The sequence below is a fragment of the Hetaerina americana genome, unplaced genomic scaffold (assembly GCF_022747635.1).
Source record: "Hetaerina americana unplaced genomic scaffold, ioHetAmer1.1.p SCAF_10, whole genome shotgun sequence".
Lineage (NCBI taxonomy): Eukaryota > Metazoa > Arthropoda > Insecta > Odonata > Calopterygidae > Hetaerina > Hetaerina americana.
This window is the reverse complement of record NW_027286070.1, coordinates 21,926,366-22,070,544: the sequence shown is the minus strand read 5'-3', so window position 1 is coordinate 22,070,544 and position 144,179 is coordinate 21,926,366. Positions and strand designations below refer to the sequence as shown.

General features: G+C 41.5%; 2 protein-coding genes across 2 annotated transcripts; both read left to right on the top strand.

The window, feature by feature from the left end:
- The first annotated feature begins 28,393 nt into the window (after positions 1-28,393).
- LOC139700013 (zinc finger protein squeeze-like) lies at positions 28,394-122,709 on the top strand. Its single transcript, XM_071598443.1, has 6 exons — positions 28,394-28,612; positions 70,806-70,895; positions 72,920-72,968; positions 73,506-73,846; positions 119,136-119,228; positions 119,932-122,709. The coding sequence occupies exons 1-6, from the start codon at positions 28,541-28,543 to the stop codon at positions 121,231-121,233; spliced, it is 1,947 nt and encodes a 648-aa protein (XP_071454544.1). The 5' UTR covers positions 28,394-28,540; the 3' UTR covers positions 121,234-122,709.
- Positions 122,710-126,945: 4,236 nt separating this feature from the next.
- On the top strand, positions 126,946-140,028 carry LOC139698385 (mitochondrial inner membrane protease ATP23 homolog). The gene is made up of 7 exons (XM_071597283.1): positions 126,946-127,450; positions 127,528-127,573; positions 127,655-127,736; positions 127,939-128,163; positions 128,260-128,417; positions 135,157-135,258; positions 139,752-140,028. The coding sequence occupies exons 1-6, from the start codon at positions 127,165-127,167 to the stop codon at positions 135,200-135,202; spliced, it is 843 nt and encodes a 280-aa protein (XP_071453384.1). The 5' UTR covers positions 126,946-127,164; the 3' UTR covers positions 135,203-135,258; positions 139,752-140,028.
- Positions 140,029-144,179: the final 4,151 nt, after the last annotated feature.

Genomic DNA, 144,179 nt, shown 5'->3' with positions numbered 1-144,179 from the left:
ATCTATCGGGAAAAGGGAGGGAGGTCTCTTTCCCTAAGCGGAACGTGATTTTCTAGGAAGAGATGGTTCCCCAAAAATCACACCGCTTGGCTGAAGAAGAGGATGTCCAAAGTCACCCGGATTTGAATCCGGGTCCGGTCAGTAACACACGCGCCAACCCTAGCCTGCCACAGGAAATAATTCAAAAAACGTCTTCTTCGATCCGACACACATACCGGGATAACCAAAGTCGGCGAGGCTCCTGGCGATATGATGTAATGATATGACCGTTATTCCATCTACATCTACATAGTACCCCGCATACTGCCGCAAGAGCGTGTGGCGGGTGGTGTTAAGTCACCACTCGTATTTACGAGCAAAACCGCTTTCAAAAACCACAAATGCATGCCAATCGCACACACAGAATCATATACATATTCATGCATATACAATATCGACTAACACTCATGCACCTACGAGTATAACTTGTCCTGACTTGTAAATAATATGTTTTTAATATTTCTAAAGTGACTTTGGCTTCTTACTATCATGATTCCTGATTATCCGGGGAAAGAATGAGTATTTGCATCTATCTGTACTGGAATCAGTCTCCCATATCTTATCTTTGGGGTCTGATCTACCTAAATGGCGTGTGGCCATAATAATTCTTTTAGTGTTAAACTCGTTTGTTTCGAACGTTTCTTAAAGTCTAAGTCATGCTTGTCCTCTTCGTATCTCAAGTGGCTCCCAGCATAATTCCCCTTAAAGGCTTGCCACTCTCTTCTCCTTGCTATTACAATATTTCACTAACCTGGCGAATTTTCTCTGGACTTAACCAATCACTTTTTGCCATATTTTCCCCAAGGTTCCCAAACCTTGCGGCATGAATTTTATCTTAATAAAAATTGCCCTTTAATCGGAACCTAATTTCTTTTTTCAAAGGACCGTATGGAAATATGTATTTTCCTCTTCTACTGCTCTATGATTTCAATGTTTCCACTTTTTTAGCCTTGGTTGTACAGAATAAATCGTATGACTGCACAACAATCTCACCATTGGTGTTTGTTTCGTATTCCGTCATGTCGACAGAGCTAGTTGTTGATGGTTGTGGTGATTTCTGTTAGCCCAGCGCCCAATGATGGCAGTCCACGTGCTATGCGAGTCCTCCGCCGACTAGAGATGAACATGGGGGCAGTTGGTGGGCGGCAAGAGGGTCGACGGGAGCGAGCGGAGATGACCAGTCACGCCACTCATGTACAGGGCGAAGCGGAAGGGAATGAGGGCGGAAGGGGCGTCAACGTCTTCATCGCGGCAATTAAACATCGCTTTTCTTCTCCGGTGCACCTCCTGTCATCTTCCTTATCATCGTATTTCCACTGTCCGTCCAGTACTTAAATGGGATGGGCTCCAGACCTTCGTCCTGTGCAGAGAAATACATATCCTCTGATACGGGCGCATGCCCCTTGAAAGATGAAATTAAGTAATTATATGTGGAGCGTCGGATAATGGGCCGACGGTACAAGTCCCTAGCAAGAGAGGATAGCGAGATGAGGGTCTGAATTTTCCGCAGCAATTTTTAAAGCATACGTGAAATGAAGATTCGTCCTTATACCGTTAGAGTAGTTAAAAATTTAACTTTATTTCCTTTTGGCTATAAAAGGATAATAATTTAAAGGGCCGGAATACCTACTTCGTAATTGCTTGGCCATGTTACGCTATAAGGTTTAGGAGGTGATGACAGCTGATTTATGCAATTAAAATGAAAATCGTACAACGCTCACGGATCGCAGGGAAACTATTCCGAAGATTTTCAATGAAGATAAATTGGTACATTCTCATAATGGTTTACAAGATTTCCACCGGGAGCCTCATCGATAAGAAATTCGGTGTTCCCAATTCTCCATATGCAGCTTTGGCAGTCATTTCTTTGACCCTGGCTAATGGAGAGCGATCTCAGGAAGGTTCCCCAGCTTGCAGAATCGAACTAAGATAAATAAATTTGAGGATGTCGTTGATAATATATTTTCACTTCCCCCGTTCTTTTCGATTCTGGGATTTCCTTGATGCGAGGGTTTGTCACACACACGTTTAAGCCGTTCAAGGGAAATCCCATCGTAGCCTACGAGTATTTATAATCCTGAAGAGAAAAATAAAACCTAGATCTTCAAGCGTCTTTTCAAGGACAGGCAGACATGTTTTGAACCTTGTGCGTAGTCTGGAGTACTCTTAGTTTCTTCGCTGATGATATGGAGAGAAGGTCGTAATCGACAGTGTAACCGTAAGTTCTTCAAGGACCATCTAATGTCATCACTCCCCGAATATTATTCTCCTGTCTGGAACGGCATTCATTAGTTTAGTGAGTTAATCGTGTAATTATGATAATAACAACGTGTACTATGCGTAAATAAAACGGATGTTTGAGCAATGATACATTTTTCAAATAGAGCGCTAATTATTGTTTCAAAAGGATAATTACTGAAATTTAATTTATATTAACATTTTATACTCTGACAATTTGCCTAACACGTTCCAGCTATGCTTTCCCTAAGAAGCATGATGTTCATATATATAATAAATTTTTTATCTTGATCGTGCTATTAAATTGCGAAACTGTAACTCGTCTAATTTTTTCTTTGCATGACAAATAAAATGTTACGTCATCAGCGTTATATTTACATGCCCATTGACCGGTTTCTTTCATTTTTATTGATATAAAATACCAGCTTCTACGTATTATTACTGCGTATTTGAACGGAAAAATTTTTATTACTGTTATTACTCAAAGTTGTACCAAATGGATTGGGACATATTGAAGTAAACTATTTATAATGATATAAATTAATAAATAGTAAATAATAATATAGTTTATAAAATTTTATCCCTTTTATAGTAAAGAATTTGTATAAAAATGATATTTTCGTTAGAAGATATTTGATGTCAGGAACTAGCTAATCCCTTCCTCAAATAACGATGGACATAAATTCATTGTTTGGGACGCAGGCATTTACCATTCACAAACGATCTTATTAGTTTCTAAGCTACATTATTGGGTCTAGCAAAGCAGAAAGAAACCTTTACGCTTTCTCTTACTCCTTTGATATCAGCATCTCTCCCGTATGTCCGCATTGTCGTAATATTTGCAAAAGGAACCATAATAAAAAATGTTTGTTGCCGTTAAAGGCACCCAGTGACGCTTATTTGTGAATATTCCCGAGGGCGAGCCTTGGGAGTTTTAGGCGACTGTTTGTCTTCGCTCTGCCTTCAGCACGAGCGGAAGAGAGTCCCTTTGTAGTGGGAAAGGTGCGATGTCAAGGGGGAAGAGAATGGACGAGAGGGAAGGGGGAGGTTAGTTAATTGTTGGTAGCGCGGTCATAAAATCTTTGGCGTCAATTCTCGGGAGATAGCATTTGCGGAGTTAAGTTACACGAGAGGAGTGCTCGATGGGGGTCATGAGAGTCAATCCTTTCTTTCCTTTCCTCATCTCCTCGAAAGGGTGCGTGTCGCTACGTCTCACCGAAAAGGAGTATTAAAGTCTCGGCAAACAGTGATGTCTGTAATAAATCAGTACAAATTAGAAGGGGATCGTTAGTTCTCGAATGCGGGATCGACAACCGATAGTTGTTGAGGAGTGGGTTCAATCCTTAGAGCAGTCTTCTGCATCGTACGAACGAGTCTTGCAAAAATGGTCGTAAGCATCTCGTGATGAGAAATGGCAAAATGGAGATGTAAGCGCTTACGCAAAAATTTGAAGGAGAGGACATTCTTTAAGATCGTTTGTTTGAAAATATCTGTCAAGAAAAATTTCCTATGTTATTTTAATTGAAAACCGTTGACCAGCTGGAACTTTGAAAAGTATTCTTGGTGCATAATATCCGAAATGTACGTGTAGATATGCTTAATTAAAGTATACATTAGGAAAGCACTATCAATGGAAAAATATGGTGTCAATTTGAATTTAAACATTGTAATCAAGTGTTATATCTAGCTTGACGTGCACTTTCCGTGTTAGCCTAAAGTATTCTTCAGAAAAATTCCTTCCTTAGTGTTTACCAGAATATTATTGCTGACATTTCTTCGCTTGCTTAAGTTCAAAAATACAATCGAACAATCTCCCAGTTTAGTGCTCTGCTTTATCCGAATTTTCTCCCGAGTCCAAATGCTTATCTGAGAATATATTTACATTAAAAAAAATTACCGAGTGATCCCTTACTTTCTTAGGCTCCTTGAGTAAACATTCTTGCTCGATTTTTACCTTTATTTCTCAGTGGTTCCTAATTATATGATGTGCTACTTTGATTCTTAGGTCACAAAATACACTGCAAACTTAGCGTATTAAGTTCAATCTGAGGCCACATCTCCAAATGATGAGCAATCAAAAGTAAACTAAATGATGCTCACTCTTGCATCGGAAATTTATCGCCCCAGTCCCGAGATCCTGTAGGCATTATTTCAAGCAGCATCCGGACCGCGACGATGTCCACCCATCCGTTAATGAACTTCCGAACGGTACCCGATTCGCTATCGTTTTTTTTTACGCGCTCCAGACTTAACATTCACCTTCAAAGACGCAGCGGCGCTTTACGCAACTCGAGAGATCGCAGAATCCGGCATTGAGCCATCTCCGTCCTCACTCCTTCGCCCTAACTCCTTCTATAGGAATACAGGAAAGCTGCGAAGGAATGCGATGTGCTGTGTTTGCGCTCATTTATCACCTGAGGCCGTAAATGGTTTCACTTGGCACCGCAGCATTCAAAGGCGTGCTGTTGGAATATGCATACACTCACAGACACACACACTCGCGCGACAGAACGTAGTTCAGCTGTGCACCTTAAGGAAAAACCTGACTCGGGGAGAGGAAGGAGGAAGGAACGTAGGGAGGGGCATATTTTCCCTTCCCCATTTTATCCACGCGGTTAATTTCGCGTTAATGGTGTGAATTACTTCAAGGTCGACCCTGTGCTCTGAGGACGGCTCTAGCCACCGTAATGGTACTTTATTTTGTCCGCGAACAATAAACATTCGCAGGCGGAACGTTTCTTCAAAATTGATTCATGTAAGGATTTAATTATGCACAGCTAGCGGGAATGGCGTTATTGCTTAGTGGTTAATAGCCTGTGGTTTTCTCATGGTGCTAGATATGCGCGGTTTTCGAGTCCTTAACCGGTTTATAAAAATGTCTTGGACAAATGTGGCAGTAACTTAGCAAAACTCTGTTGCAAAAACCTTGTTGAGGTTGTCTCATTACTCTTACATTTTAGATTACTCTTTGTATAATAGATTTGCAACGAAAAGGCTGCCAGTAGATATTACTCGGGGCGATAAGAAGTGAGACAGGAAACCAAGAGAGTGAGCAATTACACTCTGAGAAATATAAATTTGTAATGTCATTGATTGAGCCGTATAGAATATGTAACATTTCGTGTATCACACTACGGCATCTTGTGTTTCCTTAACTTGACACGTATAATAGCCAACCTTCATGTCATAAATTTTTGTCCACAAGAGTTTACCTTATGATCGGAATCTTTTATAATTAAGTAACTCTTTATTTTTTCTGCCATGTACATCTGACCTTATATTGGATTCGATTTGAACACGGTTATTTGAGTTTATTCTTTAGTATAAAATGGCACACGAATTAGAATTGTCCATGGTGCTTTCATGCGATTATTGTCGATTGAAAGTAAGCCAGGTTTTAAGGATTTTAATACCTTTCTTCTTGCTGTACAGTCATTTAATATGTCATTTAAAGAAAATATTCGTGACGTAGATTTTGAAAGGGATGTGATATTTTTAACAAGTTATTCATCAACAAATGTTTCATCAACACTAGAACTAAAATAAAATGTGTTAAATTTGGGAGATTAGAATAACAGTTCTTTAAAATTTCGAAGCCAACTCCCACGCTCTAGGTAAGCGAATAACACGGCGAAAGACCACGATGACTAAACGCGGTCATGTTTTTCTGCTCCTCGAGCAAATTTGGCTCCTTTATAAAAAAAGATGAGGAAAAAACCTCCCTCCGATGCCGCTTAAATTTTTTTTCTTCTTTTCGGGAGGCGCTTCCACGCCAGTGGATTCACCGTAAGAAGGACTCGCACCATTTTTGGTCGAGGTCGACGAACCCCATTCTCTTTCTTTCTTTCTGGAAATTCTCTTGAGGCGTGGAGGGCAGGTCTTCTCGGGATGCTGCTGCCGCGGCGGTCCACGGCCGGCCATTCCCTACCTCCCTTCTTCCCCCCCCCGCCCCCCTGCGCTTCGCCCCACACCCCACGTGGAATCCCCTCTCACTCCCCACCCACTTAAGTCCCCCCCCTCACTCTCCCCTCCCCATGCCCATTCTGTTTCCCGTTCCCTCTCATCCCCCCAATCCCTTCATTCTCGCTCGTATACTTCTTCCTGTCGTATCTCATCCCATCTCAATCTGCCCCTCACTGCTTTCTGCGGCTGCGTGCTCCTCTTACTCCATTTAAGATGTTGGCCTGCGGTCACTCCCGGTCGAAAACGGAAACAAGTCCACTCCTAGCAGACTACCCAAAATAACAAAGCCATGAAATTGAAAATTCACGAGAAGATTTGTAATGAATGCTTTTCTGCTTTTCGCCTACCTCTAAGGCCACTTAAAGGGCCCGGGGTTGAAGTTGGAATTTGGTCTGATAACGCCTTCTCTTGAATGATAGTTACACTAGTTCCAGTAAAAACGTTGTAAATGTGAAAAGGGAAAATTAAAAAAAAATCAGTTGTGGAAACCTTTGGTGCAATTTTAACATTAATAGGTATTGGAATTTAAATAACATTGCTGTTTTCTGAAGATGACGACGGTAAAATTCTTAAGTGCGGGTCATTTCGTGTATTTATCATTTTTTTAAAAAGTCATGTATTCTTCACGTACCTTTACTGACCATTTGTTTCGATTTTCCTTATTTTAAAATATTTACCCTAATTTGATCTTTCGATATTATTCGGCAAGGTAATTTCAGAGCTCCTTAAAGTCCTCCCAATATGCCTTTCTAAAATCGCCGTTTTGATTCTAAGTTATTAATTTCGATCACGCAAGTATTATTTAATATTTACTTACTTCTCAGCCCACATCCCAGCTTCGCTCTCATAATTTTTCGTTTCGAGAAGTAGAAATACATGGAAATACAAGCAGTTAACACGATGCCCAACAACAAACATGGCATGCAGGTGAGGTCAGCTCATGATGTTTTGTTTTTGTTAAAGTGATTTATTAACTTATATGTAGAATTTTACTAGCTATCGTGTTAATTTTACGTAATGTATTTCTTATATCGTGAGCCGAGAATTAATTTTCAAAATTCGGCTCATATTGTCTTGCTAATCCTGCTCCTATCCTGAAATCTTGCAACCTTCCCTCCATCCGGCTCTGTAGCCCTTCTATTTGTGCTTTGATATACTCTCTCATCTTAAGTCATCTGAGAGGAAGTCTTACATTCTCTGCAGTGTGGTCTTCAACAAGATGTTTCTTTCTCCTTCTCTATCCGAAGCCATTTTCTCTTTATTCCCACGACTCTGTTCTGTCCTCCATCGTCTCATTTATTTTGAACACACTCGTCACAGCCGAACTTTTCCAATGGTTACGGACACGCAAGGCACGCACGTCGTTTCTGTCCTTACGTAGCGTTGCTCATTTCCTTCCCCCGTTCACCGATCCCTTCTCCTTCCGCGAGACCTTCTTCCCTTCACCCATGGCGTCGATAACTTTATGAGAACTAATGACAGGATTTGAAATTCTGGTTGCCGCCCGCCGTTTACATGCGTTCCACAATTGATTTTTGTGGGCGTAAATTTCGTTTTGAGTCGTTATCCTCTGCACCTGCAAGGCATTGGCCCTGGGGCGAAGTTAATTTATAATTCACTTCATTCACACTTTCCACAACTTGGCCTGTCATCCCGCTGGCCTTTTATTCTCTCCCTTCCCATCATCCTCTAGTATCCCGCGCCCTTCTCATCCTAGTATGTATTCCAAACCCCTTCATGCTCCTCAGCGTGAGAATTCCTTGTCCTGATTCGCAAAAGTAACCTTTGAATAAGTTTTTCAAAATATTTGATGTCTTATGCCAAAATTCTTTGTGTGATTTTTTTGAGTCACTGGGGAAGTGTGTGTATTTGTAAAATTATAATTTTCATAATATGACCAATTAAAAAAACGATAAACGAATGAGATATCAGAATGTTAAAACGAGTTGTTTTTCTGACTCAGCGTATCTAATCCTTTCCGTTCACCGCTTCCTCATATTTTGGCCTTAAACTATAGGAAAATGTTATATATTCGAACCTTATGGCAATTGAGCATGCGCTAATAACGAACGCATCATTGTAATTTTTTTCGACTGCATTGATTGCCCAAACTGCGTAAGTATTGCCACCATAAAAATGTTAACCTCTTAGCACTAGTCCTTATCAAAATATTTCTATCGTGTGTTATTGGAAGTTGCCAATGACTCACTGATTATCGCACGACGAAATAATTATTGAGGAAGAAATTTTTATTAATTATTGAGGCATCGCAATATTTTTTTATATGCACGGTCACTCTTATTAAATTAGTTTACCCTAATGTTTATTTTAAGTATTCGCTGGGCGTATCCACCATCCTCGGAATAAATTTCTCTCCGCCCTCCCTCCTCTGATATCCGTCCTCTGCCAACTCCTCGACCCCCCACCCGTATCACTCTCGTCTGACCTTGCCCCGGGGGAAGGGGGAGAGCTCCGTCAGAAGGGAAGCTGAGACTCCTCTCCACTCTCATCTCCTCCACCACCACAGCCCACCTCCCTATCTCTACCCCCCTCTAACGCCGCCGCCCTCCGCATCCCCCGAGGGAAGGGCCAGTGGTTGGTGGCCGGAGGCGGAGGCGGGGATGGAGCATGGAATGGAGAGGGGTGTGCGTCTCCGAAGGGGTACCGTGGGAGCCGGCGGAGCTTTGGTGCCGCCACTGGCGCGCTCTAGCCAGCCAACTCCCCTTCCAACCCCCTCCCTCCAGAAGCCCGCCTCCCCCTCGCGTTCGGGAAGTTGAGTAGGGGAGGTAACGATTCAAAGGGGTACGCGAGATGGTGAGAGGGTTGGGTGTGTTGTGGTGGTGGTGGGGGGAGGAAAAGGATGATGAGAGAAGAAGGTGTACACCCACCCCTTCCTCCCCACTATCATCTTGACCTTGGCTTCCGTCTCAAGGACGGAGTGACGCAAAGAAGTGTGGGAAGGATGTGGGGTGGGACGAGGGGTGTGTGATGAGGGTTGGGTTTGGGTGGTTGGCATGGTGGTGTTGGTGTAGGTGATGTGTGTTTGTGGCGTGCTGTTTGGTGGTTGGGAGGGATGATGTGTGGGGGTGGCGCAAGTGCTTTGGGGGGGAGGGGAGAGTAGGTATTGATGGGTGTGACTGGTCGAGAGTTGCGGTCCCGAAAGGGAATTGAGGAAGAATTGTTTGAGAAATTGGATAATGGAATGGGAGAGAACGGAGGGGCATGGAAGGAAGCGGAAGGAACGGAGGGGAGGTAAATATGTTTGACAAAACAAAGTGCTTTTGAGTGTCCATGTCGAACACGGAACGCAGTCTTAGCATAGGGGTCGGGGAGGGGAGAGAGGAGGTTGGCGGGTGGTGGACTGCAGCTCGAGGATGAGAAGATTGGAAGGCTGGCAACCAGTATAGGAAGTGGAACTGGTTTATTTGGTTTTCTTAGTGGCATCGGCAGTTGAGTCAATTTTTCACCTTAATATGTATTACAACAAAACGCCCAATCAAGTTTTGGGATGCGAATCTCTTTGCTACTCTTCAAATTCGCCCTGTTGTTCAAAATCACCCTGCGGCGATATATGCAAAACCTGACCGGGAGACTCGTAAAATCATTCACAAAAATAATTCCACCCTTCAATTATTTACCATGTATTAGCTTAAATATAAATGATCTTTTAAAACATGCACCTTTGGCGTAAAATAAAAGAACGCCCAATATCCATTAATGAATATATTAACACGATTTTTTAAATGATGCGAATAACGACAAACTGGAGGTACCACTAGGAAACTCAAGCCAGTCCGTCCTCCGAGAAAAGTGATTGAGCAAGATTTTTCCTCTAATAGGCAGTTTATTATATTTCATATTTTCGGGAGCTGTTGTAGCATTTAGAAACTGAGAATGAAAATATCTTGACATAGCCTCAATATCCTAGACTCTCAGTCGATTATTTGGCGAGGGAAATGTGGCAACTTTTGAAGTCATACCCATTCCATAAATACGAATTAAAACTAGAATCACGAGGAATTTATACAGTGGATGAAAAAAATTCAATCGTAGTGATGGTTTATTTTCAGTTTTGGGAATCCAAAACTGCCAGTGTATCATAGATTTTATCCTAAGTTCAAGCACGACTGGAGGACTGCCAGCGAAATCATTACTCCTGGCAGATATCACTTCCCTAGTTACGTTATTACGTTAGATAGCCATCTGTACGAATATCGTCACTCATAATGATTAGAATGGCAACCGGCCGTCTTGGTTTACTTCCATTGGATTATTCATTTTTTCCGAAATTTGATTTGCTTATCTTACCTATTGCAAAATATTTAATCAAAAATTTAGTGAATGGCATTATTGTCACATTAATAATATAGATCACTTAAGTGCTTCTCCAAATAGCCTATTGACTGATCAATTTACAATGAATGAGTTCACTTAATCAAATTAATATCTTTTCCAGGGAGATAATTCCATGCAACATTTCTTATACTTACCAAATTATATGTACTAAATTGTAAACAAGAGCAACAGGTAATGAAAATGTTGGTATGTTATGGATCTGTGAACCTCTTACATTAGCAATGATTGACACGAACGAAACCAATCAGAATGTTGTTGCTTCACCTTGACAGTGTAATATTCTCCTACGGGTACTGTATGATGGCGTATCTTTTCGCGATAATATTTTTCGTGTAAAATAAGAAATCAAGTATGAATGAGTGATCATTCATCTTTCGTATCGGAAACAAGTGTCAATCAGAAAGTGTACTCTCTGAGATATAAGTACAATTTTTCTCATATATAGAGGAATTCCCTTATCATATTTCAGTCTACGAGTTATCTCGTGTCTTTTTACATCCAAGCTGCTAGGCGATAGTGGCCTAGAACTCGCTATCCATTCAGAGTCACCTCCAATCTTAGATGAATTAACGATATGAAAGACTCGAGTGTAGCCGTAGGGTGTCGATTGAATATTATGTCATTCCAGTTAAATTATACTCCAACTTTCACGCAATCAAATCTAAATCTCAGGCAAGGTTGCCTCATGTCTTGTGGTTTTCTTCCGGGAAACGGAGAGAGAGTTGACCTTTAAACGGGTACACAAATAAAAAAAATTGAGTAAAATGGATGCTGATATATACCTGGAGTGCAACTTACCACAAATACCTCAGTTCTAGAGCGCTTTTTCGGTGTCAGAATTTCAATGTGACGTACTCATTTACGTTTTTTCCGGAAGACTTCCCTGTCGACCTATCGCACCCAGGTGTTATTCAAGGAAAAGATGACAGGTAGATACATATCCGAAAACCTATACAGGCACGTCGGTCCTGGCTCATTTTCTAATTGGTCAATTAATTCCGATACCTTAGTAATAGGCTGAGTCATAAACTCATTATTTCCGCAATTTATCGCTGGCATATTTTAGCCCAAATTTTAGTTATTCTCTTTAAATTTAATAAGCTTTCACCCCGTATTTGGGATGCGTGAAGAGAAAAGCGACTCCAAATTGCAACTCTTCCTTTCAACAAAATGTGCACACAGGGTCGTAAGCGTCGATGTCTCCCGCGCCAAATTGCTTCCTGATCGTTGAGGCCGAGGAGCTGTTGATGGGAGGTCCAGTTTCTGGTGTTCCACCATCACCCTGTATGCTTCCACTAAGTTTTACAACTCTTACCAAGCGTAGTAAGTTTGTAGTATAGACCTGTATTTCATTTTCAGAATGGGCTGAGTTTCCATATTTCTGTTTTATAGCACTAAAATAAAACTCACTCAATTGCTATGATAATTCTTGGATTACGATCTATAATTATCGCCATAATCTTCATTTAACTTTAATTTGAATAGGTTAACTCATTAACCACCGTGAAAACTGACTCCTAATGGAAGAAAGGTCAATGTACAAAAATGCTGAGTAGGTTTTTCATGAAATTTTTTTTGGTGTCTAAATCGAATGGGGCAATTGAAAATTACCAATTTATTTAAAATACACAGTGCACTTTAATGCCTCTTGTATATTCCCCATCAATAAAATAGCACGTGTGAAGTTCAAAACAATAAGTCTTAATGGAGCGTGCCAATTAAATGTAACTGTCCATTTTGCTACGCCGACCATATGGTCAATTTGATTTGAACGAATGGTGATATAAGCACAAAGCTATTTAGTGGGCAGATGCCGGTTCCGGCTGACATTAACCGTTTAGGCACGTATAACAAAATAACATGGACAGTAATGTGGTATGTTGCCGATTCATGGGGTTAGAAATTGAAAAATGAAGCAATCGTAACATGCATGAAATGCCTTGATTTTCAACAGTAGAGCACAATGCTACCCCTGAAGTCCATATCCATCCCCCTTGTGGTAATTTAATCGAGTCCGATAACATCATGGATAGGCTTTCTTGCATGATAACATTCGGTGCGACGGCTGGAGCGCAAGTGATAGGATAATATATCTGGAAATGTTTAAATGGCTAAGTTTCATTTGGATTAATAGATCCCTCAGACGTTGACATCCCTAATCATGGTAGGTGAAACCACAATACTCTGTCCACCGGCGGAGTTAGTGGATTCGAAACCTTTCTTCGTGGTCGATGGGTGCGCAACTGGCTGAGACGCAGTTTGGACTGCGAATAATTCCTACGGTGCAAGTGACAAGTCACTAGTGGCGGCGGTAAAGGTGCGAGGGAAGAGGAGATCAATAATAAGCGTGCGTAGTCTGTGGTCGAGAGCGGGGAGCAATTTTTTTTAAATGGAGGAAGTCGTTAAGGGGAAGCGGGGGTTGAGTGACGAGAGGGGGTGAAGGAACGATGGGTGGGGAAAGGAAAAAACGAGGAAGTGTTCTTTTTCTCCTCTCCACACCGCCACGTCCCCTTTGATAGGAAACGCGGAGGCGGTGTCGGTGGAAGGGTCGGGGAGGACGAAAATGGAGGGGGAGGTATGGGGCCGCTGGACGGGAGGGTGATCGGCCCGGTCACGTGACTCGGAAATGGGTGAAGGCCGTTCCCGAATAAGGGACGCGAAGGAATCGGAGGGGGAAGACTCGAGAGCGGACTGGGGAGGTGATCGGCGGCAGGGGAGGGATAGTAGTCGTAGGGGAGTCAGTGGGGGGAGAGCTGAGGGAAGGGAAGAGAGGTCTGCTGTCTCATGGAAGGCATTGAAGAGGAGGAGGAGGAAGGCTGGGGAGCTTTCGAGTCTCCTCTCCGTCTCTTTCTTATTCAACGCCCTTTTGTTCGGCAACCTTCTATTCTTCCTCCCCAATCCGCTCCTCCTCCGCCCGCCTTGTAAGAAGGGAATCGAAGTGCACCTGCTGCCGGCCGTTCCCTCCGCCCCTCCCGCCGCCGCACCCCTTCTCAAACCCCCCCCCCCGCCATCAACCGTGCCACCCCCTCTTGAGCCTCCCATCCCTCTCCGCCCCTCCTTCCCAATCCGGCCGAAGACAGGATCCACCTCTTCTCCTTTCCCCACTCTCAGAATAAGGTGTGCGTGAAAGCATGCAGAACCCTCCAATTACGCTACCCGCTTCTCTCTCTCTCTGGCTTTTTTTTGTCCATCCCTCCCGTTTCTCGTTTGTTGGGACGTTTATAAAAATCTTCTCTCCCGACTCATTCTCCTCCCCGCACTGTTTCCCTCATCTCCCCTCTCCACTCATCCGTCAATTTCTGCTGCTCCCGGTCCCGTGTGCGTGAGAGTTGACGAGGCTGACTTCTTTCTAAAAAGATCATCGCCGTGCTATTACTTTTTTCGACGGATATGGACGATTCTTTCGAATTGTGTGCGTGAGCGTCCAGGTTGACATTTGTGAAAATGAAAGTCGCTGCCCTTGTGACGGGTGCTTCGGGAAAATGAAAATAAGAAAAGAAGTAAACTGTGTCCGTTTGCTTCATTTATTATTTTTATTCTAGAATGGTGCAACTCCATATTACTCGGCAAAGATTTAAATTTTTTTATGATTTCTTTTTTTTTAATGCCTTGGGAATCATTTTGTGGCTGGGACATCTTTATTGTAATAGTACCACGGAATCGTCTAATCACTTTTTCGAGAAGGTAAATTAATTTATATCTCGTTGAACGAGTGTTTTTATACATGGGTGATGCCTCATAACACACCTAGTTTCACCCTAGTGTGATCTTCTCGTTACCAGATCTTCATTGGAAACACTAGGAGCCTATTTGGAGACCCCATCCCCTTTGTGTCGATTTGAGACTCATTTGGTTTTAGTGCGATGAGCGCTACCCCAAACAACTATGTTGACGAAGGGAGTATTTATATGCATTGCTTGATGGCGTTACATTATGTGGTCTTCTTCTCTCTGAGTAGGAAAGAAAATACTTTGCTATTCCACACAGTATACATTTATTTTCGACCGGTTTTGATAGACTATCATCTCCTGGCTGGTGGAGATGATGATACACTGTATAGAAACCGGTCGCAACTAAATTTATACTGTGTGGAATAGCAAAGTATTTTCTTTCCTATACATCGAGTTACAGAAAATTGAAAATCCCATCCGAGAAAAAAACCGAAGCGGTGTTGAAAGCACTCTTCTGATTCAGAACTGCTCATGAATGGACATGTATACTAATAGTTTCAAAACCCATGGCCTAATGTACTGTTGCTAAAATCTTTCCTAATCATTCAGGTTTTATGAATTGGGATTTGGTGTCGAATTATTCATCTTTTCTTATAGTTTCTACCGTCAGATGTATAAATATTTAGTCATCAAGTATCTAATTTTTTTAACACGTAAATAATCACTAGTGGTATTTCAAACATCCTATTGGACAACATCCATGCAAATAATGTTGATTATTATAAGACTTTCGTATATTTTGTGTTTTTAGACCCTATGATTGAATTTTCCTTTATCTCTTGAACAACTATATTCCTTGGCACATGCGTAAAACGGATGTAAATCTACCAATTCTAATCGCCACGGCGCCTACGCTATGAAGCATGCCGTATAATTGAAGGTTCTAAGGCCAACGGTATTTTTCAGGTCATATTTGCCATTAGATTATCCCGCAGAGCAAAGTATCCGAGTAAATCGACATAAGATTTTAAGTTTCGACGCCAATGAGAAGAGTTAAATTTCCCTTTGTGGTGTAAGTGGTCGTTATGTCTGTTTTAGATTTCCGTGTTTAACCGCAAGTGCGATCGTGGGTTTTCGTAATTTCCCGCTACCGTTTGGAATCGATAATAATTTGAAGGCAAAATCATACCTTGTCGGGATAATTCTCCGGCCTTGCAGGTACCATTTGCTGGACAACTTTTCAGCGCTAGGCAGTTACAAACCGATGAGATTTAGTTACGAATTCCAAATAATAATTTCCGTTTCGCAGTTAAAGTGACTACGCTTTCTTTGCTATCCAATGTCCGCCGTAAGTTAGAATCATATCGTTTGAAGCAGTAATCATCAGAGAGATAAACACATTCTCAATGATGTTTGATACTAAATGATTAGAGCTTTAAGTTAGAAATCCATGAGTGGACTGGCCGACAAGATATTTCCTGACTGTGATCACGATGAATATTTATTAAGTAGAGTTTTCGAGTAGAATTTTTCAAATGTTTCTGCCATGTGCCTATTCATTCATCTCATTGTTCAATTTACTGGATTTCGGAGAAGCATTAATATTAATCTGTGATAGAAAAATCAATGGTATCCGAATATAATGGGGAGATGATTATTTTCCTAAAAGCCAAGAGGAGAGTAGTGATTTTTCTGATGGAGGCAATGACTTGCTACTTCTACAACCGTTCTCATCCTATTTTCACATCTTCCGCGTTTCACTTTCTCGTAATTACATTCCATATCGAAGGACACCAAATGGAGGAGGTTAAAGAATCGAAAAGCGAAGACTTGGTTCAGAAAATTGTCCTCGTTCCACCAATCTATAATTATTAAGCGTGTGTGCGTGAGCAGACCACTTAGGGGCTAGACACAAGGACACACGCCGTGTGCTTATGTTGCCCACTAAGCTCGCACATGCTTTTTAATTCAAAGGTCACTACGTAATCTAGCTTCACATTGAGTTACCGAACTTGAATGATCATAGTCTTCTTTTCGTCTTGAACGTTGGATTTCGAGTCGAGAAGTTAAAAACCTCTGATAAGCTACATTTTGACGGTGGCTTTCACTTGTCATTCAGTGCTTGTCGGAAATATTTTTTTTTCGTTCTATCTTTCATGCTATCGTCAGACTGAAGTGAATGACCGACCTAATTGGTTCAAAAATTTAAGTAATCGATGCAACCGATCAATTATGGTGTGCGATTCATTGATGCCATAATTTATAAACGTTACATTCTGATGACTAAAATAGATTCGAGTTGCTTTGAACTTGAGACCAATAAGGGCAACTTGTCGCAAATAGCTATCCTAAAAAACGAACTCTCCTTTTTTTGATGCATATTTTAGTTCAATTGTATTTTGGGGGCTGTTCACGTACCGCGAAAGTTAGTCCTCTTTGCACAGGGCTTGTATCAGTGGAAAGCGGTGATATTTTTCCCAAGATTTTGACATTTTGAACAACCACCAACTTATTCAAAGAATATATTTGTTAGTTAATGTCTCACATCATGCGACAAAATGTCATCCATGTTTATTTGATTAGCATGATTTGGAGAAAGCCGTATAAGCCTACTTGACCGGCCTAATCCAAATGGGGGAGGGGGGAGTGTACCATATTACCTGCTTAGGGTGTTAACCGGGGAAATCTAACATGGAATTTTTTCACGTGTTTTTTCACAGTGCGAGATGATCTGATCCATCGAAGATCTTGGAAACACAATGGTTTGGTATTACCTACAAAGAGGTAATTTAATTATTTCGTCGTCAATCGTTCATCAAGAGGAATTTTGCTGTCTCAATTTTCCCTTTACTTCTACCTATATTTTTAACCAATTTTTATTTTTCGTGAGACTTCTAATGTTCAAACTTTTAATAGTAAACTTCCTCCTGTTGAAAAACATTTTTGTTCTATGATATCTCAAGAATTATTCACGTATCCATCGCATCTTAATATAAACTTCAAAAGCATACCTCTGAGAGAAGAGACGGAATCGTTTCTTTTGTGGCTAAAGTGCATAGTATACAAGGGCATAATAAGTAGTTCGGGGTACTTAAGTGGCGTCTTTAAAAACTTAATGGGACAAAGATAATTTACTCCCCAAACCTTTTAGATATATCAAATATGAACCCAAGGCAAATCCAGAACGCGCCGCGTGCAAATGGTCCGTCCCTTCGTTTTGTCAGTGACTTCACTCACTCACCTCCAACTCTCCGCTCAACTCATTTACCTTACGTGATTAGACGAATCAATATTGACTCTACCCCCATTGCTTTATAGGCCACACGTGACGGGCCAATCCTATATACCATTTCGAAAGCGTTTTTCCCTACCTGCGGGGAGGAGCTCATCTACTCTCCATCGTAAATCACATTTCGCCTTCATCGCACCAGGTAGTAGTAGCAGCAGAAGCATCGTCAGACCGAAGCCGGTTGGCGGACGAGATGATTGCTTTTAGATGACCGTTGTGGGTTTTTGCGCGACCGAAGCGTCATCTCGCGGGCGTTCCTCAAGGCGCGTGGAGCAAGACTTTCAGTGGCGAATGGAGCATTCGCGGGCGGGGAAGCGACGCAGCAGTTCCGAGGGCCGCCGTGCAGGGGTCCCGATGGTCGCGATTTTTGGCGCGCTCCGAGACCCTAATCTGTCTGCTGTACCCATTGCTAGCTTTCCTTGCCAAAGGCTCTATAGTTACCCAACACGTATGATGTTGTCGATGCGTCAGAATGGGGGCCGTAGCCAAAAGGCTGTTTATTTATTGCGACTCTCGATTGCGCAAGCTTGGAATCTGTATACGGGCAACTGTGAGCTCCTTTCGTGTACTCTTTTTTGGTAAATGGTTAAAACTTAAAATTAATATTTAAATATCCTTGTATAACCATTTTACATAACTACTCGCCAGGATAGGTTTTTTAAACTTTTCGGTTTTTCGATCGAGTCTAGAAATTTCTTGACACTAAATTGGTTTTCCCTTTTGGATTCATTATATTATTAAGTACATTTTTTAACATAACGTATTTCATTTGAATTGAATCATCGATTGCTCGTATAACTCCACAGTTGATTTTTAAATGCCTAATTTTTAAGGAAGCTCGCGTTTTGTCAGTTTTTCATTTTTGGTCATAGCGGCATTTATTCTTACATTAATCTGAGTCTTTTCTGAAATGTGGTGGCTGAATTTTTATATTAATATGAGTTTATCAAGCCTTTTAATTAATAAAAAAATATCTTTAAGGTGATGTCGAAATTTTATTCGAAGCCATGTGAAAGTCAATATATAAATAGATAACTGAAAAGTCGTAAGTATTAATGACCTCATAATTCATACAATTACTACGAAAGCGAGAAAGCGCATTAGGGCGGGACAGTGAACAAAATTCAATGTCCAGGAGAATATTCAGATGTACCCGAAAGGAAAATCCGATATAAATAAGGAGGATATTATTATTATTGAGAGCATTTCATATAGTTGTCACAAGACTTAGCTATTCTGTTCGACACTCTTGATACAAATTTTTCATGCTGCCATCATTATCGTAAATCTCAGCATATAATTGCGGCGTTCATACTTTAACCGGTGACCATTTAACTGAAATTCCTGACGTTCAACTTGTTTTCTGAGAATTTAGTTTTTTCTCATTAAAATTCATCCATATTACGCTTTCATGTTCTACTGCTTCAACTTGTTTTTCACTCGGTGAATAGTAATCTTGTTGATGGTATCATTATTATGTGTGCTTACTCGGTGGTCACCAACCTCAGCCTTCAACCTTAAGGCCAGTTTGAAAGAGGGTGCACCTCACCTCGCTTAAGGCCAAACGCGTGTGAAATTCCCTCATTCGTGATGAAGGCGGAAGTTCCGTTCCCTGTCCAGGCTACGGTACTCCTGGAAATCCTAATACCATGACTGCTATGGAGTGATGGTGTAGCTCTTGCTTAGTAGAGTCTACAACCAGATTTGTGACAGAAAAACTGTGGCCATTGCCCGAATTGTTCCACTAATTAGACTCACGAGCTGTAACCAGTAGTAATAAATACAGTTTTAATCTCGGAGCAGAGTTAGTTGAAAACCTTGGATTAGTTCCGTTAAAATCGTAAAACTTTTGTCCTCTTGTGTTTAGAAAAAACCGGTGGAATTATCAACTTTCAGTCCAATATGCTACATCAATATTTTTCAAAATTAATTTAATTTATTGCTCATATTACTCGTGCTAGAACTAAGCGTCTTAGTCTTTTCATCAATTTAGGCCATCATGCATAGATCATGAGAATTCAGTCTCGTGAACACCATTAGATGACATCCTCCAAGGAGGAGGATAAGTGATTAAGAGTTTAGGGTTCATATCATAGCCATTTTCATGGTTTTTATCTATATTTTAATTTTAACATCCGATTCTTAGGGATATCAAGGCTTATTAAATGCTACTAAACCGTATTCAAAGCTAAGCCGAAGGTCGAATGTATTTTTACGACTGTAAAAAGGCCATAATTATTATGTGCTGTATTATTAGTTACTGTATGAATACTCGCACGTTTTAATAAATGAAACTAGGAAAATTACCAGTAATGGCCAGTGCTGACGTCTCTATCCCGTGAGATTTCCGTTTCAAAGACTTGTACGGTATTGATGGACGGCATGGCATCCAACCAGATGTACTATGCTTGCATTGAAATATGACGCTCAACATGTATGCTTCGCCGAAGGCTACACCCCATGGGAGAAATGCACAAAGGTTTAGATAGATGTTTTGCAATCCATTCACATCGCAAGACGTGCACTAGCTATTAAAGTGTAATTTCATGACCACATCCAAGAGAAGAATTTATTGGAATACATAAAATTCACGATGACCACTCTCACTGACTCTCAAGTGGAGTAACTCAAAAATTGAATCGCTGCTGTCATTTTCGCCCTTTCAAAAATGTATCGCTGCATATATTTAACATGCACATGGGAGCTTCAGGTATGTAAATCATCATGCCCACCCAATGGTTTGGTACTTTCGATATGAGTTGGCATTTGTAGTGGAAAATGCTGTATTTGAGGAGTCGGTTCATATGATGTCTTAAACTCACTTTGACTCTCAATGTATAATTTTAAAAACACTGACGACGAGTTGACTGTGTGAATTGAAAGGGCGTTGTATTCCAGTTGGTAGAACTCGGACCACTGGCCAGAGGGCCCAGAATCGATTCCGGATGGTACTACTGCCCATACTCAGCTTCACCAAAGCTGTGTTATTTTTCAGGTACCGCACCCTCTTGGAAAACCATAGTTGGCACAGCGAAAGAAACTTCCCTCCAGTTTGATGGGTGTATTTCACACTTCGCTAGGCTTAAAAAGTCAACTCTAACCTAGCCAACACTCGGTTTTATTGCCTTGTTTTCTTTACATTTGGTTGTCAATCGGTAGAACAGGATTCAAATAAAGTTTTTTTATATTTTGTGATATTTTATATTTTTTCCATTCACCAAATTCGAATAACTAAATGAAAATATGGTGGAAGTTAACTCTTTGATATGGTTTTTATCGAGGTATATCTCATCATCATTAGTTATATACAGGAACTGTAAGGTAAACCGTTTTTAAAATTGGCCCATTTAGTTCAGAATTTAAACGTATTGTATTATTCAATCACTGGCGATTCAATCACCGGGAATTATTCTTCATTTCTAAGATAATGTACTATTTTAAAAATCACTTTCTAGCGTCCAATTTTTCTTCCTTTATTAACGTCTAGAGATTTAACTTGATGTAATGATTAGCTATTCTTTCGGTATAGAGTCAAGCATTGCTTATAATCTTCTTTGTATCTTCCCAACTTTTGTCATTGAGGTGCATTTGATGGTTGTGTATCAGTTGAGCACATATGGATATGATTTTTCAATCTCGACCATTTTTCAGTGTAATTCACCTTCTGGTGAAGTTGCATATATCGGTAATCGATGGCGCGTTTTTACCTTTGAGTGTGAGGGAGTTTCACAACCAAAGGGACGACTTGAATAATGGGCGCATATCTCCTAACTAAATACGCGCCCATGGAATAACGCCCATTCTGTGCGGGGAGACAGGGAATTATATCTTCCCCTCGTCCTCCGGAAGGATTAAGTCCAGACGCGAACCACCCTTGACCCTTAGCGCCAATCGATGAGCCCGCCGTCCTAGTTTATTTCCCTCCCACCCATCGAACGGGGCTTCAAACCAACCCTCACTCCTCTCCCGCCCTCTCTCTTTCAGCCCCTCCCTCCTCACACACATACACGTACCCCCCCCCCCCAAGCCGTCCACTACCTTCCCTCCTCCCTCCCATTAGATGCACCTCCCCTCCACATCCAGCTCAGGAAGCACCCCCTCCCACCGCCCTCTGCTCCCACCCACCTGTTGCAGCCGTTTTCACCCCATCCCCTTTCTCATCTTCTCCTTCCACCTCCCCTCTGATCTCTCTTTCCCTTGTCTCCTAAGAATCTGTCTGCGTCGTCCCCTGCTGAGATTCTCCGGGCTCGTTCGCTGATTCATTCTTATTTGATACACGGCAGATGCTCCTTCAGTTTTCAAAAAAAGGCATCCGATGCACCCACGTCGGCGTGAGAGGAAATTGCGCGTTGACATCCCAAATCTTGGACGCCATGCATCCACAGAGAGCACTGTTAGAAACATTCACATATATAGCTCGTACGCAGATATTGACGAGATCTTAGTCGAAGTTCATCTTCAGTAGCGAACTTAAAAAGTGTTACTTTTAATGTTTATTTCCTGCTGTCTTCCTCGATGGAGAATGTTACATCTTCTTCCTCCATTTCTGTTGACCTCAATTCAACTCTTTTGCAAACTTCTATTTTTCTCCTTCTAAAATAAATTAACGAAGTAACTACTAGACGCTCGCGTCTTTTATAGTGTTGGTTCTTATTTTCGAAATCGTTTTCATTTCAAACGAACTCCAGCCAGTATTTTTCCAAGAGCTGTGTTTAAATAATTTTTATGCTTTCAGATTGTCAATAACGACTGAAAAGAGATGTTTGTATGGTAAATGTATTTAGCGACTTCCCAGTTAAATAAGTTAATGTAATCCTGTGCAGGTTTTTCCAGCTACAGTTACAGTTTTACAGTTCTTTCATGAATAAATAATCAATTTTGGTGAGGCAAACCAGCAATAATGATGTCCATGCATACCTATGAATTTCATCGATGGATTGCATGAGTTTACATTATCAATTCTTATGTGTGTGTGTTATTATGAGATAAATTTAATTTAAATTTTTATTATCAGATTTTAATCAAATAAATATTACCAAAACTCTTAAAATATTTTCCCTTTGTGAGTCACTCAATTTATTGAAATGAATATTACGAATTGGGGTGACTGAGTTCTCAGAATCTAACACGGACACTGGGTTGTTTGAAAGTGACGTTCTTCCAATCGCAAGCTCTCACTGTAAATATTTCATAGTGCCCTTTAAAAATGAATAATAAAATAATTCCAAAACTCCGTTAATAATACTAAAATACATTTAATTCATTAGAAAGAAGAAACATTTGAAATATATAGCTGTCATTTATGTTTTCACGCTCATATTAATTTCTTTCATCATGAAATAATTCTCGTGTGCTTAGCCAATGAACTAACTCACACTCACAAGGACAACGTGGTTATTTTATTAACGGTTTCATTCTTCGTCTACTGAAGCGAGAAGGAATGCTAGCGAGAATCAGCCACACATATGCATGAAAGTTTCAAAAAAACAGGAAATAATAAATCTTCCATTGGGGAAATTAATTCATAGTCATTGTTCCACACTGAGTCGAACGTCGTATTGTGCATATGTCTACTTAATTGAGTAGTTGTATATTCTTAATCATCCTCAGCATTTTTTGTGCATTCCTTAAAAGGGAAAATAGTATATGTTTGTGACCGCAATGGATAACTTCATCATCTCCATTCACTTTTTTGACTGCTTTCCGTGCTATTTTTAGTTTTACAGCGACAGTATAAGTTAAGTGAGTAAGGCAATAAAATAGATTCAGAGTAGTTGTCGGGCATTCTTGAGTCTTATCCTTTCACCGGCTAGATTGAACTTGCCCATGCGATGATGTGGCTTTTTTCTACCATATTTGCGTCATGTCTTGCAATTGCTTTTGCATTCCACAATTCTAACATTAATTTTCGAAATATTTACTCTGTCATTTAATTAAAGATGAGCTCTCTCTTAAATGCTTAAAAGTGCATTTAAGAGATAGCTCATCTTTCATTGTATGAATTCTACTTGTTTGTATTTCAAAATGATTGTGAGTTGAATGATTTTGACCATTGCTAGTTTACTTAAATTGTCCATGTAAATTATATTTTATCTCTAATTTAAAGTTTCCTTCGTAATCTGAATCCATAAATCATATCCCATTCTATTCACCTTAGTATAAATGGTTTCAACCAGAGTAATTAAGTTTTTCCGAGTCAGAGTGTAGATTTAAATGTTGATCATGTGATCCTGTATCAATGTGGCTTGCATTTTCCTTTCTCTTAGCGCAAATTATACTCATAATAGGTCCTAAATTTAGTTACAGGCACATTCTTAAAATCAATACCACTGTTAATTGTTTAATATTTCTATTATGGTATTAAAATTCAGGCTTTCTTTTTTACACTAATTAATCCCACTGGCTACTAAAAAGTTTAATTAAGAGTTGTCTCCCCAGTTATTTAATTTTAGAGATTATTTCTTAAAAATCAGTGCTGCCCTACGCCAAATATGTATAAATCGTAAACGGAAGTGTCTCCAAATAGCATACATATTCTATTTATCCTACTGATTGCTCTTGAAGTAGAATTAGAGAATCGAGAAAATAGAAAATTAGAGAATAAGATTTTGTTATGTATTGAGAATCTACGTCGTAAATAATGCTAAGTTGAAAGCGTGAGCATATTTGCTCGAATAGCACAATCATCATTTTGTTAGACCTCACTGATGATTTCTGTTGTAAAAATATCGAAATCTCAGCAATAAAAGCAGTAAATTACTTTATATGGAGTAACTGTGGGGATTAGAAGCTAATTACACATTAATCAGTCAAGGCAATTTAATTTTAGCCTTCGGAAAGCGATAGCGTCCAGTAGATAGCATAATATCTCATGTAAAACATAATTCTGAGAGTTAACGTGCTCAAAGCGTAATGGATTATTGGTTATTCTTGGCTGCGATTGAATTTAGATAATGTAGTCGGTAGAAATTTACAGGGAAAGGCAAGTTATTTGTGCGGGTTTTCCTGGAGTTGTAGTAGTTAATGGTGGAGGCTGTCGACAACTAAGGTAATTTGGACCAGTAGGAATAGGAAGTTGATATTGGTTGAGGTAGTGTATTCAGGGATTTATGGAAGGCTGAAGAGAAACACGGCGAAGGCTTTGGCATAATCTTATAATAAAGGCATCAAGGCATTCAAGGCTTAACATCCCATCCGACGGGCGGGTATACTCCCTTCAAGTGCGCTCGATAAAGTACCTCATTTAAGGATCGGGATACCACGGAAAAGTGCCGCCTCCAGGATTCGAACCTAAACCCTCTAGGTTGGAAGCCAGTGACGAAATATATCCCCATTTTTTTCCTTAGATTAAAGCTGTCAAGTCATTCTGATCGTGAAGGAGATTTATAATCTATTGTATTTTCCTCATATCCACAATTTCGTAACCAATTGCTCAATAATTTCATCGCCCGGAGACGACAGATTTCGTCCCAATGCTGTTTGTTCAAGATTGTTAATCAAAGGAACGATTTCTCCACGTGCTTATAGACATCTCCGGTCCAAGCCACGTCCTGATAAGTTCTGGGGAGTCTGTCTTGTGGAGAGTTTTCCAGACATCTCTAAATACAAATTAAGAAACGTTTACTTCGATATTATGATTAATTAGTTCTTTTCTCCCTCATCCACGGACGTGTGTGGAATGGCGGGCACGAATGGAGAAAACCGAGCCGTCATCAGTGCGCGGCGGCATATTTCCAAAAGACCCGGGGCTGAGGGTGGAAGATCGGGGTGGGGACATGGAGGGGAGTGGGTTAAAGGAAGTGGACGGGGCACCGGGGAGTGAAGCGAGTGGTTCAGTGAGTTGGGGGGGGGGGGGAGAGAGCGCAAGACACAGGCAGCGATTGTTGCTGCTTTAGTTCCTTCCTCGGCCGGACGCAACAGGTGGCGCGGAGGAGGAGGAGGCGGTCGTTGGTGGGCTGGCCCGACCCACCTTCTCCCTCCTCTCCCGTCTCTCTCTCTCACCCCACATCCTTCCCACCCCCGCACCCTCGGCTCTCCTCCTCTGACACGCAAACCCCCTACTTCTCCCCGCATCCCCCCCCGAAGTTTGTCATTTCGGATTCCTTCAGTTGTCTCGTCTTAAGTTCCGCTCACATCTCCCGCGGAAGAGGGCGAAAATGATCCTGCAACTTCCTTCCCAAATGTCCTCTACAGAAGGTTTATCGCCTGTTAGGGGTACTCATGAAAAACCAAGCCTCCATGGAATGTATCCTATTCGTTCTTCTCAAAGATTGTATAGCTTCTCAGTGTTTCAAATAAATTCTGTAGATACGCACGTCATCGGAATACCCTTAAGTAATATTTTATTTTCTTTTATTCTAACAATTGGACATGACCGATTGCTCAGTCTTGGGATAACTATCATTCCTAAATATTTACTTTATTAAAATGCCGTTTTTGTTAGAGGTATTTGTATATCTTATTAGTTTGTAAAAAGTGAAGGAAGTAAGAATTCATTCCTGCATTCATATTAGTAGTGTTCATTCCTAATCCCGCGCCAGTAGAAGCACCATTATACAATTACGGTCCTTATTGTATTTTGAAATTGCTAAATCTTCGTGAAGAATATTGTATCTTTGTTGAATACAAATCACAAAATATTTTTCAAAGACATCAGTTTTCAAGTTGAAACCGTTCTTGAATAATGTTCTGTGATTAACCTATTAAATGTAAGTACGTCGGCGAATGATGGCGCTGTAAAATTACCACTCATGCATGTAATTAGCCTTAAAGTACTCTTCACTTGAACGTGGGGTCGGTACGGGCGAGAGCATTCTTCACAGTATACAAGGATATTTCTTCCAGTAGTTTTGATATATTTTAAGTGGAACGCGATCGAAGAAATTGTTATTTGAATCGGGTATGAGCTATGGCTTCATGTTAAATTTTTTCTTGAAATGGGATTATTTATATTTCGGTTATTCTCGGGCGTTTTTTTTAAGTCTTTCTTGCTTGAATTTCGATATGGGAGTAGAAACGACGGTTAACTTCCGGTCGCACACGACGGCACTGTATAACCGACGGGACGGAATCTTAAAACAGGTACACTCCTGGGCGTATATTCTGAAGGGTAACACAAAGAAGTGTGTGTTTCCAATCTTTTATGCGTGAGATATTTCCCTGAGAATTCGATGGACCTCCATACTAGCTCCCTTCCCCGTTCTCACCCTTCCTGCTAATCTGTCGCCAAGCAATGTGTCACATACATTCTCGCATCTCCGCGGAATACAAATACGGTTTGCGCTCAAGTTCCTCCGTTTGCCTTTTATAAGTACCCACCGGTCGGTGGGTCGGGTGTTTTGCATCTTCAGGGATGTACTCGGGAATTCTTTTGCCGAACCAAAAGGTATGCGAAACTACCTGAGAAGGTGTATAATTTATTAACTTATGCGGACGTCAAACAAAACCTAGACGCGATGGACGTATTCGACTGCAACAACAACATAAATAACAAGACAAGGGGAAGAGGACACCCGTCGCTATTCTCTCCCATCACAATGCACGCCCCCATCCCGGATCCGAGCATGGAGTTGGCTCATTGAATTGGGGCCCTCCCGATAGACTCGCTGCGGTCGTGTCGTCGCCCGCCTGTCTCGGGAACGCAAATGGGAGGGAGCCCAGGTAGACGCGGATGGTGTGACGTGAAGTTATATGAGGCTATCCTCTCGCATCTTCCATTTTCCATCGCGAATTCAACAGTCTGAGGTCAGGTACGAGATGCGAAAATTATCTAACTGCGGCATAATTTTGCATAATGTACCCGACGAGTCTTGGTAATTAAAACTTGTACGCGTTTGAAGCAAGAATTAGACTTCCGTTTTTTCCCACGTTCTAATATTAAAAAATGTTTTATGCACATCGACGCTGCACTCAACAGAAATAATTAGCTTCCCTTTGAAAGTTTCATAAATTATAGAAACAACCTTTCCTATGACCTAACCGTCTTAATACCAAGACAACTAGCCGTTAACTGATGGCCAATCGGTTACGTGGGCTCACCTGGGATTCACCTGCACGTCCTCAGTTTCGTGGGAAATTTACATGTTCAGGGTTGGGTCCAGGTGCTATCTCGGTACCCAATGCGGGTCCTCGGTTTTCGTCCCCAGAAAATCAAACGGTTTGTGAAGTGCTGGTGGTGTCCGTGTCCAGAAACATAGTGCAGATTGGAACTTGGAATGTTAGGAATAATTAGTCATTCTCTATTCAAAATTGGCTACCATGCTATCAAATTCTATTTTTACTTAAGGAAGAGAATTTATGTTCCAATAGTATGCAAATATTCGTCACTTGCGGCTACCATGTTGTGAGGTCGACGAACCAAATCATTTTTGGTAATTTAATGTCGAGTAGCAAGAAGTATTTTTCATCATTCTGTTTTGGTCGTAACCATTTATAGCACATTTTGCATAAGCTCAAACAACTCGATATGTTCAGGATGATTTTCGCTAAGAATTTTGTTCTCGAGTTCCGCAATTGAACTCCTGTAATGGCAGTGTCCCAATCTTAACCATTCCACGGATTCCCATACAGATTAGTTCTCGATCAAAAGACCGGTTTTTTGAAATAGCTTTGTTTTTCCCCGTCCACTTTACGGCAAATTTTGTTTTCATTCATTCGATTAACCACTTGCCCTACCCTTTTCTTCCAGAAGGCGGCGTTGGTGTGGCCCTCGCAGCAGGACCCATCGGCACCGAAATCCGCGCCCGGGGGCAGTCCATTGGGGGGCGGCGTGGTCGGGGGCGGCGGAGGCGTCCCTCTGGTCGGGGTCGGGGGCGTGGGGGGCCTGTCCCACCACCATCATCACCACCACCAGCAGCATCAGCACCAGCAGCAGCTCCTGCACCACGGGGGCGGCCAGCAGGGACAGCAGGGGGCGCCTCCCCACCACGGCCTCTCCGCATCCGCGCCCCCTCCCCCGCCGGCCGCTCAGGGCCTCGCTCACTGGATGTCGGTGATGGCGGAACAGATCAACCCTCACCACGAGGTCCATTATATGGCCACATGGAACGGCGTCGAGGTGAGCTCGCTGATCTTCCCGGGGCCGCGCGAATGTTACTGTGAAAAACCTCACGCTGTTTCGGCACGAACAGGGACCGATGAATAGGCTACCTGTATATGCAACCCACGCGCAAATTTTCAACTTATCTCATTAGTAGCACGAATGGATTGTTTCCTTCGAAACGTGACTTTTAACGTTTGGGAAAAATGCTAGGGAATGATTAGGTACCCTTATAAAACAATCCTCATGTAGACAATGCGGTTGGCTCACTTTTTGGGTATGTACGCATGTGGTTCAATTAAATTTAATCTTTTTCCGTCAATGCTCATTTGCCACCGAAATATCTTAGAATCTACATAATTAGCGTCATTTTATGCAATTATAATTGAATGCATATAAAAATATATTATTAAAATTTAATTTAATCTATTTTTAACGAAAATCGACAATATAAAAATGTTTGTTAAACGGAAAGTGATATTTTAAATGCACCGGGCATGAAATACTTTAATCCGTAGGGTGCTTTTTTTCAATTTAGAATCTTACATGCTTGGGTTTTTCGCAACTTTATTCATTTTCTCTGACTCATAGTTAAATAGACCGCGTCTGAATAGTAAATAACTCTCGACTCCGATAATGTGCGGTTGGAAAAATTCATTAAATTAATAGCATGGTGGTCTCAAGTGTCAAGAATGGCAGTGCATGTAAGCAATGAGACTCGAGGCGAGAATATGTTTTCTACTTTCATGCTTCCATGGCCCTCAACGAAGTTTAGCCTTATATCCTTTGTGTTAATTTATATATCTGATATGAATTGACCACATCAATAGGCGATATAAATGAATTCACCCTTAGTCACTCTCGGAGAGTGAACCTCAATTTAAAGTTAAGATTCTCAGCCATACCAAAGTTAATGTTTACCTGAAGGTTTTTGCGAGTTCAAAAGCACGGGATGTAAAACAAAAGTCTAATCTGTGGAAATTGGAATGAGTTCTTAATTTCACTAGAAGCAGTATTATAAAAGTACGGATTAAATTGGTATACACATTTTTATTTAAAGAAAAATTCAGTTTTGAAAGGCGTTCATCGTGATAAAATTCGTTATTTTCATTTGGAAATAACTTATATTATTTTCAATACGTTGCCATGCAAGATATGTTGGATTAAGACACGGCTTGACGTAAAATGTGTACTAACTCAATCAAAACTCTAGTATCTGTGTTCGTGCCTGCAAAATGAATGTTTACTCAATGACAAATTAGAATTATGAATTTATGCATAATTTAAGGTGCGTAAGAATTAATTGTGGCTCCAAGGGAAAATTTTCTGGCAGTCATGAAATAAGTATCTTCTTGAGGTTAGAAAACAGTCGGTGGAAGTAAGAAATAGTTAAACTCCTAAATTCTTCAGGCTACACTTCATATATGTTTATAATAGTCGATGGAAAGTAACTAATGTTACTATTCCACGTAAAATACTTTTCAATGTTACTGCGCGTTTCAACATTTTACGACATGAGCATGCTGCATCAGATCCCTAACATTACCGTCGAATGCTTGAAACGCTTCCAGCAACTAAACCATATTTCCCATGAAATACTGCGAATTTCCCCTTTCAATGAAAAAGAAATACTTTTAGGTAGACTGAAACCTGATTGAATGCGCGGTGTTTGGATGACATGACTTTCCAAGGAAACACGTTTTTTCAAGCTATATCCCGTAAGTTTAGACCCTCCCGTTTTAACGTTGCGATGGAGGAAAAATGAGCAGTGTCATAGAAAAAGAGGAAAAGGTTCCACGTCCAAAACTACCGTTGTCATTCAGTGGAACTAAAAAAACGCATTTCAGCCCATTTAATGAGCTCCAACTGTGCCCATAAGCCGCCGAATTCCACCCACGAGACTGCTGATGCCCATCCTATTTGGCTATTTTCGTGGTGGGTGCCCACCGTTTGGTTACCTCCCTTCTCCTTGGTTCGCCCCTATATTTCTGACCAGGAAAAAACTACAGACACACGAGTCGCTCAAGTCATTTGTTCGCCTTGTTAGATTCCCATTTTACAGCTTCTTGCTCACACGTGGATCACCATTCTCGGGCGGGCAAAAGGTACCGAAATCAAGGGAAAACGGAATTGGGGAAGTAGGAAGTCATATCTTTGGTAAGAGAATTTTGAATGAAATAATTAGATTTTTATTATCTGTATCCACACCTACATAATGCTAAGGGCATGTGGTAGGGGATGTTAGGGCACCGCCCGTAAAGTTAAATGTAACAAAGTGCAAAAAAGCAATGTTATATACACTAGCACATGCACCTACGAATGTACTAGATCTGTACCCAGCAGTTAATCCGTTTCCCGCTCGTAACACCATGGAATTCGATTGTTTTATATTATGATTCCTGATTTTCCAAGGAAAGAACGAAAATTTATATTTTAATAGATTCCATTTGTGCCATTGGTAATTATCTTGTGTTCTAATCCTTACAAAAGGCCTAATTTTACCTTGTTCTCTTCGCGTCTCCGGAAACTTTGAGGATAATTCCTCAAGAAGGCCCGTCACGCTCTTCTTATCGTAATAATTTCTGACGAATGTTGGGGCTTTCCTTTGAGCTTTAATCAATTTTTTCAATCAACCATTTCTCCCAAGGATCCTAATTACTAGCGGGTTATCCCAAATGAGGCTTAATTGAAGCGAAGTATAACCTCTATTTTACCTTCGCATTACATTTCCGCATCATCCGTGAAAGGAAGCTGAGTTTCTTGAAGGCGGATCCGCATATTCTACTATCTTTGAACTGAATCTTTTTTTACTGATAAAATATTGATGCCATCACCTTCTTCGACTGTAAGAGTGTATTCTTCCTGTGTATTTCAAAATAACATATTTAATAACGAATAGATGAGGTGCATTGTTTAACATCCATATTTTATCTCCATTTGAATGCACTGGCAATAAATAAATTTAAATGAAATTAAGGCGGATAATAAGAACATCCTTGAAATGTGAGAGAACACTAGTTTCATTTCAAAATTGTCTGGTTTACACTGCCACACATTATGCGTTCGCTGTTTTGTGGTCAACCCCGATGTGAATTATGATCTTGCGTTATCAAATTATTATAAAGGTGTATTGTAAGCTGGCGTGAATTGCAGCAGAATTCTTTTGTCCAGCGGACACATTGGCCTTTACATGAACGCCTCGAAATGCTTTTTTACCGACTCCCTCGGCGGCAACTCCTTCTCCTGAACGTCATAGCATCCCAACGAGTTTGTGCATCGAAAAAAACCGAAAGCGTGCAACAACTTGCTCGCAAAATGCAGTGCTTATTAAATAACACCGAAAAGCCGCGCGTGCTTAGCGGGAAGAAAGACTTCATTGTCTTTTTTTTCGGGTGGGGTTCCTCGGGTAACGTGGCACTAATCCGGTTTGGACACTGGCCAACCACTTATGGGGAGCTGTTTTTCGTTCGACGACTTCTCTTTTTTCTTCCATCGACACGCATCCACACTCATTGTTCTGCCGAGGCGTGCTCCTGTCGCCCGGCTGTCTGTCGGCTGACTTGTCGTCCCGTCGAACGCGTGGCCCGCTGGATTCCGGTCTGCTCTTGTCCGCGGCGCGAGGCTGAAATTCAACTCTCCGTTGCGCGCCCGTGAATGGGAAAAAACACGGAAGCCGGATTATAAATGGATGCACAACAGAATCCGACAATGCGCGCACGCATTGAAAGGGTGAAGAGAACACGAATTCTCTAGGCGACGAATCCCCCCTAAGCCTTGGCCGAGTACTTGAAGGAAGAAATTGCCCGGAGGATATCGTTCCCTTTGCCCAGTGAACAATTTTGTGACGTGATCGATCCAGTCTCTTTATGCTTGTATGGATTTCACATCATAAAGGTTATATTAAAGTCGGGTATGTGACAATATTTGTTATAAGTGACATATTTGGAAAGGGTATGCTTTTATCCTAGTTGAAAGTGAATATACGCGCGACATTTTGACCAAAGTTAGTGCGAACTGAAAAACTAGAATTATATGTATGTTTATCCTTACGGTTTACGTCGTCCCGTTCGGGAGCGGAGTAGTTCATCAGTCAGTCGCCAATAGCGATTTCAACTTCGAATTATATACTTTTATCTATAGTTTATCCGTATTTCGCAAACGAAGTCTTTTCCATTGCCATCGGATCCACGCTGCATAAATTATTTTCAGTTTTGGGATTTTTTATCACTTTTATTTATTAATCTCGTTCTTCAGTATCAAAAACCCGAAATAGCCCTCTTTTTGCTAACGTGTCTGCGCTCTCATGGCATGGTGCAGAAAATTTGAAAGAAATTTCTTTTTAAGGAGAGTTTTCTATTTCCCTTAGCTCTTAGGCAATCAAATAAGGTCCATCAGAAAACGGATAATTAATTTCTCTAATACACTGATCAAATTATGGTCTCGGGCCACATAACAAATTCTGGTATTTTTATTTTTCATTATAAAATCTTCAGAATAATTGCAACAGCTGTCCCAACGGCCATTAACATAGAAATTCATTCATTGTCCCGCATTTTTATGCGTGTTGCCATCCTGGGATAAACGGCAGAGTAATAATGGACGCCAAAACCGATTGACCTGGAGCCACGAACATGCCAATTCCCTCCTCGACAGGCGAAACATAATTTTCAATCATTGCGTCAGCATCGGTTTTTCTTCAGAACGGAAGAGTCAGTGGGGAATGAAGTGGTTTTGTGCTCTCGCCGCTGGCCGAAAAGGGACACACTATCAAAAAGCCATCTCGAGGAAACCACACTCGGCCATTCCCCAGTCGTAAATCCACTATCGCCGATCTCTTATTCCTTCTCATCGACCCATTCGAGAGCCGATGTTGTCACTCTTAGCCTTTGAGGCCAGCCTCGTTCTCGCCTCTCGAAAGACGTCCGGTCCGACAAAGGGAGGGACAATCGCCGATCGATGGAAGCGGATATTTCCAAGCCATCGGTCGTCGCCAAGTATCAATATTTGTATTGGAAAATGTAAATTGACTACCACCACCTCTAACCCTTTTGTCGGATGCCGTACGTTGAAATAATAAATCAAGGGAATGTTTTTTTTCTTCGTTTTTTTTAACCCTCCTCCCTACGCCCATCCCCAGGTAGGTAGCAGCACCGGCGCTCAAAGGGCCGCTTCCACCTCGGCCGGGCCGGCGTCGCTGGCTTTACTTTCCCTTTTCAAGTCCTAGCTTTTTCCCTCACCGTCACCACACCTCCCTTCCCCTTTGCTCACCCCTGCCTTTTTTTTATCATTCCCAATCCTTCCCTTCCCCTCGCTCATGCATCCAGCTTCCCCGCTCCTCCCGCCGCCCTTTCTTTCCCTACTTAGCATCTAAATCCATCCATCATGTGACCCTCGTTGGCTCCTCAACCCTCACGCAATCCGCCCCTCACACCTGTGCACATGCACACACTTTGGTACATTCCTTCAATTTTGCATTTCATTCCGCCCTTCCTCTCTCCGTTCGTCTTCCTTTCTCATTCTACCTTTCTTCCCATCCCTCTAAATGCGTTATTTCCTTCGTTCTTTTCCCATTGCTCCGTCTTAACTCTCTAGCTCTCACGAAATCCTTCCTCTTTTAACCGTCTCCCTCTCCAATCCAGCTCTCCCTTTTATCCTCTCTTCTCATAACTTCTTTCTTCCCACAAACTTCAAACCCTCGCTCAGTCTCACCGAAGATATTCTAAATCTTCGTATATTTTTCTCCATCGATAGTTAGTTTTCTGCCAACTGCGAGCATGTTAATTTCTATTAATTTTCGTTTCCTAAGTAGTTCATCCTCCCCCTACATTCTATTTTAGTCGCTGTAATACCTTTTCACGTCTCCTGGTGCGTTTCAAGATGGTGGCCCCTATGATTTTTGTTTGGCTTATATGCCCTTACAATCGAATTGTGCGTATTTCATTTATATGAAATTTTTTTTATTATTCTCTCTGAAAATCAAGTAGATTTTTTCAAGTCATCGGTATTTTAACGGGAACTATGAACTTAAATTTAATATTGCTCTTCCCCGAAGTTTTATTGATGCTACCGTTCTCTGTTAAAATATTGGTACTAATTTCAATCGAAATGACGTTGTTTCTAACAAAAATCAAATTTAATAGCAATTTTTTTCTAGAAAGGGTCAGTCCGAGCAATTCACGGCAGTGTGTGGATATGATTCTAAGTCCTAATTATGATAATGATGGTAATAGAACGATAAACTGTCATTGTATTATTTCTTTGTATTTGATGGACCCGTATCCAAAGTTGATGTACTTCTTTCCAAGGGATTGAGCTTATTTAAGATGAAAAATTTGAGTTATCTTTCTATGAAAAAAATGTCATTACGTCATACTCCATTATGTTTTTTTTGGCTGAGCCTAAGGCTTAGCTGCAGTGCTCGCTTCTGAAATAAATCGGCGTATCATCCATCCCGACTTACCTCGGCGATGGTTTGATATTGGCGTGTCCACTTTTTGGTCTTGTTGGCAAGGTGTGAAACGTTCTTAATCGGATCCGCCTAAACTCTTTCTCCGCCTCGCCTTACAGCCTTAGCATACTCGGGTTCACATTTATACCTCCCTTTCCGTTTCATCTCCATGTCTCCTATTTTGCCTTTACGAACCTTCCCTTTCCTTCATTCCTTCACGATCTTTATCCTGAATTACGGGAAATATACTTTATTATCTTTAGCTCTGAGGTCATCATAAAATATGATAGATCAGTAGTCGGATAACTTATATCGTCAATGCCCTAACCGTTACGGTCTCACGGCACTTGACAAATTCTGGCATTTTTATAAAATCTTCATAATATTTGCATCAGTTGTCCCAACAGTCACTAAAAGGGAAAATCATTCATTTTATAGCCATTTTATGTATTTTTTCCATCCTAGGATTAATGGTTAAATAATAATGGATGTCGCGTACGATTTAGTCGGAGCCTCGGACGTGCCAGTTTCCTATCCACATGTACTTTAACATAAAAGAAGAACTGCTGTAGGTAGAATTTATCTTTTTTGACTTCATGTTATTTCATTTATTTCTATTAAAATTTGCTAGTAAACTCTTCTGCAGGCTAATGTGGAACAGACTTTGAATTACTTCCGCAAAAAACCCGAAAGCCAGCGAAGGGGCGTTTGGCGTGGGGAAAAAGGATATCAGATAGGTATGCGCTAGTATTGGTTCATTTATTCCATGGAATATGTATTAGTTCGTGCCAAAACACTCGTACACTTGCATACATGCCTATATACATTATGCAATAATTGACTGCAACGATTAATATTTGTCTTTAAGTAAATATAGGCATTCGGGTGCTTAAGTTTGAGCTTGTTTTAAATCCGTATTGTGTGAGGGAAGAACGATTGTTTAAATTTGTTGGTGATTGCGTCCCTTTTATTTTATTCCGGTGATCGACTCTATCACAATTTGGTCCCATAATAATTCCCTCGTCGTCATAGGAAACCCGAAGCTGTCTTTGAGCCCTTTTAAAAGTAACGCTTGCTCTCTTCTCGTTTTTCTTGTCCGTATTTTTTTCCTTCATCTCGTCTCCTTTCGTTTTCCCCTCGATTCATCCCATCCCTCTCTCTCCGTCCCGGTTCCTCTCATTACCATCATCTCCCCATCTAGCCCAGCGAATATCTTTTCCAAAGCACTTTCGCCCGTCCTTCCTTCCCGCCATTATCCTCCCGCGATTAAGCGCGCCTTCAACTCCATCCAAATTCTGTCTGTCCCGCCCCATTCCCCTGCTCCGCAACCACACCCCACCCATACTCCGTCCATCCCCACCTTTTCTTCGCCCTCAGGTAATCGTTCATCGAGCGTAAGCGGTATATCGCGAACTTTTTCTTATGCATGCCTGCGGTAAAGACTATTATTCAGCCTACATAACATACACGTATATTTCGTAGAATCTAATACTATTGACAGCCAATATTAGTTTGAATATTAGTACGGGAAAAGTAGTCGGCTTTACTTAGTACAGGTCTGCATTGAGTTTTCTTCTTGACGCATAAATACTTCCAATACCTGCGTGAGTATGTCTCCTCAGTGTTTGGGTCAACACACATACTGTGATGCCGTGGATTACGTGATTTTTCTGTAGAGACTAGCAGATTGTAGTGTATTACAATATATTTCATAATCTATCCATAAAGTGACGATTATCCTGCTTTTCTATCAACCGTAGTTCTCTCTTAGATTAGTTGATGAAAGGTTGGTCGAATTTGATTACCCTGTCAGACTTCTTGTCGCATGGCATTGAAATGGTTGGAAGTAATACAGAATGTGCCGCTTCCTGTCTATTTAGATCCCCCACCAGCAAGGTGGATTTGTGGATAGATCACTCGATGACTATAGATAAGTACTACGCGGTCAATGGTGCTTCTTTATTGTTAGCAGAGCTAACTCCAACATCTTTTTGATGTAAAAACAATAATGAAACTGAAGTTGATGTAAAGGTTATCTCTCAAACGATGAAAATTATTTTCCACTGAAATTCCTTAACGCATTAACATTATTCATTATTTCCAGCTCTCATGAGCTATTTTGATTTCACTTCATAGCGATTTTTCACTCCATGTTGTCATTGAGTTTATTTATACGTAACTTCGTCCGTTAGTTTCTCACAAATGATTATGCCATGGCACTCGAAGTGGAACGTTAGTGAATCATTGCATTTTTATGTATGACGCACCGCGAAGTAGGATTGAATACAAGGAGCCTTTTTTCTGCATATATGAAAGAAGCATGACGTGCAAGTTTCATTTTATCTTTGAGGAGAAAAATTTATCATTTTTTTGTGCATGAGGATTTCATAGTGAATAATAAGTACCATGGTTTAAGATGCGAGTGTCAAGGAGACGGCTGGTGAAGTGACGAAATCTCTTAGATGCCTCAAAATCTCAGTTGTGGTGTTTAGTGTCATTTGTTCACTAGCTAACACTTAGTCTGTCGTATGTGCGTGTGTGCATATGTTAACCAAAGCAGCAGAATATTAGTGGTTCCTTTTATTGATGGCTCTCCACGTCATGCTTTGTACGAAACGGCCGCCTCCCTCAGATGGTCCGATCCACAGGGAGGCATTTCGCCTAGTTCCTTCGAGTAACGCTTATTCCACCGTTGGAATCTCTTTCACGGCAATGTGTGCAGTGAAATCTGAATTCGTCGGGGAAATATTTCCGAAGTCTCTCTAGAACCATTCAAAACGCCAGCAGGAGTGTCATCCACTTCCTCCTCCTGAGTTTTGCATGTAGAGTCCCGCCTTTGAAAAATCTGAATAAATATATGCAATTGCCGTATATTCTCTCTCACACACGACTCTCCCATGCCCCCGGGGGCGAGAAGGCCCTCACCCTTGCCCGATAAGATGCCAGTCGGCGGCGGCAGCGCCTTCCCAAGTGGCACGGCTGCCTCTCCTGCTCTCTTCAGCCACCACACCGCGGATGGAGTGCTTCCCCCCCCCCCCAAACTCCCTGGCCCGCCCAAAAGCCCCATCCTACCGATTCTCTCCTCCCTACGCCCCGGATTAAGTCTCGGATCTGCCCGCCTCGCCTCCTCCGGAAGACAAATGAGCTTACCCACCCCGTCCGTCGCCCCACACCACGGGACCCCTCCGCTCGCCTAATGGTAGGAAGGAAGCGGGTGCACGCACGGAGCCGCTCACGCAAACGCGGCCCTCGGCGTACTACCCACCTCCCTCCTCCTTCCCCGCCCCACACACACACACACACACACGCATGGACCCCGCCCCAAAGCCCGCCCCAGGTCAGCCTCCGACCAAGGTCCCCGGCAGCTACTTCGGCATCCCCCGACACTCCCTCCTTCCTCCCCTCGGGGCATGCCTATATGAAGACGAGTGCTCCGGAAACCGAAACGCCCGAAAAACACGAACATAGTGCACCTCTCACGCACCTCTCACGCACCTCCTGTCTCGGCGTCGATGTAGTTAGGTACCTGTGCGCCTTCTGCTCGTCTTCTCACGGAGATCCAACGGAAATGGCTCCGTCACCCGTGCGTGATGGCGAGGACTCATTCTCTCGGACTTTCTCGGTGTAAAATCATTTCTCGGTGGGCCATTGTTATTGTCATCTGTCTACTGATTGAAGCTGTCAGAAAATTTTGAGTTTAGGTCGAACCTTGGTAGACATATGCTAGCATCTTCGTGAGTTCCCTTCGCTTTTCTTTGAGTTGTCCCATTTGATCGGATACCCATGGTATTTTAGCATCGCCAGCCATTGGCCATGGGAACTTCGAGACGAGCATTGCTCGTTGGAGTGGGAGTCTACAGAAGCACTTGCTATACGAGTAGTATATGCATTTTAATGTAAAACTGGAAGGGTTGTTCGGAGAACATACGAATCTACTCCATTCTCTGACATTCGTAGTAATTCGGACCAAGGAAATGCCTAAGCAGACTTACTCTTCTATTTTATGAGGATTGGTTGCTTCAGTTATAATTATTTTTCGTCAACTCAAGTACTCTTAGAAATTTCAATCAGATTTTCCAAATACATTGCCCGATTTGGCGTAGTGAAAAAGGGGGTATTGCATAGCATTTCAAGGATAAGAATGATTCAATCAGTGAACTGATGTACTCTTGTCACTATTTTCTGTTAATGTGAAAGCAAATATTTTTCAAAATAAAAAGAATAGATTTCAGTGAATAAATGTACTTCATTCAAGGAAATTATTGCTTCAATTCTGTGAATACTAACCATTCAAGATTGCTTGTATTAGCATAAAGTTTGAGTTCAACCAGTCGGACTCGATCATAATGGTTAACTATCCATTATTGACATTGAGTAGAAGGTACATCCCATGGATATGAATACCAAAATGCCTTTTCGTATTATCATATGTAGTTGTGGTATCATAAATGTCAAAATTATTGGGGTATAAGCTGTGTCATATTTAGCCTTTTTGGCATGATCCAAACGTGACTGTTAAATTAGTTTCAATTAAATGACAATAGTTTTTTTCTTCGTGCTTTCCACATTGTACACTTCCAATCAAAGTTTTAGACATTTTCCAAATAAACTTGTTTAATGTTCCCCATGTTTAAGAGTGCCCTATCCATTTTGAGTTAAAGAGTCTAGTAACTCTGCTATTTATAGTTGATACAAAGCTAATTGAGCATTATCACTGAAAGAAAATATATTCATCACGATGAACCGGAATTAATTAAAAGCTAGCTTTTCTTGTCGTTACTTGACTTCCCTAAATCACGCAGCTTAGCCGATTATTTCGACCAAATTCATATTATTGAGGGGAAAATTATTTTTTCAACCATTAATATATTCTATTATGGTGCCATGATGCGTTTTGAGTATGATAAATAAAATATTTTATTCTAAGATTTTTGCTGTTTTTATACCAATGTAATCCTGAGAAATCAAAATCGTGCTTGTACATGCAAAATCAACCCAAAAAACTCCGCACTTCGATTTGAAACTATTGTATTTTCAGTCTGTATTTACAAATTTTTCCATCAACTAGTTTGAAATATTTCAGAGGTGTTATATTTTTTCATAGTGCGTCATTCTCATCGTATTATCATCGCCGCTTTATATAATTGGCGTGTTACTCAAAATTAGTTTTTCTTACGGTGAGAGGTATGATGTGTTATTTATTATTAGAAAGCGAGTGATACTGTACTTACTACGATTTAGGTTTTTTTTTGCGCCAGATGACATTCAGCTATACAGACCTAACTTTCCTCATTTAATTATCGTTTGTGGCCATTGGACTTCTATATTGGAATATGGATTTATCGTTCACCATTATGTTACCTTAACATTTAGCAAATACGAAAACTATGAACAAAGTTCCATATCAGGTTATTAATTACGTGAAATATACCTAATCAAATGCCGATGACATAATGTGATGCGAATGTTTTTCTTAAAAACTCAGTACGATAGTCGGCGTTCAGCATTGCGTTCAAAGCCGAAGCCATTTGCTTTTGATGGCACGTACGTATTCACCTATTTTTAATGTCAGTTTTTTTATTTACCATATGCTGTTTAATACAACATGCCTTTTCAACTCATGCGTAAGACATACTATAAATCTTGGAGCTAATGTTTACAATTTAAGGACTGAGAATGCCCGCTAGCGAATTATTTATCACAGCACTAAAATATAGCCATTAAGGCAACATAATCGCATGCATATTCTCCGCCAACCTCCTTTCATAAACGATGAGTGTAATATGTATATATTTTCATTCGTCGACTCCGTCTAGGAGCACTCAAGACCGCCCTTCGGAGTGGCATTTTAACATTCGCTTTACGGCCAATAAACATTACGCGAACGCGCTGCAGCGATCGTTTGACGTTCCATAAGCCTTTTTATTGGTGTGGGAAGATTTCCGCCAGAAGATTGCGGGCCGTTTATCAGCGTCGAGCTTTCGAATGTGAGGGAAATGCATCGTTTATTCGAGTTCCCGTTCCCTCCTGCAATGAAATCCTCTTGAAAAATTGACGTCCCCTCATCAATTCAATATTCCTTCCCTACCCCCTCGTCTTCCTCCGGCTGCACACTCTCGCCCGCCACATCGAAGCATCCGCTCGTCCCCCCGGGTCGAAAATGCGGAGCAAGTGAGACGCGTCGGAATGGTAGCGAACAATTCTGTTCCAGGAATATTAGCTCATGTATTCCTCTCTTTTTCTCATTTTTACTCATCCCTTTTGGCACGAACCGGTGACTGGTTCTATAAAAGTACACCTGGTTGCCGCTTGGGTGTGCATTTTTTTTCCGCCCGTAACACATGACTTTGTGAATGCGTGCTGTGTAAGCATCGCCATTTATATTCCCTTCCATACGTATTGCGTGTTGTGCTCCTCTCTGATTGATACACAATGATTCGGAAGCTGGCGTACTCTTATTAGGTGATGAAAGTATATCAAATGTCGTCACCGCATTAGGAACTTTGCCAAAGTGTACGGGATGTTCATTGGGTAACGTTTTCATATGCGCGGAATATTCCTCCCGAAAGGTACTAAAACACTACCTCGCTATACATCGTAACCGATTCCTTTTGTGCCGAGGCCGTCTTTTTCGAGTTGTAATTTTTCAGTGCATCCCGCGGCAAAGACATCCTGTTTAATCGAGATTTCTCTCATTTTTTTATTTCTTCCTTTTATCCATGATCGAAATTTGTATTATTGTAATATTAGCATTCAAAAGACGATTTCATGGATGCGTATCTATGTCTGAAGCAATGTGGATTCTAAAAGATATGATTTCTCTTTAAATAGGTGTTCAAGGAAATCCATATTAATAATTACTTGTTCGGTTCTTTTGGGCTTTTCTTTTGCCATTAATGCCAATTGGATTGAAACGTATCGGTAACTCATTCATTCAGGTGCCTTCTTCGATGCTCTTATAGTGACATAGTAAAATGATGAAGTAGTAACTATGGTAAAATGCTATGGGAGACATAAAATTTACATTGTTACGCATGAAAAAATTTATTTTATCTCCAGCCTCCCTATGAATTTATTAAATATAAATAAATTACGCACGTCAAAAATTCGCCGAAAGGCCGATGAACTCTTTTCTACACACGCTCTTTACCTAGGCAGAAAAAATCTCAGGGACGTTTGTTTGAGGTAAGACTACTCTTTGGTCAATGGAACATTTTCGACATAGATCTTTTGCTATAGGCATATCTGTTCCATTATTTTGTTTTGAACACATTTTATGGGCTACCGAGTCATATAGTTCATGCATTGCTACTAATTTGGTGTACCCGTGTTGACCGGGTTCACATAATTAAAAAATCTGTAATTGACATTAGCAGTATTCAGTCATTGATCATTTCTTTGCGGAAATCAGTCGTCAGTTTGATTTTTAAAACCTTTTTCAAGATTCTCTTCACGGTTTCAACATTCGCCCAATTTTAATGGCACTTATTAATGCATAACTAAGTTTGCGGTGGTCTGGTTTGGAAGACGGGGAAAAATTGTAAAACTCTCTTATTTTCATGTATTGAGTGTGGAATACTGGACCCAGAATTATTTAAATAGAATGCATTCAATATTATGTAATGATATTGTAGTGCTAATAGGTCACAGATTTTCAATTGAAAGTGAACAACCTGAGTCGATAGAATTGCGAGCGTCGTTGAAGGTTGTCGATAAAACTTAATGATGGGTCTGTAAATCAGGAAAATGCTGGAAGTTTTAGAATCGGAAATTGGCACGTGATCCTGAGAACGATCAGCATATCTTCTACCTTAACTATTAACTGATTAGCATAAACGAGACATGAGTTATTTAAATGAATCCAGTTTCTTTGAATATTAATCAATTAATTAATACGGAACCTATTGGTATATTTCAAATATTCACCAGTTTATTTGATTTCGTCTTCATCCTAGACGAATGCTAGACCCTGCATATCAAAGTCCTCTCGACTTGTTTATTCGGTTAATATTTGATTATCGACACTACTGGCATAATAAATAACTTGAATAACGTTCGTACTGAACTAAGTACCTTTTACGACCCTCTTACTGACTGGTTTTTTTTCTCGTAACTGTTTTATCGCTGAAATCTCCTTCCCTAGTACACCTTCCTCCTACGGCAGGTGAATTTCCCTAAGCAGCCAACTTGTGGTTCGCCCGAGCAATAATATTATAGTGGTGTTAGACTTCCATTCGTTTTATTACGCGTAAGTTTTAAATTCATTTTCCTCATTATTTTCAGCTCCTGTGTATATAATAAAAGTACTTTGCATTTTATATAAAGCGGATTTTTTTGGGGCGATTCAGTGGAACGGAATAAGTGAATCAGTCGCCCATTTAAATGGAATGCCATGGCAGTTCATGGTATGACTTTCGTTTTAAAAATCTATGTGCACCATAATGAGATAAACCACTTTATAGGGCATTTTATTTTCTGAAATTATTTCCAAGACCATTAAGCTGAACTCTTCTAATTTTAGCTTGAGGGAATGACCATGAACTTTCCTAAGCTGAACTCCTAAGCGGAATAAACTGAATTTCGTAATAACTTCTTCAGTTGGTGACGCGTAGGCAGAGTTTAATGGAGTATTGTTTATAACTAAAAGAAGATAAATGAAATCAAAGCTTAGCTCTAGACTAAATCGTTAAGTATACCGTGAAATATTTTTCTTGTGGCTCCCCCCACTACGTATTTTTAATGCGTAATTAATAAGGTTATTGGATTATAATTCTCTGTAAATTTACTCTTTAAAAATCACATAAATAATCAATTGCTTGTGTACATATTTGGCTATGAAATTTATAGGCTTATAATTAATTTTTAAAACTTACATGAATGGAATCAAAAATTTTTGGACTCCCTGAAAAAGAATAATCGCCATGCGATGAATAAGAAAGCAGAGAATAGGCATTTGGATTGAACGGCAAGAACTGCATGCCTAGTAAAAGGTGAGGATGTTTGAAAACAGAATTGAATTTTCGTTTCCAGTTGTTTACGGAGATGCAGTGAGATCTAATTCGCCCACAACCTGTGCATGAACTTCTACCGATATAATTTTCACATTTTTAAGATCAAAGATGAAAGTGATGGTTTAGCATGACAATTTGTCATTATCTTAATACATCTCTGTGACAATTTACCGATCGCATCTCACATTTGTGCGTCTGGTATTGGTTACAAAAATGAGTCCGCACATCTGGAATACCCAGAGTTGGTGTCTCATTGAAAATAAGTGCTTGAGTATACACCCGGTCCCAGCAGCACCACAGCTTGGCGCGCAATCCGTTCCAGAGGGGAGATGACATCCCGCTGGGTGGGACCCCGGAAAACGGCGCGTCCAATATGCCCCTGCGGAAAATGCGTTGATATCCCACTTATCGGGAGGTGGGAGAGAGAGAGTGTGAGGGATGGAAAGAGAAAGGCTTCCCCGATGAGGGAAGGAGGCAAATCGGAGTGCGCGGAAGGGGAGGGTTTGGGCGGAGAAGAGGGCGAAGTGGTGAAGTGGCGCGGATTAGGCCGGCCGGGGCCGGTGTCCCCGGCGGTTCGGCCTCGTGGGGCGGTGGTGTCTCTCTCCCTTGCCTCGCAGGTTTGGCCAGGGATGGTGATTCCTCGTAGTCTGGATGGGTGTGGCGCGCCGAAAGGGTTGGATCCGGACGGAAAGGGGACCGCAGGTCGGGGTGGGGCGAAGGGGGGAGGGCGCAGGGAGTGGCACACACACATGCTTTGGCTTCCGTGCGGGGAGAGAGAGAGATCCGTGGGAAGGAATCGTCTTCGCATGCAAATGGCCTTCCGTGAGATAGAGGGTTTCGCTGGGAGAGAGGGGAGAGAGCATCATTTTCTCTTAGTCTCGCGGCCCTCTCTGTGTGTGTGTGTACACCTTTGGAATGAGTGGCTTAAGGGCGTAAAGGGTTTTGGGCCCTTAAGGGATAGGGAAAACGCGGAGGTGGTGCAGGTATAGCGGCGGGGAGAGGGGTTCTTAAAAGAGAAAAGACTAGTCGAGGGCCCCGTCCTTTGTGCGCCGGGAGCAGAGACAGTGGGCCCCCGGGCTAAAACGGCGTGGGCCGCGGTGTAAATAGGGGTGGGGCCGCGCTGGAGAGGGGGAAGACGATGGGGCGGAAGGAGGGAAGCATGAGCGACTCCTTGGCCGCGTACCCCACCCGATCCCCTTGTCTCCCCGCGCTATCCATCAACGCGCTTCGCGGGGCGCACGCATCAATAGTATATCGCCATCATTTGTTGTTCGTTGCCATAGGGACGGGGGTATGTAAAAAAATGAGCTTGGGGTGAGGATGACGCGGTGGGAGGGTGGAGGAAGATGTGCTCCTTCGTCTCTCCTTCTGGAGAGGGGGAGGGATTCGTCCAACCTCCCTCCCTCCCCATCTCGCGCGGAAGTTCGTTCGTTGGCAAAGGCCAACTCCTCCTCAGGTGGGAGGTGGAGGTAAGAGGGTGGGATGGGTTTGGTGTGTCTGTTGGAGGGTGGGGAGTGGGGGCTAAAGAACAAGGGGGCAGGAAAGATGGCTTAGGGATTTAGAGGGACGTGAATGCGCCGCTGTGCATACGCAACAGCCTCGCGTTAAAACCAAGGGAGGAGTCGTGATTGGCCTAGGACCGTTCCACAGTCCCATTCTGCATATATGTGCGCCGATCTTTGGGTGCGTTTTCCTGGGCGTCCCCAAACCGCCGCCTTCCCATTCTCTTCTCCAGGTTCTATTTTTTTATGTTCTTTCATTCCTGGGATCTCACTCCCGCTTCCTCCCCCCTCCCCCCTTCTCATTTCTCTCTCTCTCTCCTGCTCATCCGCCTCCTTCTATCTTTTGAGCTCCATCTATCTTCCTTCAACGGAAAAAGGCCGTTTTTCGGTGCCTCCTTTTGATTTTTTTTTCGTAGGATGGGAAATGCCCGCGCATAATCTTATATCTCATTAGTAGGGCCTGGGTGCGATTTATGTATGTACTCACCTTCTCTGGGATGGGGGGGAGCGATGAGGGGGGCGGGGCCGTGGGTGACGGCTGAAAGCGAGCGACGTTTTACCCGAAACGGAAGGAAGTCGGAAAGGGGGCTGGGCGATGTTCTCCCCCACGCACCGCCTTCCGCGCGTTCCCATGTACGCGAGATCATTTGAATGAGCCGCGATACGGAGACGGCGGCTCTCGAGGTGGGGTTTTTCTTTTAACGAGCTCAGGATCTCGCGTTCTACGGAAAGCCCAAAAGGGCCAACCGTCGCTTTTTTGACACAAAAGGAGGGTTGGTCTCGGACGGTGACATAAATCTGCCCCGGATCATTTTCTGATTTTCCAGAACTCGAAATCATTTGTTTTTCCTTCGTAACGACCCTCACTAGCTGCTCGGGAATGGCGGTTGGTTCTGAGGTTTCCAAAAACCTGTTTTTCGACTAAATTGCGTCCAGGAAAAGATTCCTTCATGCTTGGAAATTTCCAACTACATTTAACCATTGCTCTCCACATTTCCCCCTAATCCCGAAGTCTCGTTGTTACCAAAAAGCGACCGGCGTCCCAAATAACGGATTCCTAACGGTTCATGCTATGAATTGATCTCAGTTTGCAGTTTTTTGAATTTTTTTCGTAAATATGACATTATTTTCAAAGTTTTACTGTTAGAGTACAGATTTCGGGTGGCTATATAGAAAGCGAAGTGGGCATGAGAAATATTTATGGAATGAAAAAGGAGAAGTTAACGAAGAATGAAGTTAGGTAAAGGAGGATCAAATTAACATTTTGTTGTAAAATTTAAACCAAAGCTTGTAGAAGAAAAGCACCGAAGTGGCACACAAACCATGTAAGAGTCACTTCGCAGAAATTGAAATAAATGTAATGGCATAATGGCTGAAAACAATATGCTAAAATGGAGACATATGGTAGGTCTAAGTTAATGTAAAATAGGTGGGTGAAATTTTAGGATGAAGTGAATTAAGGAGACTCGGGCCGAGATATTTCTAGAAGAGAAATTCGGCAGAGCAGTGGAAGACCATAATATTCCAAGCACCGGGTGTAATATTCACCATCCGTAAAAAGGAACAAACCTCTTGCAAAATCAACACATACATGCAAAACTATACCCACCGTGGCGTATACATTCATGCCAACAATCTTTCATTTTGCACGCATGCAAATACATATACTATCATCTAGCAAATAATGGCACCTTAGGATGCAGTATAAAATTTATCCAATAAGGTGCAATTTGAAAAGTAGGTAAGCGAAATTCCACTAACACATGGACATGGAACATAAACGGTCTCTTCCCCAAGGAAATCGTTGTTTGTCTGGGATAGTTTTCGAAGCCATTTTTTGGAATATCCTGAAGTCCTAGTTTAGTGGGATATTGCCGTAGGACTTTGAAATAAGTGTTTAATGGGGTGCCAATTTCCTATGGAGCTATGATTGAGTTCAGTCTAGTTGGGACCATTAAACCAATACTCGTAACTGTACATCTTCTTGTTACGTTCTCCTTTATGGATTGGCGCCGTAGGGAAGGGAATACTTTAGGAGAAGAGGGCCTACAAAGATTACTTTATCTAACACTGAATAATGGAGGGTTTTCGGCCATCGAATCTCCGGATTGAAATAGTAAAGCGTGATTATATAATATTTACTTTAGATAATCCGGGTGGAATCTCTCGAGGTATAATTTTTTAATCGATGATAAAAAAGAATTTTTGTAATATGACCATCAGTAAATTTAATAATTCTTAGAATTCATGAATAATTAACGTCTTCTGCCAGTGGTATTGGTTATTAGCACCTTGTTTTTTCTTATTTGTCCTTTTATTTTTAAACGTTTTTACCCTTGATTATAGCGTCGATGTTTGATTATGCATCAGACTTCCCCATTTAGTTTCCGCCTAAAGAAACAAGTAAAGTTGAATCGTCGTTTTCATGTCGCTAAGAATTTTACCGTTACTCTAATTTGGAGATTGGAAAATCGCGAAAACTTCTGGGATCGTGCATACTAACAAAGGATAATAATTACTCCCCTTTTCTCCCTGCTAAGTATTTTTAGAATAAGGTTACTATCCAATAGGTTAGCCATAATAATGATCATTTATTTTCACCGATAAAATGGATCCTTTTTTGGCAATGTCTTCAATTGATATTTGAAATATTCTTTTCGTATACCGATCTATTGAAACCATTATATACCTATTCGCAAATAAACTGAGCCTTCTATCTTTCCTTTTCTCTATGTTCCTCCTAATCCCCTTCTTCCCCTGGCCATCAGCAGCTGCGCTTCATGTTTACAGTTTAAGTCGTTTTTTCAACTCAGACGGAGGGAACAAAGGAGGTTTGTACATGTTGTAACACTCCGTGTGGTCGAGGCACGAGCGTATAAATATCAGTCCGAAAAACTTCCGTTTTTTCACGAGTCCTCACAAGCGGTCGCCCTTCTCCTCCGCAGTGGTTCATGGAGAGTGAGCCTTCACCCGATCTCCCCTCCGTCGCGAGTTCCGTCCACTTTTCCCCGGCCGCACCCTCTCCAAAGGGATACCTGTGCTGAATCACTGTCGTGGGAAATGCAGAGAAAAACACAGGGGAAAAGAAAATCATCATCCCCTCAAACGGATGCGTTACATACGACCGATCGAGTTATCGAAAGGGCCCGCCTTGTTATCGCAGTTCATCTTCCCAATCGAATTAAGTCATTCAGAAACACCGCGGGATATCAAATCCTTTTTTTCCCCTCTGTCTTTCGTCTCTTCTCTGCCGTCGAAAAAATGAAATCACGCACTCTCACTGCGACCCACCATGGTAATCGATTATCATTGGTCGTTACACCGAGGAAACTCGCTTTTTTCTGTATTTTTTTTGTCCACTCTGTCGACGCTTTTCCAAGGCTTCTCTACTGCGTGCGGACTGCGTCGCTTCGCCGCCCCCCCCCCTTTCGTCAAAGGAAGCGTTTGAAATCATTATTAGCGTCGCCGGTGGCTGTGACGTCGGCACATTCGAGAGCCGTCGGCCCTCCCCTTCCCTTCGGACTTCCTGCGGTGTCGTTGAATCGACGCCTCGGTCGCCCCGCGCGTACTGTCGCAACTCCGCCCTCCCTCTCCCACGGAGTCCGTTGGGCCGAGGTGGGAGGGCATGCGAAAGGGTTGAGGCTCCTACGCGGAGGGGCGGGCATACTATAGTGGAATGAGCAGGAAAGAGGAGACAAAAAAAGGCGTATGTAGTCGTTGGAGGGAATGCTAGGGGTCCCCGGTGGTGGTGGAAAGGGGATGAGGGAGGCGGAAGAACAGACAGGGCCGGCTGGCTGAGCTCATGTATGCTTCTCCGATCGAGTGATGACACTCGACAGCATACGAGAGGTGTTGAGAGATGGGTCCTCTGTTGGAATTGATCGTCACCAGCTGATTATACGTTTTCTGTTAATATTTGAAGAGGTTAACGAAAAGAAGACATTAACATAGTCCCGAAGATCTTAGCGATCTTCAACTGTCGCCCTTGCCATGCGAGTGTGATTTTTTTCTCTCGGCCCATTGTGGATTTTTTTCCGCGTTAGAATTAGAGTTGCCACTCATTTCTGGACTAAAAATGCTTGAATTCAAGAAAATGATGTGGCATATCTCCCGTGAGTCCAATGGTGCCTGCTTATCTATCATTAAGAGCCGAGAGTCGTCTAAGGCCTTCAAATTCATTGCCTTATCTGTATCTTCATTTAGCGCGAGCGGTTATATATCAGAGATTATCTCAAACCTTTTCAACGGCATCACTGCAATTTCTGCAGGTGTGCTATCCAGAGTTTTGTGATTTTATTTATATTTTTTTAGATTCATCTGCACTAAGTTGAATGGAATACATGTTACACGTAACTTCAGAGACTAGCAACATATTATGAACACTAAACTATACGAGCTTAATTAACTCGTAACTTATATTTCATGAATCCGATTTTAATGCTATTTTAATTTCGTTCGATCTCTCATTAAATTTCAGCAGTTTTACAGCATACGATGACAATGTTCCAATAATCACGTTGTACGCAACGGTATCTACGAACAATCGTACTATTGAAAAATAAGGAGTACGCTGCCCGCAAACTAATTCATGGATTGCTGCTAATTAATTAGAAAATAATGAAAATTTAGCATCGTTATTTGTCTGATTAACACTTCGTTCGTGTGCGTTGAATAAAGGAGTTTTTTGTGGAAATAATAATATTCTTGGGAGAAATCATATAACCTTAAAAATGGTCTAGTTTTTTTAGGTTGAGCACCCTTCCCTTTTTTATTCGCTTAAAGAATTGGCTAACGTTATTTTATTTATTTTCTGTATTTCTCGTTGTTCATATATATCGATGCAGAACACGCCCATTGAATTACGGGGCCTCATTCAAGGGGGTAGAAACGGAGCTCCAATGAGATTTGTATTGCCATTTTTCTCAATAATTATTTTTTACAAAATCTTAATCCTCCACAAAAAATGAAAGCACATAGCCCAACCACTAGTATTAATTTGATTTGAGTACATGTTTCTAATTTATCTGTTACTTCTTATGAAATTGGCGTATATTTCGATCATAATTTGCTCTATTTTTGTCTCTGATTTGTTAACCCTGTTTTTAAACGCAATTTGCGTTACTATAGACACATTCTTCGTAGGTAATCGCAGTACTTCCATTCGGAATCCTGGATCGCCTAAGATCCGAGACCTTTGTCCAGTTCATCCCCTTAAGTCATAAAGCCCTGCTTCGTCATAACCACCACTCGATCTCTTAGAATAGATTCGGGAAATATTTGGAACTGAAACCTCGTGACATTAAGCTTAGTCTTAATGAAAAGCGTCTGGTGAGAATTGGCTGACTTCTACGGATTTTATCACTTTTGACGATATTAATTTTCATTAGCGAGGTGACCCATCGCTTGCACTCATCTTCGAGAGCGCTAGAGCGCCAAGATAAAAAACAGGCGTCTCTTGTGTTTGATAGGGGAGAAAACGGATCGCTTCCATGATTGGTTAGAAAGAAATCCGGTGATATTTTTTTTCTGTAACATTTATCTGCTGTGTCCCAGAGATAAGATTGAAACTGTACATCTTCGGAAGCCTGTTTCTCAAATTCGTACTCAAAATCTGTAATATTTTTCTTCTGCACGAAATTAAATAAATCACCCAGTTATTTTTAATTGGTTTTAGAAGAAAATGTTGCATTTTAAGTTCCTTTATTTTCCTTATTGAAATGGAAATAATTGTTTTTTTAGGCGTGGCCATGGATTCGATTCATTTTATATTGAAACACTGTAACTTTCTAATTCCATAGAATTTTCGTCTGATGATGACGTTGAACATCGAAACCCTCGTCATGTCTAAATAAAATACTATGGGACTACAAGGATATAGTTTTTCAATATTTGTAAATGGAAGTCACGTCCTTGTTCTAAAAACTCACGTGCAGTGTAATGCATCGAATCTACATCTACATCTACTTAATACCCCGCAAGCCGCCGCAAGGGCGTGTGGCGGGGGCGAATTTGGGTATATCTAGAAAGTTAGGTAATCTATGTAGAAAGTTGTGAGTTAACGCTCACATTTGACATGTACTCTTAATAAGGACGACCTCTATTTGCTCGCCTCCTCTTCGAAATTAGTAATGATTCCTAGGTAGGCATAGCCATGGTGGGGATGGGAAACGCATCGGGTAGAAAGACTCTCCCGAAAATCCCAATAATCTTCCCGGCCAGGATGTCGTAATTGTGGCGGCAGGGGCTACTAATGCTTTAATGTGTAACGGTGGCGTAGTATTGAGAGAAAGAGTCGATGGGGAGAACTGAGAGGGGAGGGTGATAGAAAGGAGGAGGATTTGAGGGATCCGCGCAAAGTGGTCTTAGAGGCATTACCCAAGGAGGATGAGAAGAAAATGGTTGGCGAACAAAAAATTCCTGCATAAAAAATCGTCTGAAGCAAGAGAAGGAAGAGACGGGCCCTGGGACAGTGGTGTTCGCCAAGTAAAAGGGCACGTACTCGGCTTAGCGGAGGGTGCAAGGGAGAAAGGGTTGTACTCTTATGGGTCGACACTGAGATTTCTAGGGGAGGGAGGATGCGGGAAGGACGGGGAAGAGAAAGAGAGACAGAGAGGAGGGGTGAGATGAAAAAACGACCGGGGGTAAGGAGGTGAAAGGGACGATTTGAATACGAAAGAGGGAAGGACGAAGGCGATAAAAGGTATGGGTGTATGTGTGTGGAGAGGGGGGAGGTTGAGGGGAAGGGACGAGAGGGAATTAGGACGGCGGTAGAAAAGAGAGGGGCCGAGGAGGAGAGGCGGAAGAAAGGGTTGAAGCGAGGTGGGAGGGAGAATTTAGGGAAATGAGGAGGAAAAGGCGATCGCCGCGGGCGGTGGGGATGGCTTGTGAACGCGCGAAGCTGAGTGGCCCCGCGGAATGTACGGCTCGGGTGCGCAATACATTCGCGTATACATACTTGGCCTCGCTTGTGTGCGTGAGGGGAAACTGTGGAAAGAGGATTGCCTGAATCGAGAGAGGATGGGGGAATATGTAAGTAGAGGTTTGGGCTGAGTAGCGGGCCTCCGAGAAGTCTACCCCTACGTCGCCCCTGGCTACTAACTCACGTATCCGCCTACCTCCACAAACGGTGATCCACCGCAGAGATGTTTAGCGACGGATGTTGGGGCGTCGAGAACACTGGGAGAAAGAACTAAACGTGAGGGAACAAACTCGCCAATTCTGAAATGAAATTTGTGCAATATTTATTTTTCTGCTTCGGCTCAAAAGTACTTTCTTCCCTTCGTATATTATTCAGTGAATACCCGTGGATTGTAAGTCACCTTGTGCGGTGGCATAATAGATGGAGTACACTCGGTCCAAACGAAGGATTTCAAGTTCAAATCCGAATTATGCTTTCGAACATGCCCAGCTTTAGCCAGTTTCTAGTGTAGCGTACCTGGTGAATCATTGACAGAATTTGGAAAGTTTTGACCACCATGAATACTTGATTCGGTATGTCTCGGAGCCTAGTGATAGTTATCTGCCAAATAAATATTTGCAATAATATTTTTGGTTTGGTAGGTCATCGAAATGCAGCATCTAAGATAGGCAAACCTTCGAGACACTCGCCGAACGGCGCAGATAAATATTTTCCGCGGCTGAAAACCAAAGTTATGATAGACTGTGTTGATTCGTATTACCCGATTATGAATTTCTTGGAAAATTAGATGAAGACAGACGACTTGAAAATACACGGGTTACAAGGAAATTAAAAATAAAAGAACAATTTATTGAAATGTAAAAATTAGATGAATATTATGGAAGGTAATTATTAAAGAGAAAAAACCGCGAAAAAAAGAGGGTAAGTAATGGAGGTATACCAATGGGAAAAGCTAGAAGAGAAATGAGAATTTTCGAATGTTGAGTTACCCTATTTCTATATGTTTAAAACCAGGTATAATAATTGGGAAAACAAAGCCTCCATAAACGGGAAGTAGGAATGGGGTGAAAAGCGAGATGACGGATGCATGGCGGCTAAGTGTGAGGCGTCGGAGGAGTAGTGGAAAAGGAGAGGAGTGGTCCGACAGGCGAGTAGTAGATATGAGATAAGGCGCGAGGGAGTGGGGGAATAAGGTTTGCTTGTGTGTTTTTAAAAGGGGTGATAAGGTGAGATAAGAAGGAAGGACTGAAAGGAGACAATCTCAGGTGATAAGGCGACGAATGAGGCGTCGGCATGGAGGCATGAGGCCACGGCGAGAAAACCACGTGGCGCGGAGGGCAAGATGGCGGAATCCGTGGAAGACTTCGCCAGTATCCGAATGGCATTTGAAGATGACTCATAGGACCGAAGAAAGTCATCCTTTATTTTGTAATTTGCTCCTCCCACCGAAAACTATTAATCCATTTTCTCGATCATTAAAAACCTATCGAAATATTTTGGAAACCTTAATATTATACATAAGAGGAATTGAGTTGCGAATATTAATTTACGACTTGTTTTTTCTCCTCACATATGTCAGTTATTGGAAATGAAGAACCCACGAAAAAGAATTGATTTGTTATAACTATAGTTAAGAATTTATAAGTGAGGTTTTATGGCTTCCTGAACTTATAAGTTCCATTGTGACCTACATAATATTGTAACTGTTGTGGAATAATAATATTCCGTTGATTCTTTCTGTGACTTTTTTTATAAAATAATATTTGCGACATATTCAAGTGTATCGTCAATGATCACCGTTTTTGTCATTTAACTTGGCCTTGTTTTCCGATATTTATAGAAGCTTTGACGGTACCTTCGATCAGATGTAAGAGAGTGATAGCAATGGGAGTAGGTCAGTGAGTCAATTTCTCCGAACTCACTACTCACGATGGCTCATTATTAGATACTTTTTGAATTTATAAGCTCTTTCCGCTGCATCCAAACGTAAATTCAATAAAATTAAGCGGCAAATTTATTCTTTAGGAATCTTTTCAACGTTACTGAAAAATTGTAAATGTCACTTTTCACTGATGAATTAATAACCTTAATTTTCAATTTGTAACACCATATACTGGTCGTAGGACAACTTACGTATCCCGGAAGTCTAATTTTGATCTTTGTAGTAGGGAAGTGTACCCTAAAAGCAGAAACTTAATTTTCCTATTAAGTTGTGTACTACTAATTGAAATATATCAATTTACGAAATGATCAGTTTTTTGAGTAAAGGGATGCAGTTGTCTCTTCAAAGAGAACACGGAGGAACCTAAGGAATAGAAAGTAGGAAAGGCGATTGGTGGCGAGTGTTAAGCAAGAAAAATTTAGATCATGCAATACTTCCCATTCGAAGAAGGTCTAAAGAGAAGGAGAATGAGAAAGCTGGTCAATAAATAAGGAGAAGAGTAGTTGGCAAAAAAATTCTGCGGGATGGAAATAGAGGAGTAACAATGGGAGATGTTTTAAGGGTTGGGGATTAAGTTTTTTTTAAATATGTAAGCTGTTACTCCTTTTACGGGTAACTTGCCCCCGAAAGGGTAGGGGATTATTTGCAGGAAAGGGCAAAAGGCCAGTAGTAAGAATAACTAATGGACGTCGTATGGGAAAGTGTTCCGAAAGCTTCCATTGCCTGAGTAGTTCAGGATGCAGGGCGCTCAGGCGAGAGAATCTTCGCATCTTTGCCTCTAGGCACTGCAGCCCAGGGGCTTCTGCATCGTCGTTCCTAGGTGATCGACAGCATATAAGTTTTTCGTCCACTCCTACATGGCTATACTTACTCTATTTAAATCAGTTCTCTAGTTCATGAATGTTATCTCAGGACATCACTATTGTGTATATAAATATGAAAACAACTCGATTATTTCCATTGCGCTAGTTTACGAGTAAAAAACGTTCACTCTTTTTCGAAGGATGACATGGAGTAGGGTATAGAGAATTTCCAATTTTTCCCGAAAATATTTTAATGTCTAACCATCGGCCTCATTCTCCCCAATGTAGCATTTATTTTGTGTAATGTTTTTTCGTATATTCCTATATTCGCTGTAAAAAGTTTCTACGCTCTTCTTTGTAATTATTGTTGCAGATCTTATGCATGTAGACGACGAGGGGTACGGTGGAAAAAGGGAGTATCTAGTCTCAATCTCTTCCCATTAAAGACATTTTATAATAATAATTATTATTATTTTGCCCCTGTTGAGAGTTCGGGTGATCGGGGATAAACATTGTTCGCATTTTTTTAAGAGTGTGGTATCGAGGATGGAATAAAACGAAGTAAACAATTTAGTGGTGCTAATTGAAGTGGAAATAATTATTGCCTTTCTCAGAATTCCCTTCTTACCTACTGGCTTTATGGAAATTAAGCCTGCAACCATCAGTAAAGATTATCATTGTATCTACCGTAATTTGCAAAATAATGTGACATCAGTGAAGTATATATTGAAGCGAATTTCGAATAAAATTGACCGAGGAATTTGTGGAAGCGCAAACCAATATGTTCGTCCATATTGAGATCCTTTTCGTGGTATTTGATGGTTCGAGATCGGAAATGAAAAATTGTAACTTAGCGATTCCACTGAAAAATTATTATTACGAGACGACCCGGGTTTCGACGTTCTACGTCATTTTCAAGGTGCAATCATAAAATTTACGCCGGAAACCATCGATTTGATGTCTGTAAACTATTTTTCAATTCATTCTTCGTCTATCAGCCGAGGAGAAGGAGGCTCCCGATTATACTATAGGAGTATGCTATTCAATGATTCAGGTTAGGGCACTGTTTCGTGTTCGCCTGAACATTCGAATCAAGTATCGTGGTAAGCATTAATAAATAATTTTCAATACGCATTGAATTGTTTAAAGACCATACATCAATTTTAAAGGTACCACATTCCATTTCAGCCAAATTCTGAGGACCAGTAATGTACAAACTTTCGAAAATTTAATCCTTAGCCGCATATTTATGTTTTGCATGGGGTTATCAAATTTTACTGCATCTTGGCAGTATTTTCAGTCACCCAGGAATGATTCTAATGTGTATAAACCTGCGTAACCAATATATATATATCATTATTTTGAGGTCTACCAATTAGTGGCAAAATGAAAAGAGCCGGAATTGTTGTCCGCAATGAAGATTTCCGAAAACCGATGAAAGCGGTACTAACGGTTGCACTTTCGGATTGTAGTGATTGGAGTCTTACATGTTGATGGAACAGCGAGGCGCAGTTCCGAAGAGTAGTCAATAATTTACTGAGTGCCATAAATTATAACGGACTGAACACAGCCTTTCGAGCGGGCGACAAAATTCTCCGGACGTCTCAAGTGAAGAAGATGTGGAGGGGCGGTGGAGGGAAGGTGGCGGATAGTGTGGGGGACATGAATGCGTGCGTGGCGAAAGGAAGGAAGTCGGTGTCGTAGACAAGGAAAGGGGGAGAAAGACACAAAAAAGTGAATCTTTTTACGGCGGCGAGGGCGAGAAAGAAAGTAAAGTAGCGAGCGGCCCATTCAAGCGGCCATGGGCAGAGAGAGAGAGTGGGGGAGCGTCAACAGAGGAGTCTGGCGTTTTGGCACCGGGTGTCCCAGTGTGTCCCCACACACACACACCATGGGGGACGAATGCGGAGCTTTGTCACTCTCACCTTTTGGACAGGAAGAAGAAAAAGTCTTCGGACGGCAGAGAAAGGGACGAAGACGGAGAAGGAATGGCGGACTCTGTTGGAAGCGGCACTGCCAACTTCCCCGGATTGAAGCGATGCTTCGGGCGTCTTCAGAACTAGATACTGTGGCGTGACGACAGAAAAACGTTTCCTTTGGGAAATAAAATTGTGTTAATATTAAAATAATTGATGGGTGAAATTTCCCTATCTGATCATCCGTTCTTCTGTCAAAAAATTAACGTCCCGGAAATTCCGAATTGGCGGCTTTTCTTACGGCCCACGATAATGATATCCATAGGTGAGCCCGTGAGGTGGCAGCCTCGTGTGCAACGGGCGGGGGTATGCGAATCAGGGGGTGAGGGTGCGAGCTGGACCCCCGAACCCCTTTTTTACATCCCCTTACTCTTAGCGTTCCCCCCTCCCCATTTCCCTTCCATACAAACGCCTTAACGACCCACCCCTCTCTCTTCTCCTAACCACCCATTCCTCGACCCGTTAAAAAAAAGGAACAAACCCCCTTGCGCTAGAATATATTATTTTTATATGTCTCTCTCTCTCTCTTTCCCGTTGAGAGAAGAGGAGAAGGGACACCCTTATCCTCCTACTTCCTCCCCCCCTCCCGGACGCACGGGGTCCATCCGTCTGTCTTTCCGTCCCCACCCCACCCGCCATGCAAAACAGGTTCGACCCCTCCACCGTCATCTCTTGCATATAGCACCCCGGTGCCTCCCTTTTTTTCACACGGCCCTCTGTCTCTCCTCGCCCATTCTCTTAAGAACCATCCCAAAACCCCCTCCCGCTCCCTCTCACATCATACCCCCCCCCTCGATCTTAAAAAAAAGGGTTCTAGGATCCCTAAAGGAAAAATCCCTTTGTGTTTGCCATCGTGAGAGGGGAGGGTCCCAAAAAATCTTGCCCCCTCATCCCCTTTCCCCCCTAGCGACCCACACCACTGGTTGAGGGAGACCCTTTTTATGTCTCTTATCGCGGGCATCCCTAAACCGCACTGCTTGCATCTCTTAACCCTTTGCGTATTAACTACCTGCCCTGCACTTCTCTTTCCCTCGCTCTGTCTTTCCTGTTGGTTCCGTTGCCGCATGAATTTGAGTCTGTGCTCTGTACATACCCTCCTCTCTTCTTCTCGTTCTCTTCCCCGTCCCATTCTACCTCACGTGTTCAACTTTGACCTTCTACATTCACTGCCCAAAAGATTTTTTCACACCACTGACGCTTCTCCTCGTCTCCATCATTCGCTTCCTGAAAACGAAGTATCAGGTAGCTTGGTCAACAAATTCTTGGTTAATTCGTCGTCTCAGTTCAAATGTGATTATTACATTGAAAATATTATTATTTTATTTCTTCAGGACGTTTCTCTCTAGTTGGTACAATTCAGTCAATCACCATTGCCCCTCTCACATTTTATTCTGAAGTTCTAGCTGCCGCTTGGCCATTCGAGCAATCATATATAAGCGAGAGTAATCTTTAGTTCAGATACCTATTTTCTCTCTAATTCTGCCCTACTTGGCAGCATGTATATCATTCTCGATTCATTAATGCATAGAACATTATGTTTACCCTAATTTTGTATCTTGTAGGTTCCGGAAGTACGTGCATGCCCTGAAAACCATGGTCTTCATTATTTAATTTCACCAAGCATTTACTGTGCGATAATCTTCTCTTTTCATTCAACACCTCTATTCCCTACCTCTAGTTTACACTTATTTATGCATCGCATATTAAGTACAAAGAAGTCTCCGGCGTTATTTTGTGGATTAAATTAATCTTATGACATACGGACACGATTATTATATTTTACACCATTTTTGTGTGATGATTCCTGTTTCGTTTAGATATCATCTTTAGGCGCAATGTTTTATTGCATCGGGTATTGTGCCTGAGATGCTGTTAGAGAGAACTGGTTATTGCCCATTAAATTGTGGGAGATTCACAAATTACCTTCCTTTTCTCATAGCTTAGAATAACCTTGAAAAACCTTCTTTGTGAAATTTCGCGCCGATATAATAGTCATATTATATATAATTCGGTTGGAGACTATAAGTTTTTAGTGTCACCCGTGCAGTTTTTCAGTAGCTCTCTTTTTTGCGTGAGTGATACGAGGGCTTTCTTTTAGACCTGTATGAGCGGATAATCTACTTTGGTAGTAAGCCATCAGATGCACCGACTTGCAAGCGCGTGCTTCTTTTTTCTACTTTCGCAGTTTTTTAAGCGACCTTCAGGTTCGTCCTCTGAAACCTACATTTTTTTATTCCACTTTTTTATCTTTTTACCTTGGGCTCGGAATCGACGCCCGAGATGGTGCTAGCTTCGCCAACGCAGGAGTTAACTTAACCACTTTGTTATGACACCTAAACAGATGTTTCTCGCAGCGCTCACCTGTGCTTGTGAACTTGCTGCTGAAGATGACTTCGGTAAAAAAAAACGCTGGGGGATGTTACAGAGCAGGATCCAGAGGCTCACTTTAAAAATCTTTGGACCATAACGCATTATCTTAATAGCAAACCGAGAAAATGGGGTGCAGTGCTATTGCACACCTGATGGACCCCAACGAAATGCAGCGAAAGGCCGAGGGAGGACTTACTTTTATACTGTATTGTTTTAACGTCTCCATAAAGCTAATTGAACCGAGGATATCTTATTTACGTGGGGCCATTTGTGCATCTAACTTTTTTCCACCCTTGGGTTCGCTGAGATGAGAGGTGAATGGGGAAAGGGGCCGGGAAGAGGAAGGAAATGAGAGAGAGTCAGAAGGGGGGGGTCGCAATAAAGTTTCCAATTCTAATTGAAATTTACGAGATAAGAAATTCCGCACCTGATTCATCGCGGTGGGAGAATACCGAGTGAGTGTGCGGGGGAGGGCCAACGGTCGTTTTTCCAGGTTTTTTTTCGATCCCACTCTCCTACCCCCACCCTCTCAGTAGCTCTTTCTCTCACAATCTCCCTCGGCGAAGGAAAAGAGAGGCTATATCGAGGGATCCATTAACATTAGCGGCAAAATTGCGATGGGGGTGAGGGTTGGTGAAAAAGCCTTCTTGTATATATTATTACCGGGAGGTGAAATCTTAATCGATCCGGTTCTCCAATTTTTTTTCACCCGCCCGAGGATTGTTAGTTATTGGACTTGAGGATAAAAGTCCGGGAAAGGACTGAAGAAAAGGCGAATTATCGCTTGAGTTCGCTCTCCTCGCCAGCCTCGTACGATGAGCACTCGACTCTCCCCTCACCCCCCTCTTTCACTCCCGCCCTGCTACGGCATCTATTCCACTGTTCCCTCCTACCACCGGTCGTAAATCCGCTCGACTCCCACCCCATTATCCCGGAGGGGAAGAAGGACTCCCCCTGTCATGGCCGCTGCCCTGGCGGGAGCATTCGGGAGTGCTCCCCCAAGGCACTCCTGTTAACTCCATTTATGCAATCGAAACATCAAATGATCTCAATAGGTGTGCGTGCTTGTCACTCGTGTGTGTCGCAAATAATTTTCTAATACGGCAAAGTCTAATTTCGACGATCTTTTTAAGTGCTCCACCTCGAGATCAGTTAGTAATTTTCTACATCTACATCTACTCAATACCCCGCAAGCCGCCGCAAGGGCGTGTGGCGGGGGGTGCTAGGACACCACCCATAATTTAGAAAAGAAAAATAATTAAAAAAAAAAATCGCATGCAATAACGACAAAATCATATATAAAAAAAACATGGCATACATTCATGCATGAACACTTACACCCCACACACATGCAAACACTCAAACTACCAACTAACATACACATGTACCTGAAAGTATACCTAACATCTCTATAGTGTTTAATTTTGTTCCGACTTGTAAATTCAAAGTTTTTAATATTTCTAAAGTGACTTCGGTTTCTTGCTATTATGATTACTGATTGTTCGGGGAAAGAATGAGTATTTGTACCTATCTGTCTTGGAATCTATCTCCCTTAGTTTATCTTTGTGGTCTGATCTACCTAAGTAGTGTGGGGCCATTATAATTCCTTCAGTGTCATATTTAAACTCGTTTGTTCTGAACCTTTCTAAAAGTCTAAGCCTCGCTTGTTCTCTCCGCACTTCAAGTGGTTCCCAGCCTAAATCCCCTAAGAGACCTGTCACACTTGTGTTTTTATCATAACAATTTTTAACAAATCTAGCGGATTTTCTCTGGACTTTATCTAATTCTTTTTGCCAAATTTTCTCCCACGGATCCCAAATACTTGCGGCATATTCCAAATGAGGTCTAACTAGAGCAAAATAACACCTCTCTTTAACTTTTTCATTACATTTCCCCACCACCCGTTTTATGAAGCCAAGTTTCTTTAAAGCTGATCCGCATATTGTCCTGATATGTGCTCCCCATGAAAGGCGTGGTGTTAGAACAACCCCCAAATATTTAACTTGATTTTCCGTAGTCAATACTGAACCCTCTATTTTGTAGTTTATATCCTGTTCCTCGCTTCCTTTATTCCAAAATTTCAAAACTGCACATTTATCTATATTAAGTGTTAATCCCCATTTATTGCACCATCCCGAGATATTGTCTAAGTCTCTAGAGAGTAGCTCGCGATCTAGTTGGCTCCTTATTTCCCTGTATATCACCGTGTCGTCAGCAAATAACCTTAGATTGCTACTAACGTGTGTGCTTAAGTCATTTATGTATATTAAGAACAGAAGAGGCCCTATTACACTTCCCTGGGGGACGCCCGAAGTAACATCTCTCTCCGTTGAGCACAACCCATCTATGACTACTATTTGTTTGCGGTTTGACAAGAAGTCCCTAATCCAATTAATTATTTTCTCATTGATCCCATAGTATTTAAGTTTGTGTAACAATTTATTGTGTGGGACTTTGTCGAAGGCTTTTTTGAAATCCAGGAATACTGCATCGACTTGGGTGTTGTTTTCTCCCGATCTAAGTATATCGTGAATGAAGAGACCAAGTTGTGTTTCGCAAGATCTGCTTTTCCTAAATCCGTGCTGGTTGTGGATTAGTATTTTCCTACTATCAAGAAATTTCATAATGTTAGTGACAATAACGTGTTCCAATATTTTACAAGAGATCGATGTTAAAGAAATGGGTCGGTAATTGGTTGGTTTATCCCTATCGCCGCCTTTATAGATGGGAGTTATATGGGCTAGCTTCCAGTCGCGAGGCACTGAGCCTTCTTCTATCGATTTTAGAAAAACAATATGTAAAAATGGGGCAATGTCGTCAGCTAATTCCTTTAATATTCTAGCAGGTATTTCTTCCGGACCAGGTGCCTTGTGTGCTTTGATACTACGGAGCAGATGTACTATTCCCTGCTTGGTCAGTGTAAGATCGCTCATGTGTTCCCCGGGTGGGTGTGGAGGATCGTTTGGTGCGTTTGTGTTTTTGTTGTAGACGCTCTGGAAAAAATGGTTTAAAATATTTGCCTTTTTCACGCTATCTGTAATGATTTCTCCATTTTCCGTCTTCAAAGAGTGAACAGTGTGACGTTTACTCTGTATTTCCCTAACATAGGACCAGAATGACTTTGGATTTTCCTCAAGATATTCGCTTAGCATTTTAGATTTAAAAGAGTGTAGTGCTGTGCGCATAATACTTTTCGTCTTACTGCGACATTCTTTTAGTAGCTGTTTGGTTGTATTCACAAAACTTATATCGTCACTTTTTAAACTCTTTTTGAAATTTGACTGTAGCTTTCTTTGCCTTCTTAATGCCGATCTGACTTCCCCGTTGTACCATCTAGGTTCCTTACTGTCGCATTTGAGTTTGGACGGGATGTACGTCTTTATTCCTTCGCGTAAAATATTTAAGAAATAATTCCAAGTGTTCTCTGTATTTGTTGTCAGTGTTTTTGTCTTGTATTCCGGTAATTTTATCTTTAAATATTCTCTTAGTCCGTTAAAATTTGCCTTGTTGTATAGGTATATTTTACGCTTTTCTTTGTTTATTTTGACGAACTTAGTTTTTAACTCCACAAGAATAGCCTTATGGTCACTGATTCCGTCTATTATTTCAATGTTAGTAATGATTTCGGGCATAGAAGTCGCAAAGATGTCTAGTATGCTTTGGCCCCGTGTTGGTGATTTAACTATTTGTTCTAAGGAGTGTTTTGTGAATATATGAAGGAGTTCTTGGCATGAATCTCTGTTTTTTGCAGATTTTCCCACGCAGTAGTTTTCCCAGTCAATTGACGGTAGATTTGTGTCACCAGCGATTATAGTAATACTGTTGCTTTGTCTGCTGCTGATAGTGGATATTTGTTCGTCGAGCTTGTGTAGGACATCTGTGTTAGAATCTGGGGATCTATAAAATGAACACACGTATAGGCTTCTGCCGTTGTAGTCCTTAATGTTGCACCAAACGCTTTCTATGTCATCTACGTCGCATTCATATCGTTGGCTACTAAGATGTGACTTTACTGCAATGAATACTTTTTTGCAATGCAATGAATACAATTTTGCTACATCTTCCACAATCTGTAGTAGCTGTCGTTAATTGTCACGGATGTTTATTCGTCATTGATCGAGTTAATCACATGTCTCGCCATTCATTCTTTGATATTGCTGAAACGGTAATCCCTCTTAATGCTTCAATGTTAACACATCCTCATCCTCTAGCACAATCTCTTCTCGAACAATACTGCCGGGAAATAAATTATCTAGTGATTATGATATTTCGCTGCAATGTTGAAACTAGAAATTTTAAGTTTTTTATTGAGTGAAAAGTACAAGGCTTTATTAGTTAATTTGAGTTTTTTTCTGTAATTCCAGCGTCGAAGAAGGTATCCTAAGAAAACACTTCGTCATTGACGAGAAAAAATGTACTAGTAACTCCTTACGAATTTTGACGATGTACTTTCGTACCCAAGAAGGATTCAACCACTTACAAAAGAATCAGACCGTTCCCGCCATATTCGCATAGCCGACTCATCTAATCGAGTCATTCAATCCGTATTTTTACCCAAATGCTCTTTCAGGTCCCATTGTTGCGGCCACTTCGGACTTACGATGCTATCACTTGAGCTGATGGGATCTTTTTCTTGGTTTGACAGTTGTTATGTACAGCAGGAGAAGTAACATTGTTTTCAAAAGTTGATGCCATTAAGTTTATATGTAAGCTGAAACACTTTCATGGATATAATTGTTTTTGGAGGTAATTCCTTTTTATAATATCGGGGAAATATTATAAGATTTCGTGACACAACACTGTGGTTTCTATCGTACGATACATTGGTATCCTTATAAATTAATTTGTACCTTCTAATTAAACTCTTCCATGGCACCAATGTTTGGATAATAATAGAGCATAAGGAATATTATGGGTTCAATTAGTGTTACTTAATTAAAAAAATATTCCTGCATAATGTTTAATGTGCGACCATGAAATTATGCTACGTGTTATTTTTAAGAGGGAAATATCCAGGTAACTTTCAGTTTTAGATAGCTTAGTTAATTGGAGTTTTGAATTATGAAAATACATGTTCTTACGATAAACGTTTTGTACTTATACCGAGAATTAATCCTTTGACAAAAACAACACTCCATGAAATTATTCTTCCGATCGGGCACCGCTTTAGGGAATTTTATTCTTGTTTTCATGAAAGCGTGCTAACCTTTCATTTGAGTATAAATTAAAAAACATGGTGATCGTATCTCGTATTGACAGTGAAATACAACCCCACACTCTTTAGTCTAAACCAAGTTTGCCGGACAATTTTTTTTGCCATTTAACTTTTCATCCTACTTTTCGCCATCGAAGTTATTTTCCAATCACGCTTGGACGTCGTGAGGGAGGAGGCCACAATAATGGATATGGGCTGTTAGGGAATCCATGCTGTCCGTGGGTGCCATGCGGAAAGAAATTGACTCGCTAGTAGTATTGATGTAGCCCGGCGAGCTCCGCAGACCGAATATATAGGCCGTAAAGGCCGAAGACCTATTTATACAGTGACGTCGCGCACACTCATGCACACACGTCCGAGTTCACAAAAGGGTTCGGTTTACCCTTCCGATCATCGAGGGGTGGGTAACGTTCGGAAGAACCTTGCATCCATTTCTTTCTCAGTGCTCCAATACACACAAAGGCTCTTAAAAGGTTCGATTTGGGAAAGAGGAATATCTTATTCCCTTTTCCGCACCACACATTGTAATAATCTTTCGACGCGAGCCAGTTTGAAGAGGCAGGCAGTCAGTCGATGGCCCCCTCCTATCTTCTTTCCCCCCCTTGCTCCCGAAAGCGATTTGGGGGACATCCAAATCCGCTTCCCCGCCTCGAATCGCCGATGTGTTGCGGGGAGGGTAAGAGCTGTGTAAAAGCACTCTGTCAGTCCGTTCGTCAATACGGTATCGTCGATGAGTGCAGAAAACGCCATCACTTTGGAGGATAGTCTTGTTTAAACGTTTAGATTTTGCCCTTGAATTCTCGACTGAGACCTTTGCCCAATCCACGGGTGGAAAGAGTATGGCAGAGAATTTTCACTGGCTTTAGAAAATAATTGATTGAATTGGTTTCGGTGAAATTCAGAATAAGTTATTATATTAGACCTGGAATTTTTTGGTTTTACTTATGATATTAAATTATCCACCCACAAAACGAATCCTTGTCACCATATCCTTAATATATGTACTTTTTGGCAATTGAATTGGTTTCGGAGACGTTAAGAATAAGTTATTGTATTTAGACCAGGCATTTTATAGCTTAAACCTATGATATTAAATTATCCACCTACAAAACGAATCCTTGTCACTATCTCCTTTATATATGTACTTGTTGCCATAGTTTGGTATATCACATGAATGAATTAAAGTAAATACAGGCCACTTTGTTAGTTCAGTTAATAATTCTATGAGAAAGAGTGCATCTTTCGTGTCCGCGCGCATGCGTATCGCGTATTCCAAAAATTTGTGGATAATCAACGCGAACTATTTGCTCTCGAAGTTCGTCAACAATTTAAACCCAAATATGTCAAATGGCTCCAGGTATTCGGCCGGAAGCTGGGGTATATTAGTAAAAATTACAATCTAAATAATTTTTATACCGAATCCACAAAGTATTTAACTCGTATAATAAGTACATAATTTAAACGCTAGGGTACCCTGCTTTTTAAATTTTCAATATTAACAATGTTCTCGAGAAATGGAACGCATGAAATTTTATATGATTCGAGTTATCAAATGACGTCACTTTGAAAGAAAAGTTAAGGTACTTCATTAAGGTGATACTAACAAGGGAATTCATTTATATATGAACTGATGGCGAGGTATTTCTTCTCATGTAATCTATTCTCCTCGGTAACGTGCGGCCATGACTGCAGGGAAATATCACGTACATGGCGTAACTTTAGAAATATTGAAAACACTGAATTTACTAGTCGGAGCAAAGTTAAACACTGCAAAGCTGTAGGTATACTTTCAGGTGCATGTGTATGTAAGATGTAGATTGAGTGTTTGCATGTGTGTGGGGTGTAAGTGTTCTTGCATGAATGAATGGCATGTTTTTTTTTTGTGGATATATGATTTTGTGGTTCTTGCATGCGGTTTTTTTTTCCTTTCTAAATTACGGGTGGTGTCCTAACACCCCCCGCCACACGCCCTTGCGGCGGCTTGCGGGGTATTAAGTAGATGTAGATGTAGAAGTTATGGAGCTCTCTTTCATGGTGTAAAAAGAAGATATCCTGCTGTTTGACCAATATTCTTATTTTTGCGACCGGTTTCGATGCAGAGAATCATTTTCTGGTCCGTAAGCCTCTTCACATTTAAATGGAATTTTGGAAGGTGATATAACCAAGCAGGAGACTGGAGATAATGACGAATTGGTGAGGTACAGATTCATCGCCATCCGCAGCACACGCCCTCGCGGCGGCTTGCGGGGTATATGTAGATGTAGAACACTAGCGTCCCCATGTTTCCTCCTCCAGTTTCAAAAATAGTAAATTCAAGCGAGAATAAGGTAATGACGTATTCAAGAATACTCTATATGGAAACCCGTCGTAAATAGGTTATAATATGTGGAACTGCAACGTTTTTCCTAATTGCATGACGAATTTAGCTACTTTAATAAATAAATTGAATAATATTAGTTTTCCAATATCAGTTGAAATTGTGATATGGAAAGTAGTTTTTGTATGGTTCCGAAACTTAGTCATTGAGACCTTTACCGAGCGATGTTTATTGAGGTAAAATTACGTATTTGCTTGCTAGACTCAAGGATAATAAAAGCAAAGGCGTCCTTACAGATATGTGACGCTCGTTAATGATAATAATGGGGATTTCGGATATGGGTATTTAGGAAGGAAAAGATAAAATGGACTAAAAGGAATAAAGAAAAACTGCGTTAATAGTTGGAGTAAAATAGAAGGCTGATGGTCGGTCGAACTTCAAAGAATAAAAGAAAGGTAGCTGTAGAAGATATTGAGAAGAAATGGTATGCTGTGATAATGTTTAATAAGGACGCTGGTGAGAGGGAAAGACTAAGAATTTCGGAATAAACGTAGGAATGTAGAAAAGATGTGGAGTACAAAAATGGTTTTTTTTTGTCTAGCCGGGGTTGTTTTGGAACTTAAGGGTAATAAATTGTGTGCATATTAAGCGGCACTTATATGTGATGTAGTACTTAGTCCCTGGTTCCTTCAAGCTTTGACCTTGCCGATAAACTGCTGTACTTATAGTTTTCATGAAATATAATTGTAATAAGGTCACTTAAACTCAACTTAAAACTCCATATTGTACACAATTATTTCAATGAACACTCCTTAAGACTAAAAAGTACAACTGCGGTAGAACCATGAGACGTCGAATGAAAATTGACACGATTACTGCTAGATTTATATTCCTGTTCACTTATCATAATAAGGGACTCCAGTAAAATCTTGTGAAGAACTTTTCATTTCCGACGAATTCATTCTCAGCTGGTCGTGTGGTGTCCGAGCGTGCGTTTCCGTTCCTGGCGGCGGGAGGGGGGGAGGACGCGCGAGCCGAGGACCAGTCGTCTCATCCTTCCCCATCCCTCTACCGTCTTCTTTTTCCCATGTCTTCTTTTCGCGCCGAGTAGCTGGGAGTGCGCAGGCGCCGGTAACCTCCCGACCTACGTCGATGAGGTGGCCGTGGGGTGAGGTCGAAGGAGGAGGTCCATTGTGGTGGGATCAGAATGGAAGGAGTAGGAGGAGGCGTTGGAGAGGGGGTGCGAGGAGGGAGGGAAGGAACCTTTTTCGTGTACGGGCGCGTGGGTAAGGTCAGGGGAATAGGGACGCACATACCACCCTCTCCCCACCCACACGGAACTTCTCCGCCCCGATGTTTTTTCGCCTTCAAGGGGACAACCTCATCGGCCCCGTTCGTATCGGCGGAACGCGTATGGATCGTTGACCGCGATCCCCCGCGGAGATCAAATACTTGCTTAATGGTCGCAGAATTATGCAGCGACTGCGTGCGCAATAGTTGCTAGGAGACGGTAAAACTTCCCACAGTGGAAAATTTCGTTAAATTACTTTGTTCTGGTTAATCTTCTTGAATAAGAACTATTCCCAAGGTTGGTTCGGTTTAGTGCTGGGTTTATCTCTAGTTTTTCCTGAATCAATTTTGCACAAGTTAGGAGCCTATCCAAACATTAAAACTGATGAATAGGTTTTTGGTTATACATGTCATGGTGATACTACTCCTCTGAGGACAAATAAATACGGCCTTAATGATTGTCATGGGATACCTTTAATGTTGTAACGAGATTAAAAGCTAGGCATTTTGTATTGAAATTGTATACGGTTCAGGGATGTAAGGATCGCATCTCCTAAGGAATTACAAAGTTAGTCTTTCGAAGTATCCATGTGACATCGCCCCCTGAGTATATTACAGTACGAGTAATCATTTTTAATAATTTTCAGTGCTTTATCCTGAAGTTGTGACGAAAAGAGCGCGAATTCGTTTGAAATCTAGATGATTTGTAAACTTTATTCATCCACATCCACACCATATCCCGCAATCCGTCGCCTGGACGTATGGGAGGGGGTGGTAGGTCACCATCCATTCTACATAAATTCACTCTTATTTCCTCGTGCACCTGGCTCCCCGCGATCCATCAAAAACCGCGTGGCAAAGGAGCGACCGAAAACTAATCATGTAGCTTGCCTACATGTACTCTATTACGGGTATTACCTGGTTAGGAGCCTATTTCCTATGCCTACACAAAGAGGACAAGAAAATACATTCATACGGGGCAGGCACACATGCAATGCAGTAACTTATTACCGGTTAGTATTCTACGTATTCCGGACGAACAATTCAGGAATACAATATACTCTGTACACGATACATTTATCCTTACTCTACCTGGCTCAAGGGTGTACGGCGGGGAGCATTAGGAAGCCAGACTTTTGGCAAGATACTTGGATAGTGTTTTTTGATAATTCAATCTTGCCAAGTCCCTATTTTCAACAGTGTTTATATTCTTAGGTGCTCCCCCATTTATTCCTCACGAGTAAAAATGGGTCAACTGTGTTTTGCATGGAACTGAAAAAGTTTGATTTATAATCGAAGTGTTTGGCATGAAAACTTGCCGAAATCAATGATGTTTGGTGGAAAATTCAAAATCGCGCCCCGACCACGTAAGAGATTACTTTTTGGAGTCAATAGGATAGGTATATTTCACCCATTTTGTCATACCATCTTTTCATTTTTAATTAGGTTTACATCTTCATGGAGGTAGAATGTTTCAGCAAATTGATTTGGCAAGTGGTATAATCCGACCATGGTTTTGGTAACTCTTGGATTTCCATTCAGAATTTCAGATGAAATATGCATGTTTTTCGGGCAGCAGAAGTCGGGGGAAAATTCATTTTCCACGTAAGATTCCGTCATCAATTTCCCTTGAAATTTGAAAACATTCCGTATTTGTGCGTCCGAACGTGCCAGATCTTTTTGATATGCATTTGTATTACCTCATTGACTCAATCGCAAACTAGCATTAAAATCAGTTAGGTGGCTTGCATTACAAGGTGCACTAAGGTAAAAGTTTTTGGCATGACTCATTTTTTATGCTTTGATATTATTGATTCACAATATCTTTGATATTATTAAAGATTCCCCTCATTAGTCCTTGGATGTCATAATATGAGACGGCTTTAGTGTTTTTCCGCCCGATCAAATGCATAACGTTTTTTGGTTTCTTAGATTTTTCTCTGTTCAAAAGTCCTTCCCTTCTTAGTTCTTACAAGTTCTGCTATCCTGTATCTTTTGACAGGGTGAAAAATGTTTATTTACTAATTCATGATTTAGAATGAGATCATATCCTTTTCCTATCGGTACAGTAATTGCTCTGATGCCCGATTAAGACACGGACTCTCGAAAATGTTGATAAAGGTAATTATTAAAATAAAAATGTGCCACTTTTCTATTGAATGTGAATAAGCACCACAAGGTGACGCTTGGTACCGGTCCTCCTTTACATTAAAAATTTGTGAATATAAATTCTAAGGAAATCTTTTAATGTTTTCATGTGTATGGCGCTGTTTACTTAAAACAGTTGTCATTATCTATGTTTTATGGAAGAATGAAATGATAAAGCCCTGTCCATAGAGTGAATAAATAGGTCCTTCTCTCTTTCACCCCCTCTCTCCACCCGACCTTCCTCTTTCCTCGTTCCTCCCCCATGTGCAGCAATGCGCCAGTCCACACGCCAAGGAAGCTGAGATGTCATGGCCTCCTCCAAGACACGGAGGCGTCTTCGGCAGCAAATATGGCTACGAGGTGAGGACTGTTCAAGCAGGGCTTGATAAATTCCTTAATCGCCCAATTTTTTAACTTTTCAGTTGAACTCGGGCCTGGTACATATATGTTCATTTTTTAATTGTTTTAATATTTTTGACCCCTAAGCGACTTTGTTGAGGATAGTTATTCGGAATAATTATTTCTTGGTATTGTATTTTATTTATCTTCAATAATTCGATAAGGGTTTATATCTAGTGGATGGTTAGTCTTAAGAGTCGGCCAGTCGTCACTCGTGGTAAATGTTGTTTCTGGTCGAGGGGAGTTAAGCAATGCTGTAGTAACAGTCCTAATGAAGTTAGGAACATGCTGTTTGGCTCTCCTCTTCAGTTATGCGTATGATGATTAGGGTACATGGCTCCTCCGTTTCAAAATAAGGTTCAAACAGCTTTGCTGATAGTACTGAGTGAGTCGGATCAAATCATTGATGTTTTATAGAATATGAATGGATTAATAAAGGATATTTTATCTAATCTTGCCGTGCCGTGTTTTTAAATATTTTACTGGTTCTATTTTGGAAACTCCCTGGAAGATTAGATCTGGGAGGAGATAGACAACAATGGGTTCAAAAAGAAAATTGAAATTTTTTCTTGGGAACTTTTTCATTCCTATATAATGTTGGAAGAATACAACGATAACGTTAGGTACGCTATCCGACGATGATTAAAAAAAGGGGTTCGGAAGCCAAAGTATGTAGGTGACATCCTCCTTGGCGTATTTGTGCTGCATGCAAATTTGTTACAATGTAATAAATTATATGTTTGCGTTTCGGAAAAAGATACAAGCTCCCAAAGGATTTATTTTAAAATGAATTTCAAAAAGGAACTATTTATAATGCATGGAATTAAAAATCGTGTAATTCAACGCAACCTCATTTTTAAGTGTCACTTAATTACTTTCGTTTGGGCTTATACCTGCACGAGACGTTGAAAACACGTCCTGCAATCCGCTAAACCATGTAGTTTTTAATCGAAAGTGCTAAAATGCACGTCATGATTCATTTTTCTGTACATTTTTACTGAATCTTGTAAACAAAAGTTTCAGTTCAGTGGTTTCACAGCAATTCTTGTAGTATGCACGCAGGCATGCGCTAAGTATTCTTCAATAAAAGTGAAAACAAATTAAAAGCCATCGAAGCTAAAGTTAGCCCTTTTCTACCTGTATCCACTTATGTTAACTTGATAAACTCCCGCGAAAACGAGTACAGGCGAGGAATTGCAGTTGCAACCCTTTTTTCTTTCGTAGAATATATCTTCGATGTCACCCATTCATTCCATGGAAGTTTTAATGATCAGCTAATTTCATACGATAGGATTATTTAATTATTTCCTTAACGCATAACATTCTAATTTCAAATATCGGGAGTGTATGTATTAGGTTAAACAATATATAATTAGGTCTAATTATTCATTAAATTTCTTCTTTGGCGAAAATCTTTACATACTCCCATACTTATGCTGCAAGGTCATATCCCTGAGGCCTCATGATTATCTAATCAGAGAACACGAGACTGCTCTTCCTGTAACAAACCTGTTATCAAAGTACTATATACTATCTCACATCTATGAAGGTCATAAGAGTTGACATTAGACGTATTGCTTAAAAGACCTATTGCAGAGGTACATGCTCATCACTCCTCGTATCCAAGGGCTACCTTGGATACGAATCTCCTTCAAAAATGTTTTTAGTTAACATTTTGCCTGAGTTTCTCGCGTTATTCATTATCACACTCGGATGCATAAGTTAAACATGCGTGTACTCACGTCGATCCTGTGCTATGTTTCGGGTGTGATTTACTTTAAAAAAATGGAATCAAAGGGAGTGTTTCCAAGTGATTCCATTTCGGCCGGATGACGAGAAAACATCCCTTTATATAGATTTGCTTACGACTTCCACCTGGGAACTTAAGCTCTTTTGAGTTCTCTACACGATAAATTATCAATTATGAGAGATTTTACGCCTGTGTTTTTATTCTGGCAATAAATTCCGTTTCTTTTTTTTCTCAGGCAAAGATGAACTCGGCCGATCTGCAAGGGAACCAGTCTGGTCCAAAAGGTACGAATCAATTTCTATACTTATTTTCCAAACAAGAAACAATGTGCACGAATTTAATTTGAAATTGCATTTTCTGTCATAGTGACGAGACTACGGCGGGAGACTTTGAGATAATGTGATTTCATGTATGAAATATGAAATTCAAACTATATTACTTAAAGGTGTTAGAGAGTTTTTACAAATTGAGTTAATCCAGATATTACTCGTGTATAAATATTCCAACAAAGAAAACAATTTATGAGAAATCCATAAAACGTTTTGTGTATTCATGTTATTATAAATTTCATTGGGAAGGAACTTGGCTAGTTGACAGTTGAAGTTAAAAAATATGTATTAGTATCTTGGAGTTAATTGTTATATGTATCTTCCGTCGATCTATTGTAATAGGTTTCACTTCCTTATTTCGTTAATAATGTTAAAACAAGATTGATTTTTGTTTAATGTTGTTAAGTTTTTTCCATCCGTATCTCTAGATCTCGAGTGACACCTGACCTCTTTGCGTCGTCTCACCACTCACTGAATTTCTTTTGCTCGCAGGAGAGGGGTCCTCGGATGACGGCGGAGGTGGCGGGGGTCGCGGGATGGAGCCCCCGGGGCCGTCCCCGTACGGCGGGGGCGGCGGCCCCCTGCTCCTTCCCGCCCCCCACGCACCTTCCCACCCCCAGCACCGGTCTGCCTCCGCGGATGGCGGTGGGGGCCTGCTGAGCGGGGGAGTGTCGGCGCCCGTTTCGCCCTCGCACGGCCCAGCATCCCCGGCCACCTCCCTGCCCTCAATGGACGCCGCCTCTAAGGCCGGGGGATCACCGGTACCCCCAGGGGGACTGGTCCCCCCTCACTCACACCCGCCCTCAGCCAACGGGAGGAAGTTCCAGTGCAAGGTGCGTGTCTCCCCGCTCACCCCACGTCCAGTGAGACAGCGTCATACGGCCCAAGTTACCGCACAGTATTTCGTGCCCGACACGACCTTGGAGTGACTGCTCTTACGAGGACCCGTTCGATTCCAAACGAATAATTGGAAGTGCGTCTTGTAACAGTCCCTATCTTTATTTATCTTAACCTGGGATATTCTCCCTGGTAATTAATACCTTCGAGTTCTTCAGTTTCTATTTGTAGATCGTGGTATCATCGCTTTTATTCGCGCTGCCGTCGTTATTCATCGTAACTGTTGTTCCTTCACGCCGTGCATTCTTCTCATTGGTAGCTGCATGAATCTTTGAGCGGAGAAGTGTCCGGGCCTCCTTGTCGTACAACTTCTAGGACTAGGTGTATTTTCCGATCATTGTTTTACAGTTTCTCGATTGAGTGAATTTTTAAGGGGGAAACTTGGCCCATGTGACACTGTCTTTAAGTTGTATCAAGAACAAGGTTCCGTTCTCATTATCCCGAGAGTTGGTTAATAACAGGTCAGTTATGTGTGTGTCTGTGGATCCCAGTCAATCACCGATCGACTTGAGGGCTGGATGGAGCATGCACCTTCTGCGGTTATAGGAATGCTCCGTGGGTGCCTAACCACTAATTGCCGGGGCGAACCTCTGCTAACTTATTATTACAGATGAAAATTGGCCCGAAGTGGAATGCTAACATTCCAGAACAGAGGGAACCGAATGATACGACTTTGGAAATGGCCCTCTGTTGATGCAGAGGGCAGTATGAAGGTACATATAGATTTCACCCATGCCTTATTAAAAATGTTAATTTTTCATCGTCTTTCGAAAATTTCTCACGTTTGGCACTCTTTTTGAGTAGAGGATTTATTTTAATTTTTCATTTGTAGTATTTTGAAAATTAGGGTCGCTCGTTTACTAAACGAATTATATGCTTATATTGCCAACTTTATATTCCTTGAGTAATTAAGGTATGCTGAGGAAGGCATAAAAGGTATACATATAACCGTTTCAGTTAGAAAGTTAAAGTGAATATTAATAATGTTGTAGAACTTAAAATCTACTCCGCTTTGGATAAAACTTTTAGCATGCCTTTCAAACGTTTATTTAAATACCAGGTCGCCCCGGAAAGGTTTTGTAAATAATTATTTAATATAAGTTGCGACATATAAAAATTGATTTATACATTTCACGCATATATTTTGGTGTTTATTTGTTTATTAATGTTAGACTTGTTGATACGGCTTGTCATATATTGTAAGTTTGAACTCTTTTTGACTAACGAATTGCCAGAGTAATTTTAACTTTAATCTGTTGCCATTTCCCTCTTTTCAGTTGCATTCAGAGTTTTATTCATATGAGAGCATGTGTGTACAGGGCCTGTATTTTGGCCAATGAGAACCTTGCCTTTCATTTAAAGTAAAAATAAACCGTGGAGCAGGAGGAGGAGTCTGATTACCTGGAGTTTATTGCGTTAAAAAGAAAAATTGACTTCTTAAATTCTCCATGCCCACCACGAATTGATTCTGAGTACATGATTACCTTTTAATTCGGCCTTTCTATCCTATTTCGTATCCTATTCACCACTTGATTAACATCCCACTTTTAAAATATATTTTTTTAATTTATAAGATAACCACTACCCGGAGGTCGAAAGGCTTTTAGTGGAGTTCTTGAACCTTGTGCTGTATTCATCGGTATAGCTTCTAATGGATTGCTGCAATCAATAATCCACCCACTGTGTAATTCACGTCAAAAGAAAAAAAATTCCCGGCTCCCTCCCTGCCTGGAGCAACTGGAATTTGACAAACTCATTAGCGGATGCTTACCTACTCGTTGGAGCGGGAGTAATCTCCTATTTTAAGCGTGCCATTAATCCTCAAAATACGAACGCATTACGTCGGCTGGGTATGACTGGAATACGTGCCGGGGCATTACGGGCCGTATCGCGTGATGGCCGTGCGTGCCTCTCTCTCTTCCAGCCCTCCCGAGCACGCAGCGTGGCCTCGGCCGAAAATTCCTCCGCTGCCGCGGAATGGGAAGGAGCAGCTGCGCGGAAATCGCCGCGCTCCTCCCACCGAAAATTAGTCGACCTTCGAAATTATGTTCAATACGCGATATAATTGGCGGAACAGGTATAATAAATTGCACCCATAACAAATGACACGAAGGAGTCCTGAACGTTCGATGAGTTGAGTTCCCGCGGTTATCGGGGTGCAGTGGGCTTACTCATAGAGGGTAAATCGATTCGGTTATTTTATTTTCCTCCGCCTATAACTTTACGAGTATCTTTCCTTAATGTGTAAAAGGGGTATAGTCTATCATTTCCCATCAAATTTACCCTTCAACCCATATGGTATGGTACGGTTTGGTATTATTTTTTCAATTAAACTTGCGCCTTCTGTTTGCAAAACTAATGTTATCAAATGATGGACGGATGGTTGATCCAATAGATTTGCTTTTGAAACATAATACATGAAGATAAAGGGCCATAAATCACCCATTCATTTTAACTGTAAGAGTTGATGTATCATCCGAACTAACAAGGTCGATAGTGTATGTGCAGTTTGATCTCTTGCGAGAGCATAGTTGTATTAACACGAATTAAGCTAATTGAGAGATAATTAATTAAAAATAGCAATTTTCCACAAAAATAAAATTTAATGCGACCGGTTTCAATGTTACTACATCATCATCAGGTGAATGATGATGATGTAGTAACTTTGAAACCGGTCGCATTAAATTTTATATTTGTGGAAAATTGCTATTTTTAATTAATCATGATATTCCACCATATCACGCCTGAAACGTCTCTTTTTTTTTTTAATTGAGAGATAGTTGTAAAAATGTTATAGTAGGTAATAAGGATAATTCTATTGATTTCAATTTAAGTGATAACATTAATATAATATTTTTGACAATTCACAATCCCAAATAATATGTACAAATAAAGTTGTCAATTATAAGTACGCATGTTAAGTAATTAAATCCCAATTATTCATGCCAGTGCAAAAATGCTATTCTCTGAAAATATCTAGGAAAATTATGAATCAGTAATTTCAGTCTGCATCAAGTACCTCATCTACATGTACATAACACCCCGCAAGATGCCGCACGGGCGTGTGGCATGGGGGTGTTGGGTCACCACCCGCAAAAAGGAATAATTTGGGATGTCCTTTGAACGCTTCCATTTAGTCCGGCAAAAATAATAATTTTCTCGAAATCACCAATGGAAACTAGAACAATCATAAGGTTATGTATGAAATTATGTTGTTAAGATAGTATGGTAAATGAATTAGCACTTGTCGACGCGAAGATTTTTTAATAGGTGAGGTTGGAGTTCAACATTTTAGAACACGACGTGCCGTATTCACACGTAAGGCTAGGGGCTTCGGGTCCTCTTCCTTTGCTGCTTCCGTTTTTCAGATGTAATCAGTTACCCGAATAATCAAAAATATTGTTTGAAACAATAATTAACTGAATAGCAAAAATAAATGTGCAATAACTGACAAATAAATTGCGTTCTGAATCATCACTATGTCAACGATCCATTTGAAATTTCAGTTTTTATTATTTTTTCATAGAACCTGTGCAGCGTTTGAATTATTTGAAAAATATAATAATACGTGGAAGTTTTTTTGTCTATTGAGTAATCTTTGGGAAAGCCAACGAACACCTTGTAATACTTGATCCATTTTGCTGCCGACCATCATATTTACCTTATCTGTATTTCCCAGAATATATATTATCTCATCTCTTCTGTTCTTTTTTCTGTGAGTTTATTTATAAATACTGTATTTTTTAACTACATAAATGTTCCTCTCTTTGTCTTGCTGGTGGATCAGACTGCGTTCTAGCTACTGGCATTCACATCCGATCGTTCACTTTCGAAATAATCGGGAATCAGTCCGGCATGGAAGTAAATTTGAGCTCCTGAATGGAAGAACGTGGGGGAGTATTTTTTTCATCGTTCTTCTCAGGGAAAGTTTCACGGGGAGCGCGTGAAGGGAGAAAGGACCACCGCCCCCGCCGCTCCGCCCATTCCTGCCGAAGTTTGGGGGTGAGTTGCGATTGAAGTCAGCTGTTTTGATTTGTGTGCGAGGAGACTGTGGGAGCGGGGGCAGGAAGGGTGGACCTCGCCATGGTGCGAAGGCCCCGTGCATCGGGTTGCCCCGGCAGAGGAGAGGGAGGAAAGTGCCCCTCCCCGTTGAGGACGACCGAGATCCCGGAAGGAGACATGCTAGACCCGATGCACAGGGGGAAGGGGAGAGAAGGGGGAGGCGAACACCTGCACTTCCATCCCCTTATATCCATCCCTCCACCCCCGCTTGGCGAGAGCAGGGGGTGGGGAAGAGAGCGGGAGTGGGGTCGGGAAAGGGGCGTGGGAGTGAGCATCCCTCGTCGTTGGCGGAGGCGCAGATGTCGGACCCTCAGCGACTCCCACCCCCCCGTGCCCCGGAAGCCGCCTCCTCATCCATCGCCGTCCCCACTCTTCCCCTCCTCCCCGCAGCACACATCGCTTCGCCATCTACCCTCAAAAAAGCCTCCCTCGCCTCCGTCAAAAATCTTTCTCTCTCTCACGCAATCCTCTCGCTCAGGCAGAAGCGGCTTCCCCGACCGACCCCCCCCCCTCCCCCCGCCCGTCTCTTTTCGGGGGACGGGGAGTGGGCGATGTATTCCGTGTTGTGAGGGTCGGGCGGGTGTGAGGGAATGGGGAGTTTGGGGATCGGAAGGGATCGGGTGTTTCGCTGCGTGTGTGCTTGCGTGCGTGAGTGTAAATGTGTGTCCGCCGGTTGGTGGGGTGGGTGGGTGGTTTGGGTGTTCGTGGGTGTGGGAAGCATCTCTCATAGTCCCAGTCGATATAGACTGCGTGGGATCCTTTCAGGATATAATGGCGAGGGTTGATGGAATGAATCGTTCTTGTCAGAAAGGTGGAGCAGGGATTGAAGATTGAATGCCGCGTTGAAATGTTTTCTTCGGCAGATTTTTACGAATATTCTCGTTCCGGTAAGTCAAAGCAATTATTACTCATTGCTTGCGGAAGTCTTCCTGAAAAACTAAAACAGTGGGCTCCAAAGTATGTAAGTTCGTAAGTTGGAGTATAGTGCTTGACACAATGTAGAAGTTTGTATCCCGTCGCTGGAAGATTATTTTTCAGTAGTATCCCGATCCCTACTATGAGTCGTTTTGTGGAGGGCACTTTGAGTAAGTACGCTGTCCTTTATTCGGGATTTTAAGCTACAGACCCCTTGCGCCTGTCGTTAAGATTAGGCTAATGCCGACGACCGGTTTCCACCCTTTATCTTTTTTTGTCCATCGCTAACATCGCAAATGACTTCAGCTGTCGGTCGCCACCCCAAAATACTACTACTTCTACAATTTCAACTTTTCCCTTGAAAGTGGTACTGGGTGATGAAAATGCTGTCTTTTGAAAAATATTTTCATGTACGCCGAAAGCTGCGACGTCAAATGGAAATTTTCCTTTAAATGATAAAAAGATTTTAATTATTTATTTAAAACCCGAACAGTGTCTGCACATTGGCCATTGCTTCTTTAGTGACTGGGAGGCATTCTTCCTAAGTATTCGTCGGATGCAGTTCTGTGAATTTTTTTTTTCGAGTTCACGCTTCATCTTGCCTCTCATTGAACAATCTTTGGGAAAGTTAACAAACACCTTTTTATACTTTACTTATCTATTGCTACCGACCATCATATTTACCTGATCTATTATATAAGACGTGTATGCTGTAATATATTTTACAAAATAATGTAGTGGAACTATAGAAATTCGTCAGGCCAGCTAAAGCGATCTTTTATCATCACCCGATTAAATCCATTCAATTTTTTAGAAAGTGAGATATTTATTTTGCTTCAGAATTTTAACTTAAAACTTTTCATCTATTAAATATTTTCTTTGATTCATATTGAGGCCCCAAATGTTAGTTCTAACACCTATCATTGTTAGTTTCTAACATTTAATAAAAACCGAATAAACTGGTGCCATTTTCTTACATTAATGGCAATTGCCTCAGATTCGAGTCACCTTCCTATATCACCCCTGGGTAGTATGCATTAATGTTATTTTTTTATCCTTTCCCTCCCTGTAGTCTCCCTATGATACATGTGTGGTATTCATCGATTAAATATGTTGCAATTGAACGCAAAAACAGCCCATTGGATATAAACTTAATTTACCCGTATCCTCGACCGCGCATCCGCGATGAAATGCACCCAATCTGAACGGCGCGTTTGTGTTCGGTTCGGGCGAATATCAAAAGCCATCGTTCTCCCGGTCTGATGTAATTTTCCCTCAGTTGGCGAGCCCGAAAAAAAAGAGTCATTTGCGCGAGGTCTCGTCAACCCCTGAATGGGGAATAATTTGATCACCCTCCGCGATGTCGCGGACGAATCATAATGAAGCGACGCGCGGGCAAATGAAGGGAAAATAAAAAAAGTTGCAAAGCTGGTCATTCTGTTCCCCGCATTGCTTCGCTCGATCTGATGCCCCTTTCGGCTGGACGTTGGGCGACTGGCGTCCAATTGACATTGCGGAGGCGTCATTAGCGCCCTATATTTTTCCCCCTCTCCTCTATCATGATCTCCAATCTCATCAGATGGTGGGGCCGTCGGTGGAGTGGCCCAGCGTTGTCTTTGGTTCACCCCTTGGTGGTCTGTCGCCCATACCTCTTTCTGGGGAGGACGGCGCAAATTGCGACTCTCGTATCGCTCACTGCCGACAGGGAGCTCTGACGTCGGTCGCAGGTAGAGACCTCTTTGAGTGATATCCCCAAAGCACTTCGATCCCCTCCCGGACTCTGCACCCATCTGCGAAGAGTTTTCGTACACTCTCTATCGAATGAGCCGGAAATATGCTCTTCAGTCCGTTTTTAATTATAACGCTTTCCTCGAAACGCCCTGACACGCAAAGAGGGGAGAGAGTGAGATAAAAGTCGCTTTCAAAGAACGATCGGTGATTAACTTCGACTTCAAATAAAGCCGTGATGACCTCGTCCCTTCTAAAATGACCGCGTGTCCGATTTGTTCGTGACATGAGTTCCGGCCAGTCTAACGAATCAGGGGAGGTTCTCATCAAAGGGTACTTTGACGCAGTTTCGAATTCTGTATCTAGCATTGAATTTTCCAGATATTTTTTAGCTGTCACCCATATAAAATTATTGAAAATTGTAAAGTAATCTAAATCTAATGAGTTAAGCTGTTCAAGACCGTCCAACGCGGAGCTCGTCCTCTATATTCTCTCGGCCATATTTGAATTGCTTACGCCACTCAAAGACTGCAGTTTGTGGCATGCTTTCAACCTTGAGCACTTGGCAAATTATGCTCACCGTGTCCATGCAATCCAACCCAAGATTTGTTGGCGTTCCGCCGTACAATCGTTCGCTGCATTTTGCGCTTGCAGCGAGTCACTCGATAGGGATCCCCAAAAAAACACGATCTAGCCAGAACAAACGCTCGCAGGCGATTGGCGCGTGTTGTGGGTCTGGCCCCCAACCACCAGGCACGCGTAGTAAGAGCTCGAGCTCAGACGTACCGTCACGTCAGGAAAAAAGTATTCCTGGTACTTTTTATGCAAACCTTGTTTGTTTGCCTTAAAATCCTCTCTTTGATATTACCGAAGACTACATTTCGCAACGGCATAATCTTAAAAAAGATAATGAACTCTTCGGGTACTTAAATGTATCCTCAATTTCTGTATATTTAGAGGTTAAACTGGTGCATACATAATAGTATGTTACTAAAAGGTGAGATTATAGCTACTTCCGAAAAATATTTTTAAAAGCAGATTGAAGTCTCTCGCTGCTTTCATTATGAAATCTGGTTGTGCAAATTGGTATCCCCAATACAAGTCATATAGGATTCCCATTAAAACGTTTTTTCGCCTGTCCTTAACACGAATATGCATGTGGTATTTTTCTTTTTTACGGTTGGTGACCTAACACCCCCCGCCACACGCCCTTGCGGCGGCTTGCGGGGTATTATGTAGATGTAGATGTAGAATATGTATTGGACGCCTGAATATAAGTAGATATATTTTTCATTTATACGTTGAAATGAATTATCTTGTTTTCCAGTAGCCTTACTTACCCCAAAATAGAGGCGAGTGGTCTTGTACTTGATTAGATTAGAGCGTTACATTACTGACTGGAGGATCCTGATTCCACGCATTGTTACTGCCTTGGACAGACATATCAAATATGAATGCGGTGCAATCTCTTTCAATTTAATGGGCACAACATCTTTTAGGAAAACCGCGGATGGCATTGGAAAAGGAACCTGCCGCCTACAGAGTTTTTCAAATGCTATGGGCTTTGTTCAATTTGAGCCATACCCTCGCGTATCAAAAACTACCCTCGGGGATATAAATCTGGTGGAAGAGGTAATAGAAAATAAACAGAACTGCAAATAAAAAAGCTGATAATGATTTTACCTCATATGCACTCGTTTTTATGAGAATGAGTGTTGATGGCATTCAGAAGATTCAAATAACAATAGAGTTTCAAAAATTGACCATTCGGAGGTTTCTTCTCTGTTTTCTTTTTCTTAATGATACTGTCTATTTATTGATTTATTAGAATAACAGAATACTGAAAGCTATGGGAGGAATAATCAGTGTGATGACGGTCTTCCTTTCTTTTCGTCAAATGTTCCCATTTAGAGCGAAGTTAAAGACAGAGGTGCCAGAAGTTTTTTTTGTGCGCAGGTATGTATCACTCACGCTGAAAATTCCCCCACTTCTCGAGCTATCCTCACTTTTTCAGTTAGGACTTAACTTCACCTCCATCCCCACGGCCAATCACCATATACGCTTCAGCCTCCAGATCGCTACTCGCGCATTTCAATGCTTTCGAAGTCGTCATGCGTGTCTAAGAATAAGCGTTCCCTCGACCCCCACGGCACGGCCATCCATTCTCTCGCACCGCGACACCCCCCCCCTCTCTCTCTTACTATTTCCCCCCCTTCTCACTCGTAATTTTCCGGAAACCTCCTCGACCTTTGAGCCTTCTCCCCTACAGACTCCATCCGACTTACCCCCGGTTAACTAGCGTGCGCGTCGGCGGTGAGGAAGCCGGAGAGAGGGCGAGTCGCAAAGGGAAGGAAAGAAGAAGGGGGCGGACGGGGACCCTGGGTCCGTCCAGGCATGCCTTGCGCTTGTATACGAAGTGCGTGTCAAGCGCGATTTTTTTTATCCGTACCGAGATCTCCTTTCCCTTTGATTGATTGATTGATTGTGCTCAGTCAATGGGAGAGGAAGGACGGTGGGGGAAAATGGTGGATACTCATTTCGCCGAGGGATGCATATTGGTCTCCCGCCCGGGGGAGTGGATGGGGGGTTTGAGAAATGAGTGCATGCATACTTCCGAGTCGGAAGAAGAGAATCCGTCCCTTGTTGTCGTTGGGACGTCACGAGTCATTCCTTTTTCCCTCCCTCGCGCTTGAGCGTTTTTTTATACGCACGTATATATTCCGCGATTCGACAATGGAGACTAGGGTTACCCCGAGGGGCGATTTTTTTACCGCTGCAGCCGACGATAGTCGCGGAACGAGGATTCCGGCCGTAAAGTGGCCGAGGGAAATCGGAAGCATTCTAGGGTCCCTGCCGAGTGTGCACCTCGGCGGCCTCACCCCCGCGGACCTCCTCCTCCCGCGCCCGCACCGTTCGCTTCTTCCCGTTGACCTCTGGAGCGTGCACTCGCTCAGCGGGAGAGTGGACAACGGGGGGAAAGGGGCTAGGGGGTTGGGTTCGTTCGGTTTCCCATTGGAAATGCCACGTCTAATCTGCATCTTCCGATTGTCCGATCCGGTGGACAAGAGAGTCCACCATCGATGCCTAATCCACATTCATGGTCTTGCTCTCAGTGGTGCGTAAGATGCCTGCGGGGCGTTTCCTACTCTTTCATTTTTTTTGTCTATTTCCTAGCTGGTTCCATTCATGCTCCGATGGTACCGTATGAAAATATTTTACTCTTTTATCCTTGTTCCCATGGAGTACCTTGGGGTAATAGTTCCTTCCTATATTCCCAATAGAAGCTATCATCCACTCTTGTGTTGACCCCGTTATTTTTCGAATTCTTTGCAATCAGCCAATCTGGCCGGTAGGAAAAATACGTTTGAATGAGTTATCTATCAAGTAATAGGGTATCGCTATTAGTTACTGCAGTGTATCGATTACGTATAACAACACAAGCCTCCACGAGGGGTTTGCTGGAGGGATGATGTTCTTGTCCATGGTTAGATAGATACCAGTGTAGGACCAATAAACCTCCAAAGTATGTTCCATTAATAATGTTTATTTCTTGGTTTCTTTAGATGAATTTTCAAAATTGATACCCAATACGAATTTGCTTGAGATTGAAGCATCACTAATTTTTACTTGTCTTTTGTAAAAACAGTGTTATCTTAAACTGCTGTTTGCAAATAGAATTAAGTATTGAAAATGAGAGGTTCGCCGCATTTAAAATAGCAGCGGACAATCTTTTTCCCGCGTTCGGAATTCGAATGTGAAAAGTATTCGTGTAAGTTTCGACTTCGACTGCGTGTGATGCATAATTTGGATCTGCATTTATCTCGCGTTACATCAACCATTTTTAAAGCTTTTCTCCAGAAGCTCTTCACACCAACAGCGAGTCACTGGTGAAACTGGCGAAAATTCAAAACCGAAACATGGCTGCGAAAAACCAAAAAAAGCTTTGGCTTTTCGCAGCCGTGAATGATTCGACTTAAGAGGACCTGCCATAATAAAGTTTTGGGATTCAAAGTCATTCGTATTTTTCACTCTGAGGCGGAGATTGCCCTATGCTTGGGCGTAATAGTCAAATTAGTATTGTGCTCCTGTTTCATTAAGAAACGTCCCTCATTCATCTTGCTGCTATGTTTTATTCATTCTCAAAATTTCAATATTCTAAATTGGAAACGCCGCGTGGGAAGGATATCTTCATCGCCACAGTCCAAAGTGAAAAATGGCGAGCCATAAATCCATCATTGTGCTTTGATCTTGATTGACACGTGCAAAATTGCTCCACGAACGCCGCCAGTTGCAGAAAAAAATGTCCTGTAAATTACTCGTCTCCTGCATGCAAAATATTCCAACTCGAGGATATCGATCTAATTTATCACACGGAAACGTACTGGTTACAAAGGAGAGGTTCACCCGGGAAGAGAGAAGACAAACTCTCCGAAAAATTTATTCTTCCTTCCTGCATATTCCCGTCATTAATTAAAGGCGTAGGTAGTCCAGGAATCCGCAGGGAATGCACGCAGAGCTATGCAAAATCACGCATAATGGCATTATTAATTCCGTAGGTGTCGTCAAAAGGAATGCGGGACGGGGTGTCTCTCAATACCTTTTTCCCTGAGGGCCCCCCCGTCGGTTACCTGGCTACCCCGACCTAACCCAGCCGGGGCCCATTATCCGACAATGAGAGGATGGGCCCCCCAGATTCCCCTCCCTCCCTTCACCCTCGCCTACCCCAGAGGCCCCAACCCCGGCCCCGTGTAGCCCCCATAGCCTGGGGCCAGACCCTTGTCCCCCCTCCTTGCCTCACACTCTCCTCCTTCACCTGCATTTCACCCCTCGTCTCTCACGCAGACCCTCCTTCCTTACTCCCCCCCACTTCTCCCACCAGCTTCTCTCCCGTCAAACCTCCCTCTCTCCCCCACCATAATTTCTCCCCCTTGTTTCGTTCTTCCTAGTCACTTCTCCTCCTGCTCTCTTTCTCCCTCCTCTTGCCTCTCGCCCCATTCTCTCACTCCATTTTGCCATTTCCTGTGGCTTTTCCGAGCGGTATTTTTTAAGGGTGCGAGCCGCTCCATCGTCTCGTCCCTTCGTGGGTGTGCTTCGATGATGCTCGCTTCTTTTTATCGCTACTGTTCCTATTTTCAGTTTTCCGGGAGTTTAATTTGAGGTATTTCTGAGTAATTTTTTCCTCTTCCAAAACTGACTCCTTGCGCAAATTTTGTTGTTGGTTTCATTGCGCTTGATTTCTACCCAGAATCAAATTCCAATCACGTTTTTATTAACATTCCAATATTTTATTGATAATTTTTTCATACTAGGTATTTGTGTTACTGGGAATGTAAGCTCATCATGTCGAAGCATTTTTTCATATTTTACGACCACAGGCTTGTTAAAATCCTTTTATGTGCAAATTATTCTATTCTTTCGATCTGGTACTCGGGTAAAGATCTCATAATCATAAATTGAATAAGTTGTGAAATTTATAGCTTTCGAATATTAATCATTTCTTCATCCTCACCACTTTATTCCCCTCTCTTGCTACATATCTGTATGAGAAAATCCCCTTAGTTTTCCAGATGTATACCCGTAACAATGTGGATAACGTTCGATTTCAAAAGTCTGTTAAGCAATGCACATAATCCATGAGCAACTAGAGGCGTTGCTAATGGTTAATAAATTTGTGTTATATATCTCCGAAATCTCATTCGAAAATGAATATATTATTTGGAGTTCTCCAGCCTCGCATGGTAGGGCAGAATATTAACCACCGTATTAATCCCATTCTCACTTTCTCTCTAATGTTCGAAACAGTTACTATTCACCGCCGACATATACCTGTAGTCACGGCCATTGCATACCCCTAGAAGATATGGAACAGTTGAAGTGATGGTAGTGTTGCATCTCCTTTGTTGGCATCTCCTTCATACCCCGAAATTCCACCTCCAATGGTGCATGGCCGGGGTTATTCCGCCATTTAAATTAAACATGAATAAATAATTAGAGACGGACTAAGAAGTTACATAGTTCTAACTTTGGAAAATAAGTTTTACTTATAGTCTAACATTGGTAAAAGTTCTTAAAATTAGCATATTATGTTTGAGGTCCCCTGGAAGTAGTTTGCAATAGAAGTTGATGTAATAGGCAAAACGTTGGCCAGTTATTATATGAAACTGATGAGAAAGAAGGAAGAAATTTCCTGAGCCAAGACAATTATTCTGATCCGCTACCGATCGTGGGGAAAGTGAAATCCACGCCACCCCCCGTCCGTCCCACTCGTCCTGCAGGTTGCGGCCGAGCCCTCGGCCCCTTTTCATTCCTTTCCGGCGTTGGATCCCACATCCCCCCTGCTCTACCACCATTATACCGCTCGCATTCCCTTGAGTTGACCCTGGCTCGCCTAGTGTCGGAGGGAAGGGGCATTATGAAGGGAGGCATCACGTAGTTTGTACGTGAAACCTGGGACTCCGTGTGACGCGTATGCACCGGCCGCGCTTGATTGCCGCAGTGAGATATGCCGCCTCCGGTGTCCCCTCTCGTGACCGCCCCCAATCTCCACAAGAGATCGGCGGGCCGGGACGCGGCCTTTCTCGCGTGGAATCGGAGCCCCGATGCGCCCACACATCCCGGCTCTCCGACCAACTCGTCCCCTTCCCCGTCTTCCCTCGCCGTAACGTCGTCACCCCCGGCCATGCACCCCCACCTACCCGTCTTATCTTCCCCGCCTCCGCCTAATCTTCTTTTCTCCACCTCCCTATTCCCCAGCTTGCTTTCTTCCTTTCTCCCACCCAGACGAGTCTCCACTCCGGCCCTTAAAAGTCCCTTTTTACACCCTGCCCCCCTCGATGGATATTGGAAAAAGGCCCTCCTGCCCTAAAGAACCAACTCCCGTCCCCGTCAACTCCCCCATCTACTTTCCCCCACCTCCACACTCTCGACCCAAAACTCCGGCCTATCCACAAAATCCGGGTCAGGCTGATCTCGCCCTAAAAGCGAGCACACTGGTACGTGAGGAAACCGTGACCTTAAAGACCTATCTTTCTTCTCCCTCTCCGGCCGATCCTTGGGCCGCTATCCTTCTTCCTCCCCCTACTACACCCCAAGGCTCGACCGACTCCCAACACATCTTTTTGCCGTCAAAAACGGCACTGGGGAGGTATGCTGAACCTCATGGCGAAAAAAAGCATGAAAATAAGGGTCGGCAGTGGATAGTCCATCCTTCCGAGTTTCCGGACGGGAAAATTTAAATGTAAATTCATGGAAAACTGCGTGAATTCTGGGTCCTGCCCCTCCCTCTTTCTTCGTTCCCTATTTCCCTTCCTAATCGTGTATCCTGAGCCCTCGGATTTTGGGACTCGAAGTTCAACGAGGTTTGGCCGATTCCCGGCAACATTCCTTTTTTTTGAAGTAGGCACGCAGATTTTTTTCATTTGTTATGCAACCAAATATCGCTTATTTCTTCATGCTTACTTCATATGGTGTAATTTTCAGAGGTATTCATTTCTTCGACCTGAGGCATATGCTTATACCTCTCTCCCATAGCACCACAATCCATTTCTTTTGCGTGTAGTTGAGCCTGTATGCGAACGAATGTCATCGTATATTGGCCGCTTCCAACCAACAGGAATGTATTTTTTTCAACCATATGTTCCTCAGAGCCTTGAATGATGCCTTTATTGATGTTGGTGATCATTGGGTTTGATATCGTATTTTACGCACCAGTGTGCGGAAATTCACAATGAAGCATTCGTCTTGGCTGCAAGCGGAGTAAAAATCTTTGGAAAAATTGTTAAAAAACGTGATCTGCAAACAATAGGTCCATAATCAAATCCCGACCCCTATAAAAAAGGTTTTGCAAAATAAAATCCTAATATTGGTTCATTAGGTACCTAAATATCTACATGAGATCCTGTAAACCGCCACGAGGGTGTGAGGAAGTGGATGTTAGATCACCAGTGATTAGGGTAATTGGTGAATTACATCAGTGCGCGTGGTTGCTTACAGTATTTTTCGTAATATTTCCCTCAAGATAATTCTTCGCGAGGTTAATTCGGTGAATGTAAAACATGGAATAGTTACGCATAGCAAGAAGGTATGTTTGATTTTTAGTTTCCTCAATTATCAGCACTCCTCGAACTATCCATTTTCTTGTTTGCCGATGAGAAAACTCAAAAATTACCTGAAGTACATCTACATAATACCCCGCAAGCCGCCGCAAGGGCGTGTGGCGGGGGGTGTTAGGTCACCAACCGTAAAAAGGAACAATACCACATGCAAAAAAACAACACGGAAAATTACACCCACAGCAGCACACACACTAAGTAGGGTGAAAGTACTCCATTTGAGTGATTTTTCAGGCATGTCTCTTTCTGTTCTGTTCGTATCGTTGTGTAACTAAACAATGATCTCTGATTGTTTATCGTTTAAGACTTTTTCTTGGGCAATTTCGCTGACGGATATGCCTCGCCTACTCAGTGCAGCAACTCCTGTTTTCCCACGGTTATTTATCACGCGACTAAGTTTAAATTGAATTAGTATACGGGATCGTCACGAGAGGGAAATTCAAAGCGACCAACGGATCCGATCGGTTGAGCAAGCACTTGTTCATTGCACGCACCAACTGAGTCATGACATGCGGACGAAGAAGTAAACCAACCAATAAATCAATGTAACGCTTCAGTGGGCGGTCATCGTCAGCTGAATTCTTGAGATTTTAATTCCAGCACGTAAATTGTAAATTGCGAAATGATTGGCGAGCTTTCTATTATGTTTGATGGATGAAATAGTTGTCGGAGCATACGGAAGGTATTCCAAAGTAACTGGATGTCTTGGCATTGACTAATATGACCGAAATGTATGATTGAGAATTACGGAAGTACACGAAAGATAGCCTCACGTTGTCGTCGTAAAGCATTAAGTACCTTGTATAATGCGAGACAACAAATTTATAAAAAAATACGAACTTTTAATTTCCTTTCATTCCTGTCCGTTACCTTAAATTGAAACTTGATCTATTTGCTTGGCTGCTTTTTAGTTGAATGGTTTCTCTTTACGAGTAAAATCTTTTGACCCCAACGAGGACATTAATTTCTCAATCGGAGAATTGGTACAATTAATACAACAGAACAAAATTGAAATTGCGTTTTTTTCGGAATTCCCTCAAAATCCGAAATAAGAGAATTTTTTTTAATAATAATTGAATAAACGTTTTGGATTGTTCCTTTCGTGTTTACATCTCCTCAATGGAACCCGAATCACAGTTTTATGAGATTAATTTACGGAGAAAGTCAACTTTCAAGTTAGCCAGTTTGGCGTAATCAACCTCAACTATCTGCACCGATACCCTGATGGCGTAACAGTTCAGTTTGATACATCTGCCTCACGAAAGGAATTCAAATTCTCGCTTTCCATGAAGTACAACCAGGAGATTCCCATAATATTTTATAGTCCGTCGTTCCAGTAGTTCGCATCTGATTATAAACCTCGAAGCGGGTACGCGGAGGAGTGAGGAGGAAACTGGACGCTCGTTCTTCCTGTGCACGTCCTCCGCGAGTATTTTTGAGCGTTTCCCCACCATTCGCACTCGCCAGGATATGCAGCGGCCTACTTAAAGGAAGCCTATCCCGCCCGCTCTCCATGACCATGCATGCCCTCGTCTCCCGCGGAGACAGGTAAAAAGACGAGGAGGGTGGGTTTGCGTCGAGGAGTGGGAGGGGTGGATTGTGACCCCCCCCCATTCTCTCTCTCCCACCCCACTCCTACAAGCTCCATCCGTCGGACACGGGATGACCGTCCTTTGGGAAGGGGACTCTCCGTATAGGAGGGGGGGAGATTGGGCGGTGTGGGATAGGCCACGGACCCACGCGACTCAGTTGGTATAGGAGGGAGGGTCCCCCTCCCTCTTTCCCCCGTACCGCTCACTACCCATCCACGCCGACCTGACTGAGGAGCGTATCGCGGAGGGGAGGGTCATCGCGAGGGGTGGAGGGAGAGCCTCCGGGAGGTTAGGAGGCAGATGGGTTTTGTTGTGCTCCGCGAAAAAACGGTTTTTTCCGCATTGAGGAGTGTGGGGATGGGGATGAGAGGGGAGATGTGGGCTTAAAAGAAGGAAGGTCGAACATCACTCTCACTTACCAACCATTCTTTTTTCCCCGACCATACCTCCTCCCTTCATTCCCCGCCACCGAATCCTACTTTTTTCCCCAAAAATACGGGAGGAAAGGGGAGGGGAAGAGAGAGACTCCCTTTTATTCGGCCCCACCCCACGTCGGAAGGGAGGAACCGCACCCCTGGACACCGAGCGGTCATGTGCTCTCCACGCCCTTATAATAAAAACCCCACCCTCCTCTCTGGAGAGCACACAGTTTCTCTTATCCATCTTTCTCACACGTCTCCCAGATTTTTAAAAAGCGCGTTTTCACGCAGTCGGCACGAATAACCGTCGCTTTTTGTCCCTTTTTTGGGAGGAAACTAGGCTCGGTGGTGTGGGACTTCGCAGCAGCCAATGCGATACTGAGGCTGAGGATTGCACGCGAAAGGAGGAGGCGTTGGATGAAAGGGATACGCGATGAGCGCGGGGCGGCGGTTGGGATTTTCACAGAAGAGGATCTTTTGTGGAAAAACGAAACGCGTCGCAGGAGATCGTTAGGACAGCTCTTTGGGATTTCTGGGTGGAGGGCGAAAAATCTAACGATTTTCTTCCAAGTGTACCTAAGCTAATTTAACAGGTCTTCGAAAGCGGTTTTTCTTTTTTTTCGAAATTTCAAAGCTTACGTTAGTGTTTTGAGCTGTCTCCGTTTTTTCCCTGCCGCGGGAGCACGCGTCGGCCAATTTAATGTAACTGTTTCCAGGCTTGGGGGGAAGCTTCATTTTCGGCGCTCTGTTATACCTCAGTCCATACCAGTTCGTGAACTGAATTTTCATTTATCACACCCCCCGCTCACAAATTGTTTATCTTCGCTTATTACATGGCTGTAGTAAAAAATATTTAATTTACTCGTCCGTCCTGATGCTGTTTTTTTGACAGTTAGGGATAATTTCCAATTCCAACTGAAACCGTTATTACCTGATTTGATCAAGTAATTCTTTCATGTTGTTATTTCTTCTTTTTAAGTAATTCGTGAAGATTACCGCCTGAAAGCCGTCAAAATTTCCGTATGAAAGGCGTCAATAAAGTAAATTTTTGCCCACGAATAATTTGGCCTTTTTAGTGTAAGGCAGGATAAAATTCATATCTAAATTTTTGCGGGTGCTAAATATGAAAACAATGTTTCAATATATGTATTTCTCTCTATATGAATGAATACAGAGCAAATCTGAACCAGGTGATTCATTGTCTAAACACATAAATGAGATTTAAATGGTCCCATTTTTATCATAGCTGGTATTATAATATTATTTTTAACATATATTTAGGTGCGTATGTACAAAATTTGGAAAGGCCTGCCCACGATATTTGAATTGTTTGGAAAAAATTTAATATAGATGATAATAATGTTAGGAATGAATTAATTGAAATTCGTGGTCATATATCTCATGGCAATTCATCATCAATGAAATACAATTATTTTCTTGGTATATCTTCATTCCGAGTATGTAAATAGATTAGTATGGTTCTAAGGTCTAACCTATTATTCTATGAAATTCATTAATCTATTTTTTTCTGTTTTTGTCTTCCGTAATTAAAGATTTTTGTCAAGTGGTACTTATGGTTTCTTACCGCAGCAAAGGTTAGAAGGCATTGAGCGTTAACTTCACTCTTAAGTTCCACGTGGAAAGATCAAATGTAAATTGGAAGTGAAAGATAAGTTTACACGAAGAAGGATTTGATGGTGTACCTTCGTCTGTTAATGGTGTATTCTTCTCGGAATAGCCACCGGGTTAATTTCCGCATTACTACCGACGTTTCAACGGACGACTCGTTTACAAGTTAGTCAGGTGAGGGCACGTAGAAAAATGAAGTTCTACAACACCGAAAAAATTCATTGAAATTTCGCCTCCCTTGTCGTTCATATCGATACATTTTTTTCTGAGTGTCACTGTTTAACTTTTTGCACTGCCACGTTCCCATGACCGCAGCAAATGGAGGGTGTAACTTTTTTAAGGTACACTTTTTCGAGCGGTTTCATAGTTTGTTGTTCGATTTTTTTACGTTCCACCTGTAGTAGTTTATAAAACAACCCTAGGATCCCCAAGTAGCCAAAAAAAATCATAGAGCGTGCCGAAAATGAACGGAAAAAATATGCGAAAAAAATCGAAATGAAAAGGTCGCGTTCTGCCCCTGCTAGTTCATTCATCGGATTCCCTCTCTCTTTCTCGTAAACTGCGCGTAACCTCTTCCTTCTCAATCAAAAGGATGCAACTGGAAGAAAAAAACGACCAGTTGGGAAAAAAAACGAAAACAAACACGTAACGAAGAGCGCGCCAACTCCCCCCCCGAATGCTTCTGCGGTGGCCATGAATAACTTTTTTGCCCCTTCCCTTCGGAAGGACGGAAGGATGAAAACCATTTAACCAGATTCTCTTTTGTTTTTTGCTTCTCCTTTTTCTAACCTCCCCTTCCTCCGCCCACCATCCCAGATTGCCTTGCGGCTTCGATGATGAGCTCAACTTCGTCCGCCTGAATGACGAGCATAGCCACGGTTGGATGCTTATATGTATGCCCCTTAAACGCGTTTTTTTCCTGGCTTGTATATTTTATTTCTCAGTTCCTTCTAGAAGTGATGAGAAAAGAGGCATCCGCAACCGGATAGGGAGCATATAACTCAGAAAAGGCTAAGAAAATTAAAATCGCACATCTTCGTAGTAACGCGGACGGGCACAAACTAAAGGTGATTTAATCGGGAATGTGGTTCTTAGCTGAGTAATGTCCACGTTGAAGTTTGTTAATTATATTTTTATATATTAGCACAATTCAGAGATATTGAAAAAATCCTTATTTTGTTGGTGGTTTCAACTCAATTGAATATTAACGACGACTTCGTGGTAGAATTATTTTACCGTCATTTGATAGTTACTATTATTTTTTTTAGGTATTGCGTAAATAAACACCTCACCAGAACACTTCATTGTTAGAATCAGTTTATACGCAGAGGTCATTTTCAACAATTATCTGGAGGAAACGGGCTTCTTGCCCTATCGTAACTATGTCTCTTTATCCTCATCTTCATCAGTATTTCAATCTTAAGATTGCTTTACTACTGCCCTCCATTTCGTGCTATTCAGTATTTATTCCGTCATCCCTCGATAGATTCTCGCCCTGTATACTTGTGTTTTTGTCTTCCTCGTGGGTTTTCCCCTCAATTTTCCCTTCTGTTAGGTTTCTACTAATCCATTGTGCCGTCTGGTGTGTCCAAGCCACGTATTCTACTTTGCCGTAGAATTCTCAATATGGTCCTATTTTCTTCTGTTCTTCTAAATACTTTCTTGATCCTCACTTTGCCCGTGCGTTTAATCTTCAGCGTTCTCCTCCAACATCATGTTTCAAAGGCTTCTATTCTTCGCTGGTTCACTTTTCCTGAGCTCCAAGTTTCTGATATATAGAGTGTCATTCTCCGTACAAATTTTGTAATGAACTGCTGCCTTTTTTGCAACTTCTTTTAGGATAGTTGTTTCATTTCTATCATGGACGCCTTCTTAGCTTGAGCTGTTCTTACTTGATTTCGGTCGAGCTTCTTCCATGGCAGGTTACAGTTGCCCAGGAAGATGAGGGACTCCAGTCGTTATGCTTTCAGTCCTCGTATTGTGATATTATTTTACTAAGCCCTTGGTCCATAGTATTCAGAGTTGCTTGAAGGTTTTCTCGCGTTTTTGCAACTACATCAATGTTATCTGCCATCTGGAGCATGTTAATTTTTTCGTTATTCACCTTGACTACTTTGATGCCCAGTTCTTGTACTTATTTTAAATCTACAAAAATACCCCGCACTCCAGCAAAAAGGAGTGTGACAGTGGTTGCAATCACCCATTGCCACCTTTAGAAATATTTTGAATTGTGCTGGTGAGAGTTGGCATCCTTGTCTAACCTTTTTGATCGTTTTGACTTCTATTTTCCTTCTGTTTTTCATTTGTATGAATTTAACATTCTAAAAACAAATTACCTCCAGAGGTAATTTGTTTTTAGAATACCCCATATTTCTTTCGTTGCAGTGCATTCCAAGCGCCTCTAGTTACTTGAACATCTTGTTTCAATCAACGTTGTCGAAGGCCTTCTCTAAGTTCGCGAATTCTACGTTTAATATCATGCTTATGTGACTTTTTTCAGCAAGCACCCGCCAGCTGGGTACTGCCTCTCACGCTTAAAGGAGTCAGAATTAGATTTCCTTTTCTTGGTATTCTTGGTTTCCTTAAAATTGCTATAAGCACACCCCATGAAATCCTCAGGCGTTATTATCGATCGTAGCTATCTTTCATTGTTCCTTAAAAGGTGTCCTTCGCTTTGACTCCAGTACCTTTATTATTTCTCAGTATATTTTAACACCGTCCCTATAGATATAGTATTTATATATATATATATATATATATATATATATATATATATATATACACACACACACACACATATATGTGGGTCGCGGTAGTCCAAGGGGTAGAGAGTTGGACTGCTGACCGGAGTGTCCCGGGTTCGATTCCCGGCCGAGGCACTCTGGGCACCTGCAGATCCACCCAAGCTAAAAGTGATTTTTTGGGTACCAGATCTTCCTGGGAAACCATAACCGGCACAGGGAAAGGAACTAGCCCCCCTACCCTGATGTGTGAATTTCACACGCCGGCTTTAGGGATTAGTACTGGGTGAACTCTACCATCACCTACTAAACCGACCTTCGGGTTGATTACTGTGTTATGTTATATATATGTGATAAGTTATATATATATATATATATATATATATAACTTATCTAGCTTATATATATATATATATATATATATATATATATATATATATATATATATATATATATATATCTATATATATATAAATAAGCAAAAGTAATCTGGGGATAAGATAACTTGCAGATTAAAGTTCAAATTGCGAAAATTCTCGTGTCCTAACACCCCCGCCACACGCCTTTGCCGCGGCTTGCGGGGTATTAAGTAGATGTAGAAATAACCCTTATGTATCGACACATCAATGTCTGTGCTTCCTCCAGTTGTGTTATGATTTCTGTAAGGCATCAACATGACCCTCGCTCAGCCTTCATCATTGCCTCTTTGACATAATCCAATTGCCCAAAATGGTACTCAAAGGGGTTCCACTTGGGTCGTACTCAAAGACCCATATATCGTCACCAGGAACCATCTGTTCTAAAAAATTCGGGTCACTTTCACCATGGTACTAAGCAAGATTGACACTCAAGCAGTCTTCCGACAGCAACTTGGGGGCCATCTTGGCACCCCTTTCTCAGGGCTAAATCTTCAGTAAGAATGCATTGCAACATTCTCACACTTGAGGGTCAATTAGAATTTAGCATGTCTCACTTTTTGCACATTTTCATGACACTATGTGTTTGATGACTGTTCAGGGCATTGCTGATCGTCAACCTCCTCGTTACCCTCCAGAACATCCTGTGCCAGCAGGAAACCATCACTTGGGATATTTCACCATCTCTACTAGCATCCTTAATCATGGTCATGGTCTCCAAACCAAATTTTCCAAGCTTAATGCACAAATTCATTGTTTGTAATTGCTCGATGGAAAGTGGCATTGATTTCGTGAGGTGACCGTCGAACAGTGGCCCAGTCTTGCGGCAATCCGCGCAGTGTAAATGCCCACAGTTAACAGATATTGGTCGCGTTGCTTTCCCAAAATTGCCCGTGACCTTTCCCGCCACAAATCACTGCAATCCCGCCTACTGCACCCATTTGTTGGTTGTTCACGGTTAGAAACTTTGCAATTACTTTTACAACTTTTTGTTGGGTTTGAAGATAATAATTTTCTCATCTGCTAAAGAGATAACTGGAGTAATACTTCTAATGCATGTAGAAGTGATAATTGAAGCCCCCTAAAACAACGACATTCGTAGGGACCCCGTTCTGGTGATATGGTAAATAAGATAAAAAAAACACGTATAAGATAGGTTTTCAGTTCAAACATGTCATCAGGTTTAGCTTTTGTTAAATAGGACATGCACAATAACCTCTTCTTGATACGCCAGTGTACGATTCCAGAAACTAGGCAACTCCATTAAAAATATGTATCCTCGCTGCAAAGCTGTTAACCACCAAGTTGTACTTCCTTATTTCATAAAGACAGCTGAGTAGCGAGATGCTTCCCAGACGCTCGGCTGAAGAAATGGGCGAGCGGCTATGAACCTAAATATCAGGAAAAGTTAAGCCATTTTGTGACTGCCGGGTACAAAAAGTACGTTTTCCCTCTCAAAACTTCATTTTGGCCATTAGATGCCCCCGGAGCGAAACGAATTGCCTCGGCCACAGAGTCCCCGCGAAAGGGCTGAGGAGGTAAACGCTCTGGCGAGGATAGGATGCTGGGGATTTGTTGGGCAAGCATTGAGAGGGAATGGCGGGAGGGCGGAAGGTTGAAGCCCTGGGGGTTCGACGTAATTGTGGGTGGAAGGGAAAAAGGGTTCGGGCGGGCTGTAAGGAAGTGGGAACGGCGGGTGGAGAGGGAAAGTGAGCGGCGGCGCGGGTGTATTGGACCGTGAGTCTCGGGGACTGAGGGGTTGGACCAAAGGGTTTTAGAGGTATCGTCGGGGGCGGGGGAAGTGTTGTGTGTCGGGCCATCGGGGTTTCCACGGGAGGGAGGGGGAGGACCATCACCTTCCTCCCTACTTCCCCCTCCCACACATCCTCGTTTTCGACTCCTTTCCTTTTCATTTCGCTCGGGGGGGGGGGACCCGCGTCCACCATTTTACGACCATCCCTCCCTCCCCTCTCTTGTGAGGTGTAATCGACGCGATGAGTCGGTCGTTACGCGCCGGGGAGAGAGAGAGAGTTCCAGATAAGCGGATTCGCTAGTAGACGGGGCGGGCAGCAAAAAAAGAACAGAGGCGGAGCGGTGAGTATTACACACTGCCTAGGGACGAAGGGGGTCGAACCGAGGACCTCCTCGAAGGGTAAGCGCCAGTGCGTTGCTCCATAATTTGTGTTCTCCCCCCCCCTCTAAAACCCTTTCTCCTCGGCCAGCTATGGCGCGACCGGAAAGGAGTCAGTCGTTTTCCGCGGCGGCCGGATGATTGACTCTCGTCGATGGCTTTTTTTCTTTCCTTCGGAACGCTACGGATGATGTTTTTATTTGTCCGACTTTTCGCTTTCATGGCCCGTAATTGGTGCCTGCCGCCCTCTCTCGCAGCTCGAGGAATCATCTCGCGAAATTAAATGTGTCCATTGTGTTTCTCTCCTCGCACCCCTGGAGGGGAGTTGTTTGTTTAGTGCCTCGTTTATCCTTTGAGCTGGTTATTTTAGAGTCATGTTTATGAACGGCATAGAGGATTGATTGATGGGATGAGAACTTCGAGTTGTTATCCAGCGGATGGTATGAGTCATTTTTTTCGGCCAGTTCGTTTCTTCGTATCTTTATACCAAGCTCTCTATTAGTGGTCGGATATCCTCGGCTACGAATCACTGGATAAGGAAGAAACAGAGCGGTCTCAAATGAATTTGGCAAACTGTTTGTGTGGGGTACGGAACACGGAATGCTTCTGCAGATCATATTAAGAATGTGATTGCATTGTACTCAGCTTTTATTACCGTATGTCCTCCATTACCATTTTGATGTGTAATGAAATTCTTGGAAAGAATTCCCATACCAGGAACCACGTTAAAGGGAATGGGATTGATGATATCTTCTTATGCACCCTTCGGAAAGTGGAACTGGCTGCAGGCGATTGGCATATTAAGCCACGGGTTTCTGAGAAAGGGTCCGTCGCGAAGATGACGGTAAGGCACATCCATCAATTTCCTTGCGGTTTTTTCCAATCCGTTTATCGCGATGATATCAAGAGGGTTGCTTCTTAGAAGAAGATTCATAAACTCGAATTTCAAGAGGAGATTGACATGCACGAAGGAATGCGGTGGCCGGAAGTGGAGAGGCATTGGGGCTCTCGGTGAGAGGGAGCGATTGAGAGCGGGGGAGAGAACAGGAGATAAAATAATGGAGCGGTGGAAAGTGGAAGGACAGAGATTTCCATCGAGGGTGCCGATGGTAGCGATATACCGGATTCAGTGAATTGAAGATAAGGAGAGTGAAGACGCGACGGAGGGAATCCTGAACGTGGGGCCCGAGATCATGATGGAAGGAGGAAAATCCGTGTTTTTCTTCGAATGAATTAGCGTCTTTAGCCAATACAGTCATAGCCGTTAATCCCGTGAACCCTCGTTAGTGTGGACCACTGAAGAGATGCTTGCGATGACATATATTTACACAATTTCACCTGTTGCTCCAATGCCGGAGGGACGCCTTCAATTTGTTGAGACAATAAATATGAAAATGCTACCTAAATGAAAACTTAGTTACAAAGCAAACAACCGAACAAAAGTGTAGAGCATGACGTATTCATTTGGATATTTGCGATGGTGGGATAGAGATGACTAGTGAGATTCGAGAGATTAATGCGACGCGTGTCTCTCTCTTGACGAATTTACTGTCTTTCAGTTCGTGAACATGTGTGATATTCACCAGCATATCCTCCTATTGTGAGATATTCGGTAATGAGAAGTGGTCGCGTGAAGGAGAAAGGGTCGATTCGAGAGAGGAACAAGAGGTGGAGTTCCTCCCGCGCGGATGAATGGTTGAATGAATGGACTCTTTATTATTTTTTCGTGTCCTCTCGCGTGGACGGCAGCATGGCTGGAGATTGGGAGGTAGTGGACGAGGAAGAGAAAGAGAGCGGCGAGATGGGGAGTGAGAGAGAGAGGAAGAAAAGGGGAAAGGGAGGAGACGGGGATGAGCGTCGCGTGCGTCTCCCTTTTTGCTGTAGGGCGCGCACACACTCACGTACCACGTGACCACCCATTTCTCCCTTTCTCTTTCTACACACTCTACACGCACACCACACGCACTTTCTTTTTTTCCCCCACCGTCCCCACCTCCTCTGCCTCTTCCCCTCCTCCCTCGCCGTCGCCTCACTGCAGTCGCCCCTCTTTTTTTCTGTATTGGCTCCCCAGCGTCTGAGGGGGCGGGCTTAAAAAACTGGGCGTCTGGGGGGGAGGGGGGACGAGGGGGCGGGCGACGTACCCGGAGGGGGGCGTGGGGAGGGCGAGAAGGGGCGAGGGAAGAAAATCGGCGCCTTTGTCCTCCCCGAGGGTCGGCGCGGGAGGGAAGGACGGAGAGCCGGAGGGTTACGACGGCGGTGGGAGAGGGGGACCGTATACCGGTTTTTTTTGCCTCTCTCCCTCCCTTTTTCCCCGTTCCTCCTCGTCCTCTCCCCCCTCCTCCTTCCTCTCCCCTTCCCCTTTGCTCCTCTTTCCTTTTTTTCCGTCTGCTCATCCTCCTCCTTCCCGCTCCTTTCTCCGGCATCCCTCCGGGGTATTTGGAGGGGGGAGATTAGGGAGGGGAGGGAGGCACTCACTCTCCGGGGCACAAGACCTCAGGGATGTGTGTTTGAGGGTCGGGGAGCGAGCGAGAGAGGGTGGACGGATGGTGTGGGATAGGCTAGGGGTGCGGGGAATTAGATGGTGAGGCAAGTCGGCTATGGATGGAGTAGGGGGAAGGAGGAGAACATGAGTGTGTGTGGATGGCTCGTTTTTTGAGCCTTGGCTCTCTTCTTCTTCGCCTATCCCCCCCTCCACATAGTCCTGCCTCCCCCTCCATGCCACCCCTCCAACGCCCCTCGGCATCCCCCCTCTACCCTCACCCAGGCATTCTCGGCGCCCGGCCCTACTCCCAAACAGACCCCTCAGTTTCCTTCTGCCCTTGGTCGAGTCTGGCTCCACGCATCCTCGGCACCTCCACGAGACAACCTTTCGTCGTCTTTGGGGAAGCGAAAGACTTGAATACGAGGCGCGAGCACTGGTTTAAGGGTCCGCCAGCTCTGCCCACGCATCATCCACCCTCGCCGGACTGGGAGGATTTTTGAAAATTTAGTTGATCTTCAACGAGTGGTGCGATCGTCCCGCTCGAATTCCACGAGCCGTCGGACATGGGATAGCTGCTCCTCTCCCGTGCACTCTAGTCGATTACTTCACGACGATGTGGCTGACCTAATCCAGACAGAAGGATATCCATCGAAACCGAAGACGTCTCCCTCGCACGGGCCAGCACTGCACCGAGGCCTCGCCGTTTCGCACTCTGCGGACCGAGAAACATTGTCCACGATCGTGTGTGCGTGTGGGAGTGTGTGAGAATTTCCAGTGTCGGGCCGAGTGTCGCACCGGGAATCGACTCGGGAACCTCACTAACGGCTGAACTCTGGAGGGCCTCGAGTGCCCGCTGCCCCCGCCTCACTACGCGGGGCAGCACTTGCACGGCGGGGGCGGGCAGGGGGCCGGGCTCCGGCTGACCAAGATCGAATACGGGGGCGGGTACCTTCGGAGAGCGGAAGGAGGCGGGCAATCCCCGCCGCCGATCCCGGCGGATCATCAATCCCAACACCATCATCACCTGCACCCACATCATCATTTGCTACTACTGCACCAGCACCCGAGGCTTTCGGCGGAGCAGCACCAACAGACGCAGCAACAACAGCAAGAGGGTGGAAGGTTGCTGGGGGGAGTAGGATACTTGAAGAGGGAGAATGTTGTAGGAGGAGAGGTTGAGGAGAGAGGTGTAGAGGAGAGGACGGGTGGAGGGGTGGCCGCTGAAGACGAAGAGGGTGGCGGTGGTGATGAGGGGGGAGAGGGGGTCAAGGTAAGACCAAAGGATTGCGGTTTGATAGCCCCCCCTGAGGCGGAGGAGGCATAGGGAGTGACGGGAGAGAGGAAGGAGGTATGTGAGCGCCGGGTTTCCCTCCAGAGGGCCCGTCTTGTGCCGCCCGACCGTTGAAGTCTCCTTCACCCCAGATGTCGTCCAGCTGTTAAAAACCTTGAAGATTTCCCCATGCCTCTTGTTTCTTTTGTCATTATTTCTACCTGAGAAGCTTTCTATGCTTATCTTGGATGTAATTTTAACTTAGCTTATTTAATTATATTTGAGAATAAGTTTCCGTCCGAAATAATTAGTGTATTTTTTTTCGCTTTCTTACCTTGACCATGGATTTCAACGCATCAAAGGTCCAAATAACACTTCGGTTTCGTTTTTCCATCGGAATAGCAATTGCATTGAACGAATTAATTTGAATTGTTATGGTGTCTATGATGGGTCAATTTTAAATATTATGGTCGCAAAGCGTTTATTTACTTCCGCGTGTAGTTCTAACGTATATTATTAGATCTCAATATCTTAATGCACCATGGAAGGAGTTATCTTAAACAAATTTTAAATTTCCCAATATGAAACTGAATTTCAATAAATTTGCCGAAATCTAGTTTGACAAGTCGTGGCTGTGGGAGAATATGTCGCCCCTTACTGTTCACCTACCGTCACAAATTTGTAGGGCTACACATTTAGACATTGGTGGAAGGGGTGGCCCTCCGTTCTTAAATAATTTCTGGCCCCCTAGGATCCCCTTTCTCTCCTATGCTGAGGGTTACGGCCGTCCCATTCATACCCATGGTCGCAACCGCGTCGTGTAGGGGTAGTAAGAATTTTTTGCTAAATTTATTTTTAGACGCTTTCTTAAACAGATCAGTGTCGGTCAGGGAGGGAATATCGAAGGGGTTAATGCCTTGTAGTAAAGGGTTCCGAGTCCAAAGGTTCTGTTCCTCAACTTCTTTAATTCGCTCTCCTCTCTCCATCCTGCCATTATTATTTTCGTCCCCTTCTTTCGCACATGCCCTCAGGTCACGGAACATCTCCTGTGTGAAAAAAACTAGTCCAATTTTCTTTCAATTTTTTGTCATAAGGTCGAAACCATTTGGTTCATCACCCGGTCAGTTTTAGCCCTCCGCGGGCGGAGGAGGAGGGTCCGTTGGCCAGAGATTCATAATTCGTGCCGTGAGCATTTTTCTCTCCCTAAGGTTCAATTGTGTATGGTGAGGTGGGCCTTCCGAAAGCACCCTTACGTTCCTCAAAAGCCCGCCCCTCTGCTACTATTTCCTATTCACCGTTTTTTCCCTCCGTATCATCCAGTCCGCCTCCTGAATGACACCCCGCAGCGTGAAATGAGGGGTCCACCACTTCCGGTCCCGCTGGTGAAATGTTGATATTTTTTTGGTGTGTGGGAGAATCCGAGGAAATACATCATCTCTGGCTCTGCCGCGACTCCATCTCCTTCCCTCTCTCTCTTTCTGAGGTTTCTAGCTTACGCGTGCGTGTTCCTCGCTCCCTTCTCCTCCTCCTCGTCATTCACCCTCGCCTCCGTCATTTCCAAATCCCTTTTTTCGCTTTTTACCTTCCACTCGCCTCTCGTGGTTTTTGTTCAATGGTCTCCCTTCCGCGAAGCGTGCCGGCGAGAAAACGGTTGCTAAGTCGACAGATGTCATTCGAACGGATTCTACCTCGGAGATAGTAGAAATTTGGGACGCACATTGGTGAAAGACTAATTCGATCTCACCTCTCGCCAACGGTTGGAATTCTTCAGATAAATTAAAGACCCTTTCTGACGGCTTAATTTATTTTTTCGATTGAAGAAATCGCTTTGTGTAGTGAACGAAACACGCATCGTTATTCTTCACGGCGTGAATATCCGTAAAATGTTGCTCTTGGAGAAACCCAGTTTAAATGTTCAGTTTTAAGCATGTATTATTTACTGTTATTTCAAATCTCGCCGAGATGAATGCGATTGCATTTCTTCCAGTGTCGAGACACCCTAGATATCGCGTCGTTGAACAGAACCCGCGAGATATGATCCGCGCGCGTACAAATCTCCAAGGACTTAATCGGTTGGTCCTCACGAGTGGTTGCATAAAATATCGTATCGCAACATTCCCATGTCGAAGTTGGGAGACGTATCGATCATTTTTGTCACATTTATAGCCAGAACAGTCCATATTCACACTTCCACCTGGGCTTATTTGATAGACGCTGTAAGACTACTGGCTGGCCTTAGACAGGGACTCTCGGAACCAGATTCTTTTTCTAATTGAAGCATTCAATAATTATTCTAAACTTTGTAAAACCATTTCTCCTTTTGAATTAAGATGAACAACGATTTGAAAGCTTCATCATCCGTCTAGTATAAATGATGATAGTGAATGACAACGAACTATTCTAATGGAAGCCATTCATTTTCACTATATTTATTGAATATGTCAAAGAAGTCAGCCTAAAATTCTGTTAATTTTATTCAGTTCAAACGTTTGATGTCCAATTTTAATTTTTGAATCGAGTTCTTATGACATTTTCCTCAACCATTGGCGTTGTATAACATGAAAACTGTTAGTAAATACTATGCTTGACGCATTATTTGTATGGATATTTGAATTGATGTCGTTTTAATCCTTGCTGAACTCTGTATCGACGATTCCAGTTATGAACAATATGTGTATGTGTATATACACACATACATACATACATAATTGCACAGTTAATCAATGCGTCTTATCGAACTACGAGTTGTTTTGCGACTCATAGTCGAGCGCTTGCGGAATGAATTATCCCATCGATATTTGGTGCTGCGGTTTTCGTTCTTGCACTTGTGCGTCACCTTCAGAAACTTCCCCTTGTATTATTTCCTCAACCTCTCCCAACCTATTTACAGCCGATATTTTGATTTCTGAATGCCCTATAACCTCAAACACACCATAGAGCACAATTGCATTGTGGGAATCCTCTCCGAGAGAGGGGTTATCGCCACTCCTCTACGGGGGGAGGGGTCGCTTTCGCCGGCCGGCGTGAATAATTCATGAGTCCCTCACGCTCGATGTCAATAGTCCTGGGACCGCGCGCCACCTCACGGCAAATCGGTAAATTAAGCGATCCCTCAAATCTCTAGGAACAACAATCGGATCGGCGCTCGGGAGGCATTCCGATTAGCGAATTTGATCTCATAGCCGAGTGGTCGAATCTTCTGCCCGTAGGGATGTGTTTTAACCGAAATGTGGGCGTATTAATCTTTCGTTTATTCTCCACTTAGTGGCCACCCGTACCTTCAAGTCTTCCCCTCCAGGGTGGCATAAACATATTTTTATTACCTTGTGCTTTAAGAGATTCTGATATTTTTCCCGCATTATGAAACCAATAATTTCCTTATCTCTTATGCCTCAATGATCAAACACCCTGGAGTTAAATGGGCCGGATTCTGTAACTTAATGAGACTTTTTTTTAAACGTAACTGGTGGACCAAGTGTCACTGGATCACAATGGGTTCTTGGTCGGCATTAGATTTCCCAGGGGTCATTTCATCCAATATATACCAAGGTCTTACAACTTTGGGCTGTTCGGAAATAGCGAGGCTGGAAATTTTGCGTCAGACATTCTTATCCGCCATTTTTCAAGTTTACCGCTCGTCTTACAGACTCAAGTAGAGTTCTTAATCGGGTATTCTTTTAATGAGCCCTCTTCGAAAAGAGTTAGTAATTCTTTGTGATGTGATCTACGAAAGTATCTGTTCGTTTTTAATCATTATTAAGAGGTGTGGTATCCCAGTGAGTACGGCTTCCGACTACTATTCGTAGGGTGATTTTTGGAGAAAATATTCCATATAAGTTATTTTTCGGGTACGAGATATTGAAAAATCATTGGCAGCACAGGGAAAGAAATCTTGACGCATGTATTTCACGCTTTGCAGGGCCTAGCGCTGAGGGCGTAATAATCTCATCTATCAAACTCAAGTTTTGGGGTTGTTCGTTGCTCTTTTTATCAGTATTCTTTCATTAAAAGTTTTTCTGAAGTATCAAGTCTTTATTTATTTCGAAGGCGTGTCGTAAATTATTGTGCGATTTCCATGTAAATATATTAGATTGAATGAAATTAAATATTGTGTTGCAAATACATTTTACGTTGGCACTCGAAATTAAAACATACATATACGGAGACGACGAGATGCTTTAGAAATTACTTGTGACGCCGATCTGAAAAGTCATTAATTCTCTATTTCGCACTTTGATTCGTATTCTTATGACACTCAACTTGTTTCTTAGGTCTTTCAGAAGAGTGCATTCCTACCTTGCAGTTGCGTGTCTAGAATTGACGAATCCTCCGGCATTCGCGTCTCGAGACACGCATCGAATGAAATGAAGGGAATTAAAAACGACGTACTTAGCGGTCCCTTTCCGGGAATTTTTCGACACTCGCCCATTTTGGACGTTCTTTTCAACTCCTTGCGAATTCCGGCCGCGATATCGATTTCATTCCGCGTAAGGAATTACAAAATGCCATCGTCTCAGTTAAGCCGCTTGATTGATGTCCGTGCATTTTTTTTTTTTTAAGAGGCCACATTTGACCCGGAGCTGTTTGTTTCGCTGCGTTATCGCCATGGTTTAGGCAATCGTTCCCATGGTGACCCAATCGCTCTCGTATCCACTTCCTTGCGTCCCCGGCGGACCGAGGACACCTGTCTACCTGGGGCACGCAACTGTGGAGCCGAGAGAACTGTGGGAGGATTCGCTTTGTTGAGGACACGTCATTCTCGGCCGTTGTATTTGCGGGTCGTGCTCAATGAAGATTTTGTGCGTTGGGGGAGATGCAGCCAGCGTGGGAGGAAACGTGATTTCGTTCAGATCCGTCGGCCTCGGTGTCTCTTTGTGTCGAGGGATGCATTCGTCAAATTTATGTGACAGATTGGGAAGCTCATGCTGTTCATGTTTTAAAATTTGATCGATTTACCGTCATCGCTGGATCTTTTCGAACTAGGGATCGGATCAGTGAAAACTTTCGAAATGATTTATAAATGTTAATCTGAAACTTTCCTGTCTCTCTTCTAATAATATTGTGTTGTTTTTATGTTGTATAATACGTAATGAAGAGAGCAACTGGAATTCTTTATCTTGTTACTATGTCACAGCATTTATTAAACGCTTTATTCTATCATCATTAAAGGGCGACTTAGAATCCATGTATCAAGGGTAGAACCTTAGACGTATTATACCGTGTAAGACAGTTTTCGCATGGACACAAGACTGAAAATCGCTGCATTTATTATATTTATTAAAAAAAGAAACACCTTGACACTCCATACTGTATACAATTGTTTTCAATGCCGCACACTTTATTACCTCCTCTCCGCACCTCTCTTCATGCTTATCTCTTTCCTCTTCTTAACGTATATTTCATAATGAAGGTGACATCAACAAAAGTTGACGCTCGAATGTCTATGAAAATTTAAACGAGATATTAAAGAAATTTCATCATGATTCAAATCATAATATTAACTCTTCTTTGGGAATCAGGTGTATAATCAGATATGCACCTAAGTTGCCGAGGCAACTGGTAACCGCGGTTCAACAAGGGTATTTTATTCGAGGCTCTAGCTCAGGAACATATCAATGCATACATAAATAAATATAAGGCATGAGACTTCGATAATTTTATTCTAGGAGGTGCATCGTCTATTTATCTTTGTGACTCCACTTTAATTGAATCTCCCTGGACAAGGCACTGCCTTAATTCTATGCCGTAGCGTCTAATATTATGAAAGGAAATTTCAATGTCGGATTATAGTTTATGACTAAGGCGCGCCAATTTTTTCTCCTGCAACTTGGAAAAAAACGCAATTACTTATGGATTTTCCTTATTAATGAAAAATCGCAGAAAAAGTTGGGGGTCATTGAATGAGATCTTCGAAAGAGTATACCTAGTTCTCGACTGCCTTAAAAATTACGGGTAAATGCATGCATGTGATAAATAAACGTACAATTTTAAATGGGTACTTTAATTTTACCTCGGTGTTGCTTATCTCACCTACCACCTAACTCACCTGCCTTACTTAATTCACCAATTAAATCAAATACTTATATTTTGCTTTTAATATTCCCTTCGTATAAATGCAACTCTTCATCCCTCTCCGCGGAGGTGATTGCTCACGCAGTCAGCTGCCATCAGTAGTGTGCAGCTCTTTTTCTGCTTGCGTTGTCCGAGGTTGGAACTTCAAGTTGCGTCACTGTTTTATACTTAATGTTTTTCTTTTATGATTTCCAGTGCTGCGTTACCCCTTTTAGTATGGTGACGGTCTCTCATATAATTCGTTCATTTTTATCCTTTGGAATTTTTATAAACCCGAAAATTTCAGTGGTGGGTAAAATTAGCGTTTGTTCAAAACTTTAATTTGGTGATACCATTAAATGTGTTTACTTAAAATCCCAGAAAATACAGCACCATGCTGTGATTTCTGGGGTTTTAAGTGTATGTTTTTTTCCCTTTCCTTTGCCCCTTAAACATCCTCCCTCTCCGTCATCTCTAAACCTTTCTACCGGGTGCATGCAACCCATGCCACACACGTTTTGGTGAATTGTGGGGTTTGTGGGTAGATGTAGAATGCAGATGTAGAATCTTTTGTTTCTTATACAATTTATTGCGTACAAAGAAAATTGTGTCGTTATCATGTGTCATAAAATCTCAACGTGATGAAATTGCAGATTGCTGGTGAATATGCAATTTAGAAAACTAACAAACGATATTATATAAGTAGTTTTGTTATCTACGCCATGGCTTGTATGCCATCTACGAGTGAGGGACGTTTTTCTGTATCTTAGGGTTATTGTTGAAAAAATTGTCTTGCCGTAAAATTTTTAAAGCGGAGAATAAATACTTCATAATATAGGCCTGAATTGACTTAAACTCATTGATCAAAATGCATCACGGATTAATGTCTGAGAATTTATTTTTTCTAAGTCCCTTGATATTGCCAGTGTGATAAAATTGCTTAAGTAGTATGTTTTAATAGATACAATTTTTATTTTTGATGCAGAAGATTTCACTGCGCTGAAGTTAAATGTTAGTGAGAGATGAAACTCATTTTCTAGCCATCTGACAACCTTTTATTAATGTATAATCAAACGTATGCGAAAAATTTTACCCGTTTCAAGACAAAATTATTGGTAAAAACACAAAAATCATTCATATTGAAAAATATCCGTAAGCTAGTCAAAATATGCGCAATACTTAATAGCATTTTTCAACAATTGTTCCTTTGTCTGCTAAAACTTTTTTGATCAATTTTATGAGGAATATAGTTTAAACCGATATTTTTTAGTCCCTCTTAAGCGCTATCGCAATAAGTTATTAAATAAAATGAGTACTTTTCTGCATAGTTTGCTCAAAAATCAATTCTTTATTTTTTTTGTAAAAATACTAAGGGTCACGAAGTATTGAAACCTCGTATTAAAGAGCAGGCACTGGAGAGCTAACCTTAGTTTTCCCAACTGGACCCGGAGAGTCGAGAAAAAGCGATTCTTAGGTCTAACCTTTTGTGCCTATTGAGTATTACAATCCGATGAAAGTACGGGAGTATCTTTTAAGAATCAGTGTCCTTGGAGTTACTTGGTGCTAGTCAGACCCTGATCATTTTTTCCTAATATAAGTAAATCCAAGAGAGTGAAGGACTCCCGATCGATATTTTTTCCTATTGTAAAGAACTGTTATCCTAATGCAGGTTGATAAAAACGGAAAATCATTTTTACCCCAATTCTGCGACGCCGAAATTACTGGTAATATTGTGTAAATTTGTGGTGAGTTTGACGCCAAGAGAATTATCCGCAGCAATAGCTTTCTTTCACTGTGGTCCATCAATTGTTGCTTGTTGAACTAGTTAGTTAGGGTGGGCAGAAAAGATGAATACGGAGCGTTTTGATTGGCGAAGGGGTGTTGAAGACTATGGTAGAGGGGGAAACGTCGGGCAAACGAGGAATCGGTAGGAACAGGGTAGGCGTGTTGGACGGAATAAAGACAAGGAGTATGCGGAAACGAAGAGGGGCATAATGTACATAGTGTCGAATGTCGGGTTGCGTTTTTTTGTTAACGGCAAGGAAATGCATCGTTGTACGTCCATACAGAATACCCTTAAACGATAGAATACATTTTTTTCTTGGGGCTGATTTCTTGAATCTCGTTTGAGAAATATTGGAAGTCTAACTGACAACCTAAGGTCACGACGGTGACTAAGTGGAAAATAAGCTAACCCATCTAGGTTTTTTTTATAAATACATCTCCGAGAAGAACAGATTTGGCGGGGGGGGATTTGCACACTTGGCGAGATTTATAAGTGGATACTCCTGGGTCCCATTAAATTCGGTGAAGTTCACCAAACCCGCCCAATGGCAGCAGTCCGTGGCACGGAACGTCATAGCCAAGCAATCTCGAAGCTGATGTTAGGTCGACGCCGGGTTTCTCATCCACTGCTCCCCCCCCTCTACGTCTCTTTGCCTCTTATGTGCGGTCATCGAAGTAAACGGGTAGATGCCTTAGAACACTTCGCAACCCTTAAAACTAACGTAAATTATAACCTAGACGATTTTTTAACCATTCGGCCTGAACTAGGAATACGACTCCTTTCGAGGAGGGAGGGTTCCGCGGAGCACTAGTGTGGGCGGGTGTCAGGGTGGCGTCCCTATCCTCCCCGCTCACCCCCGGCCCTTCCAGCCCCCGCCCTCCTGCTCAACCATTTTCCTTCTTCTTCATCCTCTCTCCCACGGTCGGTCACCATTTCCCTTCCTTCGCCAAACCCCCTGCTTCCCTCCTTAAAAAGAAACCACCCCATCGCCCGTCTGTCCTTCCCAGTTGCATTAGCTCCTGCTTACGCCCAATGAAGGCACGCAATGTTATCTGCGTCTTTTTTTTTAACAGAGTATTTTATAGCATTGTAAAAAAAGAAAGTCACTGCCGTCAATGGAGGGCAGACGATATATTTTGGCTATCGGGGCAGATATGCTTCCTTTTGCACCCAAACTCTTCCTCAAACCTTCCCGCTGACCATAATGGAAATGGCGTATTTTTTAATGCTATCATTTAATCCCGGAAGCTGGAGCAGTACTCTGAACTATAGACGTCGCAGGTTGACTCATTTTCTTTGTTGCAGTGGCATTAAATATCCTATTATTTTGCGTGATTACAGTGAGCACTAAGTTATTCTTTTAGGAGTGGCGATCTATTCAAATGATATAATGGGAAAGACACAGTGCGTATTGGTTTTTTAAAGAATATTTCCGAAAGTTAATATGGCGATTATAATACTGGTTCAGAATCTGAAGCAATAAAATATGATGTCATTACACTTCTCCAATTGACGTTCATTGCTTTGGGTGAAATTGCTTTCTGGAATCATTAATGGGTAATCGAGGCATTCGTTGATTCGTTTCAGATGGCTCTGTTAATGTGCGGTAAAATTGAAACAATCATAATACATTTCTGCTGTGAATACCTGGATTAAATGTGCCTTTCAATTTCTTTGCCTTTTCCGACCGACTTACATGTAAATTATTGTCTTACTACTTTGACGTTTATCACGTTACAAAGCGCCATTGTTTTACTTTTGTCATTTCTTGTTTTGTTTGAGGGTTTTAATTGTTAACTGTTCGGAAAAATTGATATGCAATCTTCCAGGGGTGGCCTTCACTTCATATCGGGAGCGTACGACTTTGCGGGTGGTTGTTCATGTATTTACTTTTTTTGTATCAAGGGAACCTCTGCGTGTTTTCACGAATCCTGCGATCATAATGGTCAACTTGTGCTATTGACATCATTTTACACAATAGTCTTCTATCCATAGCATCGGAAGGAACAGCGTACTTTACTACATAATTTTATGATTTGGTACAATCAAATGATAAAACACTGCAGAAGAGTACGTTGTTTTTTCCACATATTATGAATGTTGACAAATTCCATGAAAGGAAGCCTGAAACCATAAATTTTAATGTGCTTTTGCGTAAATGTCGTCGATACAGCCGAAGAAAAATCCAACCCGAGCCCCTTAACGGGAAATAAAGAATAATAATTCCATATTCTATGAAGGAACATCATGTTAATGTGAATAAAACTTCGTATAATACACAAACATGGAGGAAATTGATGACAAGGACGTTGAATAAGGGTGTTAAGATAAGGTCTGTGAAAACTTATATTAAGGGTGGTTCTATTCAGCGCGGAAACTTGTTCACTGCAGCAAGTAGATAGGTGTAGATTGGAAGCTTTTGAGATGTGATCGTTGAGAAGGATGGAAAATGGACGGAGGGAAGCACACTTAGAAGTACTACCTTGATCAAAAATTTCCCGGAATTTATTCAGAAAATTAAAAATACAAGTTTATTCATCTAAATCTATATTGTCCCCTTCAAAGTAATCCCCATCGACTGCAACACACTTATGCCAGCGCTTGATCCAATCCTCGAAACATTTTTTATATTCGGTTTTCGGTATGTCCATCAGTGCTTCCTGCGATTTTTCCATTACTTCCTCTCGGCTGCTAAAACGCGTTCCCCGTAATGGTTTTTTAACTCGATTGAACAGAAAGAAGTCACAGGGAGCCAAATCAGGTGAATTCGGTGGCTGTTGGATGGTATTTGTTGCATTTTTCGTCAAAAAATTACGAATAATGATAGCACTGTGCGACGGTGCGTTATCATGGTGCAAAATCCACGAGTTTTCTGCCCACATTTCTGGTCTCTTTCGGCGAATTGCTTCACGCAAACGTCTCATAACGCCCAAATAATACTCTTTGTTTACTGTCTGGCCTTCTGGCAAAAATTCATGATGCACTACACCGTTGTAATCCATGAAAACCGTCAGCATTGCCTTCTTTTTTGACTGAAAACGACGTGGTTTTTTTGGTCTCGGCTCATTTGGTGAACGCCATTCACTTGCCTGATGTCTGGATTGCGTGTCGTACTCATAAACCCACGTCTCGTCTCCAGTAATGATCCTTTTGATGAATGTGGGATCGGATTCAGCCTCGCAAATCATGTCTTTTGCGACGTCAACACGGTCTCTTTTTTGCATGAAATTGAGGTTTTTTGCTGCTACACGACGGAAACCCAAATCATTAACCACAATGTCTTGGGCGGATCCATAGGCAATGTTCAAGTCCTCCGCTATTTCTCTGATGGTTAATTTGCGGTTATTGACCAACATTTCTTTTACTTTATCAATTTTTTCACCGACTTTCGATGTCGATGGTCTGCCACTGCGTTCATCATCTTCGATTGACTCACGACCACTTCTGAACCGCTCGTGCCAGTGGTAAACGACCGTTTTTTTTAGAGAATCGTTGCCGAAACACTTTTCCAACATTTCCAACGTCCGTGCGCCACTAAATCCGTTTTTTACGCAAAATTTAATACAAGTTCGTTGTTGCAAATTTAAATCCATTTCTGAAATTGTAAAAAATCGCCAACACACACAGAGATAGATGTACTCTTGGCTACGTAACTTTTGCAAATGTCAAGTTATGACACTAAGATTTAAAGGGAATATAAACAACAGATGTACCAATTTAACAAAAAAAACAGAACTCAAATCGGAACGATGGGAGCGCCACACGGTGGTTATTCCGGGAACTTTTTGATCAAGGTAGTATAGGCTTGGTGGGGTAAGAGAGGATAGTTGAAAGAAATGAAAAGGAGTCAGGAAAGTTGGATGCAGAGCATTTTGATGGACCATGAAATTTTGAAAGTGACAAAGGGAGAAAGATAGGCAAGTTGGAAAGAGGGAGGAAAGTATTTTGGACGAAATGAAGGTAGGCAGAATGTTAGCGGATTCGAAGAGGGGTTTATTTAGTGTAGGGTCAGGTTTTCCTTTGGGGAGGATAAGTAATATAGGGATGTTGAGTTTGTGTCCTTGAAAAACCTACATTTAAAGGCTGACCACCAGTGAATAATGTACATAAAATGTTTTTGACGCCATTCACCGGTTATAGGTCATCTGTTCCAATCCCGCCTTTGACTTTAAAGTCATAATATCTCGTAATGGGTTTTTTTGTTTAGTCGTATTTCTTAAGTGGATAGAAATTCAATTGCCATATATTGTGCACAGTCATGTGTCACAACTTTAAATCTGAAAATGATTTTGGCTAATTTCGAGAATAATACTTTGACAAAGTGTGAAATCAAGTCTTCAAACCAAACTCGTTTAGCTTCGTCTCCAGCGAGCTTTTTATGCGGTGTTAATAATATTTTTCGAAATTAACACTATAAATCCCCCTGATGGACTCACGGCCTCGTTTTCTCGGCATCGCATCTTTTTCCGCCGTTAATTGACACTAATAACATAATTGTATGTGAAGAGTTAGGGTTAGAGCCTTGGCGAGAGATTAATTGCGATAGTTAAAAAGGGAGCACATTCCAGGACACTGGGGCTTGGTTGTTGTAGAGTGAAAGACAGGCCCAGAGTTGTCTGTTGAATATCTACATTGATTGGCTAATAACTATCAGTTGATATATATGTCGATGAGTATTACAAGATGATGACATTTCATCACAAAGAAAACCCTGAAGATCGAACAATGACTCGAAAATAAATTAATTTCCAAAACGCTACGACGCCACTTCCCCTAAGGTTGACTCGAAAAACGTTCTCGAGGAATTCACACTGGGAAATTGTATTCGAAGAGAGGGCGTTAAAGTGAATTTCGCGCCTTCGGCGACCTTTATTAACCCAATGCCTGAAAAGAAAAAGCTCCTGAATTCCCCCACCACTTGCTGTGTCGCTCTACCAGTTCCACGTCGCCGCTCACCAGCCCCGAGAGACGAATCCCTCGGGGGTTGCGGAGAGAGTGTCTGTCTCAAGATGATCGCCACCCCCGGTTTTTTCCCCCCCATCTCGCAAGCCTCCCTCGACCAGGGGGATCAACAGAGACGGGCCCGACCACCACCCTTCGCAACCAGCGTCAAGATCTCTCACTCCCCCGCCACCCCCTCCCCATGAGAACACACACACACACACTGCAAACCCTGCCCGGGAACCCTCTTCCCTCCGGCCCCCGTCCTATTCCCCCTCCTCCGCCCGGGGAAACCACCCCTCGCTCGCCTTCCCTCGCTTAAAAACCAACCCCCTCCCTACTCGCCCCGAATATTCCCGTGAGAAGAAAAAACACTTCTTCCCTCCTTTCCCCTATTCTCGACCCCTCACGCAACACGGAAACCCCCCTCCGCCCGACCTTCCTGACGAGATCGACGAAAAACTGGTTTTGGGGCTCAAAAAGGCCTTTTTTCCAATCCCTCTTCCTCTCTCACTCTCCGTTTCCCTTCATCTCGGCGGAATCTGAGATCCCCTTCCCCTCGGACCTCGACCATACCCCATGCCTTCCTTCTATACCCCCATCCACTGCCGCCGCTAAAAACCGAGAGCCACCCTCACCCTCATTTTCTTTTCACGCGACTTTTCAAGTAGTAGCCCCACAGAGTATACACAGTGGGCGAATGGTGTCGTCGGGGCAACTGCATGGGGTGGGCTTTTTCATTTTTCCCCGGCCCTCCTTTTTTTCCCTCCGTCCACGAAGCTCACCTGGACGGCGGAAAGAGGGAATTGGAGAGGGGGATCCCCTCATTCCGACCTACCCCCACCGCTTCCTCCGCAACCCACCTCCCATAACATATCCTTCTCCTTGGAGACCACATGAAACTTGGTCTCTCGGATTTAGCCTTATCGAAGGAGACCTACTTATATCCCCCTGGGGACCTACCCTTCAGGCTCTCATGCCACCAAATCGGCACCCCTGGTCCCATTTTGTTATTCAGTGCCGAAAGCCGACCATGGTCATCAGACCGAAGTTGCATTAGATGGGTGACAGGTTAGTGCTGACCCCGAACTCAGACCTGTAGTGAGCGAAATAGGGCTCTACGATACTGGGTGACCAACGGCCCATTTATTTCTCGGATACATCTGATGGCAGAAAAAACTGCGCACTGGTTTGTTGGGTTTCATCCGTTTCACATCGTCCGGTTTTGTGCTCCAAAAGTTCCAGTCTGTGATTTCTCATTTATTTTGCGAATTATCCCGGGAAGATGATTGCAATTTATGGCGGGTATGCTCCATTTTTGTAGAGATATTTTAACGTAGTTCTCGCACCTAACGGTGCCACAGTCCCATCATATAGCTGTTGGGTCGGTTTTGAGAGGTGAACGTAAAAGCTTACCTCGAGAGTAAATCCTCTGGCGTATGTATTTCACATAATTCACGGAATGGCGACTTCCCATATCCTCCCTGGGCCTAGAAATGCATAAAATCGCTTGTATTTTAGATGTGTTTTTCCGAGACGGCACCAAATTGTCTTGATATTTCCTAAAAATCTTTTATAATTTCTTCGGCTCTGGTTTATACGAATTTCAATGCGTATTTTTACCTCCAGCAAGCGTATTCGCGCTCCATTATGAACATTTCCCGACCGCTTAAGTCTCTTTTTTGAGCCTATCTAACCATTACCTGGGGCTTCTGGATGCGGCACTACAAGGTTTGAGGAATCTTCCTTAGAAGCTCTAGCACAGTCTTCCCTTTTCTTTAAAATGTTTGGAAGTTTTATTTGTCATGAAGGTAAACAGCACCATTCTCAAACGCTCACTCTGCGACTAACCAGTCGTTTAACTACGCATCCACTCTGTCCGAATCATCAAGTGATATGTTTCATTCTAATATTGTGGTGATAAATAGATTTGAGAATCTTTCGGTTGAAAAAGTAGTATGTAAAACTTGAAAGGGATATAATCTGACCTAAGATCAGTCTGATTAAAACTCGCTCAGAAATATTACCTCGACGCACATTTCACTATCTTCTCCCCAAAATATGAGAGACGTGGCCTTGGAGTATTGCTTTCGGTTTCTCGGAAGGAAGGGTCTGTGCAACAGGTAGATTCCCCGTCGTGATATTTTTCCCAGCTCAGACATAATGCAGCGAGTGGATGCTTCGCCAATTCTGCACGGACTCCTGTGCCATCTGTTTCCTTATAGTACCCTATCATTGCTGGTATTTTTATGAATATCTCTGTACAGGGGTCAATCCGAGAGACGGAAGCTTCCTCCGGAGGCCGTTGCCTCTCCATTTTCACTTCCTTTCCAATCTTCACGGAGATTCCTCGCGGCGGCCCCCGCCAACGAGCCTCGTTTCTTTCGGGCAAGATCACTCCCCTTTCCAACCGGGCCTACCTTTTTTTTATCTTCCCTCAAATCCCTCTTTCACCCCCCTCTCAACTTCCCATCTTTTTTTTCAGCTTTCCCCCAACCCCACTTTCCACCCTCCCCACCGTTTCCATTCCTATCCTATCTCTTTATTCACCACTCTACAAGTAATCCTCTCTTGTGTCCCTCCTCGGTACCTTAAGGTTTTTCTCTAACCCAGGAGATAGTGACCATTATCCAGGTGAAAGGAACTAAAGACCAAAAAGAAGAAAAGTAGGAGAGAGGGGTTTATAGCGCAACGTGGTCCATGCTCGCGAGTGGAATTGGAATGGCGTGTAACTGGGGAAAGGGGGAGGTTGCTCTATATCATGCTCATTGAGAGATTGCAACTAGTTTTTACCATATTTGTTCTAATATAAGAAATATTAGGCGTTACTTTGTAGAATTTTTGTACGTTCATGATTAACATCACTAGATGAATGCTAACTCGACAGCTTGTGTAATCACCTTGGAGTGTGGACGTTTTAACTAGTGATTTGAATTTATCATAATAAATGTTATTGTTCTCTCTCCATCGAACGCCATGTCTTTGAGGAAAGAGGATTTAAATTTAGGCACGGAGAAGCATAGATACGGCATTAAAGGGTGGGTAGTGGGATGATGAGGACTGCGTTTAAAGAGAGCGCTTTTGCACGTGTCCAAAAGAGGTTGGAAAAATATACTAACGTTTTTCAGACGGCGTGAATGGATTCGGGTGTAAGAGAAGGTGTAGATGAAAATAGTTTGGGGCAGAAGATGAGAATATTAAACGGAATTTAGAAGTCCAAAACCTATGATTTCTTATCGTCCATGAACTACCTCAAATCGGTCCAGTAATCAGTATAATAATAATGAGTGATGGCTCATGATTTTCTTGCCAATAGTGGGCTTTATATGTAGAGTCACTTTTAAAGAAATAGCGACGTTGCGTAACCCGAAACCCTCCCCTTCCATGTGACCTATGTTAGTAATCCTATCGAGCCCCATTCGAAACAGCACGTGATCTATTAGGGACCCTCCGAATAAATCTTTTGTGTTCCCTTTTCTGTGAGACATACCAGTCACCTTGAGCATTTTCGTTTCCTTTTATCGGTAACGTTACAACTCCTTTCGTGGAAATCCCGACACCGTTTCCTTTGACGTTCATAAAGATCGTTACATTCCCTATCTATTTTTTCCATATTTGTTTTACCTTCGTGAAGCAAAGTTAAAAACTCGATTCCGCGAATTTCACGGAATATTGCTCCCCACCATCGTAATTTTTTACCCCTCTTGAATGAGATGGAAGTGTGAGTTTTGAAATGATACACCATCATAGACGTCTTCAATGGGTGTAGGGAGGAAGAAGAATGTTTAACAAACATTGTCCGGAATGATGCTAGTGTAGGGAATAATCAATAATTACGTTCATTTTAAGAGGTTATTGTAGAAGTCGTCATAATGTTGGAATGTATAAATAATGACTACCTAATCGATTATACACTGTTGCTTTTAGATTCAACCTTTCGTACATATTGTTTTAGATTCCTTATTTGTCCTTCGGCCTTACCATATTCTAGCGAATTCGTACCCACTGATATAATTTCAGTTTTGGTTCAACATTTTAGAATAAATTTTAATTTCTGATAAACACGTATAGCATTAGCTGTCTTCAACATCAACCTTCGCTGTCGAAATGAAAGCAGTTGGATTTGACTTCGATCGAATCATACTATCGATGAACTGCATGTTAATGAATCTCTAATCTGTCACACTAAACTATCTGATTCGAGTGTTCTTCAAGTTTTTTCAATCACCTTGCTATATTTTTTGTCAGATTCCGTGTTGAATTTGCTTTCGATGAGGAAAACAAGGCGATATTCAAGGAGGTAATTCCTTTCGCCTCCCTTGGGTGTAATTTCGAAAATAACTTTCCTGAAATTACTTTAGAATTCCAGGTTTGCTTTTCGCTTTCTAGCCACCTTTTTATGAGGGTAAAAGAAAACTTAACACTTCCACAATAAATTATAAATACATGTTTAGCCTCCTTTTGTTCGATTTAATTTAAAAGCGCCATTCTGGGAGTTTAAGAACTAGGCGTCTCCCATTTTCAGTCGTTAGCAGGATATGAGTTTACTGAAGTGGTAATTTTTTAAAAGCACACTTAAAGGAAATGCCTTTCACAAAGTAATTAGTCAAGTTAATTATTCAGCTTTTAGAAAAGTCATCAATTATAATAAAATCCCCTTGAGTGTTGAGCAAATATTACTCTCGGAAATTTGATTATAGAACAAAATTTAGCACTTCTCATTCTTTGATCTGCGAGCTTCAAGTAAATCGTGAATGCTTCATTAGGTACCGAAATGAAAATTGATGATAATGAAATTTTAGTCCTCAAAACTTGCCTACGCTAAGTCGGTCTTAAATGTGGAGCCAATAGCTTTTTTGTGACAACTCACTTAAAGTGGGGTGCATCTAAAGCTCATTCACGTTGTAGCCAAGAAGATTAACATTCTTACGGATCTCTTTACTTCCTGCAGGGACGAGGCCGCAAGCGATCCAGAGGTTCTCAGCAGATCCAAGGCATCGGGAGGGACGGCCCTCTAGGATGGCCGGGAATGGAGCAAGGAGAGGTAACATACTCCATCATTATCTTCTTTCTTCTCTACAAAGTCAAGAGAGTGCGATAAGCAGAGAACTGATTTATTGCTGTAATGGTCGAGAACCCTTTGTATTTATTAAATTATATGTCAGGTGCCAATATATTTGCCATGTATATCAATTTTTTATGTATAACTTTTAAAACTTCAAGATTTAATTTTATTAAGTAGCTGGTTACAGCCAAGTTTGATTATCCTTATGCGCTTTATGAAACGCGAAGTTCAAGGAAAGATTCATTTCGTCAATTTAAAATTCGAGGAAAAATGCATGTAACACATGCACTTAGATTTGCATGCACCTTTTATTTTATGAAAATAATTATCCATTGAATTTTTAAAGCTCTCTATCGTTTATATAAATATTGTTCACCCTTTTGTGGGAACACTTATACTGAGTGAGTACTCGGAAGTTTCAAAACAATAATAATAAGTTAGAAATACTGCGTTATGCTTAAATCAGGTCTTATTTATTTAAAAAAAGTATGAAAAAGATGAATAATATCATCATCACTGCTAGCGCATGCAACTGAAGTTGAAAACTTTATTCCGCCGATATAATCGAGAAGTTGTTTTCCCGAAAACGACACACAAAATAATATTGCTTTCAAACTTATCCAGGATCTTCGTAAACAGTTCGCTCAGCATCTCCTTCATTCTTTTCTTCCTTTGTCTATAGATATTCCCTGGCAGCAAGGGTGACCTCCACCATCACCTCGGCGGTGGCGGGGGCGGTGGAGGAGGGAACCGCGAGGCGAAACCCTACAAGTGCACGCAGTGCTCCAAGGCTTTCGCCAACAGCTCTTATCTCTCTCAACACACGAGGATACACTTGGGCATCAAGCCGTACCGCTGCGAGATCTGCCAGCGCAAGTTCACGCAGCTCTCCCACCTGCAGCAGCACATTCGCACCCACACCGGGGACAAGCCGTATAAATGCCGGCACCCTGGCTGCCCCAAGGCCTTCTCCCAGCTCTCCAACCTGCAGTCCCACTCGCGCTGCCACCAGACCGACAAACCCTTCAAATGCAATTCCTGCTACAAGTGCTTCTCCGACGAGCCTTCCCTGCTGGAGCATATCCCCAAGCATCGCGAGTCCAAGCATTTAAAGACGCACATCTGTCAGTACTGCGGCAAGTCCTACACCCAGGAGACCTATCTGGCCAAGCACATGCAGAAGCACGCCGAGAGGACCGACCGGAGACCCCCGATCCCCAGGCCTCCCCCCCAGCCCTCGACCACGGACCCCCGCGACGCCCCCCCTCCCGACTCCCCGCCTCCTGGCGGACCACCACCCTCCTCCGACTCCCCCCACGAGCCCCCCCACCGAGCCACCCCCGCACCCTCCAACGGCCCCGGAGAGCCCCCTGACGCCCAGCCGGCGCAGCCGCTGGCATACTGGCATGGCGTGCGGCCTGAGCACGCAGTCGACTCGGTGATGGGAACTGAGGGACTCCCGCCCGAGCACCGCCGCGCCGAACACCACATGCAGCACCAGTTGCACCAGCAGCAGCAGTCCCAGTACGAGGCCAAGGCGGCCTCCTCCGCCTTCACCCCCATCCACGCCTCCCCTCCCGTTGTGTCGTCGCCCTCGTCCACGGGGATGGTGCACCACCCGCACCACCACCCCGGGATGGGCGCTCACCCGGTCGGCGGCCGCCCCACACCCCCATCCGCCTCCTACCTCCCTTACGACCCCATTTCCCTGCCCAAGGCGGCGGCCATGGCAGCTATGGACAACATGAAGTCCCCACTGCAGCACCATCACCCCCACCACCACCCGCATCACCCACACCATCACCCCCACCACCCGCACCACTTGCACCACCTACCACCAGCCTCCTCGGCGCCGGTGACCTCTGCCCCTTCGGCGTCCTTCCCCAACCAGCTCATCTCCTTGCACCAGATCCGCAACTACGCCCACCAGCCTTCAACTGTCATCGGAGAACACCTGCTGGGCCTCAAAGAGAAAGGACAGTAGATGATCTCTTGCAGTGTGGCCCACAATGAAAAAAATGACTTTAAAATATACGGTTGAAGGTGGCGGCATTGTCTCCCCGTGATTTTAGAAATGATAATTGATTATATTGTTTACGTGTAACGTATCTCCACCCTGAAAATGGATATTCCCACCTCTGATGAACCCTCGTGGTGGACTCCATGCTCCCGAGGGACCATCGATTTATATCTATCCTCATGTTGTTGTTTTTGGTGGGAATGGCATCGTTGTTGTTTCTTGGTGGAATTCATTGTTTCCCAGTGTATCACCCCACCCCTGGCTTAGTCGCTTGTGCCATCTAGGCTAGTGGTGAATCCATAGAGGACCTCTTTGAAACCCCATTTCCTAGAAGCCTCTGTGGCACCGTCCTCTTTTTGGTTGAGTTATGAGAGTTGGTAATGGTTGAGGTAAATGGGAAAAACCATCCCCCCCTCTTTCTCATTGATGGAACCCACGCTCAATTGTCCGGAGGAGAGTTATATTGAATGAAAAAGGAGCCGGGAAGGAGATGCCAAAGACAAGTATGGGAACGCTTTGGGTGAAGAGGAATAATTTTTTTCCCCTGGTCAATAAAGGGTCATAAGTATATTTCAGATGTATTCTCAAAATGAAGCATCTCGGGTTCTTAAGTTTACTGTTATTACTTGACTTAAAAACTTCGATGAACGCTTTATTAAATATGAAGAACCCTCCAATGTACATTATGGTCTCCTTCCCCAATGCAGAAGACCGTCAAATAACATTTCCTGTGTGTGTAATTAATGAAATGAATCCAAGAGAAATGTTATCAAGAGAAACAAGCATGTGATAAGGTGTCAGCAGTGTAAAGCAAACATCTCCACTGTCTTCACTAGAAATAGCATGCTTCTCTTATCAACCTCATGTATATTTGAGGAGGGAAATTCTCTCATTAAATAATTTCAAAAAAAAACTATGCAGCACCAAACGATATTCCCCATTTTCCACTGACTCCATTCATCCAGCACTAAATTGAGTGCCTGTGTATGTGTGTGCAAGTGTCAAGCTTAAAGGTTCTGTTGTTCAAAAGGTGGGAAGTTGTGTTCCAAAAGAATTGCTGCCCAGCATTGTGGTCCTCCCCCCCCCCCCCCAATGAAGTGATTGAATTGTGGGATTTGTGGGAAAAGACGTTTTTAATGGTGACCAACCTCTAGTTGCAATGGGTGATGTTTTGACTGCCCCAAGGGAAGAGAGATTGAGACGTCTCTATAATCTTTTATTTTAAGTTTGTAGTTGTGTAAGTTTCATTTTTCTTCCCTAGAATGCATGTTGCATTCAAGAGTTGTACAACAACTATCTATTAATATTATTACTTGCTAGTGTTGGCATTTGTTTCATTTGTTACCTTCGGATTCTCATTAAAATATGACTTTTCCTTGATGAATGAGTAAAGTTAATTTCAGCATGATATTTTTACTGCACATTTTTCTCTGAAAGAACTAAAAAAGGATTTAATGGGTATTCAGGAGAGATTATAAATATTCCATTTTATGTTGTTGGAATCAAAATTAATTTCAAGGTTATCAAAATTGAAAATCTATTGCTGAGTTTGCTATGGTTATGAAGAGTGAAGAAATCAACACCAAGGTTTGTAATTTTTCACGGGTAGGTAATTCAGGTATTTATTAAAACACAATATGGAATACACATGCTTTTTTGAGAGCCTTAACAATTTTTCAAATATATTTTTGTTGACTTAAAAGCAGAATTGAATCCAATTAAAGTCAAATACTAAGACTAGAGGTAGTGTGTCTGCCTGTGGAGGTGAGGGCGTTGGTTTGAGTCCTGTAACAGTTGGAAATTTTTTAGCTTAGAAAAAATTTTTAATAGTTTTTTGGGACAAGGCAACCGCACATTAACAGCTAAAAAAACCATAACAATGGTCTTTCGGAATGAGACAACGAGAAAAATAGACAACCAAAAATGGATCAGCTGTACAGCTTTGGCCAAGAGTGAAGTCCACGTGATCAGCCACAGTACTGCAATGTCAAAGGCAACGGGAAACCACCACATTATTTTCCCTAGAATATGCAGCCTTGTCTTGCATTCAAAAACAGTAGAATGAAAAAATATGGGCTGCAGTTAACCAATCCTAGGATTGAAATACTAATGATCATGATCAACAGTGATGGTAAATCCCCATTGGCATAAATTGATTCTTTCTCACTTTCAATGATGGTGTTTTTGGCAGTTAACAAGTTGGAATAGCCATTAAATTAAAATAATTAGTCGTGATAAGTTGAATACAAACAGCTAGAAAAGTGTGTGTACCTATACTCAACATTATGATTTTAAAACATTCTACCATGCGCAGAGTTGGTTAACATGTGGAGATCCACTTTTTCCTGAGATCAAATGCACACAGCTCTTTTTTTATTCTGAGAACTTATATTTAAAAGACATGAGGGGACACCGAAAGAAAGCAAGCTGGAAGAATATGTTATAGCATTTTGTTAAATTCCTGAAGACTTGAAAGTGGATAAGCTTTTTATGCTATCATGAATAGGATAGTGTGTGCAGTGAAGGTTTCCAAAAAAAGAAATGTCTTTGTGGTTGTATACATAAATAAACATGTGATCTGTTCAAATTAAGAAAAAATATTTCACCAATGCTATCAACCTAGTAGAAATTTGATTGAGATGTGAGAAACATTTTTAATATTTAAGTTTTAGAACAACTAATTGCTTTTGTGAAATGCTGCTGCTCAATCTCTTTTGCCTTTTTATTCTCCGCAAGCATTGCTGTCTTTTTATGGGTTAAAACTATCCACTTAGGTTTTCTTATTATATATATATAATATATATATATTATATATATGTATATATATGTATGTATATGTATGTATATATATATATATATATATATATATATATATATATATATATATATATATATATATATGTATGTGTATATATATATATATGTATGTATGTATGTATATATATATATATATATATATATATATGTTTATGTATGCACTTATTTTTCCTATAAATATGCTGCAAATCTGGTGAAATGTGATTATTCTATAATATTTTATAACAAGAATATGTAAAAAATTTGTGTTAGAAAAACGTGAAAAAACTATGAAGGATGAGGAAATTTTTTGTGGAACTGGTTGTGCATGAATACTGCAGCTACTGAACCGGGGTTCTCTCTATCCTGGGAAAAGAATTCAATACATCCGGAATAATTTCTCATCCAAAATAATTGCTGAGGCAACAATAGCTTGAAACTAAATTAATACTTGAGTCGATAACTGATGACACTGTTTGGAGGCACAGAACGTAAAGTAAAATGGGAATGTGAATAAATGGTTTTATTTTATGTATGAGATTTAAAAAGTTCTCAATTCTGAGGTTTATTTGATAGTTTAGAAGACCTCACTTAGTACTTGGTCCTTATGGAATGCAAAATTTACGGACCAATTGCTTTACCTGTGCTACCCTTTATTTCCCTGATAGCTGAAAAACCATACAGCTTGGGTTGAGCTGAAGGTGCTAAGCGGCATCACCTGTAAGCCCAGGGCCTCCAGTCATTAATCTAGCGCAATACTCACTGGACTGAAACATCCTTTAAAGATTGTGAATACACCTTAAAAAATATTTATAGTATGTTGACTTTTTAACATTTGACCAGGAATGGGCAAGGTAATCTGAGGGATAATAGGTAGGGAACACAATCACTTTACGTGGAAAACAAGATTGTGAATCAAAAGAGGGAGAGGTTAATTGGCTGTAATGTGTAGCATCAGTGGCTTAGACATGGGGTAGTGAGAGAAGACCTTCCCAACCTCTAAAATACGACTCCCCATGTGTATTGCCAAAATCCACTGACTTTGAAGGTGAATTACATAATATCAAGTAAGTACTTAGCCAAAATCCAGTTTGCAAATATCTACAGTCTCTCTTTAACATCACTGTATGACAAAAAGCATGAAATTTCTAGATGAGAAAATTTAGGAGCTGGATATTGATGCAACAATATCTTCTTCCTAATTCTTTTTAAGGCCTAAAATGTTTTCATCTCAAATCATACACTCCACAGAATGCTCCCATATCCCTTCCTACAGTTATCAACCTCATGCCATACACCCACTCCTGGCAATTGCCATCTGATCATGTCTCCCTTACATCCCTCCTTACCAGACAAGCTGCTTCTTACATCTCTCCAAAATGAATAACGCATTATGTTATGCAACATGACGATTCCTGGAATGATTAAGTAGCAATAGGGTCTTTAATCCTGAAGAGCAATCTAGGAAATAAATCTCCTACACTTATATCTGTATGCACAAACTTTATTCTGTTGTGGTACAGAATGGTGGAAGGATGTCAGCAATTGAAGAAAGAATGTGAATTTCAATCAAAAAATAAGAAAATTGTTGTCGAATTAAATTGGTACAATGCTATTTATTTAAATATTATGAAGTCCATAATTTATTATTCAATCACTGTTACCCAGTTGTATGTCACTTGTTATATCCACTCGGGAAAATATGGTTAGATGATTAAGGTTTTTGCAATTAAATGATTGTTCTTTTGAACTGTAGTTCCCTTCATTGTTTTACTGGAACTTTTGAAAGCAACATCAACTAAAAAGAGAAAATAGTTTAGTGAATGACTTTGGTGTCAGTAAGGAATGTTAACGTTAGATAGTCATAGCAACTGTTAATAGCAGGGTTATCATTTTTATTTGTTGCATAACACCAGTTTGATTTGCCCCTCAAATCTATCGCCCTTGCTACAGCACTGGATAGCATCTGCTCATTGCAATAGAATTATAGCTAGTTTTAATTATTCCAGGTTTGCAAATGCTCGTGTTGAAAAGAGATAAGCCAGAAAAAAGTTATACAACCAATAGCCAAATATTTGTTTAAGTTGAGAAGTAATGCCATTTTGTTTTCTGGAAGCATGAATTAGATATTGAAAATTTCAGTAGGTAACTATCACCATGGGTTTACCTTCACGGCATTGATTCCCGAAGTATAATTCGGAAGCTTGGTGGAATACTCTAAGAGACACTATTACAATATGATCAATTATGGTTGAATACCTTAGAAATATGCATTTAAGTTGACATCACTTCTGTCAGTGATGTTGCAAATATTTTTTAAATAAGAAATTAATCAAAAGGTTAGATATTAATTGGGCTGTGCTATCTTTCTGAATTAAAAGTAGCACAAAGATATAATCAGATCTTATTAATCATCAAACAACTTAACTCGTAATTTTCATTGATAAAAATCATTTCGCAAGGGAAATCGAAATATTTAATTCTGATAAAATGAGCTTAAATCTCAAAAGATAAAGATGGGTGAAGACTTTCGTTTTTCGAGTGCATATTGATTTGCATTATCCGTGAAGAGGAATTTGCTATGAGGCACTGAGCACATCATTTCTATTAAAACATGCTAAGTAACAGTTATTCCCTTAGCTAATTGGCATGATTGTGACTTTAATCGCGTCTAAGCAAAAGCTTATGCTGTAGTCTTATGCAGTTTTAATACAGGCTGTAGGGTAAAATAATGTTTTCCCGTAGTTGTGTGTTACACATTTGAATTACGCGCAAAGTACACTCGCAGCGCTCCGGGCGCCATCGCTGAACCTGGTGAATCTCCAAACAACTGATGCTAACAGTTGCTAAACGAAATAATTTTCGCGTGTCCATCGCACTTCCGCGTGCAGACCGCGGTCTCTTGTAATTTGTAAATTTTAGATATAGTTAAGTGAACATTTCCTCCCTGTTAAAACCCTACTATTATAATTTAAAATATCTCATATTTTTCTTTCTTTCAAATACCAAGCAGTTTTTAAAATATCCTGTGGCAAAGTCTCGTTTTTTTAATTTATGACACTACCTTCGTAATCGAGGTCTGAAAGAACGTCGAGAGGAATGGGTAAAGATGAAGACGATATTAGCATTTTAGAAAAGACTTTAGGGATTGGGAACACTACACCTAAGGAACCATCAGTTGAAGCGTCACCAAAGAAACCTGCAAGTGAAGATAACCCCGTTAAAAGTGAGGTGCAGGAGAAGCAATGGGGCTACGACCTGTATCCAGAAAGAAGAGGGCAAAAATACCAGCCCAGCTGGTTACGGGTTATGTTCCTTGGTGAAGGAAGGGAGAATATTGATAAGATAAAATGCGAGAGGAGGGCATACTCTTGTGTGCAAAATAGTTGAGTAAAATTTGTGCATATGTGGAAAAGAAACTACTGTGGACCTATGCATTCATTTTAATTATTATCATTCCAGGTCCAATTGTAAAACTCATGATGGGAGCACTGAAACGAGCTGGATGGTACGAGAGTTGTCATAAGCATGACTATACTATTTGAAAATTCATTACTCAGATTATTAATATCGCTCTTAATTTCCTTAGCCCAATTGATATCCGGCGTCACATTTCGTGTGAAGTGTGCGACATTTCTGTTAGTGGCGGATATGATCCTGTGCTCAATCAGGTACCTTCATTCTTGCAAAGTAATTAGTACGATTATATTTACAATGGTAATCGTTTAATATGAACATGTCCACCCAAATTGTATTATCTCCACATCGACAAAGAATTTTGTTAAGTATTGTGATAAAAAAGTAAATACTTGGTTCTAATTCATTAAATATAGAATATTCTTGGGTTAATTTCACTGAAACATTCAATTATAGGTGGTCGTATGCCAGAATGTTGCGCGGTCCGAAGGGATGGTTCAAGGAGTTTTGGCACATGAAATGATCCACATGTTCGATTGGTGCACGAAGAATTTTGACTTTAAAAACGTAGATCATTTGGCATGTAGCGAAGTGAGAGCAGCAAACCTGACTCATTGTTCATTCCTAAGTGCCTGGTTCCAGGGAGATGCTTCTCCTTTTCGAATATCTGAGCAACACCAAGTCAGTTATTTTTCTCTCATATAATGTCTAATATTTTGCTGTTGTTAATAGTAATTTTTGCGTTAATAGTTGAACAAGTATTGAATCGTTTCTAAGGAATGTGTGAAGACAAAGGCGATTCAATCTGTTCTGGCAGTGCGAAAGGTGAGTGAAGAGGAAGCGGTGGCTGCTGTGGAACGAGTTTTCAAGCGTTGTTATGCTGATATGGAGCCTATAGGAAGACGGTGCCGGAGAAACTCAACTGACATGCAAAGGCAAGAATTTGATAGTTTATTAAAGTAACTGTATGGAAGTAATTTCTGAATAGAAACTCCAAAGGAAGTTTAGCCATTAAAAAAAAAATTGGTCAATTAGTGTGTGAGGAATCTATTTATCGCTCAAAGTCAAAATTACTCCCTCAGTTAAAGAATTGAGTTTTAATCGTGTTTTTGGGAAGTGTTAGTCCAGGGGTAGAGTTTTGGATCACTGACCGGCGGGCTCGGGGTCGATTCCCGCCTGTCTAATCGCTCACCCACCCGCACACTTGTTTTGGCACCCTCAGCTTCAACCGAGCTGTTATTCCGTTACCAGAACTTCCATCGAAACCACTAGCGGTTTGGGGAAAGGATCTGGCCTGCCTACCCTGATGTGTGAATTTCGCATGCAACTGTGCTTAGTATTGGGTGAACTCTAACGATCTTTGGGTCAATTCATGTGTTTATAGTTTTTTTATATGATGTGTTGCATTGGCATACATTCAAACAATACTTTAAGAGTTAGGTGCCAACCCAAAAAGAAACACTACTGATTATGATAGCAGTCACATGTTAGGCTTATCCATAACAGAGAAATATCATGTATGCTCTAACATCTTGCTTTTATATCTCTCATGCATTTCATCAATTATGGAATCAAGACAAGTAATAGACATTGTAATTAAATCATAAAGTATTCCAGTCTCTTTTTCAATCTCAAGAAGATGTGTCCACTTACCCAAATGTGATGTTTGTGATACCCTTCTCTCTGAGTAACATGTTCTTGCCAGTTTACATTAGTACTTTCTTTCTTTCTCTCGCAAATTCACAGAAATACTTAATATCAAGTATGCAACCCAAGGTGATATTTGCTGTATTTTAGGTGGTGATGCATCAAAAGTTGACACTTCTTAATTTTTAAAGAAAAGGCCACTTCCTACAAATTGAGTCTTTTAACCGGCTTTAAGTAAACCAGCATTTTATTCTCCTGATTAATGATTCCACTTATTTAGTAATTGGAGTGTTAAATGACTATAATAATTGATACACCCCAAACGCTTGTAACTACTGCAAAATTGGGAGTTGCACTAATCAACTATTTTCCAATGAATCTTTTTTCCTGGCAAAGAAAATTTTCATTGGATAATTTTCTATGACCTTTCTCTCCTTTGTATTCTGAGAATCCTTAACATTAGGGTAGATATATAAGAGGATGAGGAGTTTAGGAAAGAAAATGAAAAGCCCAATGTGTGATTGCTGCTCAGATGTAGAAAATGTTATATGCCTGACTCTTCAATGTCTGCTTACAGTAACTAAGATCTCATTATAAATGTGTTAATTGTGAACGAGTTTTACTCTTACATAATTTTCATGCTATCTTCCTCAAACTGAAGGCTTGATTTTTAAGCATGGCAAAGTCCCAGTTTACCTGAATTAATCTAATTGAAGACAATTTACTCTGATTGGTGTTAAATAACTACAATGCTAGCCAACTTGTTTTTATTACAACAGTCTGATAGGACACGTAAAGGGGATCGAGATGGTGCGGGGGCTAACGTACTGGCTTCCCACCCTGAGGGCACGGGTTCAAATCCCGGCGGTGTTGAATATTTTTCAGAGGTATCTCGATCCCTACTTGAGGTGCTTTGTGGAGGGCACTTTGAGTGAGTACGCCGTCCGTCGGATGGGACGTTAAGCCGCGGACCCCTTGGCGCCTTTCGTAAAGAGTAGGCTAATGCCGACGCCGGGTTTCTCTCCACCCTTCATCCTTTCCTGTCCTTCCCCTATGGCGCAAATGACCTTAGCTGTCGGTCGCCTCCCCTCAAAACTACTACTACTAGGACACGTAAACAAAATATTAGGTAAAATGTATAATCATTTGAAAGGTCGCATTAACTTGGGTAGCACTCGACATAACAAAAATGTGTACCAATTCCTTTCCTTTCAGGTATTTCGTGAACACACTAAAATTCTACATTTTGTTATAAAAAATCTCTTTTCAGCATTCATACCACTTGTACGAAAGAGGCCTGTCCAGAAAGTATCAAGCCATGCAATACTTTGAAAAATATAGCCTACCTAGAACAATGAGGCCTTAGTGTCCTTTGAAGTACTCCAATTGGGGCCTCATACACTTATCGTAGCATCTGTTCCACTTTCTGAAACAATCAGCCAAATTCTTTTTTGGAATGTTCATCTGCTGGTCAGCTGACTATTGGGAGGACTGGGCTTATTCTTCAGGTTCATAGCCATTGACCCATGACTTATATCCAGTTATGACCTTTGGCTCGTAGACATTTCATAATCAGCATGGATTTGTTCCCAACACCTAGCGTGGCCAGTTTCAGCAATTATCCTCTTTGCATCAATTGAAAAGAACATCTGTACGCATTATTTATTCAATTACAGATGAAAATTCATTTTTTGCAAATTTAACTTCTTCTATTCTTGGTATGGATTATCTCCTGGCTGAAAATTGATTAAGATATTCTCAATAAATCATGCCATTCACTATCTGATTGCTTCAAGCCCTAAATACCTTTTTATTCAATTAATGTGCAAATATTTCAATCCTACAACAAAGCTCAAGTGCCTGTTCCATGCAGATCTTCTCTGGTAGCATATTTGCTAATCATAAACGAGGGTAAGGTGAAAAGTTCTCAGTCTGACAATGAAAGACTGTAATTTTTAGGTAAAAAATGATTTTATTTTTCTATATAATCTCTCTTGATTTCAACAGACTAGGCCTAGCGTTTCTCCGACTTTAGTATTCCTTCCCAGAAGTGAGAGTTTGGAAGGCTGTGAAAATATCCATCTATGGCCCTCTCAACATCTTCATTGGACACATAGCACTTTCTAGAAACGAATTTCGTCAAGTTTGGGAACAGGAAAGTCTGAGGGTGCTAAATCAGGAGAATAGGTGGAATAGCCAAGCAAATCACCACAAATCCCATAGTTTTCCCATCACCAACACACCTTTGTGAGCAGGTGACAGGAGATTGTCCTGGTGAAAGATGATTTTTTTTCTTAAAGAAGAAATGCCTCTTCTCCCAAATATTGGCATTCTGTCAGTCAAGAAGGTTGGAGTAATATTCCCCTTTAATTGATCTGCCTTTTTTAAGGTATTAAATAACAGGATCCCTTTCGTATCCCAAAACACTTTGGCCATGACCTTTCCGGCAGATGCGATTGACTTCACTTTCTTTGGCACTGAAACACTGGCTTCCACCCACTTGTTTCAACTGCTGTTTAGTTTCTGGTGTGTAGTAGTTGACCCATGTCTCATCTTTAGTGGCAAATTGCTGCACACAATCTGTTGGTTCCCTCTTGAATGGGTCCAAACATTGTGGCGAAAATCATTTGCGTATTTGCTTTTGATTGGCATTCAGCAAATGTGGCACTCTTCTTGCGCAGAGCTTTTGCTTCCCTAATTCTTTGTACAAGATGTTTTGCACCCTTTCTTCCGATATATTCACAGCCTTAGCTCACTCACCTTCACTTTACTATCATCTAATACGATATTGTGCACCTTTTCGATGGTTTCCGGTGTAGTTTAGGTTTTTGGCTGTCCTTCAAGTGGGTCATCTTTGAGGGATGTACGACCACGTTTCAGTTCAGCTGCCCACTTTTCAACGGGTGACATTTAAGGAGCCGAGTTCTTGTAAACTTTTGCCAACTTCAGCTGAATTTCCTTAGGTTAATCCATCCAAAACGAAGAATTATTTGACTGCATGATATTCAAGTTTTTCTATTTTAACGAAAAACATGAAAGATGACTATTGCAATAATACTTGTAAACAAACTACTTGAGAGATTGAAACTTATCTTGCATACTAATGGCGCGTTCATCCAGGCAGGAATCATAAATTTTTGCTGATTGGAATGCCATCTCTGTGTCAGACTGAGAACATTTCACCTTACCCTCGTACACAAAATGCCACTGGCCATAATTTTCCAAGCCTAAACTAATGATCCAATTGTCATCTAAATCAATTTGCTCAGTGCAAGTTTCTTTAAAAACCACTCCCGACTCTTGAAAATAGCCTAGTTTAATAATCTAGCATGGTGCCTTTCTGTTTTAATGGTCACCTTGTCTTCTTTTCACCTTATAAGTCCATTCTGATCCTGCAATATTTTTCCCTGGGGGTTGATTCACTAGCCCCCCTATACCTGTTTGGTAATTTCAATTTTTTTTTCATTCTTAATTGATTTATCCTAGTCACAATAATCTGGTTCAGACTTAGCCTGTTATAAATAATAGGATTCAACTTAATTTGGCATTCTGCAAGATTACAACAGTGTCATTTGGTGTTCCTCATCCAGTATACCTGCACAGCATGAGATTTTCTTATACTGAAATGTTTTCTTCAGCTCTCCTTGTCAAAAGTGTTTGCTCACTTGTCACAAGTTTGCATCCTTTTGTATTTCAAGTAGGCATTCATTTAAATTTCCATTTCTCCGTGGCATGCCATGATAGTTGAAGCAGGTGAATTGCAAAAGCAGTGTTGAAAACCTTTGGTGGGGAGATATTGGTTTTTATAGTGGTGAAAAGTGAAATGTGCTAAAAAAATAGCCACACAAGAAAAGGGAAGTTTTCCACTATCTAATGAGTCAGTGCAACATCTGGCATGCTATACTCTCGCCGTTTTTACGATACTGGAAACATTCAACCTGGCACTGTTAGTCAGTTGAAAAACTGTGTGGGTATGCTATACTTTTTTGCTATGTGCCGTTGTTCCCCATGTTTACCCATATTCAAATGGCAGGTAGCTGTGAAACATATGGTAGGAAAGGGTGTCCTAAGAAAAGTGGGTTTTGGAGGATAGTCAATTCACAAAGGAATTGTTTAGAAGGTGTAAAGAGTGATCCCAAGACTTAGAATCAAGAGTTTCCCAAAGAATTAATAATTCCCTTTTGTTGAAATCTCTGGAGTGCTTGCTTGTGAAAAGAAAGAAATGTAATATCTAAATAGTACTTATTGCCCTTTTGATTAGAACTTGTGATGATTTTTATTATTATGAATCTGAAACCTTAACAAACAATAATTAGCTAAATATATAATGCTCCCCTCCCTTTAACTGGGACTCCTTTTAATGGACTCCTATTTCAGTTATAACCAGCAGCATTGACCACTTCTTCCCAGAATTGTTTTGGGACTGTATGCATGCATTTCAACATATGCATTATTACATATGTTTTGCCTCTTGCAACACCATTTAAAACCAGGAAAGTATGGAGATATTGTGTGCATATTATTTCCTTTTTTGGCCAATTTGACTCACGTTTTCTACCTGTACACTCTTCTGCCATGTCAGATTGAAATTGATTGAACCTCCTATTGTAGAATTTCATGCTTAATACTTGCAATTGTTTGAATTATGAAATCACCTCACTCTCCTGTTTGGATAATTTGACCCTAACATCCCTGCCATAATCAATACTTAATGTCATAGCATACTGAAAACCTTCTTGGAATCTTCTGCAGTTCCCTCTGGTATAAGTGGCTGCCAGATTAAATCTCTAAGCTACCCACCCTGTCTTTACTTTTCCATTTTTATATGTCAAGCTCATTTAAAAGGAATAAACTATATGTGATCGCAATTTGATCCTCAAGTTAAGATCCCTGTGCTGCCCAAGTCTGTATTTCTCACAGCCTCATTGCAATGTGCAAGTTTTACTTGCAGGAGACTATGCTTGAATTGACCATAAATGACTGCTTTTGTTCAGTTAATGTGACAGAGACAGTTGGCTTCTCATTCTGATCAGAGGTTGGCACCACCAGGTGATTTTCAAAGCAGCACTCATGGTTGTGATGAGGAGGAATTCAGATGCCAAAAGCCACTTGATTAGTATTTCATTACAGCATACAAATAGTATAAACATAAGCCATAAGTCAATAATTTTCAAATTATATTTCGGTAGTGGATTTAGTTTATGATAGCAAAGAATTTCCCTTGTGGAATGAAATGTGCATTTGCAGGTGTAACTTTTTGTAGCTTGTGAGTGTGTATGAGAATTAGCTTTAGCCCTATTTGAATAAGCACTCCTTTCTCTCATGATGTGTAGATTATAGTTTTCTATGGAATGAGGTTTTATATATTAGGGATTGCATAATCATTATTATTACTGCCAGTGCAGTAGATAAAATAGTCAGTTACTGATCAAAGGGTCTTGTGCTCAAATCATGGGTGATGCCTTTAAACAGCTCACTCCAAAAATATTCTTGTTACAATAACATGGTGGTGCTACGTGGAAGGGAACTGACCCCCTTTAACCTGAATGTGTGAATTGCACTTGCCATAAAGCCTATTCAGGGGGAACTTAGCCACCATCTATTTAAAACCAACCCTTGGATTCATTACTGTGGTGGTAGATTACAGTTCCCTGATACTTAACCATTCCATTTCAGTATTAAAAGTGAAGAATGTTTAATTATTATTTTGAAGTAAAATATCAGACTATTGGGAATCTTTTTAATGATACTATAATCCAAAGAGCAAAATTTATATAGTTTCAGTATCCACATAGGCAAATTGATTAACTGTTTTGTACTTTCTGGCACTCTTTGAAGTGAAAAGTAAATGTATGCAGTCTCTTGGGCAATGATAAATCAATTAGTTGTGATATCCTATCACAAAGTTGAGGTGCAGTTAGGTTGTTTGTACTGTTTTCATGGTTTATTTCAGCTCAAAAAGGAGTTATATGATTCTCTTTGCATTAATATTATAAGAGTAATTTTACATAAATATTTTTATTTCAGAGCTTATGTTGAAGGTGTCCATTTGTTTGGCTACCATGAAGATTAGTGTTTTGCTCGTCATCCATTTCTGATTCACTACTCACCGGCAAGAAGAAAATTAAGGCAAGCTTTGCTTTTAATATTTTTTTTTATTATTGATATTTATTTTTGAGTCTGCTCTGGAATAATTATTACTGTGGTAAAGATATTGGTACATTTATTGAATATCATTGGAATTGTATGCATAATATGTGCTTACATCATCACATCATACCTTGCAAGGCTTTGCCAGAAATTATGCATGCATGTTTGCTCAGCCCATAAATCTAAATCATCAGTAAACCAAACTGCTAGCTTCCAGTAGCCTATAAACTTAAAAGCTCTGTGTGTGTTTGAGGGGGATCGAGATGGTGCGGGGGCTAACGTACAGGCTTCCCACCCAGATTCCCAGCCCAGCCCAGGTTCAAATCCTGGCGATGTTGAATATTTTTCAGAGGTATCTAGATCCCTACTTGAGGTGCTTTGTGGAGGGCACTTTGAGTGAGTACGCCATCCGTCGAATGGGACCTTAAGCTGCGGACCCCTTGGCGCCTTTCGTAAAGAGTAGGTTAATGCTGACGCCGGGTTTCTCTCCACCCTTCTTCCTTTCCTGTCCATCCCCTATGGTGTGAATGACCTCAGCTGTCAGTCGCCTCCCCTAAATACTACTACTGTGTTTGAGTTAGGCGGTTCAAATATGAGTCTACTTAACAGTCTAAAATAAATGCTATCTTGCAATTCAATAACTGGGTTAATACAGGAAAAAAAGATTACATTTAAAATTAAATTGAATCAATAAAAAATGACAGAAAATTATAAAAAATATATTTAGAAAGCTATGAAACAAGAATAAGGTTGTTTAAAATATTGCCTTTTGTATAATCTTCTTAATAATACACATTTTTACTTTGATAATGAAAATATTATTTCATAATTTGCTTAAGAATTGTTGTATGGTTCATATTCTACATTCATATAATAATAATAAGTTTATTTGTCCAACGGAAACAGTGTACAGTATTGTGAATACATAGGTGTATAAGACACACCAATTGGAAAGCAATTAGTTGGCAAATTAAAATGCAAAATAGAATTATTACATCAAACTAATATATACCTAAGTTTTACATAGATATCCATTTGTGCTGTAATAACACTCATCTACTACACGTGCCAATAAATTCTTCTTGAGTAGTGAAAATTTTGTCTCAATTTTTCAATTGTTAAACAGTTTCGTGCACATTTACGTTGGTCTTTTAGCTACTTTAGAAAGGTTAGATGATTTCGCTTGTGTATCTTTACATCTAATGGTATTGTGGCCATGATAACTATTTCTAATTGTAAAGTCACTCTTGTTTTTCACTGAATAAGGCACTGAATGAGTACGCAAAGTACAGTTAATATTCCCAAATATTTAAAAAGAGGTCAGCAATGTGCACGATGAGGTTTGAGAGATGGTTGAGAAGGCCAATAATTTGTGGAAATCCATTTGTAACGCAGGAAGAAAGAATGAAAGAATGCATTTCTACCGGAAATGCAAAGTCTATCATTCTTTCGTCATACATTATAATAAGGTTGACTGCATATGATTAATTACCATGCAATTTTTTTTCTGACCTAAAAATACCTAATTTAATGAGGATGATGTTCCCGAGATTACAATTCTGACAAAAGGTTACTGGGTAAAACAAGCCATAATATAGCATTTTTAGGACATCTAAACTTACAGTGAGTTTTAAAACTATATCTGGTGGTAAATGAATTAATTTTATTACATACTTGAGAGATAAGTTCATTTACAAAAAAATTGCAAATGAAAGTACATGCATACCTCTTTATTCACAGAATTGGCTCCTAATAGTAGGTAATTTTAAATTATTAATTGAAAAAGAAAAATAAATGAGCTATTGATATACATCATGATCGCAAGGCAAGCCACCTAATTTAGTATTCAATCTCACCAGAAACTCGAATATGCATTTTTCATGAATTAAATGGATTGATTTTTGGTAAAAATTCTTCTAAAATCATATGTTGATTCATGAATACACCACCAAGTGGCTGCTTACATGAGGATAACTCTTCACTTAGGTTTAGCACTTCAATGCATGTGCACTGGTATCTTGGATACTGGGTGATAGGTAGGAAGCTTAAAAGGTATGGGTATTTATAATTTAATTTAGTCTGAAGCTAGAATTACAGTTGAAATATGTACCCAGTTATATGGCTCTGCCATTGCCAAAAGTGCATATTGGCCAGGATCAAATGAATATGTTTTCATCATTGCAGTATATAGATACAAGATTTATATAAAAAGGTTTGGTAACAATTTTTTCCTGACACGAGTGAAGTGCTGAATTCAGACAGTCAGTTAAGTGTGTGCATGATTATGGATCATATAGGTATTGATAAAATGACAGTGCACACCATTAACACTGAAAATTTGGCGATGCTAAAGATCTGTGCTAAACTTGCCTAGATGGTCTTGATGGATGACTGAGAGTAGAGCCAAGTGTCTGCTTGTGAAGACCTTCAATGGTGTCTCGACAATTCCCCAACCTTCCTGCAGTCCTTACTTGGCATCGGCAGACTCTTTTCTATTCCCAAAAGTGAAATCCTCCCTCAAAGGGCACCAGCATGGGATTCCAAGTGCAGTCAAAGCAGTTTGCCCTCGTACCCTTAGGGATTTTTTGGAATCCACCTACCAGAGAGTCTATGAGTCGTGGAAAAGCCACTGGCAAAAGTCTGTGGATGCCCATCAGATGCAATTTGAAGAATTTAGAGGCATTGTAGCAATATATGAAATAAATCTATTTTTCCGATGCTTTTTATACAAACCATCTATATCTTTGTGATTTTCCCATTGTTTCCGCATGTGCTGTGGAATGTCACATTTGTTTTCTCTGTAGCTAAATGTGGGGGGTTAAGATTTTTAGGGTTATTTTTTACTCACCTGATTAATACTTTTGAAAATAGAATTATTTTCTCTGGTAATTTAATCTGAAATGATTAATTATCCATGTATTCTAATTACATCACCGGTAATGTTATAATGCTGTATTGTTGTTAAAATTATTTCCCATGTTTTTTTCTGCCAATTTAATGTATATAGGCTTTTCTAAAAGGTATTAGGCAAGCCATCATGAAAAATATTGATTGCTGTATCTATATTTAGTAAATGAAGTAGAAAAAATTTGATGTGGGCAGTACTTTACCTTCTCCATCTCATTTTCCTTTTAACGATCGATGATAAGGCCATCATTAGTAGTAAGTACCCTCTTAGTGTCACGGGCCAATATATATTGGCTGGCACGAAGCACCTTGCTGAAATTTAGTTTTGCAGCACTTTGGGGGAAAAAACATTAATGAAGTTACTTTTTTAGATAGGAATGTAATGTTTGTTTTTATTGAACTAAAATGGATTAATTGTTGGTTTTAATATTCAGACATGAAAAATTAATGTATCTATTACCAAAAACATAGTTTGGACAATAATTTGCAACCAAGTACATTTTTTTGTGACGAAAAAGTTGTACATTATTTGTCACATCACAAAAAATACAATAGTTATATTGATATGTTCACATGGAAGCTCTATCAAAATAATCATAAAGAAATGATGAAAATTTATTGACTTTTTGGTGGTCTCTGAACACAATCATTTTCTAATTTCTCATTTTTTTCCCCACTGCTTGTCCAACACCTGTGTTTAACCAGGCAAATGCCATGCATACCTTTCTTGCATTTTGTGCATACAATTTGGGACCTAGACCTCTTCTTAACTTGTTTTCCCCTGCAAATAATGTGATTTTTTTCTTTCCTACCTGGAAGTTGCTTTAGTCTAAACTTTTAACTTAGTAATCAATTGGCCTGCAGGGTTAGTTATGTCATTCTGTTTGCCCTAGCCATTCAGACTCCTGGGTCTTGATGATACTGTTTGTGTATTGAAGCCAAGTCATTTGTTTTGCCAGGCTCTTATCCTGGTAGGTTAAGGAATTCAAGTAATTGTACAAAAAATAACTTTATCCCAAAAATTTATCCCTCAGCTGTATATCCAAGTAAGAATATACCACCATGTCAGTGGTTTCAATGCCATCCATTTACAAATATATTCCATTGAGTTTCAGTGAAAAACAAATTGAAGTATTGTATTTTACCGGTCCATAAGATGCACTTTTTTTACTCGAAAATCACTGTACAGCTGGGTTAATAAAAGATAAAAATGCAAAATTAAAGCCAGGTTGATGAACAACTGTTTATTGGTTTAACTTTGTTTTTGTAACTACTGTAAGGTGTGCAAAGGAGAAACAATTACCTACCTATATAAATGTATTAGCGAATTTTGTGGGGGAATGTTTCTCACTTGAGGTGAACTTCTTAGTAGATGTGCAGGAGATTCTATGACTTTAAAGATTGCATATGTTGGTCATTAATTTTCTAGGATTATCCAAAACCTATGTTGTAGCTAGAATAACTCTTCAAATGACAATACTTGGCCACAATATGTTGTACATTTAAAAATAGATTAAAATTTTCACTCATCATTCTTATTTTGTGATTTGTCTCATCTTTCACAGAGTAAGAATTGGAAAAATCTCAGCACTACTGCCTATAAATATACGCCAGATGTAATGCATAAGTTCCTTTCATATTAAACCAAGTGTTGAGTTGGAGGAAGAGCTAATGAAGAGGATACCATTTGTAGAAAGGCACAACAAGTATGATTTGAATGCAATAGACATTTTTCAAAGATAGCATTTAAATATAGTGAAGGTGTTAATAGAAGATAAATTTTAGAAAAATTGTTGAACTTGTTTCTAATATTACTGAAATAAAGTTATTCTTATAAAAATCCTTTTATTGTTTAAGTGATCGTATTTTGTTGCTTTTCTGGGAATAATTGCATGGAATATTTAGCCTGCATTATATATGGTATATATTGTTTCATAATAATAAATTTTTCACATTCTAAACTTCATTGCAAAATTGTATATGCGTGGAAAGCCAGGAAAATGTTATTCCTACGCCTGACTCACCCATCTAAGAATTTATTTGGATAGGAGGTGCCATCCATAGCACTCTGACATTATTATTTTGAATGGTGACCGTCTTTAATTAAAAATATTTTACCTTATTTTCCTTTGAATCTGAAATATATATTTTTCATTATAACCTTTTGTAATTAGACTTTTCATTGCCATTTAAAACTAATGAAAGGTAAGATTATGCAAGCTAGCTGCCTTTACACTACAGCAGACTTTTACAATACCTTCTGCTATATTCTCGGCTAACAGTTGCAGTACTCCACCCGACAATTTTGCCCCATTTTCACCAGCGTGATACAGGAAAAGCAAAGTACCGTATTATCCCATCGCTAACGTGCACCCAGAACTTTGCAGTTCTCATGAATTTGTATGGATACGGTGTGCCCTGGGCTTCATAGTTATCTTGAATGTGTATAGAGGCTGTGCATCTGTATATACATGTATATATATATATGCACGGAAAAATTATATATAGTGTGTAAAAATACCTCTGGTGCAAGGAGATGTCCCAGGTGAGTGTCATAGTCTCCCATTACACTTGCTTGCTCTCCACCACTTCCTGCGTCTGCATCTTCCAGCTCTTCATTCGCTGAATCTATTTATCTCGCCTTTTTGCTTAGATTGCTTTCTTATGTGTCTGGCAGCCTTCTTTCGCTCGAATGGTGCGGGAGTGGAGATCTCTGGAAGCGTTCTGTTCGTGGCCACGGCGGGAAGACGAGGAGTGAATTTTGGATTGAGGGAAGATTGAGCTGGTTTGGTATGTCAATGGTATTATTGGACGCCGCTCTGCGTATTCCAGGTGGGCTTGAATGAGTTTCACCAACTCTCGCCCTCGATATGTTTCTTGGTAATCCATCCGAAAGGAATTTTTGAAAGATGATTTTACAGCTCGCGATGAACTCTCTTAGCCCGCGTGAAACTGTAGAATCCAGTGAATGGGGGATTTTCAAATCATATCTCTGTCCTATAATATTGCTTTCCTCAATTTATGAATGTCACATAATATTCCTATTTTAATTTCAGATTTCTCCTAATATATTGACCAGGATTTCGTTCCGGGGACCACTTAACAGTATGTAATATTTCGGTGTTCTAGACTACCACGTCGCATCATCCTATTAGAAATATTGGTGTAGTACGTATGTCAAATGTTTGGAGCAGTTACGTGGCAAGGAAAGACTCAGGCAGATAAGTTGATCACTCATATCTCTTTTCATGTACTTAAGATGAAATTCGTTCTCAGTGAAGATAATTACTCATAGTTGAGTTATGTATGTCATTTAAAACTGATGCCGCGTAATTATGACCTGGTAAAAAGTTTATAACTTATAACAATCGTTACATAATATCAAATGTTTTTGAATGTTTTTGCATTCTTAGTTACTAGCCAAATAACATGACTTCAACAAAGGAGATCAAGTTGGTGCGGCAGCTAGTGTATTGGTTTCCCATGCTAAAGGCCTGAAGTTTTTAATTATGAAGTTTTAATGGTAAATTACTTTCATATAGGTATTGAGCAATTTATAGAAAAAATTCAAAACTCTCTAATCATACCCATCATGTCATTCGGCATTAGAAAATCTTACTTCTCTTACTTAATTTAGCCTTAGTTTTATCTGGACCAAATTCATTTAACCATCTGCCATCCAATTATGATGCCATCTTCAGAAAAAGGAAAAGTAATTATAGTTCAACTATGCAGATCCACAAACTTCACCATGCTTTCACCCCTCCCTAGCAAATAAATTTTTATTAGCTTTTAAATATGAATCCCATTTATAGGTAAACAAATAATTTCGACCCGGGGCCCTCCAGTCAGCATTGGACTGCTGACTGGAGGGCCCCGGGTTCGATTTCCGGGCAAGGCACTCTGGGCACCTGCAGCTCCACCCAAGCTATGTGATTTTTCGGGTACCAGGTCTTCCTGGGAAACCATAACTGGCACGGAAGGGTACTGGCCCCCCTACCCTGATGTGTGAATTTTACACGCCGTTGGGCTTAGTGCTGGGTGAACTCGACCATCACCTACTAAACCGACCTTTGGGTTGATTACTGTGTTTATGGTTTTTTTTAAATATTTTAAGAGTATGGCATACTGAGTGACAAATGGATGGTAGATCGTTGAGTTGATTATATGGTACTTTTGCATGATACGCAATCGTTTTTTCACATCGTGGTGCAAGAGAGAAAATTATTCCTTCAACTTTTTCTGTAGACAAAATATCCTGTGTACATTTGAATGTGGGTGAAGGCCAAAGAAACTTAATTGGAGATGCAGTAATATTTTCCCTGAAATATCAGGGACATGCGTTTTGTCAAATCCAAGGAGTCTTCGTCAACAGTTTCGTTTGCTGCATTGTTAAATAAGGAATTTGACCTATTTAGTTCACAAATTTGTATTATATAATTTTGAAATTAATAAAGCTTTTGAATATATTCTTGCGTCAATAATTCTTACGTATAATTGAAATATTAACTACTATGACCGCAGTAATAAAGACCGCGTGAAAGTGGTAACCAGTGAATTGGATTGAAATGCGTGGATCAACTGCACTATTGAAACTGTGTCGAGATCAAGTTCTTGAGGAATTTTCGGAAAATGCTTTTATTAGCTGATATTTAAGTGTTTTGGATCAAACATAACTCTTCCATACTTCACAACTGGCGGATTTCATTGAAATAAAAAATTGCATAAATTAGTGAATATGAACTAGGGAATATTGCAACCAATAAGGGTTGCTGCCCCATTTTAAATTTGAGTATCTAATATTTAACACTCTTCGTGTTTAAATATTACCTCGCTAATATTTAAATACACAATGAAGTCCAGCTCATGTTATAAGATTGTTCTGCAAGTAATCGTAAGGGAACGTGATATTTTATATTAATCGTGCCCAAAGTTCGAACGAATCCCATTAAGCCATATACAAAATGCATTTTGTATGGCCACGTAAAAATTGAATTTCGAAATTACACTGTGGTGTCTCTAGTGGGAAAAGGATGTACTAGGATGAGATGGTATTTGTAGAGATTTCAACTAGTAAAGGCATACGCCATCTGTTGGCTAGATTGTCAACCAATCCGTTGATTAATTTTTTGTTCACTAATTTTCATTTCAGTGTCACCAGAGATTTTGACGGCAGGTTCAGGACGCCGCGGGAGATCAGGAAAACAATTAAATATTGAATATTTTTGTGAAAAGGGCTGCCATTTTTTCCGGGGCCCCGCCGCCCTGCTGGAAAAAATGGCAGCCCTTTTCACAAAAATATTCAATATTTAATTGTTTTCCTGATCTCCCGCGGCGTCCTGAACCTACCGTCAAAATCTCTGGTGAGATTTTTGTGCATATCAGCGAATCCAAAATATTTTGAAGAAAAAAAAATTTCGGCTGCAAAAATAAATCGTGGTAACATACTCTTTACTCTTGCCCCCGCAATCCGCCTCTTATCCCCCAGGCTACTGGGTTTCTTGGGAATATGTAGCTTCGGAACTATTATTTTTCCTGCAAAACTACGGACTTAGCCGATTTTTTCTCAAAATCAACTCGAACTCAGCAAGGCTCTCTCCCCTGACGAATCCAAGGCATCTGCCTGCCTCGACGCCTCTCTCGCCTGGCGAGGGGCTCTGGACTTAGAATATTTTTCGCTGGGTGGACTCGGGACTTGGAAATATTTTTTCGGAGAGGCTTCATGGTACTCCGAGACGGGTCGTGAGCGGTTGACCGTCAATGGAACTACTCTTTTTTTGAAACTTGAGCCGGTTCTTGGAAAACATTCCATACCATGCTTTTTCGTATGCGATTCGACGTATGACGTAATTTTTGACCTGGCGCGAGCAAATGCAGCTCACATGTTTATCGTAATCACGAATTACACGTTAAAAACAAAGAACGATTTCTCAGAGTGCACACAATGTTGCTATGCAGGATAGCATAAAATTACTTTCGAATAATTTGGCAAC

Excerpts from the sequence above, each read along its gene's own strand:
- LOC139700013 (XM_071598443.1), top strand. The coding sequence starts at position 28,541 with ATGTCGGTGATGGCGGAACAGATCAACCCTCACCACGAGGTCCATTAT. Across the intron at positions 73,847-119,135 it reads GGAGGAAGTTCCAGTGCAAG|GGACGAGGCCGCAAGCGATC; the intron begins GTGCGTGTCTCC and ends TACTTCCTGCAG. Across the intron at positions 119,229-119,931 it reads CGGGAATGGAGCAAGGAGAG|ATATTCCCTGGCAGCAAGGG; the intron begins GTAACATACTCC and ends CTTTGTCTATAG.
- LOC139698385 (XM_071597283.1), top strand. The coding sequence starts at position 127,165 with ATGGGTAAAGATGAAGACGATATTAGCATTTTAGAAAAGACTTTAGGG. Across the intron at positions 127,574-127,654 it reads GCACTGAAACGAGCTGGATG|CCCAATTGATATCCGGCGTC; the intron begins GTACGAGAGTTG and ends TAATTTCCTTAG. Across the intron at positions 128,418-135,156 it reads AACTCAACTGACATGCAAAG|AGCTTATGTTGAAGGTGTCC; the intron begins GCAAGAATTTGA and ends TTTTTATTTCAG.